General features: G+C 39.4%; 1 protein-coding gene, 1 long non-coding RNA gene and 1 pseudogene across 3 annotated transcripts; 1 reads left to right on the forward strand and 2 right to left on the reverse strand.

The window, feature by feature from the left end:
- Nucleotides 1–17,385: 17,385 nt before the first annotated feature.
- Nucleotides 17,386–77,635, reverse strand: LOC121979832 (annotated as a pseudogene).
- A 1,247-nt stretch (nt 77,636–78,882) lies between these two features.
- Nucleotides 78,883–85,174, reverse strand: LOC121981188 (probable carboxylesterase 16). The gene is made up of 2 exons (XM_042533590.1): nt 84,319–85,174; nt 78,883–79,684 (listed from the first exon to the last, which is right to left on the reverse strand). The coding sequence occupies exons 1-2, from the start codon at nt 85,053–85,055 to the stop codon at nt 79,147–79,149; spliced, it is 1,275 nt and encodes a 424-aa protein (XP_042389524.1). The 5' UTR covers nt 85,056–85,174; the 3' UTR covers nt 78,883–79,146.
- A 48,158-nt stretch (nt 85,175–133,332) lies between these two features.
- LOC121981189 lies at nt 133,333–135,362 on the forward strand. 2 transcript variants are annotated; one of them, XR_006111751.1, is made up of 4 exons: nt 133,333–133,459; nt 133,596–133,651; nt 133,749–133,918; nt 135,142–135,362. It is a non-coding gene; the product is annotated as an uncharacterized LOC121981189 (long non-coding RNA). The 2 variants fall into 2 exon arrangements; XR_006111752.1 differs by having other exon boundaries at nt 133,334–133,459; nt 133,603–133,651.
- The last annotated feature ends 8,817 nt before the right edge of the window (nt 135,363–144,179 follow it).

The raw sequence follows: 144,179 nt of genomic DNA on the forward strand, positions 1-144,179 counted from the left end.
TACATGAATCATATAGCTTGGACCTTCTACAGCTTGATTCATGAAGGAACAACTGCATCAATTTTGTAGTGTTAAATCCAGACATGGTTTCCAGTCATCGAACACTTATATTGTAATCAAAGAAAGAAGTTGCAAAATAGCAAGCAACTCTGTATTAAATGTATCGTCACCTTCCTTTTGTATAAACGAACAGCAAAATAGCAAGCAATTCTGGTGTTTAAGTGAATCTTGAACAAACACGAGTTCACGAGCTTATAAACGAACATGTTCATGAGCCCTTTAAACGAGTCTAGCTCGAACCCAAGCTCGCTAGCCTATAAATGAACACGTTCATGAGCCCTTTAAACAAGATGAGCTTGAACACGAGCTCACGAGCGCTATAAATGAAAATGTTGTCGAGCCCTTTAAACGAGCCGAGCTCGAACCCGAGCTCGCGCTCGGTTCTTTGGGTATGATATCTAATGATATCAGGCTCAAAGAGGAGTCCAACCCTTGGACAATTGTGATGATAACATGTCAAATTAGTCTATGTTTGATAGTTAGTATAATAGCATTTTTAATAGAGACAATTGTATTTTGATTAGAACTATCCATAAAAAAAGTATAAACTATGTCGGTTTGAATGAAAACTATCCTAGCTTAAACAACGTAGAGGCTATGGCCATAACTACATGCCACTTAACAAATGTGATGGTTGCAAGAATCCTCCAAAATCATTTGAAGAAAGCAAGAACCAATTAGAAAGTTAAGTGTGCTTGAGTATAAAAATATATATGACCCTCTTGGGCCTGATATCATAAGATATTAGGCCCTCTTTGGGCCTGATATCATAAAATATCAGGCCCAAAGAACCGAGCGTGAGCTTGGGTTCGAACTCAGCTCATTTAAAGGGCTTGGCAACGTGTTCATTTATAGGCTCACAAGCTTTAACCTCTAAGTTGTCACTCAAAAATAAAATAGTGGTGCTTGGTGTTGTTGTAAATTTAATGATGTTCATTTAAAGCAATCCAATAGGTTGACATGTTCTGTGTCAACTGGCACAGAGCAAGAGCTTCATTTGTATTGGTTAAAATTAAGTTTTGACACCATATATAGCTTCTACAAGCTCAAACCTTCATAGGAAAGGTGATTTTAGAGAAATCCAAGTACCGTAGGGCCATCAGTGAATTTTGACCAAAACCTACTGATTGACCTACATATCTCTGATTGTGGTCATTTCAAGTCGTGTGAGTTTCTAGTATTCCAAGGACTTCAACTGTGCTATCCATTACTGATTTAAAGCTCCCTATAGGTGATCGAACGTTACAAAACATCTCAGCCTTATTGTGGGCATGATATGCTAGAATATCAGGCCCACGTTGGGCTTGATATGCTAACATATCAGGCCCAATGTTGGGCCTGATATTCTAGTACTTAAGGAGCAATATGAGAACTTAAGGAAGTTGATTTTGATAGGGAAGGAGATTTTGATACCAACGCTGATCTAGTACTTAAGGAGCAATATGAGAAATAGCAAAGTTCAACATTAGCTATGGCCTAAAAACAATTCATCTCCAGTGATGTCACTGTATTGTTGGTTGCTATGCGGAATATCATACCGGTTCCCCTGTACAAAAATTTTGTACAAGTTCTGAACCTTTACTAACAACTTATTGTATTCTTTAGAAATTAAATTAGGAATCGCAAACGGAACTTAACATTATTGATTCCAAATTTAACTTATCTGTTCTTAGTGGTTTAGATTTGGATCGCAAATGATACTTAACATTATTGATCCAAATCCACTCATGTTACAAATTCAATTAAATATTAATTTCTAAAATTGGCTTCCAAGACTGCATGGCGAGGTACTAGACCTTCTTGGGTATGGGATCATCCACCATCGCCTAGACAAAGCCTTTTAAAAAAAATCTAATATTTAATTTCCTTATATAACCCTAGGTTTAACCAAATAGAACAATCGAATCACAAATTCGAAAAACAAAACAAACACAAACTCGAATCATAAATTTAAAACCTAGAATCATATGCCTCTTGTGTTTGGTATTTCAAAAACTATACAAAGAAAACTAGTATGATGCGGAATAGAATTACTAGTTATACCTTTCTTTATATACTGTATTCCTCTTCTTATCTCGGACGTCGTATGGGCGACGATCTACCGAGACGAGAACCACCCAAGCTACCTTCTTCTCCAAGCAAGTTTCGGCCTCCACAAGAACTCCAAGAGAAGATGAGGTTCGGCCACCACCAAGCTCCAAGGGATGCTAAGAAACAAGACCTCCTATCTCACCTTCTTCCTTAAGCAAGATCTGGCCACCAACCAAGCTCCTTGAGATGAAGATGCCGCTGGCCAAGGAAGAAGAATAGGAGAGGGAGAGGATGTGAAGGGTCGGCCACCAACCAAGGAAATAGAAGAGAAGAAAACTAGAACATAAGTTGTGAGGTGAGGCACCTCTACCCTCTCTTTTATATTCCTTGGTCTTGGCAAATAAGGAAAGTTTTATAAAAAACTTCCTTATTCTCTTAGCCAATGAAAGGAAAGTTTAAAAAAAAAATCCCTTTCAAACTCAATGTGGCCGGCCACCTCTTAATCATCCAAGCAAGGAGAGTTTTAAACACAAAATTAAAACTTCCTAATTTGTTTCCGAAAATTTTTAAAATAAAAATTTCTCTTTAAAAATTCCCTTCATGGTTGGTCATAAAAGGAAACTTTTATAAATTAAAATCTCTCTATTAAAACATGTGGATGATTTACAAAAAGGAAAGTTTTCTCTAGAATTAAAATTTTCCTTTCAATCTATAAATAAGGAAAGATATCAAATCTTTTCTTAATATTTTGTAGAAACTATAAAAGGAAAGATTTAATTTTAAAACTCTCTTTTAAATCATGAGGATGGTTAAAAAGGAAAGTTTTATCAAAAATTAAAATCTTCCTTTCAACTACAAATAAGGAAAGATTTCAAACCTTTCACTTAATCTTTTGTAGAAAGTTATAAAAGGAAAGATTTAAATTTTAAACTCTCTTTTAAAACCATGGAATCCACATAAGAAAAATTTTAAAAAATAAAATCCTTTAATTTTATTGTGGCCGACCACCTAAGCTTGGACTCAAGCTAGGGTCGACCACACTTCAACCCATCCAAACCATGTCTTGGCCGACCCTTGCTTGGGCTCCAAGCTTGGCTTGGCCGGCCACATAAGGATGGGTAAGAAGGTGGGTATGGGTGGGTATAATACTTTATAAATAAGAGGCTACGATATGGACTTAATTAAATGGGTTACTGACAACTCACTTAATTAATATCTAGCTCAAGAGTAGTACCATTCAACCTTATCATCATGTCGGACTAAGTCCACCTGCAGGGTTTACATGACAATCCTTATGAGCTTCTCTTGGGGACATCATCAACCTAGATTACTAGGACATAGTTTCCTTCTATAATCAACAACACACATTATAAATCATTTTCCAACTTATCGGGCCTATTGATTTATCGAATTAAATTTCACCCATTGATAAGTCAAAGAAATAAATACTAGATATATGTGTTTGTTATTATATCAAGATTAAAAGCACACACTTCCATAATAATAAAGGTCTTGTTCTTTTATTCAGTCAGTATAAAAAGAACTTACCTTAAATGGTCCAGCTCAATACACTCAGAGTGTACTAGTGTAATTTTATAGTTAAGATAAACTAATATCAAATTACACTGCGACTACTCCAATGGTTTGTTCCTTTCCATCTTAGTCGTGAGCTACTGTTTATAATTTATAAGAAATTGATAACATGATCTTCTGTGTGTGACACCACACACCATGTTATCTACAATATAAATTAATTGAACAACTACACTAAACATATAAATGTAGATATTTGACCAATGTGATTCTTATATGTTTATACAAAAGTTAGACTTTTAGTATACACTCTAACAATCTCCCACTTATACTAAAAGACTATGCTGCCATATACCCTGCTATACATCTGATTCCCAACCCTTCAACATGCCCATCAAAAGCTCTTACTTTAAGGGTCTTAGTGAAAAGATCTCTTAGGTTATCATCTGATGCAATCTAGGCGGCAACAACTTCTCCTCGTTATACGATGTCTCGTATTGGGTGGTACTTGCACTCTATTGTGTTTACTTGCCTTATGTACTTATGGTTTCTTCGAGTTTGCTACTGCACCACTATTATTACAATAATTGTAATAATATTTGGGCAAACCAGAAATTATGTCTAAGTCCATCATGAAGTTTCTGAGCCATATAACTTCTATGACTGCCTTAGAGGCTGCCACATACTCAGCTTCTATGGTGGAGTCCGGAAAAGCACCTATGCTTAATACTCCTCCATTGTTATGGCTTCACTTCCTAAAGTAAACACAAAAACCCCGAGGTCGACTTACTTTTATCCCTATTTGATTGGAAGTCAAAAATCGGTGTAACCTTCAGAGAGAAAATCATCTTCCTTGTAAACTAGCATATAATCTCTAGTCCCTCTAAGGTACTTTAATATATGCTTTACAGCAGTCCAATGTCGCTGGTCCTGGGTTACTTTGATATCTGCTAACTATGCCCATGGCAAAATAGATATCTGATCTCGTGCATAGCATACATTAGGCTTCCTATAGCTGAAGCATAAGGAACTGACTTCATTTCTTCTATCTCTTTTGATGTCTTCGGAGACGTCTCTTTAGATACTCCATGCCCAAAAGGTACAAAAACCTTTCATGGAGTCTTTGCATGCTAAAACGAGCTAGGATAGTATCGATATATGAAGCTCGGGATAAGCACAACATTCTTTTCTTGTGATCCATTGTTTCTTTGATCCCGAGAATATGTGTGCATTCACCCAAGTCCTTCATATCGAATTGCTTGGATAATCATACTCTTACTTCCGACAACACTTTGATATTGTTTCCAACTATAAAAAATGTCATCTATGTATAGTACAAGAAATACCACCACGTTTCTATCACACTTCATGTATATACAAGACTCATCCGGATACTGAATAAATCCATATGACTGGATTACTTCATTAAACCGGATGTTCCAAGACCTTGTGTAAAATACCGAACCAAATAATAATTAAATAATAAAATTAATGGGTGAATAATCTTATTGGATTTTTTTGGAATTTTTAGCAATTTTCGGGGATTTAATCGGAGCTCGTAGGGTGTATTTTGAGGGGATAAAATTATAGGCTTTGGAAAAGGTCTGTTTGGAATACCCAAATTTGGGAGTTGATTAATTCTATTAACCTAAGGTATAAAACCGATACCTAAGTTTATTTTCCCTAATTTCCCTTTTCCTCTTCTTCTCTCGCTAATCCCTTCCCTTCTCCACCCACGCCGAACCTCTTTGCTCCAAATCCACCGCCGGCTCTCCTCTCCTCCACTGAGCCATAGCCGTTGGTCTCCTTCTTTCCTAGCGCGAGAGGACCATAGCAGCCGGCGATCTCCCTTCTCCTCACGCGGGCGCCAGCCGTCGAGCACCGGCTCTCCTCGTCCTCGTACGAGCACCGCAAAGCCGCCGACCCTCTTCTCTCCGAGTTGTTCCCTTGCTGTCTCCACCACCGCTGCCTCTCTCACGACCCTGCCTTGCCGCCGATCACTGATGCCCGATGCCACGCCACCTGCTGCCGACGTCGATCCTCTTCTCTCCGAGCCGTGCCTTAACTGATCCAGCAAGTAGGTTCCTCTAGTAGGTATGAATGGGTGTTGTTCCGGTATGGTTGCGAGATGAATCGGGTGGCTATACTTGCTAGGGCACCGAGGTTTATGTTTTCTATCTTGTTCCTTTTATTCTTGCTACGGATTTTGGTGAGGTCGTTCAGTTTTGTTGATTGCATGGTTTTCTTGCGATGGGAGTTGTTTCCCTTGAATTTGATATGAGTGTTGTAGCCTGTATTTGGTTGATTCGTGCACTGTCTCTATGAAGTTTCCCTTCCCTTGCTTATTGATCGGGTTTTGGTAGGTAGAGATTTGAATGGTTTCAGTTGCTGGATCGAACAGGATTTAATGCGTGGGTTGTGAGATGATTTATTTCTGTGTTATATTCAGCTGCCTGAGAAAATTGGTGTTGTTTTGGTTGAGCTCTACTTTGCTCTAGGAATGAGCCTTGAAGTCTGGAGGAGATGAATGCGTGTCTTAGTGTGTGGGTGTTGTTTTGGATCTAGTTCGTAGTTATGCTCTACGAAGGTTTTGGGTGTAGTTAACAGAAGTAGGTAATAATGATTCAGTTCGTTTCATGCTCTGCTTGTGGGGGGTTGGGTTAATAATACCATGCTATAGATTTTATGCCCAAACTTTCCTTGATTTAGTTGGAATGGATTTAACAGAATATGAGCTCATGATGCTTAAGTAATTGTTCTTCCAGTATGCACTTAAGTTATTTGGATTGAATATGCATGGTTTACAATTCCAATTAGACCACTTCTTCATATTGGTTTGAAGTGCAGGAACGGACTTGGAAGTAAGGGAAATTGGTGTTGATTTAATAGTTGTTTTTCCATTGTTTTCTATATATATATATATATATAGTTTGGTAAGCATGGGATGATATCTCATTTTCCATAAAAGTTTAATTAATTATCGTGCATGTATTGGCAAGTATCCCTCACCCTTTGAAATGCATGAATCTGTGAGATAAGAGGAGAGGTGTGCCCGAGAGGTGTGAACATTTTCTATGGAGCTCGAAGGGATTTTTAGATGCTTTGTTGATTGTCTAGGGTTAAATAGCTAGGTTCTTCCTGTGGTAATTAAGGATGCTATAACAGATTTGAGTGGATTGGGGATTTGTCTTGGTGGCCGCTTTATTTTCATGAAGGTTCCGAGCTTCTAGTAGCAGATTCGATTGTTGACAAATTGATTTCGAGGTTGTAATGGTTCCGCATAGGGGAGTTTGGTTTGATATGCGATGATGTTTTTTTTAATAGTAAATTAGGTTTTCCCTAATCAGATTCGATTATAGGTTAGCCACCTAATTCATGATGGGTTTAGTTAACTGGTTCATAATTGACATAGCTATAATATGCATTATGTGTTTGCAGGATTTTGATTCGATACGGGTGATTTGATGTTGGGGTGATTTGGTACAATCTACGTATAAAGGCGGGTACTTCTTGCTTTGTTTCTTTTAGTATTTTTACCTTGGTGTATGAACTATTTTGGATAAGAAACTATTTTTTTTTTATCTTGACTCCACTCTTATTTTCTTGCGCTTGATATTTCCACTCAAACCTTTGAGTTATTCATTTCTATATTCATACAGTCTCTTGTTGTCATCTATGATATTTAGCAGATACTAGATACCATGTTTGCATGTTTTGATTGTTGTTTAGTTATGTTCTGTATTGAGCATGCTGGCTTCATGTAGCATACTTGATTCTTGTTTATATATATATATATGATGACTGTTGTATCGTGCGCATCATATCATTGCATACATGTCAACGACAAATTCTCCCTTGCGGTCGAGAGAGTCGTTGACCAGGGTCGCATCCTCGGCCACTCGAGAGAGTGGTAGCTGGAGTTGATGCCGCTTGTCCTGTCATGCCGCACTCGGCCACTCATGGATAGTGATAGCTGGAGTTGCGAGCAGGTGTAGGATCGAAAAGAATTTAGATATCTCCACAATAGCATTATATTGTCCACTTTGGGCCTAAGCTCTCATGGTTTTGCTCTTGGGCTCTACCCAAAAGGCCTCATACCAATGGAGATATCTTTTCTCTTATAAACTCATGATCTTTTCCATGTGTTTTCAATATGGGACTATGTTTGTAACCTTGCAACCCCAACAATCCCCCCCTCAAACAAAGGACCATAGGCTTCCCACGTCCGATCCTCGACCCACCAGGTCTTCCTGCCTCTCGGTCCACCCGACCTACTAGGACTTCCTTGCCTAACCGCAATTAGGACTTCCTGCCTGGTGTCTAGTCCTCTTGATATGAATATAGGAGCCCCCACTTTCTTTGTTCGAGGTCAATATTGTACTCACATGGCTCAATCAGACCATAGCTCTTGTGCACAGTCGGCGGTTAAACCTTCTGCCAGTCCGGGCTCTGATACCAATTGTAGGATCGAAAAGAATTTAGATATCTCCACAATGGCATGGTATTGTCCACTTTGGGCCTAGACCCTCATGGTTTTGCTGTTGGGCTCTACCCAAAAAGTCTCATGCCAATAGAGATATCTTTTCTCTTATAAACCCATGATCTTTCTCATGTGTTTCCAACATGAGACTATGTTTACAACCTTGCAACCCCAATAGTAAGGACCCCCTTCGCTGTGTAGCTAGTTAGCTACTCAGCACCTGTCAATTCGGTCACTTGGTAGGAGTGGCGGCTTTTGAGTGGTACAGTTGTCATTGATCCGGCCTCTCGACCATACAGGGGTCGTGGTGCAGAGATGTGGGCAGGGTGACCATCCGTGCATACGCTGTAATTATACAGGGGTCGTGTAGTATCTGCTATCTTTTCCTTATGAGACTATATTCCTTTTGGCATTCTCTATTTATATGTTATGTTCATGCACTATCTTTCCTTACCCGCTAAGTTCCAATACTCACCACCTCGTAAATTGATTTTTCTTTCGCCAGGTAACAGGTAGATGAGTCATGGATGCTTGGAGAGTCCCGGCTGCCAGTCCCACGTCACACTCGAGAATAGTTTTCTGTTTGGTTTTGTTATTGTGTATTTTGCTTTTCAATAAGTCGATGTGAATTTTGGAGTCAAGTCTGGTGATTGCAGGTATTTTTGTTAGTGTCGTTGTTGGTCTTACGTTCGTATTATTTTGCATTTTTCGCTGTGCATGTTTCCAGCGGTGTGGGTTGTTATTAATTGCGTGGTTGTGCTTATATCCAGTCGTGTGGGCTGTTGTATTGTGTTACATGTTTTGTGTATGTATTTATTGTTTCATATTGTCACTGGTACAGGGGAGATGCTGTCAGTTTTTTGTCTGGCAGGGACTCCTCTGGGACGTGACACCTTGAAGCTTGCTTTAGTCCATAAATAGATCGTTTTAGCTTGTACACTAGATGCTCTTTGCCTTTTTCAATGAACTCCTCTGATTGCTTCATATGGATGCTCTCTTCAAGACTTCCGATAAGGAAAGCTGTCTTGACATCCATTTGCCAAACCTCATAATCCATATGAGCGACAACAGATAAGAGTATCCAGATAGACTTAAGTATGATCACCGGTGAAAAAGTTTCCTCATAATCGATTCCCTCTTTCTGAGTATACCCTTTCGCAACAAGCCTTGCTTTGAAGATTTCCACCTTCCCATATGTCCTTTTGTAGATCCACTTACATCCAATATCTTTTACACTATTTGATGATTCTACTAGCTCCCAGACTTTGTTAGAATACATAAATTCTATTTCATAGATTCTATTCCTGAATTTATTGTTCTTTGCCAAGATTATTCTATTTCATAGATTATATTTCTGAATTTATTGTTCTTTGCCAAGATTCTGCATCTATATCTTAGATTCTATTTCTGGATTTATTATTCTATGCCAAGTCCGACGACTCTCCCAAAAACATGAATCTCTCAGGTTGTCTCACAACCCTCCCATTACGACGAGGCACTGTCTATATCATTTGTGATACGTATTGCAGTTTCTTGTGATATTTCATCTTGTACTGTTGGTACTAAAGTAGACGTGTCCTTTATTATTTCCTTAAGAACAAATTTACTTTATGGGTTTGTGGTTCATTACATAGTCATCTTCTAAAAATTGGGCATTAGTGCTAACCATGACCTTCTGATTTTTAAGACTATAAACCTCCTTTCGTTTCTTTAGAATAACCCACAAACAAGTGAACTCCTATTCTTAATTCCAACTTATCAGTGTCTCCCTTCAGTATATGTGCTGGACTACCCCAAATCCGAATATACTTTAGACTAGCCTTAAGCCCATTCTACAATTCTATGGGAGTAGAGGGTTCTAACTTAGAAGGTACTATGTTCACTTCCGTTTCCAGAGTATATTCTAAAACCGAATTTGGTAATTCTGAATAACTCATCATTGATCTAACTATTTCCATAAAAGTCATATTCCTTCGATCTACTACACCATTCTGTTGGGGTGTACCAGGTGTAGTCAGTTCAGATTGAATCCCAACTTCTAATAAGTGACTCCTAAACTCTCCTAAGAGGTACTTGCCACTACAATCTTACCATAGTGTCTTTACCTTGACGTTTCTCCACATCAGCTTTGTACTCTTTAAACTTATCAAAGCACTTATACTTGTGGCACATCAAGTAAATGTCCCCGTATCTCGAATAGTCGTCTATAAAAGAGACGAAATATTCGAAATCACCTCTTGCATGGATAGTCAAAGGTCCACACAAATCAGAATGAATCAATTTCAACACATCTTTGGCTCTATACCCCTTAAACTTAAAAGACCTCTTGGTCGTTTTTCCTTCCAAGTAAGATTCGCAGGTTGGAAAATTTTCCACCACCAATGAACCCAAAAGTTCATTGACTATTATCCTTTGAATCATACTTAAGTTAATATGACCTAGCCTTAGATGCCAAATATATGATTGGTTCATTTTCGAAGGTTGTTTTCTCTTATTAGAGTTAGAAGATGTGTTATTAATTACCGTTTGTTGCATCATGGGAGTTATTGGATTATAAATTGTCAACCAACATACCAGAATAGATAACTTCCCTATTTATCTTGATAACAACTTTGTTATAAAAAAAATAGAATATCAAGTTCTTTGAATAGTTTAGAAACTGAAATATAGTTCTTTCTAAATTTGGTATGTAAAGACAATTTCTCAAAATCCATGTTTTATTCCTATCAGAGGATAAACATCTCCCACTGCAACAGTTGCCACTTTTGCAACAGTGCCCATGTAGATGGTGATTTTCCCTTTATATAGTTGTCAGGTTTCTTGGAACTTCTACAATGAATTGCAGACATGATCAGTGGCTCTTGTATCTACACATCAGGTACCGGTAGATAGCACCACTAAACATGTTTCAACACCTAATGAATAAAATACATTTTAATTGTTCTCATTTCTGAGAGGACAGTCCACCTTAGAGTCCAAGTTTTGTTTCCAATTATAATTGAGACTACTAAGTCAATTCTATAGTATAACAGCTAGGGAATTGACTAACATTTAAAATCTAAGAATCACAAAAATAATTGGTCAATACCAACACCTCAAAATCCTCATGAATTTTGTATGCCACGTTAGTGTGGACGTATACAAATTCAATCTTTAAGAGGAGATTTTATCCATTAATTTTATTATCTCGTCAACCTAACTTTATGACAAATAAAATTAATAGTTGGTCTGTCTTTGATCAAATATTTGGTCAAAACTTTGAATTAAAAATAATATTGATTCCTCAAAACAATATCATTTAAATTCACCAACACCTCAAACACCGTGAATTTTGTATGTCACGATAGTGTGGACGTATACAAATTCAAACATTTGTAAGAGGAGGGTTTTACCCATTAATAACCTTGTCAACCTATCTTTATGACAAATAAAATTACCTCAAATACCGTGAATTTTGTATGCCATGATAGTGTGGGCGTATACAAATTCAAACATTTGTAAGAGGGGGTTTACCCATTAATTTTATTATCTTGTCAACCTGACAAATAAAATTACCTTAAACACCGTGAATTTTGTATGCCACGATAGTGTGGATGTATACAAATTCAAACATTTGTAAGAGGGGTTTTACCCATTAATTTTATTATCTTGTCAACTTGACAAATAAAATTACTTCAAACACCGTAAATTTTGTATGCCACGATAGTGTGGACGTATACAAAGTCTCAACATTTGTAAGAGGGGGTTTTAATTTTATTATCTTGTCAACCTATCTTTATGACAAATTAATAGTTGGTTTTCCTTCGGTCACACAACTAATAGCAGTGACTCCGATGGGGAGGATACTATTAAATGTGCATAAGTGTATACCATTACTTGATACTTAGTCCATTAAATAAGATTGTGCCCCTTCCGATGGGGAAGATCACACGCTCCTAATTATTTTCCTATAATCATCCAAAATGAAAGTTTGATCTAGTGATCTGCAAACAAACTCATCCGATGGGGAGGGAGGCACTCAGAGCCAACACGTAAGTTTGTCACATCACTTGCAAACCAGTAATGGAGACCGTGGAATTTATTTATTAATCACTCTCCCACTTAGTTATTTAAGGTGAGGAATTTTAAACTATGCACACACACATCACAGTAAATAAAAGTAATAAATATGAAAATTAATTTTCCAACTATTATGGCATTTTCCGTCACTGTCCTCCGTGTGCTGCCAACCCTAGCTGCTGCCATCTTTTGCCACCGCAATCGGGTCTAGTTGTCGCATCTATCTTGCTTCTTTTTCCGTTGCGCCTCTGGTCCACAAAAAGTATCACGCCTTGCAAAGATACGATCCGCGACAAAAATAGAATTTTACATATATCGATCATATATTCCACAAAGGAATGTACATGTAATCTAGATCGAAACAAAAATGTAAAATCCTAAAACTAATACAGCTCCTGCTGTATTTAATATATACAATCATGCACACACAAAAATGCCTTTAACATGTCCAAGGGTCCAATCACACACAATATCTATAAGCCATAATAGTTGGAGCCTGCAACCACAGAGTTAGCACATCCTACTATTATCCTGCCTAAATTATGTATGACATGTGCATAATTAAACTGAAAACCAAACACACAGAGACAAACCTTAGCTCTGATACCAATTGTTGCTTGCTATGCGGAATATCATGCCGGTTCTCCTGTACAAAAATTTTGTACAAGTCCTGAACCTTTACTAACAACCTATTGTGTTCTTTAGAAATTAAATTAGGAATCGCAAACGAAACTTAACATTATTGATTCCAAATTTAACTTATCTGTTTTTAGTGGTTTAGACTTGGATCGCAAACGATACTTAACATTATTGATCCAAATCCACCCATGTTACAAATTCAATTAAATATTAATTTCTAAAATTGGTTTCCAGGACTGCATGGCGAGGTACTAGACCTTCTTGGGTATGAGATCATCCACCATCGCCTAGACAAAGCCTTTTAAAAAAATCTAATATTTAATTTCCTTATATAACCCTAGGTTTAACCAAATAGAACAATCGAATCACAAATTCGAAAAACAAAACAAACACAAACTCGAATCATAAATTCGAAACCTAGAATCATATGCCTCTTGTGTTTGGTATTTCAAAAACTATACAAAGAAAACTAGTATGATGCGGAATAGAATTACTAGTTATACCTTTCTTTGTAAACAACAACCTCTTGATCTTCTACTATATTCCTCTTCTTATCTCGGACGCTGTATGGGCGACGATCTACTGAGACGAGAACCACCCAAGCTACCTTCTTCTCCAAGCAAGTTTCGGCCACCATAAGAACTCCAAGAGAAGATAAGGTTCGGCCACCACCAAGCTCCAAGGGATGCTAAGAAACAAGACCTTCTATCTCACCTTCTTCCTTAAGCTAGATCTGGCCACCAACCAAGCTCCTTGAGATGAAGATGCCGCCGGCCAAAGAAGAAGAATAGGAGAGGGAGAGGATGTGAAGGGCTGACCACCAACCAAGGAAATAGAAGAGAAGAAAACTAGAACATAAGTTGTGAGGTGAGGCACCTCTACCCTCTCTTTTATATTCCTTGGTCTTGGCAAATAAGGAAAGTTTTATAAAAAAAACTTCCTTATTCTCTCAGCCAATGAAAGGAAAGTTTTTTAAAAAAATTCCCTTTCAAACTCAATGTGGCCGACCACCTCTTAATCATCCAAGTAAGGAAAGTTTTAAACACAAAATTAAAACTTCCTAATTTGTTTCCGAAAATTTTTAAAATAAAAATTTCTCTTTTAAAATTTCCTTCATGATTGGCCATAAAAGGAAACTTTTATAAATTAAAATCTCTATTAAAACATGTGGATGATTTACAAAAATAAAAGTTTTCTCTAGAATTAAAATCTTCCTTTCAATCTACAAATAAGGAAAGATATCAAATCTTTTCTTAATCTTTTGTAGAAACTATAAAAGAAAAGATTTAATTTTAAAACTCTCTTTTAAATCATAAGGATGGTTAAAAAGAAAAGTTTTATCAAAAATTAAAATCTTCCTTTCAACTACAAATAAGGAAAGATTTCAAACCTTTCACTTAATCTTTTGTAGAAAGTTATAAAAGGAAAGATTTAAATTTTAAATTCTCTTTTAAAACCATGGAATCCACATAAGAAAAATTTTAAAAAATAAAATCCTTTTAATTTTATTGTGGCCGGCCACCTAAGCTTGGACTCAAGCTAGGGCCGACCACACTTCAACCCATCCAAACCATGTCTTGGTCGACCCTTGCTTGGGCTCGCTCCAAGCTTGGCTTGGCCGACCACATAAGGATGGGTATGAAGGTGAGTATGGGTGGGTATAATACTTTATAAATAAGAGGCTACGATACGGACTGAGAGGAGGAATTGACTTTGGTCTCCCGATGAAATTAAGCTTCCCGTGTTCTCCCCGAATACCCAACTTAATTTCATCAATAATAATTTATACCACTAAAGAATTATTATTGAACTACCACACCAATCTCAAATTACATTTTGGGCTCCTTCTTATCATGAGTGTGTCAGTCTCCCTGTGTTTAAGATATAGAATGTCCACTAATTAAATGAGTTACTGATAACTCATTTAATTAATATCTAGCTCAAGAGTAGTACCATTCAACCTTATCATCATGTCGGACTAAGTCCACCTGCAGGGTTTACATGACAATCCTTATGAGCTCCTCTTGGGGACGTCACCAACCTAGATTACTAGGACACAGTTTCCTTCTATAATCAACAACACACACTATAAATCATTTCCCAACTTATCGGGCCTATTGATTTATCGAACTAAATCTCACCCATTGATAAGTCAAAGAAATAAATACTAGATATATGTGTTTGTTATTATATCAAGATTAAGAGCACACACTTCCATAATAACAAAGGTCTTGTTCTTTTATTCAGTCAGTATAAAAAGAACTTACCTTAAATAGTCCAGCTCAATATACTCAGAGTGTACTAGTGTAATTTTATAGTTAAGATAAACTAATATCAAATTACACTGCGACTACTCTATTGATTTGTTCCTTTCCATCTTAGTCGTGAGCTACTGTTTATAATTTATAAGGCATTGATAACATGATCTTCTGTGTGTGACACCACACACCATGTTATCTATAATATAAATTAATTGAACAACTACACTTAACATATAAATGTAGACATTTGACCAATGTGATTCTTATATATTTATACAAAAAGTTAGACTTTTAGTATACACTCTAACATGTATGTCATATGAATATAAATATTGTTATATTTATTTCATTATTTAATTTGCATATAGTAGATTATTTACAAGGGCATTCATTGAGTGTTTAATTAAAGTCCTGTGGGTTGGCTTTTGATTGTTGCATGAGAGGTTTTATCACTTTTATGGGGAAACTCTGTCAAATACATACATACATTCAACTAAATAAAAAAGTCTACTGTCAAATACATTTATCCAACTAAATAAAAAAGTCTACCGTCAAATACATTCATCCAACTAAATAAAGTCTATTAATTAATCACTGATATGAATAAAGTCCATTTTTTTAATCTCTTCACACATCTCGACGATCTTAGCTGCATTACAACGATATTCATCAGCTAAATCTAGCTGACTTTTTATCAACTTCACTAGTTCTTCAATCTGCTTCATTTTTTCACCAGAACTTGAAGATGTAGTTGAAGTTGACTCTGAAGTTGAGCTTGAACTTTTTTGGACAGTAGAGGCAAAGAAAACATGATATTTCTCCTTGTATGAATTAAAACCTCTAAATGCTCCCTCTTTACTGAGATATGATCTGTGCAATGCACCGCTATATTTGTCAACTTGAGTATGAGTTTCTTCCCAAGTATCATAAACACTGGGATTCCGTCCAACAAAAATCACATAAGTTTTACCCTACATTACAATAAACAAACATTTCAAACATAAATTCTACTTATATAATATAGATTTGGGAACTTGAATATAGGAAGCTAAAATCAAGCTCACCATTTAAGTACTAAAATCAAGCTACGTCACTGACCTGTTTAATTCGATATAAAAGTAAAAATTATTCAAATCAAACATATTGCAAACAATAGAATCAGCTTATACATATGTATACTCAAGACTTATCATTCTCTTCCCATAGTGTGTATTATAAAAGGTCAAAAAATAGCAAGAAACAAATATGATTTGCATCTTATTATATTTATTCAATCTCTATGATATCATAATCCAAAAATGAAATAGAGAATTATATGAGTTCTTGTCCTTCAGGTATCATAGTTCTTAGTGCGATAAACTTCAGTATTTCTATCCAAATTTTGATTCATTTATAGACATTGCTTTAATATCCTGATCTAAGACATCTCAAATGTAAATGTGATCTCAATCACAAAAAAAATATCTCAAATGCCATACACTTTGAGTAACAAAAACAAATCGCACAAAAATCGACTTTTATCGGAGAAGGATTTCCCAGGTGAGAGAAAACCTAGCTGTGTGGTATAGTGCTGAGGGCTGATCGTGGCGTAGGGAGAGCTTGCGTCGGTAAGTGATGCCCTAGTTCGTCGGCCTATATATCAGACAGGAAGGAGAGGGCTTGCGTCGAGGGAGAGCTCGCTGATCAGGAGAGGGCTCACGAGGCCAAGAACATAGCGAGTCCCGTAGAGAGAGCTCGCGTCCGAGCTTCGGTGAGAGAGGCGATTCGGTTCACGGATTCAGAGAGGGAGGCGCCGACACTTCTACTATGGTTCGTGGCTGGCTGATCGCGGCGAGAAGGAGGCAACAGAGAGGAATTGAGCTGCGAGAGAGGGAGGGATGCGACGGAGAGGAACCTCGCCAACCCTAGAGGTGTTGTTAGGGATTTTCGGGAGAGGGGAGAGGCACATTATTTTAGTTTCATGCGGATGACGTGGAAAGTGCCACATCAGCTCGCCATATATATATATATAATTCGATAAGTTCATTTGCTCATAAGAGTTCTGGAGAAAAGTTTGAGCTTCTTATTTGCAGGAACCTTCTGTTACTGCAAGCAGATGTGCATGAATTCTATTGCTTTGAACTTTGATTAGTTATTCATATGGATGATTGATCGATTGACTTATGCACTAAGCTAATCATTGTATCAAAAAGTCTTTAACAGGAGTAATGAACAAACACATCCTAACTACAGATACTAATCTCTTAAGATGATCAGTTACTTGCATCAGGATCAGGTAGCTTTCAGTAACTTGGAAGGACCTTAGATATACGAATCAGGGAACTACTTAGCAGTGTTGGATTTCCACAAAGAGAAGGCATGAGTGATTCACCCTTTCCATCCTTGCAGTAGCCATTGCCCATCTACATCTATTACAAAGTCTTTGTGGTAGTCCTTTAGTTTTTCCTTTGCGGTGTTTATTGATGTGCGTAGATTATATACTCTTTTATGCATACTTTGACGCACATCTACTTGTATTTCATTGGCATAATCTATGTTTATTGCATCCTATTTCATTAGAATGTCATACTTCCATTATATTTTGTTCGGAGATCTACTCTTTGCTTGTTTTGATTGATAGGACGTGATTTGGAGCAAAAACGGAGCTTAAACGAAGTCTAGAGCTTCCAGAGTGTCACAGGCATGCAAAAACTAAGTTCTTCCAAGTTTTGGCCGTGTAGAGACCACATGGGCATGTCAAGGCCGTGTAGGGGTCATGTTGGGGCCGTGTAGAGACCACATGGCGATTCGGTTCACGGATTCAGAGAGGGAGGCGCCGACACTTCTACTATGGTTCGTGGCTGGCTGATCGCGGCGAGAAGGAGGCAACAGAGAGGAATTGAGCTGCGAGAGAGGGAGGGATGCGACGGAGAGGAACCTCGCCAACCCTAGAGGTGTTGTTAGGGATTTTCGGGAGAGGGGAGAGGCACATTATTTTAGTTTCATGCGGATGACGTGGAAAGTGCCACATCAGCTCGCCATATATATATATATAATTCGATAAGTTCATTTGCTCATAAGAGTTCTGGAGAAAAGTTTGAGCTTCTTATTTGCAGGAACCTTCTGTTACTGCAAGCAGATGTGCATGAATTCTATTGCTTTGAACTTTGATTAGTTATTCATATGGATGATTGATCGATTGACTTATGCACTAAGCTAATCATTGTATCAAAAAGTCTTTAACAGGAGTAATGAACAAACACATCCTAACTACAGATACTAATCTCTTAAGATGATCAGTTACTTGCATCAGGATCAGGTAGCTTTCAGTAACTTGGAAGGACCTTAGATATACGAATCAGGGAACTACTTAGCAGTGTTGGATTTCCACAAAGAGAAGGCATGAGTGATTCACCCTTTCCATCCTTTCAGTAGCCATTGCCCATCTACATCTATTACAAAGTCTTTGTGGTAGTCCTTTAGTTTTTCCTTTACGGTGTTTATTGATGTGCGTAGATTATATACTCTTTTATGCATACTTTGACGCACATCTACTTGTATTTCATTGGCATAATCTATGTTTATTGCACCCTATTTCATTAGAATGTCATACTTCCATTATATTTTGTTCGGAGATCTACTCTTTGCTTGTTTTGATTGATAGGACGTGATTTGGAGCAAAAACGGAGCTTAAACGATGTCTAGAGCTTCCAGAGTGTCACAGGCATGCAAAAACTAAGTTCTTCCAAGTTTTGGCCGTGTAGAGACCACATGGGCATGTCAAGGCCGTGTAGGGGTCATGTTGGGGCCGTGTGAACCTCACACGGCCGTGTGAAGGCCGTGTGAGATTTCCTGCACAGCAGATCAAAAGTAAAATATCTATAACTTTGTACTCGGTTGGAGTTTTGGACTATTCTTTATACCGATTTGTAGATAACTTCAAGATCTACAACTTTGATGAAGACTTCAACCAGAGAAAACCCAATCTTGATGGTGTAAAAGACGCTGAAATGAAGCATTACAGTTTAGAGCTATGACAAGGGTCATGCAAGGGGTGTGCAAGGGCCATGCAAGGGGGTGTGACCTGCACACGGCCGTGTGAGGCACATGGCCCATGGCCGTGTGAGCCACACGGCCATGTAAGGTTTCCAGAGGAGAAGAATGGCATGACCGTGTGAATCCACATGGCCGTATAAGGTTTCCAGAGGAGAAGAATGGCATGGCCGTATGACTCCACACAGCCGTGTAACTTTGACAGAGAAGGAGAAGAATATGGCCATGTCCCAGACACGGCCGTGTAAGAGTACCAGAACTGGAGGCAGTGCAGGTCATGTAGATCTACACGGCCATGCAAGGGGACAGTGGCAGAGCAGGCCACGGCCGTGCCAACCTCACACGACTGTGTGAGGTTGGCAGAGAAGGAAGTGGTGCAGGTCGTGTGAGTCTCACACGGCCATGCCACGGGGCCGTGTGGCGCCCGTGCCAAGCCTATAAAAGGGGTTTTCTTCCCCTTTTCTCACATCTTTTGGTTGGTCTTTGGCTTGGGGCTTCTTCCCCATTTCTTGGGGAAGGGTTCTCCCCCTTGGGGGAACCCTAGATCTTCCATCCTTCGCTGATCCGTCCACCTCCGGAGCAAGGATTGCATCCAAGAAGACCGGTGCTACATGGATAAGCTTTCTCTTCTATTCTCCTTATGTTTTGAGTTGTAGATTGCTTTATTTCTTGTCTCTTGATTGTAATTATCTTGCAATGGAGTAGATCTCTAGATCTAGGATTTAGGAAGTATTTGTGATGTGATGATGATGTAAAACTCTTGTGGATTAGCCAATTTCCTATTTCTATGATATTGTCTTGTTTGTATCTATTTGATCTTGTATGGAATGTTGTGATTTGGCTTAATGACCATGCTTGATTGAATGTCTATAGATCTTGTAGAGATTATTTCTCACTCGATTTTCCGAGGGATCCACGTGACAGGTGCAAGCCCGTGTAAGGACGTTTGAAGGATAACCTTGAAAAGGGGAAATGGATTATTCAACAGGGTAGGATAGATTGTTTGTTTAATCTTTGTATCTTAATGGGTTGAGAAGTTATGAATTCCTATGTTGATATCCGAGGGAAGCATAGTAATAGGTGCAATCCTGTGTAAGGACAACGTAGATTCATATCCAATGATCACATTTAGGTGCATATTTCAGTCCTAAGTCGGTTGTCTATTGCAAGAGAGAACCGGCAACCTTATACAAATGTTAGACAATTGAGGAATAAGATTTGGTAAAACATTTACATTGAATAACATCACAAAGAAACCGAAATCCTACTATCTATTCTGTAATGACCCAAAATTTCCTTGTCTTAAGTTCTAAAAGTCCTTATTAATACTTAGAAATGTTATAGAAATATTCTAGAGATTTTAGAAGTATTTTTATGTAATTTTTGGAGGTCGTTTGGTATTTTTACTAAATGAAAGAAGTTTCGACAAAAATAATGTCCAAGCCGAGATTCGAACCGACGACCTCCGGCCGAACCAAGTCTTAAGCGAATCCAGCTGACCAAGTGCCCAAGGAGGCGTTGCTGATTAAATAGAGGTCGAAATTGTATTTAAGTAGTAGAAGTTAATAATAGAAAATAATTAAGCATAAAAAGGTTCGGCTGAGGACTCGAACCCAGGAGCTCCAGCCGACCCGAATCTTAAGCGGAGCGCAATAGCCAAGTGCTCAAGCGGATGTTTCTTGATAAGAAGGGAAGCGAAATATACTTAAGCAATAGTTAGATCACAGAATGCCCTAGTTATAAAAAGAGGACTTAATTTTCCCGAGACCTAATTCCTCTCTTCCCTTCTCTCGCGCGGCATTCCTCTTCTCGGGCGGAAACGAAGAAGACCTAGGGCTTCACTTCCGGCGGCCGACGAGTGGCTAACTCCGGGGGTTCTTCACCAATACGAGGTCTTCTCGTCGAGGAGGAGCCATAAGCACGAAGCAGAGGTCGAGAGCTCGAGTTTTCCCGAAGCCCTAGCTGCCTCTCTTTGGTTGTGAGTCCAAGAAACCATTGTAAGTTGCTACTCACATGCGGTAAGAGTAGTTCCGAATATGATTTGGTGTTTCCTTGTTTTTTTTTTTTGAGTATGCTGTGAAGATTTTGGTTTAGGGCTTGTTGCCGTGAGTTTTTATAGGAAGATGAGAAGGGGTTTTAATGGATTTGGCATATAGTTTAGGCTTCTCAATTCTGATAATAAGCATCTCATAATTGGATTATGTGGAGTATTCTGTTCCTTTTTGGTTTTCTGCCGTGGTTCTGAACAGGGGAATGGATTGTGGTTTAGGATGACTCTGCCGTGGGTTACATGAAGGAAACAGAAGAGATTGATTATTTAGGTATTACTATTTTGTTCCAAAGCATGCTGCTAACAGATTTATCGATATGCATGTAACCTCTTGGCATTAGTTTATTCCTTCTTGCTGTCATGTGTAGGAATAGACTTCTATGAAAGTATGCAGTAAGGTTGTTTGTGCCTATTAAATCTTTTATTTAGAGGCTTATGAGGAGTAGCATGAGTATCTTTATTTTCTTTGCTTTCGGATTACACTGTACAACATTGGAATAACTAGAGATTATTGAGTAGCATGCGTTCTTTGCTCTCTTTCTTTTATCTCTGTTGTAGCAAGATTTATAGGTTTTAATTCCAACAAGTTTTAGATTTAGTTTAAGCTTGTATGCAGATTTTATTAAGTTTACAAGTGCATATTTTATTAAGCTTACAAGTGCAGATTTTATTAAGATTATAATGCAGATTTTTATTAAGCTTGAATGCAGATTTTGATTAAGCTTATATGCAGATTTTTGTTTAAGCATTACAATGTTAGAAGTTATTTAAACATTTCAGTTCTTAAAGAAGCATTCTTTTATTAGAAGTATTGACAAGTATAAGCAAGATAAAGAAAAGAAAGAAAAAGGCCAAGGCCTTTAGTATATCTCAAAGTCAATACTTTAGGGATTTTGGCACACAAGGTGCTTGTTAAAATGCCAAGGCATTTAAAGAAAAAATAATTAAGATAATAAGATATTTTACTTTGAAGAGGCTAGTACCCGACTTCCAAGGTTGTCGTTAAACAAATCCAGGTGTCCAATTCCAAGGTCTTGGCCTTGATAGACCAAGGTCTGCTCTTTTAGGATTGGTGGCTCGCTACCCCAACCTATTAGGGAGCGCGCATAAGATGGTACTACGCCTGGGCCCAAGAGAGGTTGATTATTATTTTGAAGTAATAAAGTATAAGTTTTTAAACAAGTGAAATAAGATTCAGAAAGTGTTTAAAGTTCAGCAAGTTAGAACTGTTTGTTCCTTTTAGCACTGTAAACCTTAGTTTAATTGCTACTTTTATTGTGCATGAGCAGATTTTTCCATTTTACTATTAGTAGAGCTCGAGCAGTATCTTTTTCTAGCTTTCCCTTTTGCTATTGAATATGCATGATCAGAATTCATTTTCTATTTCGTTGCTATAGGTTTAAGCATGAGCAGTATTGAATCTTATTTCCATTTCTTTGCTAGGGATTTGAGCATGAGCAGTATTGAATTATATTGTTATTTCTTTGCTATAGATTCAAGCATGAGCAGTATTGATTTTAGATTTCTAGGTTTCTTTGCTATTAGATTAACATGAGCAGCTATATATGCTTTACTTTTAGAGCATTCAATTTCTAGTTTCTTCTCGTATACATGCACATTCGTGTTTTTGTGAGTTAGACAGCGCTTACTAAGCATTCACTTATAGTTTGCATTTTCTCTTACCGCAGATAAAGGAAAGGAAAAGCTATAGCAAAGGAAGGCGACGAGGAGGTGCGGATGGTGTGTGATGCCAGGACTATGGGAGAGACTTGGGATGTTATTAAGTTTTCGTATTTTAGTGGATAAGAAACATTTGAGATGCATTTTATACTCCATGTCATTTGAGATTGTATTTTATACTCCATGTCATTTGAGTTTATTCTTGATTTAGATTGCATGTTAAGATGAGTTCAGTTTAGTAAGTAAATACTTTTGTGTTTACATTGAGATATAGTTTCATATGCTGCTTGCTATTATGTGTTATATATGCATGTCAGTATTGTATTATGTTTTAGTCCTGCTGTACTGCATATACTCTGCCGAAATTTTAAGTTTTCTGGGAAATTTTAAGTACAGTTTGTTACACTATTTAAGTAAGAGTTTATAGTAGTTATGTAACGGACACCTTTAGAGAGTAGTGAGAAGGGTGGTCGTTACAGTTGGTATCAGAATAGTTCCTATTCTCCAGCATCACACATCAGCACCAGCCTTGCCGTCTTCAAGTAAGAATGTATTTATACTTTCTTTTATGCTTTTCCTTTAGTGCTTGCAGTATAGAGAAATGTTTAGAAGTACCTACTCATATGTGTTTAAAGTCAAGAATCATGCTTAAGATATATCTAGAAAGTATAGTGATGATTTCAAGTTTTCCCTCTGCATGACGAGATGTCAAGAAGAGGGTGTCCCTGTACCACTCGTACTTAGGACCGAGCTCAGGAGAACGAAGAACCTAGAACAACTGAGCCTAATCTTTTTGAAGTTGTTGCCCAACTCCAGAGACAAGTGGCAGAGCAGCAACAAGTGATTGCCAATCTAATGGCCAATCAGTAGCCAGTTCCTCCCACTCCTCCAACCATAAATGTGGGGACTCCATTGGTGACTAAGGACCCACCAGTTACTCAGGAAGTCGCAACAGCACCTCAAAGGCAAGAAGCATACCTTATCCAGTGGCTGAAGCTGAAACCAGAAAACTTCTCAGGCACAACTGAGCCTTGGGATGCTCAAGCTTGGTTCAAGACACTAGAGAGCACAATGGAGCTTCTTAACTGGCCAAAAGTCGAGAAGGTCAAGTGTGCCTCTTTCTGCCTATCTGGAGATGCTCGTATGTGGTGGGAGAGAGTTAAGAACAAGAGAGCAACCAATCAGATGAGCTGGGCTGACTTTGAGACAGAGTTTTATGAAGAATTCTTCCGCCAACGGATCACCAATAAGCATTATGAGGAGTTTATAGAATTCAGACAAGGTGACCTGTCAGTGGAAGAAGCAGTAAAGAGATTCAACAGACTAGCTCGTCTCTGCCCAGAGCTAGTAAGTACGGAGAAGGAACGAGTCAGACTGATGCTCAGGATGCTGAGACCAGTGATAGCACTTAATGTGAGTAGTAGAACTCACCAGCCCCAGACTGGCGAAGAGCTGGTCAGCAGAGCATTAGTCACTGAGCACTATCTGAACAACATCAAGGCACAACGAGCGCAACACAAGCCAGTCAAGATAGAAGATAAGATGTCACGCCCCAGAAGAGTCCCTGTCCGAAGAAATTTCGGCAGCATCTCCCCTGTACGGCGGACAATCTGAAACTTCTACATAACACATATACCTCAGCCACAGGCGGCTGGAATAATAACAATAAATAAAAAAATAATCACCACGCAGTTTATATAGATATTCAGCCTCTGGCTGTCACAACCACGCAGTTAAATATAGTAATCACAAACAATAGTACTCTGACTTGAAATCCACCCTACTCAACTACACTCGTAAAGCTCAAATCCGACGAACTCACCTCTTCTGCCGTCCAGGCAGGCATGTAGTAAAAAAAATATAGAATAGAACATCCATCAATATCAAAACAAAAACATACGATGTCCAAGTATCCAAATAACCAAGTACACACATAAGCAAATAAGAACCAAACCAAATGGTAAATAAATCCTCGAGGTCTGCAGGGATCTAGCACTACGTGCAGTGAGGACTAGCGACTGGAACTCCCTCCGGACAGCATCAACCTGAAAATAACAACGATGGAGGCGGGGTGAGTCCAACACTCAGCAGGTACAATTGATATGCAAAGTAAAGAAATAACACCTAACACTAATCATGCGTACAGTCTCCTGATATAAGAAAGATAAAAATATGCATCTGAAGTAAACAGGAGAGTAACTGTACTAACCAGGACCCGGTATAAGGACAAACAGTCCGAAAGGTATAGAAGACCTGTATGCATGTCAAACATAGGTATCCAAATAATATGCAGCATATAAATGCAGCAAACACAATCACAAACAATAAATGCATCATGCATATGATGCCAATGTTATGGTCACCCCTGACGCCAGTCAGCCAACTCATAACAAAAGTGGAACTGAGTGGGTAGAGCTGTGACAACCGTGCACTCTGCATCACTACCCCTAATGAGTGACCGAGTGGACGGGATGCTGTCGGAGTACATACGTACTCCTACCCCAAATCATAAATGGGGGAGCGCAATGCTCTTATCTCCCGGTACGCTATGACGGGGAGGAATCTCTAACGTGCTACACGCTGCGTCACACTACCCATGAGCAGATCAACGGAGCACCGGAAGAGTCAAACTGACGTGCTACCACGCTGTGTCACGCTACCCATGAGCGTCACAACGGAGCACCGAAAAGTGATGAAAACTGGCAAAGTGCTCGACAATAATGGAGCAATCTCTCACACAGCATGCAATCATGCGAATGGTGCATGTCACTAAGCATGGTAATATGCTAAATCAATCTCTGGACATATGATAATGTGCACCAAAGTAAATAAATCATATCAAGGTATACTGATCACATAAGGTATCAAACCTAGGTCCTGACATGGTAAAACATGGTTATATCACTACCCATGAACATGTGAAATCAGATAGGTATCAACCCGAAATGCAAACAAACAATCAATCAAGCAGGTAACATGTATCGAGCAGTGATTAACCGAAACAAATAAGAAAACACAATTAATGCAAATTGTTAATTTCATTACTGAGCATATCAAAGACAATAAGTCAAAAGTACCCGCCTCCAATAGGAAAGGTCCAATCTGGTCCGAACACGACGTCGAGATACTCGTTCTCGCGTCAAGGTCCTGTGATACCACAGAGAGATATTTTATTTAGCTACAAATTAAACGAATAGCCAAATAAAATCTTTAAGAACAATTTTTAGGGAAAACCCCTAAACCATAAATCTCAATCTACCTAAAACCAATCCAACGATTAATTAACGAACCCTAATTATTCCAAATCTCCGTTTTAAGTGATACTACAGCAAGGATAAATTCTTCCATATTGGCATACTACAATTATCCAACAAACTTGAACCAACAATTATATACCAATCATACCAACTCATGTAAATCCAAATCCCTACACCTTACCTCAACGCTAAGCTTCTCCGATTGATCATGGCCAGATCAGGCATAGCACAAACAGGACTCGACACTGTTGCTCCTGTTCGAAAATAACCTGTGTAGAGGTAACAGTGGACCAAGGGCTAGGGCACGAAAGCAAGCAATCTCCAGCGATGGTCGGCTGTGCTTGGATGTCGCTGAAGAGATGGGTGTCGCGACTGAGGCTAGGGCACCGGCAGCAGGGAGTCGGCTATGTCACGAGCCCACAAGAGGAGGAGTCGCGGTGACCGGCTGTGGTGGCGGCGCGAGGTGGCTAAGGCAGAGGCGTCGGTGTGCGGCTCGGGAGGAAAAGGAGAGATGTCAGCGTTGGGTAGAGGAAGACCTCTGCTCGGCTGTGCCTGAGTGCCAGCGAGGAGACGCCGGCGATGAGGGGCGCACAGTGGCGTCGAGATCGCAGTGTGCGGCGGGGACGAACGACTGTCGGAGGCGCGGCGGTGAGAATGAGGCGTCGGCGGCGCACGGCTAGGGCACAGCAAGAGGAAGTGAGAAGAAACGAGAAGAAGAAGAGAGGGAACCGCTCGGCGCCGGTTAGGGCTCGGGAGAAGGCGCGGGTGAGGGCATGGGGAAGAAAGGGCTCAGGGAAAAATATAAGAGAAAAAGAAATAAAAAAAAGAAAAAAAAAAAAAAAGAAAAGAAAATTAAATCTTTTCCTCATTAAAACAGGGTAGCCTAAACAGGCTTTTCCGGCCCCGTTTTAATCCCCGTGAACTCGTCCGTACGAGCTCCGAAAAATTCCCGAAAAATTTATAAAAATTCCGGAAAATTCCCTTATTAATATTCGCCTATTTCCGGTATTTTACACAAGACAGTGGGGAATCAGAGACCCTAGTCAAGTGATCATAATTGGAAGGGCAAGGGTAATAAAAGGAAGAACAAGAAAGACCTAAGCAGGAAGATGTTCGGGTAGTCTGCGAGTATCCAGAGGTATTTCCAGAAGAGCTACCTGGACTACCTCCCAACAGAGAAGTGGAGACTGAAATTGAATTGGTTCCTGGTACCGGTCTAATTTCAAAAGTTCCATGCCGCATGTCTCTAGCAGAGCTGAAAGAGTTACAAGAACAACTTCAGGAGCTGTTTGACAAAGGCTTCATCCGCCCTAGTCATTCACCATGGGGAGCTCCTGTGTTGTTTGTTAAGAAGAAGGATGGATCTATGCGGATGTGCATAGATTATAGGGCTCTGAATCAAGTGACAATCAAGAACAAGTACCCACTACCCAGAATCGACGACTTATTTGATCAATTGAAAGGGGCAACAGTGTTCTCTAAGATAGACCTGCGCTCTGGGTACCATCAGTTGAAAGTGAAGGAAAGTGATATACCCAGAACAGCTTTCAGGACCAGATACGGACACTATGAATTCGTAGTCATGCCTTTTGGTGTGACTAATGCACCTGCAGTCTTCATGGACTTGATGAGAGTGTTCAGAGAATACCTTGACAAATTTGTCATCGTGTTCATTGACGACATTCTAGTCTATTCCAGAACCCCAGAGGAGCATGACACGCACTTGAGAATAGTACTATAGACCCTACAGCAGAAATAGATTTATGCCAAATTCTCGAAGTGCGAGTTCTGGTTAAATCAGGTGGCGTTTCTAGGTCACATTATTTCTAAAGAAGGCATCCAAGTGAATCCTGCCAAGATAGAGGCAGTCAATAATTGGCATAGGCCCAAGAACGTTAGAGAGATCAGAAGTTTCCTTGGTTTAGCTGGGTATTACAGAAAATTTGTGGAGGATTTTTCCAAGATAGCCTCTCCACTAACAACCCTAACGAGGAAGGACAAGAAGTTTGACTGGTCAGACAAATGTGAGCAGAGTTTCCAAGAGCTAAAGAAGAGACTGACCAGTGCTCCCATCTTGATAGTTCTAGAAAGTGACAAGAGTTTTGACATCTACAGTGATGCTTCCAATATGGGCCTAGGAGTTGTACTCATGCAAGAAGGAAAAGTTATAGCTTATGCTTCCAAACAACTCAAAAACTATGAGAAGAACTACCCCACTCATGATCTTGAGCTGGTAGCTATGGTCTTTGCACTAAAACTCTGGCGACACTACTTGTATGGAGTCCAGTGCAGAATCTTCACAGACCATCAGAGTTTAAAGTATTTTTTCACCCAGAAAGACTTAAACATGAGACAGTGCAGGTGGCTGGAGTTGGTAAAAGACTATGACTGTGAAATCCTCTACCACCCAGGTAAAGCTAACAAAGTGACAGATGCACTAAGCAGGAAGTCCAGTGCACTCCCGATGTCTTTGTCATCATTAGCCCTGCCACTGCAGAAGGAGTTGTCAGATTTCGGACTTGAAGTTATTTATAGGCAACTCTCTACATTGACCTTAGAGTCAACCTTGCTTGAGGATATACAGAGAAAGCAAAGTGAAGATCCAGATATCTAGAAGATCAAGCAAGGGATATAAAAAGAAGAAAATTCAGAGTTTCGAGTATCAGACGGTGGAGTTCTTTATCAGGGGAGCCGCCTTTGTGTTCCCAATGATGAGGAATTGAGAAAGAAGATTCTAGAAGAAGCTCATAGTACACCTTACTCCATGCATCCTGGTTCCACCAAGATGTATCAGGATGTGAAACAGAGATTCTGGTGGTCTGGACTCAGAAGAGATGTTGCAAAATATGTCAGTACCTGCCTGACATGTCAGAGGGTCAAAGCAGAGCACCAGAGACCAGGAGGAGTTCTACAGCCTCTCCCAATACCAGAATGGAAGTGGGAAGACATATCCATGGACTTTGTAATAGGTCTTCCAAGAACCATGAACGGATATGATGCAGTATGGGTAATAGTGGACAGATTGACGAAGGCTACCCATTTTCTAACCATCAAGGTGTCTCATTCTATAAAGCAGTTGACACAACTGTATGTTAAGGAAGTGATCAGACTTCATGGAGTTCCAAAATCTATTGTGTCTGATAGAGATGGGCGCTTCACCTCTCACTTTTGGGAGTGTGTTCAGAATGCACTAGGCACCAAACTCAAGTTCAGTACAGCCTTCCATCCTCAGACTGATGGACAGATAAAGCGAGTAAATCAGATTTTAGAAGATATGCTTAGAGCTTGTGTACTAGATTTCAAGGGAAGTTGGTGCAAGTATCTGTGCTTAGCTGAGTTTGCCTACAACAATAGCTATCAGACCACCATCAAGATGGTACCATATGATGCGTTGTATGGTAGGAAGTGCAGATCACCCATTTGTTGGCAAGAAGCAGGTGAAAGAAAAGAAATGGAAGTAGAGCTGGACATTCAGACTGAGATGATAGATGAGACCACTCAGGCTATCCAGAAGATCAGACAGAGGATTGAGACTGCCCAGAGTAGACAGAAAAGTTATGCTGACACACGCCGTAGGCCACTTGAATTTCAAGTAGGGGATTCAGTTTTTCTCAAAGTCGCTCCTATGAAGGGAGTGATGAGATTTGGCAAGAATGGCAAATTAAGTCCTCGCTATGTAGGACCTTACCTGATTACAGAGAGGATTGGGAAGGTAGCTTACAAGCTGGACTTACCACAAGACATGTCAGTAATACACAATGTATTTCATGTCTCCATGCTAAAGAAGTGCATCCACGACCCTAGCCAAGTGATTCAGCCTCAGTCGATGTAGATCCAGAAGGATCTTAGCTATGAGATTAGACCTACACAGATAGTGGACAGAGCAGTCAAGAGACTAAGAAACAAAGAGGTGCCACTAGTGAAGGTCATCTGGCAGAACCAGAAGCATGAGAAAGTCACTTGGGAGCGTGAGGATAGTATGAGACAGAAATATACAGAATTATTCTAAGTTCTAGGATGAACTTTTTATAAGGTATGGGGGATTGTAACAACCCAAAATTTCCTTGTCTTAAGTTCTAAAAGTCCTTATTAATACTTAGAAATGCTATAGAAATATTCTAGAGATTTTTAGAAATTTTTAGAGTATTTTTATGCAATTTTTGGAGGTTGTTTGGTATTTTTACTAAACGAAAGAAGTTTCGACAAAAATAATGTCCAAGCCAAGATTCGAACCGGCGAACTCCGGCCGAACCAAGCCTTAAGCGAATTCGACTGACCAAGTGCCCAAGCAGGCATTGCTAATCAAATAGAGGTCGGAATTGTATTTAAGTAGTAGAAGTTAATAATAGAAAATAATTAAGCATAAAAAGGTTCGGCTGAGGACTCGAACCCAGGAGCTCCAGCCGACCCGAATCTTAAGCGGAGCGCAATAGCCAAGTGCTCAAGCGGATGTTTCTTGATAAGAAGGGAAGCGAAATATACTTAAGCAATAGTTAGATAACAGAATGCCCTAGTTATAAAAAGAGGACTTAATTTTCTCGAGACCTAATTCCTCTCTTCCCTTCTCTCGCGCGGCGTTCCTCTTCTTGGGCGGAAACGAAGAAGACCTAGGGCTTCACTTCCGGTGGTCGGCGAGTGGCTAACTCCGGGGGTTCTTCACCAATACGAGGTCTTCTCGTCGAGGAGGAGCCGTAAGCACGAAGCAGAGATCGAGAGCTCGAGTTTTCCCGAAGCCCTAGTTGCCTCTCTTCGGTTGTGAGTCCAAGAAATCATTGTAAGTTGCTACTCACCTGCGGTAAGAGTAGTTCCGAATTTGATTTGGTGTTTCCTTGTTTTTTTTTTAGTATGCTGTGAAGATTTTGGTTTAGGGCTTGTTGCCGTGAGTTTTTATAGGAAGATGAGAAGGGGTTTTAATGGATTTGGCATATAGTTTAGGCTTCTCAATTTTGATAATAAGCATCTCATAATTGGATTATGTGGAGTATTCTGTTCCTTTTTGGTTTTATGCCGTGGTTCTAAACAGGGGAATGGATTGTGGTTTAGGATGACTCTGCCGTGGGTTACATGAAGGAAACAGAAGAGATTGATTATTTAGGTTTTACTATTTTGTTCCAAAGCATGCTGCTAACAGATTTATCTATATGCATGTAACCTCTTGGCATTAGTTTATTCCTTCTTGCTATCATGTGTAGGAATAGACTTCTATGAAAGTATGCAGTAAGGTTGTTTGTGCCTATTAAATCTTTTATTTAGAGGCTTATGAGGAGTAGCATGAGTATCTTTATTTTCTTTGCTTTCGGATTACACTGTACAACATTGGAATAGCTAGAGATTATTGAGTAGCATGCGTTCTTTGCTCTCTTTCTTTTATCTCTGTTGTAGCAAGATTTATAGGTTTTAATTCCAACAAGTTTTAGATTTAGTTTAAGCTTGTATGCAGATTTTATTAAGTTTACAAGTGCAGATTTTATTAAGCTTACAAGTGCAGATTTTATTAAGATTATAATGCAGATTTTTATTAAGCTTGAATGCAGATTTTGATTAAGTTTATATGCAGATTTTTGTTTAAGCATTACAATGTTAGAAATTGTTTAAACATTTCAGTTCTTAAAGAAGCATTCTTTTATTAGAAGTATTGACACAAGTATAAGCAAGATAAAGAAAAGAAAGAAAAAGGTCAAGGCCTTAAGTATATCTCAAAGTCAAGACTTTAGGGATTTTGACACACAAGGTGCTTGTTAAAATGCCAAGGCATTTAAAGAAAAAATAATTAAGATAATAAGATATTTTACTTTGAAGAGGCTAGTACCCGACTTCCAAGGTTGTCGTTAAACAAATTCAGGTGTCCAATTCCAAGGTCTTGGCCTTGATAGACCAAGGTCTGCTCTTTTAGGATTGGTGGCTCGCTACCCCAACCTATTAGGGAGCGCGCATAAGATGGTACTACGTCTGGGCCCAAGAGAGGTTGATTATTATTTTGAAGTAATAAAGTATAAGTTTTTAAACAAGTGAAATAAGATTCAGAAAGTGTTTAAAGTTCAGCAAGTTAGAACTGTTTGTTCCTTTTAGCACTGCAAACCTTAGTTTAATTGCTACTTTTATTGTGCATGAGCATATTTTTCCATTTTACTATTAGTAGAGCTCGAGCAGTATCTTTTTCTAGCTTTCCCTTTTGCTATTGAATATGCATGATCAGAATTCATTTTCTATTTCGTTGCTATAGGTTTGAGCATGAGCAGTATTGAATCTTATTTCCATTTCTTTGCTAGGGATTTGAGCATGAGCAATATTGAATTATATTGCTATTTCTTTGCTATAGATTCAAGCATGAGCAGTATTGATTTTAGATTTCTAGATTTCTTTGCTATTAGATTAACATGAGCAGCTATATATGCTTTACTTTTAGAGCATTCAGTTTCTAGTTTCTTCTTGTATACATGCACATTCGAGTTTTTGTGAGTTAGACAGCACTTACTAAGCATTCGCTTATAATTTATATTTCCTCTTACCACAGATAAAGGAAAGGAAAAGCTATAGCAAAGGAAGGCGACGAGGAGGTGCGGATGGTGTGTGATGCCAGGACTATGGGAGAGACTTGGGATGTCATTGAGTTTTCGTGTTTTAGTGGATAAGAAACATTTGAGATGCATTTTATACTCCATGTCATTTGAGATTGTATTTTATACTCCATGTCATTTGAGTTTATTCTTGATTTAGATTGCATGTTAAGATGAGTTCAGTTTAGTAAGTAAATACTTTTGTATTTACATTGAGATATAGTTTCATATGTTGCCTGCTATTATGTGTTATATGTGCATGTCAGTATTGTATTGTGTTTTAGTCCTACTGTACTGCATATACTCTGCCAAAATTTTAAGTTTTCTGGAAAATTTTAAGTACAGTTTGTTACACTAGTTAAGTAAGAGTTTATAGTAGTTATGTAACGGACACCTTTAGAGAGTAGTGAGAAGGGTGGTCGTTACATATTCCCCTTTCATTCATTTACGCTCTTTTGTTTCTCTCATTTCTCTTTTCATTCTCTTTAGAGTTTGTTAACAACTTTAGATTGTCTAGATAATTCGCCGTGCAAAGTTAACTAGTGCTTAATCAACAGTCCCTGTGGATACGATAATCTTTTATATTACTTGCGATATTTCCGTACACTTGTGGAACGTAACATTTATCATGTCAGGAGACAATGGAAGAGGCTTGAACCCTGCCCGGAGGTTCCTTCCCGGCCTTTACTTGTATGTCTCTGGCCTTTCCACCCTTTCTGCCCCCTCACAAACAATGGCGTTGAGTGCATCCCAACTGAAGATGTTTTTCTCTATCAGCAGCCTTGATTCGTCTTCGCATGGAACCTTTGTTTCGATCTTGTCGAGCAAGGAAGAAAAGTGGAATAAAGCTAAAAAAGGAGAATTATATGAGCCAATCACAATCACGTTGGATGTACACAGCTGGGTTGAGGTCTCTTATGGTTTTCAGTACCATATTTCTGGGGCTCTCCTCTTGTACTGTTTCATCCATCAGATTGTTGGATTTGAACAGACTATTGACGATGAGCAATTTGTTAAAATGTATATTAAAAATCTAATTTATTTATAAATATTTATTTTGAAATAAGAATTACATGAATCAAATGTCTGTATTTAGTTAAACGTAGTTGTCTATTTAATTTATATTATAGATAATATGGTGTGTGGTGTCACACAGAAGATCATGTTATCAGTTTCTTATAAATTATAAATAGTAGCTCACAACCAAGATGATTTAGGATAAACCATTGGAATGGTTGTAGTGTAATTTGGTATTAGTTTATCTTGATTATAAAATTACACTAATACACTATGTGTGTATTAAGCAGGATCATTTGAGGTTGTTCCTTTTATACTGACTGCATAAAAGAACATAACCTCTGTTATTATGGATGTGCGTACTCTTAATCCCGATATAATAACAAGTATATATATTCAGTATTTATTTCTTTAATTTATCAATGGATGAAATTTATTCGTTAAATCAATAGGCCCGATAAATTGGGAAATAATATTATTTATATGGTGTGTTGTTGATTATAGAAGGAAACTGTGTCCTAGTTATCTAGATTGATGATGCCCCCTTGAGGAGCTCATAAGGATTGTCATGTAAACCCTGCAGGTGGACTTAGTCCAACATGACAATGAAGTTGAGTGGTACTACTCTTGGAGCTAGATATTAATTAAGTGAGTTGTCAGTAACTCATTTAATTAATGGACATTCGATATCTTAAATACAGGGAGATTAATGCACTCATAATAAGAAGGAGCTCATAATGTAATATGAGATTGGTGCAGTAGTTCAATAATAACTCTTTATTGGTATGAGTTATTATTGATGAACTTGAGTTGAATGTTCGGGTCGAATACAGGAAGCTCAAGCTCATCGAGAGACCAAAATTAATTCTTTCTCTCAGTCCTTGTTGTAGCCTCTATAAAGCCTTGTATCCATAAAGTTCACTTCTTACCCAAGTAATGGGCCAGACATATCCTTGCTTGGTGCAAGGGGGTCGGCCAAGCATTAGCTTGGAGCCCAAGAGGTGGTCGGCCAAGCTTGGTGCCCAAGCAAGGGGCCGGCCACATAGGATTTAAAAGTGAGATTTTATTTTTCGATTAAAATCTTTCCTTTTATAGTCATCCATATGATTTTAAAAGAGAGTTTTAAATTTTAAAATCTTTCATTTTATAGCTATCTACAAAGGTTTAAAAGAGAGATTTTAATTTTATTAAAATCTTTCCTTTTTTGTAGTTATCTATAATGTTTAAAAAGAGATATTTTAATTTTAACAAAACTTTTCTTTTCTGTAATCATGATTTAAAAGAGAAGTTTTAATTTTAATCTTTCCTTTTTTGTAGCCTTCTACGATATTTAAAAGAGAGAGATTAATTTTAAAACTTTCCTTTTGTAGCCATCACAATAGGAAATTTAAAAGAGAGAGATTTTAATTATTATTAAAATTTCCTTTTTTTTTTGCAATTACCAAAGATTATAAAAGAGAGGTAGAGAGTGCCTTATGAAATACACACATATCTCTACAATTTATCTCCTCTCTTTTCCTTGGTGGCCGACCTCTCTCCCTTTCCGCTTCCTAAGGCCGACAACATCTTGTTTCTTCTCTCCTTTTCTTCTTTGTGAGGCCGACATCCATCTTTTCTTGGTGGCCGAAACTTGAAAGAAAAGAATGAGCACTTAGTGGCTGGTTGCTTGAGAGGAAGAAGAAAAGAAGAAAGTTTCCTATTTTGGCATTCCTTGGTGGCCAGAATTTCTTGGAGGAGAAGAAGTGGTTTGGGTGGATTTCATCTTGGTAGATTGTCGCCCACATGATGTCCAAGAGGAGGAGAGGAATACAGCAGAAGATCAAGAGGTCTTTGTTTACAAAGAAAGGTATAACTAGTTCTTAATTCCGGAGCGAAACTAGTTTTTCTTTATATGGATCCTGAAATACCGACACAAGAGGCTAGCGATTTCGTGTTTCGTTTTTATATTTCGATTTAGTGTTTTGATCTTGTGCTTCTATTGAGGTATCTGTAGTTAAATCTAGGGTTATTGTAAGAAGTTTAAATATTCAATTTCTTTGAAAGACTTTGTCTAGGAAGTAATGGATGCTCCCATATACAAGAAGGTCGACTGTCTCATCATGTTTAATCTGGAAGTCAATATTTGAAATAGATATTTAATCAACTTCTGTAATATGATTTAACTTCTGAAGAACATATGGGTTGAACTTGGAGTAAAAATGTTAAGTTTCATTTTCAATCCAAGTTTAACTTCTGAAGAATAATTTGGATTAATAATGTTAAGTTTCATTTGCAATCCAAGTTTAACTTCTGTAGAGCACATAGGCTGCTAGGAAAAATTTTGTTCTTGTACAAATTTTTGAACAAGGGAAAACAAAATAAAATTTCAAATAGCACCCAACATAATTCATCTTTTTGGATGTTAAAGTCTTCGATTCATATGGTCTCCCACTTGGTTGCGAGTGCTCGAAACTCAAATGGAATGCCAAATCTACAAGCATAATATGCTAATCTCTGCCCTGTTTCATCAACCAGCTCGGTCGGTCGTCACTCGGAAGCCAGGCCTTGGCACGTCGATGCCAGTCAATCAAAGCCTAGGAGGGCCACCTGGTCCATCAGCAAGACGACGAATGAAACACAGCCATTGGAAGCCATGGTAAATACCATAGTCTATTATTATATGCAACCTGCTAGCATCCTTGGCTACATTCATAATTGTTGTATTGGCGAAGAAATAGCAGATCTGTTTGAAAGGGGATGCAGACATATAACACCAGCAAGAGTGTAGAGATTCCTTTTGCCACAATGGATCGGTAAACCTGGCTTCCTGTGTCGGAAAGTCATGCCTCGAGCCAAGTAAGCTACTATCCTCTGGCTTGCATCTCCAAAGGGGGATGCGTGTTGTCTGATCTGCTTCAGAAGATCATTTGCGCTTTGCCAATCATCTATTGCCACAGATTGTGCACCATGGATAAGAAGCGTCCGAAGATCAATTACCTCCTTCGGTTACTTTCTTCCTCGGCCTTTTCCACTATTTGACGCTGATCTGTCCAACTTTGATGAAGATTGCTGATTAAAGGCGTGGCTCCGTGGTTAACTACGTGCAGACTACGTTTGATATGTAAGAACAAAAATATTAGCACCAAGTCAGGAAAGGGATCTTCGATGTTAGTCTTCCGACGTTCAAATCAGTCACCGACAACAAAGAGGAATAGTAAAATAGTAGACGAAAGCTCTCAACAGTGATAATGAGCACGCATACCACCTTCGGTGGTTAGACCTCCCTTTATATAGAACGGTAGTGACGTACGAGCACACAACCCAAGCTGTATGGAGCCGAATAAATATATGGGCACACATACCAAGATGCCTACATGTTTCCATACTTGTCCTATGAAAGGACGTGTCAGTAAAGCGTCTTTAACACCTTACCTTAACGGAATGTGCATATCCTTGACGTAACGGTAGAACTTTTTATCATACGATTCGCCGCTTGACCATGCCCCCATGTCAGTGGCACGGACTCCCAAGAAGGTATGCTGAGTGGGGCAAGGGTTCCCACTGCTTGGCCGAGCAGGGTAGTCGCTCAGTTTGGGGCCACCGCCCGACCACTTGGGCAATCTGTTATTACAGCCGCGTGGCTGAGTAGCTCTTTCCAATCCGGCTAGACAGTCAATCCGGGCGAACGATCCCTTCTGCGGTCGCTGTGAACATGAGAATCTACTGCCCTTCCTATATTGATGGGAGCGTAGAAAACTATCTTCCACTCGGTCGGAGAAGTTGTCCGACCGGGCGAACAAGCCGGCCGCTTGGCCACCAGAAGCTTGTCCTCTGACGGTTGACTTTGACTGCCATGCCATGGCTGCCCTTCTTGACTCTGACTTCCCTCGGGTGGGCCCTCCTTCATCACCGCATCATAAGTTTCTCCCTCAAGTCTAGTCGAAAAATGTTGCAAGTCCGACTGAATGGACGAGTGACGCCTCTAAGGCCCCCCCCCCCCCCGCCGCCCTCTCGGCAGTTCTTGTACGGTCTCTGTCGATCTGCTAGTGTCTTATATTTTATGAAGTATCAATTTACGTGTCTCCGATAGACACTTTGCTATTTTATTGTCTTTTCTTTGTATTCCCTCTCCGGGGCTATGCCCCTCTAACTACGTTGCTATCTCGGAACAACGCCTAAGTGGCACCTTCCCCAGATGCCTTAGGCCTTAACCATATGGGTTTCGCCTAGTCTGGGGCATGCGCCGCTCAGGTGCGTTTTCTTTAATACTTCTCTCCTGCCACAGTAGATTTTAGCGTTCTGGCATTTGTAACCACCGCTCGACTGGAGATCATTAGTATCACCCTCTTAATGTTGCTCGGGTTTCATTAGCCGTATATGGATTTATAGTCACTGCTCGGCTTAAATCGCAAGGTTCTATAGTCGCCGCTCAACTTAGGCAAGAGTTTATAGTCAGCGCTCGACTTATACGAGAGTTTATAGTCGCCGCTCGACTAAGGCAAGTGTTTATGGTCGCGGCTCGACTAAGACAAGAGTTTTTAGTCGCCGCTCGACTTATGCAAGAGTTTATAGTCGTTGATCGACTAAGGCAAGAGTTTATAGTCATTGTTCGACTTATGCAAGAGTTTATAATCGCCACTCGACTGTAATACTTACTACTCCAGGGTTTATAGTCGTCGCTCGACTTTTGTTAATCTCGCTCAGGTTTATAGCCGCTACTCGACTAATGTTGTTTTTCAACATTCTAAGTTTTATAGTTGTCGCTCGACTGTCTCTAATTCTCTTGAGTTTATAGCCGCCGCTCAGCTTTTCTTTAACTTCCGGTCTAGGATTTATAGTCATCACTCGGCTTAATATTTTCTTGACACTAGGGTTTATAGTTGCTGCTCAACTTGACATATGACCGATTGACCAAATAGCCTCGGACACTTAGTTTTTTCATTCATCATTCCCTGCACGGCTAATACAAATGCTATGACAAATTGTTTAACACATTCACGAACCTCTAGTCCGTTCGATACGATTAAAGATGATTGACACTCCAGAGCCGCTCAAGAGTCCGTCCTTGTTCGTCTTCCAGATAATATGTTTCCGAGCTGAGCTTCTGAATCACCTTGTAAGGTCTCCCCATGGTGTCTCGAGCTTGGTGACTTCCCCGATCGATTTTACTCTTTTCCAAACCAGATCGCCGACCTGGAAGGACCTCGGAATTACTCGACAATTGTAACTTTGCTTTATACACTGTCAGTATGTCGTTAGCCATACGACTACTTTATCCCGAGCTTTATTTATTAAATTCAGCTCCATCAATTGCATATCGGCGTTATCCCTCCTGTAGAGTATTGCTCGGTCGGACTCTACTCCCACTTCAACTGACACGACTGCCGCTCCAACGTAAACCAATTGGAACGGGGTTATGCCGATCGTCTCTCTAGGAGTAGTGCAGTACGCCCACAACACACTTGGGAGTTCGTCGACTTAGTTTCCCCAAGCGTGGTCGAGCTAAGTGCGAAGCCCTCTGAGGATTTCGCGGTTAGTGACTTCCACCTGGGCGTTGCTTTGTGGATAGGCCACTACGTGAATGATTGCTTGATGTCGTAGCCCTCTCACCATTCTCTGAGCCTTCGCCCAGAGAACTACCTTCCATTGTAGGAGATGAGCCTGCGCGGGATACTGAATTGACACAAAATATTTTGCCATATGAATTTGATGATCGTATGTTCGGTTATCTTGGTGACAGGCTCTGCCTCTACCCATTTCGAGAAGTAGTTGACAGCCACCAGCAAGAACCTCCTTTGCTCGGTCACAATGGGAAATGATTCAACTATGTCCATTCCCCACTGATCGAATGGCCAAGACACTGTTGATGCTTTCAGCTCCTCTGTATGTTAGTGTGGGATATTTAGATACTTTTGGCAAGATAAGCAATTGACCACTGTCCGAGCGGTATCTGCTTTAAGCGAAGGCCAGAAATATCCAGCCAGCAGGATCTTACGGGCCAATGATCGGCTGCCTGGATGACTTCTACACGATCCTTGGTGAACTTCTTGTAGGATATAGTCGATATCTTTATATCCGACACACTTGAACAGCAGTTGGGAGAAAACTTTCTTGTATAATTGATCGTCAAACAGCGTGAACCTCCAAACTCTCTTCTTCAGCATATGTGCTTTCGTCTGATCAGCGAGCTTGGTACCAAATCGAAGAAATTCGACGAATGGCATCCTCTAGTCACTCGACAAGCCTCCTATGGTCGTCCTGTCGATGTGCGCCACCAATAGAACTTGTTCGACCGGCTTGTCAATGACGATTGGCTCAAGGATCTTGCTAACTTAGCCAGCTCGTTAGCATATTGGTTGTTCGATCGGGGAACTTTCTGAATGATGATGTCACACCCCAGAGGAGTCCTTGCCAGACAAAAATCCGACAGCATCTCCCCTGTACGGGTGAAAATCTGAAGCGATAAATACACATATGACATCTATATAACCATCATTCAGAAACAAAATCAATATCAACGAACTTTTGCCTTCCGAATCTGTCCCAGAAAAATCTAGTGCCAAAAGAAAACAAGAACACCGCAACCTGACATCTATAAGACCAAGCGAAGTCTTTCATTAAATCCAAAAGAGTCCAGCGACTGAAACACAAACTATTGGAAAAGAAAAACAACAAAACTTATGGTTCACCGGCTAAACACCAAAATACTTACCAGCATACATAAGAAAACCTCCCAATCTGCCCAAAAACTCATCCTACATGAAGAAAGCAGACACGACTCCCAAATGAGAATCAAAACTTCCCAAATTCTGTTCTAGAAATTCTGTTGGCAAGAGAAACCGAGCCTAACATCGAATCCACATCCTCAACTTCCAAATCTGCCTAAGATACAATCTAATCCATCATGAAGACACAAGATCCGTAGCAATAGGAATCACACCTAACAACATAAAGTTGACAGCAATCCAAAATCCAAAATAAGAGACTAGAACGTTTCTAACTCAAATCCAAAAATTTGTTTCGACGAAGCAAACCCATTACAAGAAAACCATGCAACCCGCAAACCCAAACCACCTCTTCCAAATCTACAGTGACAAGGAAACGATCCTACATAGAAAACCCCTGATTTTCTTTGCAACCTTAACGGAAGAGTATGCCTTCCATACCTACTAGGGAAGTATACCTACCGGATCAGTTGGGGCACCGCTCGAAGAGAAGAGGATCGGCGGCCTGTGGTGCCTGTGTTAGGAGGAGAGCCGGCGGTGTGGCCCGAGGGAGAAGAGGAGAGCCGGCGGCTGCTGGGGTGTACGCGCGTGAGGAAGAGAGAGAAGGAGGAGTTCGGCCTTGTGAGTTAGGGCACGGGGAAGAAGGGGTTTCGGCGGCGAAGAGGGGGAGGAGGTTAAGGTTTTATTTATAACTTAGGTTTTCATTAATTCAACATACGTTAATCAAGTTGATCAACTCCCACCTTCGGGTATTCCAAACAGGCTTTTTCTCGGGATCATGAACGCATCCCCTCTAAGTACGCCATACAGGCTCCGATTAAATCCCAAAAAATTTCTAAAAATTTCTAAAAATTCCAATAAGATTATTTCCTCAAATAACCTTATTATTTAATTATTAATTGTTCATTATTTTATAGATGACCTCTTAGAAGCCTGCCTTTAACTTCTCAAATGGCTTAGCATATAACTTGAGTCGAGCACTATTTATCTCGAAAGTTCTTGCCATTTGTTGGGCTGCCAGCTGGGAATTTAAATGGATGAGGACCCTTGTGGCTCCCACGTGTCGAGCTGCTTGCAAGCCGACTATTAGGGCCTCATATTCAGTCTCATTGTTGGTGACCCAATAGTCTAGCCGCACGGAGAGTTGCATTCTATCCTTCTGCAGCGATATCAACAAGATTCCGATCTCACTGCCTTGCCGAGTGGACGAACCATCCACGTATATTCTCCATGTCGCCTCTAGCTCAGTATTTTAGACCTTCGTGATGAAATCAGCTAAGGCTTGAGCTTTTATCGCTGTTTGGGACTGGTATTGTATATTGAATTTGTAAGGAAATATGTTGCTAAACACGCAAACGCGCAGCAAAAAAACATATTTCCTCCAGAAGATCCATGCGAAGGGAAAGAGAAATTCCTACATATACTAACTTTTCTAACATAGCATGAGAGATTATACCTTTGTGGTGTGCTCACGAACTCCCGATAGCTCGGATCACAGCACGATCTCACGTTCGCGCCTCTATGGTATTCACACGAACAAGCGTTCTTTTGTCTCAAAACTCACAAAAGGAGAAAGGTTGTGCTAGCAACCTTGAAAGTGGATTTCGGCCAAGAGGAGAGGAGCAAGGAGAATGAAAAGAACTCATCCCAAAAATGAAGAGCAAAAAGCTTGAGTATTTTCATCCAATGAAAATACTTAATTAGCATTAATAGCCTTAATGAGCATTTACACTCCATTAAGGACCAAACTTGTAACTCCTCATTTCAAATGAGTGTAACTCTTCATTTCAAATTCAATTTCAAAAATTGAATGAAATGAATAATTGAATTTCAAAATTCAATAATTATCTTCATTAAATCTCACTTGAGTCTAACTCAAGTCTCCTCACTTGAGCCTAACTCAAGTCTAATTCACTTGAGTCTAACTCAAATCTAATTCAATCGAGTCTTACTCAATTAATCCTCATGCAATTCAAATTCAATGAATCACTATTTCATTAATTCAAATTAACTCCTTGAGTCTAATTTGAGTTGGACTTAATCCAACAATTAGATCCAATTGAGTACAACCCAATAAGTCCAATTCGGATTAGACTTAATCCAATGATTCATCATATGAACCCATCTCCAAATCTACTTGTTCTTTGTATGTGACCCAATAGGTTCTCGTAACGTTGGCAGTGTACCTAAATCAACATTTAGATACATAAGCAATGAGTGACATCTAGCAAGGTATCATTGCTACCCAAGTGAGGAGAAGGTCAAGATCCGACCTAACCTGTCCGTGACTATTATCTTGTATGACTTTGTCCCTCTATCCTTGATATCTAGGTTGATTAATGAGGCATAGACCATGTCATCCTCTTATTAACCTTTGTGTTTCTTGATCTCTAAGTAGACACACTAAATCAAATAAGCTCAATATCTAATATTGACTCATTTGTGCATGGCCATGCTTTCTTGTGTCCTACTAATCAAGGGGCCCACAGATATTGCTTCCATCATATGGAAGGGATAGATCCCATTTACATCACTCACATCCCTCCGCATAATTCATTGCATACCCAGTGATCGACTTTATTGTCCACCTTGTTACAAGTGGCGTTTGCCGATACCAAAGTACACAACTCCTTATGTAGGGAATCGTAGCGACTTCAGGTCTAAGGACTATTCATACCAATAGTCACATGAGAATGTTTATGACACTCATATAACGATCCATGAAACATTTTCATGGCGGGTCATTCAGTATATATTCTCTAATATATACTCATGTGTCAACCTGATATCTCATATTCATGACTTGTGAGATCAAGTCATCCGTTGACCTACATGCTAGTCTCAACGCATTAATATTATCCTTGTATATTAATGCTCGACTAGGAACAATTAATAGTAGTGTTCTCTACAATATCTCACTATCAATTCAATCAATTGATATATTGTAGATAAGAACCTACTACCCAAGGACATTATTATACTTATTCAATCGACATTGAACTGAAATAAATATAATAACCAACTTTGTCTTTTATTAATAATGATATATAATACAAAATGAGCCCTTTACAATCATCTCATAATTGATACTAGGGCTAATACTAACAGAATTCACTTAGTTTGGTGGTCCACTTGATCAATCGACCAGACGCTTCAGGGACGAGCAGGACTTTTTCGAGCGTGCTATTAGTCAATACCGCGATCGAATGCGTGAGGAAGTAGGGCCGCAATCTCCGAGTAGCCAGGATGAGCACATATGCTAACTTTTTGAGACAAGTGTACCGGCACTCAGCATCTTTTAATATATGGCTTAAAAAGTATATTGATTGCTGTAAGGAGCCGTTCTGCTGTACCAACTCTGAGCCGACCACTCGCTCTGTAGATGATAAGTAAATCTAGAGCGGCTTGTCGGCGATGGGTTTTGCCAATATAGGGAGAGAAGAAAGGTACTCCTTCAACTCTCCCAGCGCCTTGTCACATTCGGCGTCCCATTGAAACTTAGTAGCTCGACGCAGTATCTTGAAAAAGTGATGACTCCGATCGGACGACTTTGAAATAAGCCTCGATAAGGTCATGATTCGTCCGGTCAACCGCTGAGCTTCCTTAAGGTTGCGAGGTGGAGGGATGTTTTGAAAGCCCTTTACCTTGCTCGGGTTTGCTTCTATCCCCTGCTTGGTGACAATGTAGCCCAGGAAGCGTCCGCTCCTCACTCCGAACAGGCACTTTCCTGGGTTCAGCTTTATCCCACACCCCCTTAAGGTTCGATAGGTTTCTTCCACGTCTGCACAGAGGTCAGCAGCTCAGACAGACTTTATGAATATATCATCTATATATACATCCATATTGTGGTCGATCTACCCCTGGAATACTTTGTTCATCAGCCTCTGATAAGTTAGATTGACATTCTTCAATCCAAATAGTATGACATTATAGCAATACATCCCATCAGCAATGATGAAGCTAACCTTCTCCTGGTCTTCCTTGGCGAGTGGGACCTGGTGGTAGCCCTAGTATGCATCAAGCATGGAAATGAGTTCATAGCCAACTATCGAGTCCACCATCTGGTCGATTCACGACAGAGGATAGAAGTCCTTTGGACAAGCCTTATTCAGGTCACGGAAAATAATGCCACCCGCCATTTGCTGCCCGACTTGGAAACCAGCAGCACATTGGTAAGCCAGCTTAGGAACTATACTTCACAAATGTGGTTGGCTTCATATAATTTCTCGATCTCCGTCCGGATTATCTGGTTCTACTCCAAGCTAAAGTCGCACATCATTTGCTTGACCAGGCGGGCGTCGGGTCGGACATGCAGCTTATGCTGAGCCACACTAGACGATATTCTTGGAAGCTCATGGGTCGACCAGGCGAAGACGTCGTGGTTTCGCCTAAGGCACTCAACCAAGTCAGCCTTCTTCTCCTGAGGCAGATCGGCGACCATGAAGATTGTTGCCTCCGGTCGGCTAGAGTGAATCTGGACCTCCTCCTTCTCGTCGTAGACTAGCATTGGGGATTCTTCGAGGATTGTATTCACCTCCAGCTGTTGTGCCTTCCGTGCGGCTTTGGTCTCTGACTTGACCATCTCGACATAACATCGTCGAGCGACCAACTAGTCTCCTTTGACTTCTCTGACAACATCGCCCACTGGGAATTTGATTTTTTGAAAAAGGTGGAGACGACCGCCTAGAATTCATTCAGGGGCAGTCGGCCTAGTATGATGTTGTGCGTTGATGGCACATCCACCATGATGAAGTTCGTGGTTCTCGTCCGCTTCAGTGGCTCTTCTCTAAGTGATATAGCTAGTTGTGCCTAACCAATCGGCAACACTTCGTTGCCGGTGAACCCGTATAGAGGAGTGGTCATGGGATGCAACTTGCTGCGGTCGATTTGCATCTTGTTGAACCTCTTCTTGAAGATAATGTTCACTGAGCTGCCTGTATCTACAAAAGTTTGATGAATAGTGTAATTAGCTATTACCGCTTGGATGATCAGGGCGTCGTCATAAGAGACCTCTACTCCTTCCAAGTCTTGGGGACCAAAACTGATCTTCAGTCTGTCTGCCCTCTCCTTGTTGCATCTAACAACATGAATTTCAAGTCACCGAGCATGTGACTTCGTTACCCAGTTGGAGTCCCTGTCCGTCGGGCCACCGGCGATCATCTTGATTTCTCTTTGAGTGACATTGCTTCTATTTTCCTCCTCCCGCGCCGAGAGTCGGGTCCCTTCGGCCGAGGTTCAGGAGGGACTGGTATCTCTTCTTCGATGGGCCCGATCCCGACGCTGTTCAACCTTAGGACTCGCCTCCTCCCTTTTTTCACCCGATCGGTGGTGCTGTTGGCGCTCGGCTGAGGGAGTTCTGCGAGGGAACTTTTACGGGACCGACCGACGTGCTCCTGCTTTCATATTATAGCAGTCTCATGTGTTATGCGTTGTCGATCGGTGGTAGGAGCAGAACAGGGGTGTCCATTTTCGCCCTTTTGAGCTTCTGGGCCATTCTACTTCAACATGTTGCACAGCGTGTGCTCGATTCTCCTGGTGTTGCTGAGACGTTCCCGCTCAGAGTCCCTTTGGTGGATGGTTATGGCTTGAGGGACGCCGCTCGGAAGTGGTGGTCGACTCGATGACCGGCTCCTTCCTTCGCGCCGCTTAGGCCTCCTCGATGTTGTTGTACTCGGTGGCACGTCCAAGTAGGTGATCAAAGTCTCTAGGAGGATTTCAAATGAGTGAGCGGAAAAACTCAGCCTCTGCTAGCCTCTGCTAGCCCCTGCGAGAAGGCATTAACCAGTATCTCCGGGGTGGCTGAAGGAATGTCCATGGCCACCTGGTTGAACCTCTTGATGTAGACCCACAATGCTTCTTTGGGCCCCTGCTTGATAGTGAATAGATTTGTTGATGCAGTTAGCACTAACGGTCTAACTTAGGTTTTAATGAATGACAAAGTAGATTAAGTTAGGTTTGTTGTGATCTAACACTTCGATTAAATATGCAGGAGAAGTCTAGATAGGTCGACGAGCTGACCGAATATCTGACATGAAGCCCAGTTAGGTCGACGGGTCGACTGGATAACTGGCACAAAGCCCAGCTAGGTCGATAGGCTGACCTGATAGCTGGCACAAAGTCCAAACAGGTCGACGGGCTAACCGGATGTCTGACAGAAAGTCCAGCTAGGTCGACGGGCTGACTTGATAGCTAGCACGAAGTCCAGACAAGTCGACGGGCTGACCTGATGTCTGATAGGTAAGTTAAGGTAAGTCACTAAAGGGGAGTGACTTGGTGAGGACGCATTCCCAATCAGGGAACTTAAGCGTCGGTCCAAGTTAGAACCATTTCGGAAATCTAAGTTGAGATCGTGACTAAATTCCAGTCTCGAAGAGACGGAATCTAATTACTACTCTATAATTGTGCTAACACTTTGCTTTGCAGAGTAGTATAATTTGCATTTGCCTCGGACTAACATTTTCTTGCAGGAAATTGAGTTGATGGAAAATGGTCGTCCGGGCGCTCGGAATGCAAATTCTATCCTGACATAACGTGGAGCACGCTGATTGGTTGGGCCTGTTGGTTAATCCTAGGAAAACGTACTGGTTCCACTGTACAAAATTTTTGTACAAGTGTCGAACCTTTCCTTAAATAACCTATTGTGTTCTTTAGAAGTTAAATTAGGAATCGCAGACGAAACTTAACATCATTGATTCCAAATTTAACTTATCGGTTCTTAATGGTTTAGATTTGAATCGCAAGCGGAACTTAACACTATTGATTCAAATCTACCTAGATTATTAATTCCATAAATATTAATTTCCAAAATTGCCTTCCAGGACTGCATGGCGAGGCACATGGCCTTCTTGGATATGGGAGCAACCACCACCGCCTAGGCAAAGCCTTTTAAGGAAAGCTAATATTTATTTCCTTAAATAACTCTAGGTTAACCAAAAGGAACAATCGAATCACAAGTTCAAAAAAGAAGAAAACATAAACTCAAAAAACTATTTCGAAAAACTAAATCTAATTGCCTCTTGTATTTAGAATTCTTACAAAGAGAAAAACTAGCATGATGCGGAAAACAATTGCTAATTATACCTTCTCTTTGTATGTTAATGACCTCGAGATCTTCTGCCGTATTCCTCGCCTCACCTTGGACGTCGTGTGGGCGACGATCCTCCAAGATGAACACCACCCAAAAGCTTCCTCCTTCTTCTTCTAAAATCCGGCCACCACCACCACCAAGGAGAAGAGAGCAAAGGGAGTGGAAGAAGGGAGAGGGCCGGCCACACCAAGAGATCACCCAAGCAAAAGAATAAGAGTTGTGTCTCATGAAGCCCCCTCACCCCTTCTTTTATATTACTTGCCCAAGGCAAATAAGGAAAAACTCTTTACAAAAAATAAAATCATCCAAGAGTTTTTCCTTTTCCCTTTTTATTTTTCCTTTTCTTTCCTCTTGATTGAATCAATCATCAATCAATGGTTGAGATAAATCGTATTTGGTTTAGGATTAAACTTGGCTGGCCCCTTGCTTGGGCACCAAGCAAGGTGGCCGGCCACCATGTTTTAGGAAAGGAATAATAATTTTTTTAAAAATTTTACAAGAGAAAAACTCTTATAAAATTTTACAAGCTCTCTTTCCTAAAGTAGGAGTTAAAAAAGAAAAGTTTCTAAAAATTAAAACCATGTTTTAAATTTAAAAACTCTCTTATAAAATTTCCTTTTTTAACATGGTGATAGAAAATTTAAATTTTAAAACTTCTTTTCCTTTTTTTCTTAAACCATGAGGATGGTTAAAAAAGGAAAGTTTTAAAATCTTTTAAACTCTCTATTTAAACATGTGGCCTAATTCAAATAAGGAAAGTTTTAAAAATTAAAATCTCTCTTTTAAAACTTATAGTTTTCTACAAAGAGAAGATTTTAAAAATTCAAAACAACCCTCCCTTTTTGAATTATTATGGCCGACCCCTACAAGCTTGGTCACTAAGCTATAGGGTCGGCCCCTACAAGAGGATGTGGCCGGTCATTGCTTGGTCACCAAGCAATGGTCCGGCCCCCTTCTTGGACACCAAGAAGAGCCTTACATTTAGATGGACTTGAGACTATAATGAGGCTACGACAGGGACCTAGAGGAGAAATTGGTTTTGGCCTTCCGATGAGCTTGAGTATCCCGTGCTCGCCCCGAACACACAACTCAAGTTCATCGATAACAACTCATTCCACTAGAGAGTTATTACCGCACTACCGCACCAATCCCAAATTACATTATGGGCTCCTTCTTATCATGAGTGTGTTAGTCTCCCTGTGTTTAAGATTACGAATGTCCACTAATTAAGTAAGTTACTGACAACTCACTTAATTAATATCTAGCTCCAAGAGTAGTACCACTCAACTTTATTGTCATGTCAGACTAGGTCCACCTGCAGGGTTTAACATGACAATCCTTATGAGCTCCTCTTGGGGACATTCTCAACCTAGATAACTAGGACACAGATTCCTTCTATAATCAACAACACACACTATAAGTAATATCATTTCCCAACTTATCGGGCATATTGATTTATCGAGCTAAACCTCACCCTTTGATAAGTCAAAGAAATAAATATTAAATATATGTGCTTGTTATTATATTAGGATTAAGAGCACACACTTCCATAATAACTAAGGTCTAGTTCTTTTACTAAGTCAGTACAAAAAGAACATACATAAATGATCCTACTCAATACACTTAAAGTGTATCAGTGTAATTTATTAGTCAAGATAAACTAATACTTAATTATACTACGACTATTTTGATGGTTTGTTCCTTTCCATCTTAGTCGCGAGCAACTTGTTTATAATTTATAGAGAACCGACAACATGATCTTCTGAGTGTGACACCACACTCCATGTTGTCTACTATATAAATTAATTGAACAATTACATTTAACAAATAAATACAGATATTGACCAATGTGATTCTTTTTTTTTCAACAAATAAATGTTTACAAAAGCTAGGCTTTTAGTATACACTCTAACAGGGCCGATGTCACGCTCCAGGCCCTCGGAAGGGATCCGAGCGCCCGGAGCTTCCTATATAATGAGGCCATCACCTAGAGCAAACAACAACAACTTCTGCTACGATTGCTCTCATGTGCGCTGCTTCCAAGACGATCTTGCTACGCTACGAAGCTTCTCCGACAACCAACGATTTAGTCTTTACTTTCTTATTGTTGGTAATTTCATTTTACAAGTTCCTGTACTCATTTTATAAACATCTTTTCAAATTATTAGTGATTGTCCAACGAAAGCACTCATCGAGTGCGGACCTTGGAGTAGGAGTTGACGAAGGCTTCGAACCAAGTAAAATTGGTTTTTGTTAGCATTATGTCTTTTGTATTTCCACTGCATACTCGACTTGTCTTTATTACGAATTTTAGAACGCTATTCACCCCCCTCTAGCGTTTTCATAATCCAACAAGTGGTATCAAAGTGGATACCGCTCTGATTTGGTGCAACCACCAATCGAGCAAGGGGGGGTTCTTTTTAAAAGAAAAATAATATTTTATTTTTTCCCTCCAAAATTATTTTTCAAAAATTCATTGTCATATTTTCACTGTTGGTTAGTATTAGCAAAATATCGTGTTTACCAAAATTTGAAATAATATTTTTTTATTAATATTTTATTATTTTTTCAAAATTAGTGAAATACTATATTTTTTCTCCAGCATTGTTAATCCAAAACCAAGTCTTAACATCTCTTTTTAGTTTTCTATCTTTAGTGCTTAATGGCTCAAGTCGAAGGACGAAACATTCACGAACCACCTCCATATGAGATCTACAAGAGACATGAATTCAATTTGTGGAGGATGCAGATGGAAACTTTTATTCTCATGAACGACTTCGATGGTGGCATGGCACTGAGAAGATCAACACAAAACTCGGAAGTAAACCAAAAGATAATAAAATTAGTTTCAGATTCATTACCTAACAAAGTTACTTACAGGATAAGAAAGATCAAGGATGCCCACGAGTTTTGGACCTGCCTGACCAAGCTTCACGAGGAGCCGTTGGAGTTAGACAATCAAGTCAAATCGAATCCGGACTCGAGTCAGATCCAACGGAGAAGCCTACTGAATTAGGGGTTGTGCTCAAGGTTAGTAATATTTATCAAAATACCCCTGCTAAGTAGTAGTTTAAAAAATATGCATGTTAATTTGGATATTTCTGAAAATATACGTGAAAATAATGTATTTGACAATACATGCAAAAATACCCCTAGGATATTATCTAATAAAACAAATCTAATTAATTTATAAAATTCAAAAAATCTGAAAATAATTAATAACCATAAAAATTTAAATGATAACCAAATCAATTTGAATGACTCTACTTCTAAGAAAAATTCAACTAACAATATTAAAAATTCAAATTTAAACTTAAACAAATCTGAAAATTCAAATGATAATGATGACTAGGTCAATATTGATCTAGATAAAATTAATAAATTTATTAATAAATTATTTAATAATCTAGAGATCAATCTAGAAAATCCTATCCCAATCCAAGATAATTTAATTAACAAAAAATTAAATTTTAAAGATAAGACTAATATAATAAATTCAACTAATCATATCAACCTAAAAACATAAAGAAAATATAAGGATAAAATCAAACACTTTGATAAAATCAAAATTAAATTTAACAAACTTAAAATTAAATGTTAAAGATAACGTATTAAACAAAGATAATCTAGAAATTTCAAAATTAATAATTAATAAAAGGTTAAAAGATAAATATTTAAAGAAATATAATTCAAATAGTTTAATCAATTCAAATTTAAAAACTAATAAAAGCTTAAACGCTAAAAATCTTAACTTAATAAAATTAAAATTGAAAGAAAATTTAAATTTAATTAATTCAAAATTAAAAACTTAAATTTAAATTAAAAATTAAAAATTAAAAATCTTAAAAGGAAAATCAATAATTTAGGGGAGACTCCAAACTAGTTGGCACCTCCAAAAGTAACCTACTCGGTAGGTTAATTAGGATTAGAGTAAAAATGGACAAAATTTAACTTGACCTACGGTACTAGTGAAGTTTTGGATGATAGTAGGTTAGGGAAGCTCAGTTTATACATGTCTAGAAAGATATGGTTTCGACCTAGTGCATTTGGTTGAGTGGAACTAACTGAAACTACGCTTTACGGATCCTAACCAGTTAGACCAAAGTTTTATACTAAGTTCAGTTGATGAGACTATTTGGAATACTCGAATGTATGGTTACTCTAATAATGTCCTGGTGACTCACCATAGCCCATAAATTTATCCAAAGAATGTCTATTTGTTGAGCCCAAACTTAAACCTGAATCTAACACAAAGTTAAACCAAACCGTGAAATTAAACTTAATTCCTCTCACAAAATCACAGGATTCCCAGATTGAAAATATAGATTGAGTGAGATGACTAAAGTAAATTAAATTAAAATTAAAATTAAAATTAAAATTACAATTAAATTAAATTAAATTAAATTAAATTAAATTAAATTATTTTAAACTAAATTATTATAAACTAAATTAAATTAAAATAAAATTAAACTAAATTAAATTAAAATTATGTCAAATTAAAATTTAAACAAAGTTAAAATTAAAGTAACTTAAAATTAAACTACTTTAAAAATTATTTTTAAAAAAAACTAATTTTTAAATAATTTTAAAAATACTTTTAAAAATTATTTTAAAAATCCTTTAAAAATATTTTAAAAATTATTTTTTTAAAATCATTTAAATCAAAATTCAATTAACCTCAACTTTAAAATTAATTAAACAAAAAATAATAATAATTAAAATGTATTTATTTAGTCTAACCTTATTTAAGAACTTAGTTGACTTGATCAGTATCTTAATTTAACCTAATTAAAATATTAATTCTAAGTCATTTTTAAATCAAATTTGACTATACATTAAAACATAAATTTTAAATTAACTTAAGAAAAAATTAACTTAATCCAAAAACTTAAATTAAAATTAAAAACTAACTTAATCAAATTTACTTAAAATTCAACTTAAATTAAACTTAACTTAAAAATTAAATTAAACCTAAATTAATTTAAATTTAAATTAAATTAAAGCTTAAATTAATACTTAAAACTTAAACTTAAACTTAAACTTAAATTAAAACTTAAACTTAAACTTAAAACTTAAAACTAAAACTTAAATTAAAACTTAAACCAAAAATTAAAACTAAAACTTAAAACTTAAACTTAAACTTAAAAATTATTTTTAACTTAAAAACTATTTTAATCTAAAAATTATTTTAACCTAAAAATTATTTTAACTTAAGAATTATTTTAAAAATTAACTTAAAAAACTATTTTAAAAATTATTTTAAAAAATAACTTTAAAATCTATTTTAGAAATTATTTTTAAAATTAATTTAACTTAAAAACTATCTTAAAAATTATTTTAAACTAAGAATCCAGCCTTCACTCACTCATTCACTATGAAAACACTCTTTTACGGTAACTACCGAAGGCGGAGAAGCCTTGTACAAGCTCACACACAAAGATATACAAGAAAAACAAAATACAAGCTAATACAATATCAAATCTTACAAGATTTACACGGCAGAAACCCTAGCTTGCTTTTCTTCTTGCTTGAAATCGATCGGATGATCGATTCAGAGCGCCTCTTTGCTCTCTGGAAATGGCGGAATCGATTGACCAATCGATCTGGCCTTTCTCACGTCTGCGGCGAGAAATCTAGTCTCCAATCGATCGGTCGATCGATTGGAGATGCCCAATCGATTGACTAGTCGATTGGGAGAGGTTCTGTGCTCACGACAATTGCTCCCAATCGATCGATCGATCGATTGGGCCAAACCTTCTTCACTGCACACATCCAATTGATCAACTGATCGATTGAACTACAGTTCAGTCGATCGGTTGATCAATTGAACTACGGTTCAATCGATCGGTTGATCGATTGACCCACCTTTGACTTGCCTAAATCAAGTCCAAGGTTCTTAAACCCAACATCCGATCAACCATGACATGTTGGGACATCATACCTAGTATCCGGTCACCCTTGACCTGGTAGGGCTTCTTCACCAAGTGTCCGGTCAATCCCTTTGACCCACTTGGACTTTTCTCCTCGTACCAAGTGTCCGGTCAACCTTGACCCACTTGGACTTCCATCAGATGTCCAGTCACCCTTGACCCATCTGGATTTCCTCGTGCCAAGTATCCGATCAATCCTTTGACCTACTTGGGCTTCCAACAGATGTCCGGTCACCTTTGACCCACCCGGATTTCCACGTGCCAAGTATCTGGTCAATCCTTTGACCTACTTGGACTTCCACCAGATGTCCGATCACCCTTGACCCACTTAGATTTGCACGTGTCTGGTTTCATTCACCAGGACTTTCCATCTACCTAGCTTCACTCACTAGGACTTTCACCTAACTTCACTCACTAGGGTTTTCACCTAGCTTCACTTACCAGGACTTTCAACTCCTAACCTCCAGTTAGAGCTTTTTCAGTTTAGTATCCAATCAACCCTTTGACCTACTTGACTTTTCTTCATATCTAACTGGTCAACTTTGATCAAAGGGGAATTGTATCAACAATCTCCCCAATCGGACAATTACATCCACAATCTCCATGTATTGTCAAACATCGAAATCCAAAGCATCAAAACTCAGGCTTGAGCCAACTCAAGCCTAGTCAACCTGGTCAATCTTGACACAGGGGATATTGCACTAACAAAAATAAAACTTAAACTTAGAATTAAAATTAAACTTTAAAGTTAAATTAAAATTATATTAAAATTAAATTTAAATTAAGTTAAACTTAAATTAAACCTAAACTTAAAATTAAAATTAATTCTTATCTATATTACTAAACTTAAATTTCAACATAATTTAACAACTTAAAATTAACAACTTATTTAATTTACTTAATTTCTAATCTTAATTAAAAAAATTAACATAACCTATCTATCTCCTAACTTATTTAACAGATTAATTAATCTATTAAAAAATTATTTTAAATATCTTTTAAAAGTTCTTTTAAAAATATTTAAAAATTATTTTAAAAATCTTTTAAAAGTTATTTTAAAAATCTTTTAAAAGTTATTTTAAAAATCCTTTAAATATTATTCTAAAAACCCTTTAAAAATTACTTTAAAAAGCTTTTAAAAATCCTTTAAAAATTATTTTAAATCTTTTAAAAGTTATTTTAAAAATCCATTAATTTTTTTTAAAAAAAAATCCTTTAAAAATTATTTTAAAAAACCTTGTTGCTAACAAAAATAATCAGAAAGTGCTAGGTTAAGGGAAACAAGGACCTTAAAAATATGTTCCACATTTTAACATACTCAAACCCTAGTATAAATTAAGGGAGAGTAATAAATTAAGAGGGAGTAGTAAATTCAGTAGAGTAATAAATTCAGGGGGAGTATCAAATTTTTTTATATTTACTTAGAAAATTCTTTCCTTAAGTTTTTTTTGGATTTTTTTTAATTATTCCTTATCAAATTTCTTTTTAATTTTTTTTTTGAAAATCCTACCTCACTTTTGAAAAAAAATACTTTCAAAATCATGCTTTAATTATTTTTTTTGCAAATATTTTTAAGAGCCTTATTTCAAAAATAATGTCAAATTTAGGGGGAGGATTAATTCAAATCGGTTTCAAACTTAGTAAAACTATTTGCAATAAAATTATTTTCTCTTCTTTAAAAAAATTCTAAAAAATTATTTTTGAAAAGTGTTTTTCATTTCCTTGAAAATATTTTAGCAAAATTATTTTAAAATTACTTTAATTTTGTAAAATTCTTTTTGAAAATTATTCTGAAACTTACTTTAATTTTGTAAAATTATTTTTGAAAATTATTCTGAAAATTACTTTAATTTTGTAAACTTATTTTTGAAAATTATTTTAAAAATTGTTTTGCTTTTGCAAACTCATTGTTTTGAAACTTGCTTTAATTTTGCAAACTTATTTTTGAAAATTATTTTAAAAATTGCTTTACTTTTGCAAACTCATTTTTGAAAATTATTTTGAAACTTGCTTTAATTTTGTAAACTTATTTTTGAAAATTACTTTAACTTACAAAAATAAGTTAACTTACAAAGTTAGTAGGTTTTTACCTTAATATTTTGCAAAAATCACTTTTGAAGATATTTTTCAAGTTAACTTAAAAACTAAGCTTTGTTGACAATTATGAAAATTTAGTAGGTTTTTTTAATATATGTTCAAAAGTTATCTTTCAAAACTTAGCTATCTTAAAACCGTTAGTAGTATTGAAAATTATTTCTGATATAAAAATTGAAAGCTTATGTTTTTTTAAGTAACTTCCCCTAGTAAATCTGAAAATTTTCTGTTATCAAAATTTTTCTTTCTTTACTTAGCCAATTTTGTCTATGCTTATTTTTTTTATGAATGCTAAAGGGGGAAGGTTAGGTGGATTAAGTTAGGTAAAACATCAAACATCAAAATAACACTAACTTAAACCATATCCTATGCCTATTCATTCTTTTTTTTTTTTTTTTGTATATTTTCACTAACTTAACCTAAGTTGTCATTGTATCAAAAATGAGAAAATTATTGGTGCAATTAGCACTAACGGTCTAACTCAGGTTTTGATGAATGGAAAAATAGGTTAAGTTAGGTTTGTTGTGATCTAACACTTTGATTAAGTGTGCAGGAGAAGTCCAGATAGGTCGACGGGCTGACCGGATATTTGGCATGAAGCCTAACTAGGTCGACGAGCCGACCGGATAGCTGGCAAGAAGGCCAGCTAGATCGACGGACTGACCTGATAGTTGGCACGAAGTCCAAACAGGTCGACGGGCTGACCGGATGTCTGGCACAAAGTCCAGCTAGGTCGATGGGCTCACCTAATAGCTGGCAAGAAGTTCAGACAAGTCGACGGGCTGACATGATGTCTGGCAAGTAAGTTAAAGTAAGTCACTGAAGGGGAGTGACTTGGTGAGGACGTATTGCCAGTCAGGGAACTTAGGCGTCGATCCAACTTAAAACCATTTCGGGAATCTAAGTTGAGATAGTGACTAGATTCCGGTCTCGGTGAGACGGAATCTAATTACTACTATATAATTATGCTAACACTTTGTTTTGCAGGGTAGCATAATTTGCATTTGCCTCGGACTAACATTTTCTTGCAGGAAATTGAGTTGATGGAAAATGATAGTCCGGGCACCCGAAATGCAAATTCTATCCCGATGCAACGTGGAGCATGTTGATTAGCTAGGCCAACATAACGCTTCAGGCGCCCGGAAGGGATCCGAGCGCCCGGAGCTTCCTATATAAGGAGGTCATCACCTGGAGCAAACGACAACAACTCCTGCTATGATTGCTCTAGTGTGCGTTGCTTCCCAGACGCTCTTGCTACGCTATGAAGCTTCTCCGACAACCAACGATTTAGTCTTTACTTTCTTGTTGTCGGTAATTTCATTTTGCAAGTTCCTGTACTCATTTTGTAAACATCTTTCCGAATTATTAGTGATTGTCCAACGAAAACACTCAACGAGTACGGGCCTTGGAGTAGGAGTCGACGAAGGCTCCGAACCAAGTAAAATTGATTTGTGTTAGCATTGTGTCTTTTGTATTTCCGTTGCGTACTCGACTTGTCTTTATTACGAATTTTAGAACGCTATGCACCCCCCTCAAGCATTTTCACGATCCAACAAGATTAACATTCGTCTTTTGATAGTGGCGGCTACTAGCAAAGTGTTGCAAGAATGCCACTTGGAAATCTTTAAAATTATGTATAGAGCCGATCGACAAACGTCGGAACCATCGTTACATCGATCTGGCTAGAGTGGTGAAGAAGATCTGACACTTCACTCCGTCCGTGTATTGATGAAGAGTAGCTTGGTTGTCAAATTTGACTAAGTGATCTTCGGGGTCGGTCGTGTTGGAGATATTGCGATCGGCTAGAAGGGGGGTTGGATAGACAGTGCCCCCAAATCAATTTCTTCCTATGATGTTAGCACAGCAGAATACAAACAAACATAAATAGAAAGCTAGTCTAAAAATAGTAAGGAAATGAAAACCAATACACGTCAATGTAACGTGGTTCGGAGATAACTTGCTCCTACTCCACGGTAGTCCGTAAGGTGTGTTAGGATCGATGGACGCGGCTAGAGAGGGGGGGGTGTGAATAGCCGACCTCAAATTCTTTCGTTTCTTCCTACGATTAGGGTTAGTGCAGCGGAAATAACAAATAGAAACGAAAAAGGAGAAGCAAACCTCAACACGAAGATGTAACGAGGTTCGAAGATGATACTCCTACTCCTCGGCGTGTCCGTAAGGTGGACGAAGCCTATCAATCCGTCGGTGGATGTGTCCCCGGAAAACCGGCTAATATAAACTCCTTATGGGTGGAGAAACCTCGCCACAAAAACTTACAATAGCAAGAAGGAGTACAAGTACAGCAAGAAACAAAATACAATACAACTGTAAAACCTTCGCTTACTTGCCTTCTCTTCGACTGGATGAAGCAGCAGCTTCAAGCGACGCCTAGAACAACAGGAACCCAGCCGAAAGGAAGCTCACGCGAAGCTTAGACGAGAGCTCAGCAAAGCTCTAGAGAAATAGTAGCAGCAAGAAGGAACAGAGAGGAAGAAGAAGTGTCAGAGAGAGACTCCACTGTAGAAGCCCTCAGCCCTTTTATAGCCTGCATCCACCTGCGAGAAGAACAGAGGCCAAAGACAGCAGAAGAATCTAGCCGTTGTCTCTCAACGGCTAGGGCCAGACCGATCAGGCATCACCCTGATCGGTCGTGGGGACCGATCAGGCTCTATGCTGATCGGTCCCCAGACCGATCAGAATGCTTTCACAGAGAGTTGCCCAACTCTCTGTGCGTACCCTGATCGGTCCCGGGGACCGATCAGGCTTCCTGCTGATCGGTCCCCAGACCGATCAGTAAGCTCACAGAGGCACACTGATCGCTTTCTGATCGGTCTCCAGACCGATCAGGAAACCACAGTATCAGTGGATCGGTCACCAGACCGATCCAGGTCTTGGTTTTTGCCCAAACCAAGTCCAAACCAATATCCGGTCAACCTTGACCTCTTGGTACATCATGCTTAGCATCCGGTCACTCCCTTGACCTGCTAAGACTCCCCACCAAGTGTCCGGTCAATCCCTTTGACCCACTTGGACTTTTCTCTTCGTGTCAAGTATCCGGTCACTCTCTTGACCTACTTAACCTTCTCAACACCAGATGTCCGATCACCCTTGATCCATCTGGATTTTCCCTTGCCCGGCTTCACTCACCAGGACTTTCACCTAGCTTCACTCACTAGGGTTTTCACCTGGCTTCACTCACCAGGATTTCCAATCTGCCCGGCTTCACTCACCAGGACTTTCCCACTGCCTGGCTTCACTCACCAGGACTTTCCCACTGCCTGGCTTCACTCACCAGGACTTTCACCTAGCTTCACTCACTAGGGTTTTCACAACTGTCTGGCTTCACTCACCAGGACTTTCCCACTGCCTGGCTTCACTCACCAGGACTTATCCGTCTGCCTGGCTTCACTCACCAGGACTTTCCACATCCGGTCCAGAGAACGAGCTACCGAGCCCTCTCTGACCTAGTCCGGAGAACGAGCTACCGAGCCCTCTCCGACTTCCACTTGCCAAGTTCCCATACTTGGACTTCTCCGTGCCAAGTCTCCATACTTGGACTTTTCCCGTGCCAAGCTCCCTGCTTGGACTTTTCACCAGATGTCTGGTCAACTCACCTCGGGTCAACCAGGTCAACCTTGACCACGGGTTGCACCCACAATCTCCCAAGCTTGTATCCTTGTCAATCATCAAGATACAACTTTTCTGTTCACGTCAAACATTGTCAAACATAACTCGTCAAACATCAAAACACAACTCGAGTCAAGTCAACTCGAGTCTGGTCAACCAGGTCAACCTTGACCTAAGGTTGCACCAACAATCTCCCCCTTTTTGATGTTTGACAAAACCCATAATCAAACTCATAATCAAGTTAGGTTAACCCGATAACCTAACTTAGGTTTTCCAATGTTCTTCCCTGAACATTCTCTAGACATTCTCCATTCTCCTTTCTACTCTCCCCCTTTTTGATACACATCAAAAAGAGTGAATCAAGGTCAAGAGTTTCTTCCTAATGAAAGTCTCATACCTTTCATTGAAACTCTTAATTTTTCCCTTGATACTAAGGTCCAACAATTAACTTAGTGATAATCCCATATCACTCAAGTCTTTAGGAGTAAAAACTCCCCCTAAAAATCAACTCCCCTTGACTAATAGGTAAAATTCCCCCTAAAGGTCAACTCCCCCTTGACCATTGCACCAACAATGTCTTGGAGAGTTTCAAACCTTCAAAATACCAACTCCCGAGCTGAAATTTCAGACAACCAGTCAAATTTCAGCAATTTGGCACACCATGATCGGTCACCAGACCGATCAAGCTCCCTCTGGATCGGTCCAGTGACCGATCCACACAGACCTGGACCGATCAGGGAACCTCCTGATCGGTCCACGACCTCTAATTTCTGATTTCTAAATTTTTCTTCTTCCGAAATTCAGAAACCTCTAGAAAATCACAGAAAATTTCAAAAATTGTAAAATTTTGAGGATACATTCCTCATAACATATACTATCATGGAAAAATAGTTTTCTATGAAAATAGCTTCCATTTTTCAATCTTGATACAAAGTTCACAAGTCTTTGAAATAGCTCAAAGTTAACTCATCTTTGTATCACCTTGTTCAATGATGAATGCTATCACTAGAAAAGCTTCATCAAGGTTTTTCAAATCAATTTTGAAATGATTTTAAACCCTTCAATTTAGGATCATAATCTTAGGGCTAAATGTACATGACTTGTACAAAGGCTTTCCCTATGATCCCCAATTAGAATTAGGCTCATCTAGGTACAAGAACTATGCACCTTGATCCTAACTCACAATCCTAATATCTCACACACATCTAAGGTGTATCAAACACATCCAAGTCAATTTTGATGTGAGATATGGGTTTAGGTTAGCTTAATCTAAGTTCTCATGCATTTTTCTAAATAACAATTTGATCTCCATATCAAATTGTGTTTTAATCCTTAAATCAATTTCATTGATCATTAATGCACAAGATGATGACATGGCATATAATTGTATCATAAATGGAAACATGTGTCAATGTCATGATGTCATGGCATAAAGTATGAAACTTAAATAAAGCATGACATTTAACTAACCTAAGCATTATCATGACATTTTAAATGATCATAAAATAAATATGATGTCATGACATGGCATATGGCAAACAATATATGGCAAATAGCACATAAAGGTATAGAAAATACCTAATTCTAGCCTTAGTTGTCATTTTTGATAATTTTGATCATTTTACCATAAATTCTATATTCCTAAGTGTAATAGACATAAAATCATATCCTCAAGACTTTTAGATCACTATGTACCAACTAGATTGACTCTAGAAAATTCCTCAAATGTGGTTGACACATCCTAATTATCTTAGGAATAATTTTCACTTTCATTTTCAAGGCTTGATTAGACCTTGAAAATTCTTAAGGTGCCACCTTTTGCCATGATTAGGTTAACTACCTATTCAAGTAAGGTTGGCACACCCTAAACCATCTAGTGTGATAGAATCACGCTCCTAGGAACCCAATACCTATTGGAGCTCATTGGGTTCACTAAGTATTCACTAGGGATGACTTCCCTAGCAACCCTTCTAATGACCCTCCTAGGCTTTGAAGCCTTGGTCATTTGGGACTCATCAAGATCAACTCTAGGGGTGACTCCCCTTGTGACCTTGGTGATGGTCTTCCTTGCCCTAGATTTTGTTCCATAATCTAATGGAACATTGTGATAAGTGGGCTTGACCACTTGAGACTTAGGTTTGTGACCCAAACCTTTCATGTCCTTGGGCTTTGGTTTTTGCCCCTTAGACCCTATATTTGACTTTTCCAAATTTTTAAGGGTCTTTTCTAAAGAGTCAAGTCTTGACCTCAAGACTTGATTTTCCTTTTCTAAGGCCTCAAGTTTTAACTTGTCATTTGTCTTTGAGGTATTTCTAGGCATATGTCTAGTTGTTTTGGGATTTCTACCTAGGTTATCCTTAACCTTAGATGAGTTGATCCTAGGGTTGGCTTTCCTAGTGTTATCCTTATCTAGGCTCACATGTTTGGCACCTAAGCATGTGTATCGATTTCTATAATTATCATGCTTATCATTATTGTCAATTGCAATCAAACTACTAGCATGCATCTTACTAGTATTGCAATAATGTGCCTTAGAGATTACCTTAGGGTTTGCCTTAGCTCCCCCTATCGATGTGCTCGGTCTCTTGTCCTTGTGAGATTGCCTCCCCCTCGGACATTGGCTCCGATAATGTCCCCTTCGCTTGCATTGGAAGCACACCACGTGCTCCTTGCTCTTGCGTATCGGGACTCCGGCTTCCTTGATCTTTGGCGCCGGTGGAGTCTTCCTAACCCTCTTTGGACATTTACTCTTGTAATGTCCAAATTCCCTACACTCAAAGCGTAATATATGCAATTTACTAGAACTTAAATTGCTTGAGTTACCTAGGGTTGAGGTGGGATGTAAGCTCTCTCCTTCATCCCTTCCGGAGGTAGAAGCTTCTTCTCCTTGCTCCGAACTTGAAGAGGAACTCTCCTCCTCTTCTTCTTTAGATGTTGAGTAGCCCTCAACTTCTAAATCCATGCCTCCATGATGTGAGCTACTCGGCTCACTTGACTCCTCTTCATGGCTTGAATTGGAGCTCTCCTCATGGAACTTAGCCAAGTTGTTCCACAACTCCTTGGCATTGTTGTATCTATCTATCCTACACAAAATATCATTAGGTAAAGAAAATTCCAAAACTTTCGTTACCTCATCGTTGATTGTGAATTGGTGGATTTGTTCCTTCGTCCACTTCTTCTTCTTGAGAGGTTTTCCTTCTTCATCCTCCGGAGGAGTGAAACCTACTTGCACACACCTCCAATTCTCAAGATTAGTCATAAGAAAATATTTCATTCTTACCTTCCAATACGCGAAGTCGTCGCGATCGTAGAATGGTGGAATCGTGATGTCCTCTCCAAATCGTTCCATTCTCTAGCTCGTGCTCTCCCGGGTGTCAATCCAACGAAGAGCGACCTCGCTCTGATACCACTTGTTAGGATTGATGGACGCGGCTAGAGAGGGGGGGTGTGAATAGCCGACCTCAAATTCTTTCGTTTCTTCCTACGATTAGGGTTAGTGCAGCGGAAATAACAAATAGAAACGAAAAAGGAGAAGCAAACCTCAACACGAAGATGTAACAAGGTTCGGAGATGATACTCCTACTCCTCGGCGTGTCCGTAAGGTGGACGAAGCCTATCAATCCGTCGGTGGATGAGTCCTCGGAAACCCACTAATATAAACTCCTTATGGGTGGAGAAACCTCGCCACAAAAACTTACAACAGCAAGAAGGAGTACAAGTACAGCAAGAAGCAAAATACAATACAACTGTAAAACCTTCGCTTACTTGCCTTCTCTTCGACTGGATGAAGCAGCAGCTTCAAGCGACGCCTACAACAGCAGGAACCCAGCCGAAAGGAAGCTCACGCGAAGCTTAGACGAGAGCTCAGCAAAGCTCTAGAGAAATAGTAGCGGCAAGAAGGAACAGAGAGGAAGAAGAAGTGTCAGAGAGAGACTCCACTGTAGAAACCCTCACCTTTTATAGCATCCACCTGCGAGAAGAACAGAGGCCAAAGATGAGAAGAATCTGGCCGTTGTCTCTCAGCGGCTGGGGCGACCGATCGTGCATCACCGATCGGTCTGATCGATCGATCGTGGGACCGATCGTCTATGCTGATCGGTCCCGGATCGATCAATGCTTCACAGAGTTGCCCAACTCTCTGACTCTGATCGGTCCGGACCGATCAGGCTCTTGATCGGTCCCCGACCGATCAATAAGTTCACTGAGGCACATCGATCGCTCGATCGGTCTCCGCACCGATCAGAAACCACAAGACGATGGATCGGTCACTGATCGATCCAGGTCTTGGTTTTTGCCCAAACCAAGTCCAAACCAATATCCGGTCAACCTTGACCTCTTGGTACATCATGCTTAGCATCCGGTCACTCCCTTGACCTGCTAAGACTCCCCACCAAGTGTCCGGTCAATCCCTTTGACCCACTTGGACTTTTCTCTTCGTGTCAAGTATCCGGTCACTCCCTTGACCTACTTGACCTTCTCAACACCAGATGTCCGATCACCCTTGATCCATCTGGATTTTCCCTTGCCCGCTTCACTCACCAGGACTTTCACCTAGCTTCACTCACTAGGGTTTTCACCTGGCTTCACTCACCAGGATTTCCAATCTGCCCGGCTTCACTCACCAGGACTTTCCAACTGCCTGGCTTCACTCACCAGGACTTTCCCACTGCCTGGCTTCACTCACCAGGACTTTCACCTAGCTTCACTCACTAGGGTTTTCACAACTGCCTGGCTTCACTCACCAGGACTTTCCCACTGCCTGGCTTCACTCACCAGGACTTATCCGTCTGCCTGGCTTCACTCACCAGGACTTTCCACATCCGGTCCAGAGAACGAGCTACCGAGCCCTCTCTGACCTAGTCCGGAGAACGAGCTACCGAGCTCTCTCCGACTTCCACTTGCCAAGTTCCCATACTTGGACTTCTCCGTGCCAAGTCTCCATACTTGGACTTTTCCCGTGCCAAGCTCCCTGCTTGGACTTTTCGCCAGATGTCTGGTCAACTCACCTCGGGTCAACCAGGTCAACCTTGACCACGGGTTGCACCCACAATCTCCCAAGCTTGTATCCTTGTCAATCATCAAGATACAACTTTTCTGTTCACGTCAAACATTGTCAAACATAACTCGTCAAACATCAAAACACAACTCGAGTCTGGTCAACCAGGTCAACCTTGACCTAAGGTTGCACCAACAAGGTGGATGATCCCTCAATCCGTCAGTGGATTAGTCCCCGGAACCTCCGGCTAGCTCAAACCTCCTTGTGGGTGGAGAATCCTCGCCACAACCTCACCAAGACCTCTTGGATACAAGGGAAACCTTGAGCACTGGTAGACAACTAATTAGACTTTAACCAAGTCTAATTTCGTCAATCCTAACCAAGCTTCCAAGCTTTGGTTATATAGGCTACGGGTTGGAAAACCCCGCCTACCAGTCGACTGCCAAAACCATCAATCGACTGTTCTCTGTGGAGATTCAACTGTTACATCCAAACGGCTCGATACCAGTCGACTGGTAAAAATACCAGTCGACTGCTCCACACTAGTCGAGCCAACAAAAGCATTCTGTTTGCTCCCAGTCGACTACACCAGTCAACTGATGAAACCACCAGTCGACTAGTACCCGAGTACAATCTCTCAGCACTCGGACCCTCACCCTTACGACTCACTTGACTCTTCGTTGCAGTTTTTACCTCTTTCCTTCAAGTCTACTTCCTTTGTCTCTCGTCCCTCGGATGCACCCAAGCCCGCAGCTCGTCTCAATGTCATCATTCGCGTATGCCTCGAAGTTACTTCTCTCGGCCCTTGTCCTTGTTGCCTTATCCACGGTCTCTCGGATGCTCCATCCTTCACTGGACCCGAAGCCATCAACCTGAGTCATATGTGTATCCTGCAAACATGCACACTCATATACACATATCAAATACAAGGGTGAATCTAACTTAAACCCTTTGCCCAAACACCAAAACATATGGTCGCACGGACCATTGGGATTGCTCCAACAATCTTCCCCTTTTTTATTTTTGGTAATACGTTTAAGTTAGGGAAAACAAATAGCAAATAAACATGCTAAAAACAATAGACTTACGTTGCTAAGGCTGCACACTTGGACTTACGTTGCCAAGGTTATACACTTGGACTTACACCGCCGAATGAACTTGCATTGCCAAGGCTACACACTTGGACTTACACCGCCAAATGGATTTACGTTGTCAAGGCTACACACTTGGACTTACACCACCGAATGGACTTACGTTGTCAAGGCTACACACTTGGACTTACACTACCGAATGAAAATGTAAACATGCATTGGAACCTATCCCAAGGCTCCCCCTACACCTAAGCTCCCCAATGAGCTAGGATTTTATCACAGGGTTATTTAAGAACCTATCACAAAGATCCCCCTACGCAAAGGCACTAAGGTTTTCCCAACTAAACCTTACTTCTCCCCCTTTGCCTAACATCCAAAAAGCTTTCCAACAATATCCCAATTGTTGAAAACTTTTGATCCAACTAACCCTAAACTCGTGTATTTTTCCTCCCAGGATCTCATATACCTATACAAGCTAACCCGATCAGAATCCATTGTTGAAAGCAATTTCAAGCTGGTATCAATCAGCTGCCAAAAGTACTAGTTGACTGCCCTTATCGAAATCAACACATAGAAGCATTTTGTGTTCGATATTCACTGTTACCAGTCGACCAGTAACTGTACCAGTCGACTGGCACCCAAATTCTAGTATATCCTACATTTTTTACCCGATTTCAGAAATACACCAATAATTCCACAGACATCCAAAATTCTTCAAATTTTATGGAGAGACATGTTTTACCCATGTCTACTTAGAAAAAATACATTACAAAATGTATCTATCACAAATCCCAAGATTGACACAAAATCCAAAACTAGCTAAATGGTTCAATTGAACCTTGACCTAAAGTCCTAGTTTTGACTTCCTCTTAATATATTTGCTCATACTAACCCACAATACATCCCTAGCATTGGTTTATATGACATCTATACATCCAAAAGAAATTATCATATAATATGACTCCAATGTCATATTTCTTTGTATGAAACACAATCCATATATGCCAATTCTCTAGGTTTGAGGCTCAAGTTCGTCTCCAAACCATTTGGCACACTCGATGCCTCCTCTAAATTCCCAAGTAAAATTCACTTGAAATCCATTTGCCATGGGTCCCAACTTGGCTCTTAGAGCTCCTCCTAGAACTCTTAGCTTTAGCCACCTCCCTAGGTGACTCATCCACAATTGCTAGGCCACATCGGTGCACCTCCGGTGACACTTGGCCTACAAACCTAACCTTTTTAACCTTTGACACCTTGTCCTTGGTTAATTTAACCTTACCTTTAAATGACTTTCTCTTGTCATTTATTGGCTTCTCCTTCCTATAGTTATATGCAACCCTAGAATAAGACTTTCCCTTAGCCTTGGAGATACTAGATTGGTATCCCAAACTCGATATATCATTGTTGGGTCTTTGACTACCCAACACCATACTTAATCCTCTAGATTCAACATTGAATCTATCTAGGGTTTTCTCCAATTGATCAAGCTTTGCCTTCAAAACTTGATTTTCCCTTTCTAGGTCCCTAACCCTAGAGTTGATTTGTCCACCTTGAACATTCCTAGACCTACCCTTTCTAGGCATGCGTCTCCTCTTCTTTGGATTAATGTCTTAGTTCTCCTTAGGTCTACCATTTCTAGATTTATCATGAATAGTTCTCCTAGGGTTATCATCTACAATTATCCTATTCCTATCATGATATCTGAAACAAACTTATGCATGGGTAAATAATAGCAATTATTTCTAGCATGCATGGGAGTGTAAGAATTTAAATTTGAATTACACTTCAAATTAGGGTAAACCTCCCTTACCCTTGAAACTCCCCCTTGACTTGAGCTCCTCTTCTTCTCTTTCTCCCATTTCTTCAAATGCTCCAACTTCTTGAGCTCTCCCTTCTTTGGGCATTTTGTGTAGTAGTGTCTCATTTCTCCACATGTGAAGCATCTAATGTGCTTCTTCTCCTTCTTCTTCCTACAATTCAAATTAGATTCTAAAGAAATTGAATTGAGTTTAGGAGATACCTCTTTCTTACCCATTGGACATTTACTCTTGTAGTGTCCCTTTTTATTGCACCCGAAGCATATTATGTGGTCCTTTGACTTCACTTCGGTGGAGATGCTCATTAGGTTGACTACTTCCAAGACATCTTCTTCATCTGTCTTGGCTTCTTCTTCAACTTTTGAGGATGTAGATGATGCCTCATCTTCCTTCTCCTCCTCGGATATTGAGCATGACTCAACTTCCGTTTGCTCCTCCTCAACTTGAGCAATTAAACCTATCTCTTTGGGTTCTTCTTCTTCTTCTTCTTGTGTAGGTTTAGGTTCTTCCCATAGAACCATCTTCACCTTGCTCCACAACTCATGGGTGTTCTTATACTTACCTACACAACTCACAACATCATTAGGCAAAATATCAATTAAAATCGACATTTTGAATTTGCCTCCGATTGTGAGGTTTGCTCTTCCATCAAATATCTTAGTTGGAGTTTCTTCCCTTTCTTGTCTTTTGGGACTTCAAACGGCTCCTTGATCATTATCATGGTGTCCCAATCCGTGTCGAAGAAGACCTCCATCTTCATCATCCAAAATGTGATGCCCCCTAGGCTTCCTCCTTCAAACTTTGGAGGTACTATCAAGTCGACCATCTTTTGCTTCCTTGGCGGTTAGTCCAATGGAGAGTGTCCCGCTCTTATACCACTTGTTAGGGATCTTGTGGCAGGCTAGAAGGGGGGTTGAATAGACGACACTCCCAAATTGATTGCTTCCTACGATGTTAGCACAGCTGAATACAAACAAACACAAATAAAAAGCTAATCTAAAAATAATAAGAAAATGTAAACCAATACACATCAATGTAACGTGGTTTGGAGATAACTTGCTCCTACTCCACGGCTGTCCGGAAGGTGGACGATCCCTCAATTCGTCGGTCGATTAGTCCCCAGAACCTTCGGCTAGCTCAAACCTCCATGTGGGTGGAGAAACCTCGCCACAGCCTCACCAAGACCTCTTGGACACAAGGGAAAACTTGAGCACTGGTAGACTACTAATTAGACTTTAACCAAGTCCAATTTCATCAATCCTAACCAAGCTTCCAAGTCTTGGTTATATAGGTCAGGGTTGGAAAACCCCGCCTACTAGTCGACTGTCAAAACCATCAGTCGACTGCCTGCTGTGGAGATTCGACCGAAAATCCCAACGGCTCGATACCAGTCAACTACTCCACACTAGTCGAGTGAACAGAAGTATTCTGTTAGCTCCCAATCGACTAATGAAACCACCAGTCGACTGGTACCCGAGTACAATCTCTCAACACTCGGACCCTCACCCATACGACTCATTTGACTCTTCGTTGCAGCTTTAACCTCTTGCCTTCAAGCCTACTTCCTTTGGATCTCATCCCTTGGATGCACCCAAGCCCGCAGCTCATCCTAATGCTATCCTTCGCGTATGCCTCGAAGTCGCTTCCCTCAGCCCTTATCCTTGCTGCCTTGTCCACGGTCTCTCGAATGCTCCATCCTTTACCAGACCCGAAGCCATTAACCTGAGTCATATGTGTATCCTGCAAATCTGCATGCTCATATACACATATCAAATACAAAGGTGAACCTAACTTAAACTCTTTGCCCAAACACCAAAACACATGGTCGCACGGACCATTGGGATTGCTCAAACAGGTCATATCGTTGTACTCTCCAATTGGCAATGGTCGGTAGTTGGCCGACAGTTGGTCCTCCAGAATCTCCTGGGAGAATTGTTGATTGATTCGCTCAGGGGAATCATCTAGTGGAGGCGCCTTTCCCTTTCGCCTATCCGAGCAGGTGCATTTTCTGAGGAGGATCCCTCCGCCTTCTCCGCTCGTCGTTACTTTTCCGAGAGTGTACGGAACAACGCTCGATGAAAGGGAAATGCCGGTTGGTTGGTAATGCGATTGTCGATTGACATGCTCTTTAGCTCGACTCCGTTGGTCGGCCCGCAACCCTCTCAACGATGCAGCCGACTCGTTCGTTGCTCAACCATCAACTGTTGCTGCAACAACTTGGCCACTCGGGCGCTGACCAACAAATCCAAATCTTCCTACGTCAAAGTGATGGTGGCGAGTCGTCCAGCGCCCTCCATCTTCACAGTTTGGGTGCAGGCTAAGTTCCCACAGACGGTACCAAATATGATCCTATCCAAACTCGATGAAGACGACTGGTTGGAGATGTGGCTCCTCGGTTGATTGTGCGAAGACTATGCTCAATCTACAAGAACAAAAACATCAGTGACGGGCCAGGGAAGGGGTCCCCGGCGTTAGCCCTTTGATGCTCAAGTCAATCACCGGCAACAAAGAGGAACAGTAAAACAGTGGACGAAAGCTCTCAACAGTGATAATGCGCGAGTATACCTCCTCCGGTGGTTGGATCCCCCCTCCCTTATATAGAGCTATGGTGACGTGCGAGCACGCGCCCTAAGGCATATGGAGCTACAGAAATGTGTGGGCACACATCCCAAGGTGCCTGCACATTTCCATACTTGTTCTATAAAAGAATGTGTCAGTAAAGCATCTTTGACACCTTACCTTAACGGAATGTGCATATCCCTAACGTGATGGTAGAACCTTCCGTCGTATGATTCGCCGCCTAGCCATGCCCCCATGTCAGTGGCATGAACTCCAAAGAAAGTATGCTGAGTGGGGCAAGGGGTCCCACTGCTTGGTCGAGCGGGGGAGCCACTCAGCTTGGGGCCACCACCTGGCCACTTGGGTAATCCGTTATTATAGCCGCGTGGCTGAGTAGCTCTTCCTAGTCCGATCGGACAGTCAATCTCGATGGACGATCCCTTCTACGGTCAATGCGAACATGAGAACCTACTACCCTTCCTATATTGACGGAAGCGTAGAAAATTGTCTTCCACTCGGCCGGAGAAGTCGTCCGATTGGGCGGACAAACCGGCCGCTCAGCCACCAGAAGCTTGTCCTCTGATTGTTGACTTTGACCATCATGTCGTGGCTACCCTTCTTGACTTTAACTTCCCTCAGTGGATCCCCTTTCATCACCGCATCAGATACTTTAGCTTGACTTGTGTTAGAACTTTTGCTTGTTTCATCATTATCCAATTCAGTTTGCTTCTGGTCATTCTTTCCTCCACACTTCTTTTCCTAACCACAGAGCATGAACACATCGAAAATTTTTAAACTAATAGGTTCAGCATTCGAGAAAGCTGGTTGTTTTTTGCTTCTCCTTTCCTGCAAATCCAAATCATCATCATGCTGAATTTTTCACCCCCTTGACGCATGAACAGGTTCCTTGCTTGACGGTTTCTTCTCCTCTGTCAACTCGAGTGGCAATTGAAACCCATTAGCCTCCAAATGAATCACCAACTTTTCATCACTCAGAAGGAATCTATGAGCTTCCGCAAGGCCCTTCTGAAACTGCCAAGCCGGTGCACTCTGAGTGAGATCATCAACCGAAAAGACGGAATCTTCTATCGCTCCATTGAAATTTTCTGCATTGATTGCGGAGGAAAATGAAGATTAAGAAGAGTAATCGACAGAAACAGGAATAGTCTGCAGCTGATGGTACTCAAAAGGATCATAAGGCCGCTTTTGCCGATAAGCACGTTGCCATTACTTGATTTCGAATGGTGGTTGTTGATGCTATCATCAGGGCTGGAGTTCTGATCTTGCAACATAGGGGAGCTCTCACCAAGAATCTCATAGAAGGGTTTCTCAACAGCCAAAAGAGTTGGATCTTCAGAAAACACATCGAACTTGTCGTCCATGTTCTCTTCCATCAGAATTTCACTAATGTAACTCAGCGCCATGTTTGAAGATAACTCAGGAACTTCCATCTCGCTTCTTGCATGTAACACCCCAAATTTCATGATTTGGAGTCCTAAAAGACCTTATTAAAATCTAGAAATGTTTTAGAAAAATTCTAGAGATTTTTAGAGTATTTTTATGTAATTTTTGGAGGTCGTTTGATATTTTTACCAAAAGAAAGAAGTTTTGACAAAAAATGTCCAAGCCAAGGCTCGAACTTGCAACCCTTGACCCGAGCAAAACCCGACTAACCAACTGGGCTAGCAGTTGTTACTTGATCAAGTAAAGGAAGAATTTTATTTAAGTAATAGAAGTTAATAGCAAGAAATAATAAGAAGAAAATAGGTTGCAGCCAGGATTCGAACCCACGAGTCGGGCCTTAAGCAGAACGCAGGCCACCAACAGATCAGCCGAACTTTTCTTAACTAAACCTATATCAAAATATATTTAAGTAGTACTAGTTAACAGAAACCTTAGGGTATTAAAAGGAAGAACTTAGGGATTAATCGCGAAACCTAAATTCTTTCCTCCCCTTTCTCTCGGCGACGGCGTTTTCTCTCGGGCGAAAAACGCAACCGAGCTTTAGGGCGTCTCCGGTGGCCGGCCAAAGACTCATCCAAAGGCTTCTTCATCTCCTTGCGATCCTCCCGTCGAGGAGGAGCCGTGAGCACAAGGAGGGACCGAAAGCTCGAGTTCTCCGAAGCCCTAGAATTGTTCTCGTCGGCTGTAAGTCCAAGGAACCGAAGTAAGTTGCTTACTCACCTGCAGAAGAGTAGTTTTGGATTTCCCGTTAGCCTTTTCTTTTTGATTTTTGCATCATGTTATTAAGAAGGTTTGCTTCCTTAAGTTGCTGCCGCGAATTGAGGATTTAAATTCTTGTAACTTCTTGATGTTTATTTTGAAACATGCTGTAAGGAATAGGTTGTAAAGGGTTAGTACACGGTTTGAGTTTTACATAATTCGTATTTAAGCTGTAAGATTTGTTGCTTAAGCTTTCTGCCGTGAGTTAAGTTTAATTCACCAAATGACTTAAGTCTTCTGCCGTGAGTTAAAAGGAAGAACAGAAAAGGATTAGTTTAGGTTAAGCATGAAGAACAGTTACAAAACTTAGGTCTCCAGTAGTAATTCTACCCTATTAGCAGCACGTTGGAGAATTTGGGTTGCTTTGCAAAAAGATTAAGCTGTGAATTTGTTGTATAGGTTTGTTTTAAGTTTTACATCAAGTTCAACTTGATTTTATACAAAGAAAAGGGGCACAAGTAGCTCCCTTGGGGTTGCTGTGCAATTCGGTTATTTAGCTGAACATGAGAAGGCATAGATTGTTGATTAGTATGTAGTTTTCTTTATGTTGTTACCTTATTGTTGCTACTGTCGATTTAGAGTTAGTTTTCTTCTAAAACATGTAGGTTTGTTTTTGTAGCTTAAATGCAGAAGTACGGTTAAGTAGGTATGCATATTTTACTAAAATTCAATACATGTTTTTCCTAGCAGTTTAGCATTTCAGTTTTTTTGATATATTCTATCGTGTTGTTAGACTTCCCCTATTTGTTATTAGTTAAGCATGTGTAGTTTCCTTACTACTAGAATAGCATGAGTAGTATTGAATTATAATGTTTTCCTTGTTTTGGATTTTCTGTACAGCATTAGAACGGCTAGAAGTTAGGAGTAGCTAGTTTGCTTTGTTTTCTTTGCTTTCGGATTACACTGTACAGCTTTGGAATAGCTAGAGATTATTGAGTAGCATGCATTCTTTGCTCTCTTTCTTTTATCTCCGTTGTAGCAAGATTTAAGGTTTTAATTCCAACAAGTTTTAGATGTAGTTTAAGCTTATATGATATGCAGATTTTCTAGTTTTCATTGGCTATTTTTAACAAGCATGAACAGCCATGTACTCTAGTGGAAAAATAAGAGTTCTATTAAATTCTTTTAGAAGTATTAACAAGTATAAGACAGATAAAGAAAAGAAAGAAAGAGGCCAAGGCCTTAAGTAGATCCCAAAGTCAAGACTTTAGGGATTTTGGCATACAAGGTGCTAAAGAAAATGCCGAGGCATTATATAGAAGTATTAAAAGATAACAAGTATTTTACTTTTATCAGTGGCACTGTGCTGGACTCTCAGTTGTCCTTGGGTTGGGCTCCCATAGTCGTCCCTAGGTTTAGATAACCTTGTAGTAACGGCACAGCCGACGGTCGACGGTCGACGACCCGAGGGTCGCCAAATGGGCCGCCGAATGGGTCGGGTCGTTACAAAAGTAAAAGCACAGTTGCCGGGCTCAAGAGAAGTTGATTATTATTTTGAAGTATTATAAGTATAAGTTTTTGAACAAGTAAAACGAGTTTTACATAAACATAAAGTATTAAAGATTAAGTTTAGAACAAATAAAGTAAGTTTCATATAGTTCTAAAAATCAGTAAGTTTAATTCTTTATTCTACCATGTTTATCTAGTAGATGAGTAGTTTTTCATGTTTACCTATTAGATGAGCAGCATGATTAGCTATTAGAATTATATGAGTAGATTCCTTAGCTTTTCTTTGCTATTAGTTTGATATGAGCAGTTATGTTTATGCTTTACTTTCTTTTAGAGCATATAGTTTCTAGTTCTTTCTGTAAACATGCATATTCGTGTTTTTGTGAGTTAGATAGTGCTTACTAAGCAAATTTTGCTTATAGATTGCACTTCCTCTTACTGCAGATACAGGAAAGGAAAAGATATAGAAAGGAAGGCGACAAGGAGGTGTTCGAAGGATGTGTGATGCTAGGACTATGGAAGCCTTGGGACTAGGAAAGAAGTTTTAATTTTGGTTTCCGCATTTTAGTTATGGTAAACATTTGAGTTGTATTTTAAGTTCATGTCATTTGAGATTATTCTGTTTAGATTACATGTAGGACGAGTTCAGTTTAGTAAGTAGATATTTGTGTGTTTGATACTTATTTAACTGCGTGGTTGATTGATATGTGTTCCAGCCGCTTGTGGCTGAGTATATATTGCATGTATTATTGAATATAGTCATCGGTACAGGGGAGATTCTGTCGAAATTTTTCGGTAGGGTTTCCATATGATTTTTAATCATACCGGTGAAGTAGAGTTAGTAGTTAAGTAACGGTCGTCCTTAGAGAGTAGTAGTAGTAAGAAGGGTGGTCGTTACATTGCAGTCCAAGACGATGTTTGATCTGCAGTAGGTGCTGAGCTAAATGCGGAACTACTAGTCGACTCATTCCGAAAAAGTATGAAACTGTTCTCTGTTGGTGCGGGAAGCATCCGACGATCGAACTTTAGTTTTGATAATGGCAAAGAGATTCAAAGTTAAGTTTAATTATTATCTAATGTGTATGACTGAGTGTTTCAAGAAAGTCCTAGCTGCGGTTAGGCAAGGGAAAATCCTAAGGGGTGGTAACCCTAGGTCATAGGGGGTGGTAACCCTGTACGAGAAGTCTTGGCGAGTCGGCGCTTCAGGCAAAAATCCTAGGGGGTGGTAACCGTAGGTTAAAATCCTGGTGTCGCGAACCGGGTAGAAGTCTGGATGGGTCGAGGACCGGACATCCAACATGAAGACCAGAAGCATCGGACGTTGAGCAAAAGTCCAGTCGATCTGGAAGATCGTACTGGCAATAGGTAAATCTCCTAAGAGGAGTAGGTGAGGACGCGTTCCCCGAAAAAGGGAACAGTAGGCGTCGGGTCGACCTAGGATTTTCGGTAGGAAACTTGAAGTCAGATTCGGACAGTCCAGTGACTATCAAGTTTATTTCTATATATTATATTTTGTGTTCTAACTCTGTTTTGCAGGAAACTAATCTTTTTATGCAGGGTTAGCACTGACCAGGATCGGTCAACCGAACCTTGGGATCGGTCGGCCGAATCCACAAGCCAGCAGATCAGATCTCCAGAGGTTGGACCAGGCTCGACCAGGGGATCGGTCGACCGAACCAGGGTTGGGCATCGACTGAATCAGGCCAGGTTGACAGAGTCAGGACAGCTGATCGGTCGACCGAACATGGTGATCGGTCGACCGAACCTCGGATGGAGTTTGACCAGATAGAAGCGGAGCGAGAGGATCGGGCTGACCGGATGGGAGAAGATCGCCTGATCGATCGACCGAATAGGGGATCGGTCGACCGAATAGGGGACTGGTCGACCGATCCGCCTCGGGTCAAACCTGATCCCGAGACTTGGGGATCTGGATCAGCGTCTGCAGAGCTATAAAAGGGAGCCTTGGGGTGCAGCTTCGATCAACGATTTCAGAAGCAAACTTTCTACTTCCTGCTGCTAACAAGTCGATCCCGAAGTGCTGCAACATCATCCCGACGACCCGGAGCTCAGTTCTTTCACCTTTCCATTGTCGTTGGTATATATCTTATTGTTATTACTTGTACTCATCTACTTGTAAAGATTTGCGCTATATAGTTGTTGCCCACCGAAAGCGGTCAACGACCGCGGGCCTTTGAGTAGGAGTCGAGATAGGCTCCAAACGAAGTAACTTCTTGTGTCCTCTGTGTGTTTGCATTTACTTTCCGCTGCGTATTTTACTCCAATAGTTTTTCGATTCAGTTAAAATAGCCACGAGCGCTATTCCCCCCCCCCCCCCCCTCTAGCGCTTCTCAATCCAACATTCTCCTCCAAGATCTCATTTCCCCCCAATTCAATACTACTCTGAACATTCTGGTCCAACAATACCTGATAATGAATATACTCATCTTCGATGTCTGGAATTGAGGAAGTAACTATATCATCAGCAGTAGAAATCGATGTTCCTCTTTCGAGATCTTCCATATCGCTCGGATGGGTGATGATACGGGATATAATGAGTTGACCCAAGAAATGACGTGGCCCTTAAGGTCAAGGTGACGTGGGGATCAAAGTCAATAGAAAATAACGCCTATCATTTGGCTTCCTCATTTACCCAGCCTTAAGGGTTTCAAGTCCAGCCTGGCTAGATTACAGGTCGGGCGATCACTGGCCAACCAGCTTAAGTGTCGATCGAATATACGAAGTCTCGTACTCTACCTAAAAGATAACCCATCCAGTCATTTAATAACAGATCGAGTTGTGGGCGGCCAGTCTTATAGGACGGTCGGTAGGTCCGATCCATCTCTCAGTCGACCAGCCATAGGTTTAGTTAGAGTATGGGTCGGCCTCCTCGAGGCTCATGAACCTCTTTATACGGGCTCGTCCGGGCAAAGGGTCGTCTAGGTTTGAAGCACTTATCTCCATATTACTACCCGGATGGACTTTTAGGGAGCATAGTACATCTTAATTATTTCTTAAATAGATCTCTGATACAACTAAGACATTATATTATTATTCTCCAAGCGAAGGATTCACTAATGTGCATAATATAACTGAATGGCTTAATCTGAAGCAAATATAACGGCAGCTGACCTTATAGGTCGACTAAGATACATGCAGTTCAATATGCGGCAGAGCAAACTATACAGAATGTAACTCAGCAGCTCAAAAAAGATGGCCGACCTTAAGGACCGGCCGGGACATACTCAGCAGACAACTTCCTAACAATCTGTCAGAATAACAATAATGTGTCAGAGAATATTCTTCTGAAAACTTCCTCAGGGATCATCGTGTCTCCTATCAGTAGATCAATTATAATTACATATTCCTCCAACAACCTCAGTAATAACAGAAACCACAAATGACAAAAGAAGTAAACATATGGGTAAATGGAAAATTTCTTGTATAATCATTACACATTACCGAGATGGTACAATTCCCTTTACCTAACAAACTCTGACACATTCTGCCATCTCACGACTGCAGAGGTTAGGTGATTTAAACGTCAGAGGACCTTCGCCAGGGACTCCTCCCTGATTTCTAGACGCTAACATCTGGTTAGCTCATCTCTTTATGCGCAAGATCAATGAAAAACTTCTTCTCGGAGGGAAAGGTCTCTTACCAGTCAATCACCAGTCCATCGTATCCAACACGTTATCTCTATAGTTTTCAGATATGATCAAATGAAAAACCCATCATGCCGAAACATATCCATCTGACTCCTACATTCAAAATCTTGAGTTCCTGGTCAGTGGTTTTCCTTCACCTTCTACACGAACAAGTGATCAAACAACTTCAGATCACTGTTACGACCCCAACTACTACCACCACCTTTCTGTAATCTTCTATGTCCAAAGTTTATCACATGAAACAAGAGTTTTTTTCCCCTCCTTAAACAGTAATAGCTTTTACAAATATCTCTAAGCCAAAAATCATACCCACTAATTTCTCGTGTGTTTTCTGAAGGGAAGCATATGAAATGTTCTTCTGGTGCTTTTAACCATTGCTAAAAAGAGAATCCTACAAGTTTACTCATGCTTTGAACTACAAAAACTGAACTTTTTGAGGAATCTGAAATTACTGCTAAATCAAAGCAAGAAGTGTGCTAAGAAGGACGAAAGGAAAGAACAAAAGCGATGGGAAAAGAACGTGCGTACCTTGATCGTGGAAAGCGAGACGCGGTCAAAGGGTCGGAAGAGGAAGAATTGAGGAGAGAAGCATGGTGCAAGCTGGAAGCTGTGAGCGTTTATAAATCGCTCGAAGGACGACGATGAGGATTTTTTTTAATGGCCGGAGAAAAAGAAAATGTTGGGAGAGGAGAGGAGAGGATAATCGAAGCTGGAGAGATCGAACTCCTGACCTGACCCACCACTGTCACCCCAGGTCCCAGAAGCTTCAGCGAAGACAAAGAAAAAACGGCTCCTGCTGATTGGCAACCGGTCATCGCGTGTCTAGGTGGTTTTTTTTTAAAAGAAAAAATAGATGATTTTCTTAAATGAATAATTAAAAAATAAAATATATATAAATATATGAAAATCTTACGTGTAAGTGTGTCTAAATATATGTGCGTGCTTTTTAAATATGTCCTTAGAATTTTTTCTTAATAAATATAATTTAACTTTCTTTGATATACCCATATTTATCTTAATTTCTTTATCTCTACCACTCTTATATTTTATTAATATATTAAGATTACTATCATATAACATAACAAATTTAACCATCATTTTATGAAATTTCTACGATCATATAAAACACTCTATTCAATTTCAACTTATCCTACTATATTCTATCAATTCCTAAATCCTACAAATATGTAATTTTAAAACAGAAAAATGACCTTAAAACTATAATTTAATTATTTTTAATAAATTAATTTCCATTATATTTTATAGGTTAATTTTATAATGCTAATTTGATTCCCCTTTCATATTGGTGAGGATAGGATAGTAATTCTTCTATTCTTTAATCATTTGATGATTTGATTATAAATTGATTTTTATTTTTCTTCCATAGCATGAAGACGAGTTATGACGATCGATTATAAATTGATTTTTATTTTTCTTCTATAGCATGAAGACGAGTTATGAAGGAGCCCAACATAATCCCTTTTTACTTATAAAAAAAACTAATGAATCAGTAATACCTGAATTTAGGGATAAGATAGTGATCCACATCCATGCCGTATCTTTTGATTGACCATTGCACCATTCTGACCGATCGTGGCTGATATATATTTTGTGCTGTGAAAAATTTTAGTTAATTAGGCAAAGTGATTTTTAAATTAGCCAACTCAATAATAATAATAATAATAAACCTAAATTTATTTAATTTTTACATATCAAAAAAATATATATATATATATATATCAAATGGAGAACCTGGTCAGCTCCAATTTTTATTTTTAAAATTTCACACTACAAAAATGGATCAAAGCCTTTTTTTTTATTCTTTCCTTATTTATTTTTTTACAATTTTGAATGCTGAAATTTAATGAGATCGACTAAAATTTTACTACACTCAGTAGTCGACCTTAAAATATTAATCCTTAATTATGTATCTGTTTTTTTCTATAAATTTCAAGGAGAGTCCTCATCTGGCCAGGCAGCTAGATACAAAAGAAAGGGATTGAGAGGCATTTATTCTATATTGTTGATGTATAGTTTACAGGATTGTACATTAAAGAGAGTATGTGAAGGAATAAAAGAATGAGAACTAAGAGGAACAACATCATGATGAAATGGTTCCTACACTGCATGTTCCGGGATACAAAAGGAAAGAGCATGAAAGAATTCAACTCACCCAACAGATTCAGCAAAAAGCACAACCTAGTAAACAAAATCCAAGGCGACATTCTAACTAGTGAATTGATGTCAACTAGTAAGAGAACTCATGGCCGCGTATTGATATGTACTTCTTCACCCATATGGCAATGTCGTCCACGCAGGCTTGTGCTTGTGGAGTTCTGAGGAGCATGTCGAGTGTGGCAAACTCATGGACTGCATCCTTGTATTCCAGCACTGGTGCATCAACGTTGACCTTGCGAAGTTCCTCGGAGTAAGCGATTGCACGGTCCTTCATCCAATCATGTTCCGCAGCTACTGTGAGGGTTGGAGGCATGTATCTTAACGGAGGTCCCCGGTTGGGCGCAAGGGGGTTTGCAGCTGGATGGTCTAAAGTAAAGTTTTCCTCGGGTAAGAACAACTTCCAAGCGAGTATGCATAATGACTTGTCGTAGATGTAAGAGTTTGCTAGCTTTAGTTCAGAATGGGTAGGAACAGTTCCTGCGAAGAAGGGATATATCAACACTTGGGCGACAACCTTAACAGGTTCAATCAGCTTTCCTGCCTCGACTGCTTTTCGAGCAACAAAATCAGCAATGTTCGCACCACAGCTCACACCAAGAAGAACACACCTGTTTCAAAAATGTCAGGCAAACCTTAGGTCAACTTATGTAAATTGATACTAATAACACAAGCTGTAAATGGAACCAAAAACAATGATAATTTGTAATTACGATGACGACCAACAGAAGAACTTAGGCACATGACAGCAAAGACAATCATCATAAAAATTAAAGTGGACCCAGAACTTCAAAGTGGTATACAGTGGCGCCAGAAGCAACTCTAGAGAAAGCACCAGAGACCACTATAGAATCTAAAATGTTCGAATTAGTGAACAATGATAACACAAAAATTAGGAAATCATAGACTAACAGTAAGATACTTGATCATAAGATTGAAGCACATGTTCAATTCTTAACTTTTTTCAGAACTCAGTGGTTCCACATTGCAGAAGAAAACAGAAGAAAACAGATGAAATGGCAGATAGGAAAAAATGATGAAAATGGGGCAGTATGGTTAGGCATGGTGGTGAGTAAAAACAATAAACAATAATTAGTAACACGCCTTAAATTGATTTCAGGTATGCCACCAATTTGACAAATCATTTAACTCACCCAATTTCATGATTCTACCACCAGAAAGTTTTACCAAAATATTAATCCAATAATCATGAATCATTAAAGTATCAATTAGCTTATAATAACAAAACAATATAAATTGGACAAATATAGTAGAAGAGAGATTAGAAATTTAATTCCCTCAATGTTTGCTTATGAACAACTTCAAGAAGAAAAAATAATCCTAATTATTTCTCAACACCAAGATATTAAAGATCAAATATTCAAACTGTATCCTATAAACGTTCATCCCAAACAAAATCATAGTAGTAAGTATCTCTCAAGCACTATCAATTTCTTATAGAAATGTTAGAGATATAAAATAAATACCAATAAGATAGACCAGAAAGGAAAACCAATATTAGAAAGTGACTAGTATGTATAGTTGCCAGAACTATTGTCTCATTGAAGAAAAACAGGAAATTAGAAAGAGAGACAGAGATGAACCGAAGAAATTTAAGAGGATAAAATATGCAAAGAAGCTGAAAGAGAAAATCTAACTAAGAAATTAGAAACCTCTATTTCTTTAAGATAAATCAAGTATATCATCACTAAACAGTCCAATGTTCTCAGTATAACTCTTTTCCTAATAAAGATCAGACTGTAGAGGCAGAAAGCAAAACAAATTAACACGCCAAAGCCTGCCATTACACATAAATACTGAGTTTAATAAGAACTGCAGAAACAAAAGGCATATATGTTAAGGTTAGCCTTGTTTTCTCAAGTTCACGATACTGTCAACTTCTTGATCAAGTTTACTAGAAACAAAGTTGAATTGTCTGCACTTGTTCAAGTTTTTAATCAACATTGAGATGAGATATAAAATTATAAATCAACCAGTTCTACAGACAAAAGGTTTCAGTATATGATTTTTTTCAATAAAATAATAGATGAATTGATTCAACCAATTAGAAACTTCAACAAGGGACCTTGCTGCTAGTCATCCAAGCTTTATGATCTGTTATCAATAGGTATAGTCTTTCATGCATGGTAGTTCTTTTTTTCATCATTTTATAATAAGGATATCCCCTAAACAACATCCTGTAGTGTCTTCATCTGATGACATCAATAAAAGAATTTTATATTTTTTTATTTACTGACCATCACAATCATTCAGTCAGTTTCAAATGGTATTTAACAATGTGGTGAAATATTTACAACTCACACGTAAATGGGGATGAAAAATACTCAGACAGAAATACTAATTCTACCAGTAAACACAACTTTTCCAGCACTATTAATGAAAGAAATGCTGAGTTTCTCCCCAGGCACGATCTAAATTTTTAAAATCACTAAACCAGCTTATACTAGCAATAGTACAGGATTCTAGAGCAGATGGCATACTTTCTAAAAAACTTGAAAAGACTATCCAATCAAATCAAGCTGCAGAATTGGTTGGTTCACAATCAAAAAGGAATTGTTTAGTCCTACAATTAATCCCTCTCAAATTTTCAAAATCCATCTTGAACAAAAAGGATCTAGCTTGGAAATTCATCCAAGCTCCAATAAGAATGGCAAGGGACCAGAATGGCTGCCCAAACTGAAGAAATGTTAAGCACTATTACCTGATCAAGCACTAACTAGACCGCTCAACTATGGAAATTGAATTGTTGGCAAGCCACACAATCATCAGGGAACAGAACAATGTCTTGACCTGAGTCTGGTATGAACTTGAAAAGATGGCAGGTTGGCAAGAGATACAAAGGTTACTAAATCAGAGTGTTCAACAAACAACTTCATTTTCATCAAGCCATGTTAATCTTTTGGGGGTCAATTTCATGGATTTGATCCAAGGTTCCAAAAATTGTATGCTGCAGTATGTAATTGATCCACTCACAGAGCATATACAGCATACGAGGGCATGACAAATAGTATAAAAATATTTTAAAAAATATTGATAAAGTGACTAACACACAAAAAAATAAAGTAAATTTATTGACACATCCAATTCATACTTTCACATATCATACAATAGAAAACTCACAAATGGAAATCCCAACAATATTATTCGTTGCACATTCAATTTCCTAGTTGACCAAAACTTTGATCCAAGTATAACAAGCCATTCCACAGTTTTGTCAAATTTATCTTCTTTTTTTTCCCAAAGTCACATGATTATCACACAATACTAGTAATTATTTTCTTTATTTTAACAACCCACTCTTTATTAAAAATATCTCATGATGAATAATAAACAAAAGATAGAAATGTTACGCCATTTATTTTGACTATTCATTGCCTTGTTTTATTATCGAAAACCCTATTTTCACATAGTCAATTCTAGTTCTACATAATTAAAAACTTTTCATACCTAAAGTTTCTCTATAATTAAACTTTGAATTTATTACATTTCTCTCTACATTCTCTTTAATTAGCAGAAGGTTATCTAAAACAAACATATGCCATATGGGTTTATTTTGAATTTAAACTTATCTAGTGCTAATGAAAAAAAGACATCTAAAACAAAAATTTGCAATAGGGATTTATTTTGAATTTGAATTTAAGCTTATATAGTACTAATGTAAAAACACAAGAATCCACAATTGATGTTTGTGGTGAGTTTATAGTTATAGTAAAACAATTTGTTATAATCCCAATGTTCTATCACTAGTCGCACTATTATTCTTTTGTCACATAATGTAATTACTACATATTCCTTTCTCCTCTAAAATTCACCATACTATCTATTAAAAAGTCTACCATATGTTGTTTCTAATTCAACAAAACCAAATGAAAATCTTTCTTTTTTGCTCTATGTTTCTCCAGTAGTTATCTTATTAAATTAATATCATCTATAGTTCATCTTCCAAGCATCATACCAAATGGACTTCAAAAGCTTTTGATTTGTCCCTTATTCTTCTCACAGTCATGCTTTTCTAATGTTATATGATATGTCTCATTGACATAATCCATTGATCCAAACAAAAAAGATCATCATAAAAATACACATGCCCAGTAAATAAATCAGTTCAGAATATAAATTTTAGTTTGATTTTAGTTTCTCCTTTGTTCTAAAAATAGTTTTATTGTGCTCTTACTTTTACTATTACACCTAATCTCTTTTATATAAGTTTTTTAGACCAAGCTATTGTAAATCTTAACTAAGTTCATTCATTCAATTAATAGTATAGTTTTTCACTCTCAAATGTTTTCTTGTCTTGCGAGATCACTGATTAAGGCTTGCAATCCAATGAGATTGTCAAAACAAGGCACACAAATCTTGCTATAGCTAAAGCAACATTACAAGCCACATATTCTAGGTACCAACAATTTTTTTTCTCTATTCATCTTCCTAGTTCATGAATCTCTATTAAGTAACTTAGCCAACCAAGTTATATTTTTGATCTTCTAAAACTTTTCAAATTTTAATAGGAATATCATTGAGACCTATAGCTTTACCTGACTTTAATTTTTTTAAAAGCTTCTTTGTCCAACATAAAGAAGACCTGCTTCTAAGAAGAGGAACCATCCAATAAAAAATGGAACAATCAAGGAAGCTATATCTATATATACACACAAAAATAGAAATTATAGCAATCTGCCTGAGTTAAAGTCAGTTAAGAATTGATCAGAATATCTTTATCCTCATATAAGTTCATTGAAGTTAAACAACTACATTACCCAACTTTTTCTAGCATTATAAATATCGATCCTTACTTAACCATTAGAGAAACTCTGCACTCTTAATCAGATTTCAGCAGGAAATCTACTTTTAATCCTCACAGTGGTAACTTTTACACCCATATGCAAATTTTCTCAACCAGAGATCCAGTGCCCTAATTAATTTTCAAAATTAATTCCAGTTAAGAAAGACTAAATCAAAATATTAGTGTGGTACCCGATTCTTACCATGTGATGTTACCCGATTCTTACCATGTGATGTTACATTTAATATAGGTGTAATGATTACTAGAAATGTCAGCAAAGAAATGTTCCTTCACTAAACATTATAGGAGTAAAATTATTCAATATGATCACTAAAAGATCTGCGGGCTTAAATGTTCAAACGACAGTCCTAAGCACAAGGAACAGAAAATTATCAGTATTTTCAGAAAGTAGGTTTGTCAGCCAAGAAACGAAATAATCACCTGGAAGGATCAGCATGAGCTGCCAACCACGGCTCAACTGTAGATGCCCCCAAGGCATCAATCTGCGATCTCATCGCATCACCAGAGCCACTTCCCTTTGTACTCCCCAACGACTTGCTGCACTCTGCCAGATTCGCCTGCTTCCCCAACCAATTCAGCACCTTGACACCATCATCGAACGCTGCCGGATACCTGCTCTCCGGTGCAAGCCTGTACCCAACGGCAACGACGATCACGTCCAAAAGCTTCGAGATCCGCCTGCAGAAAAAGTCGTTGGCGGCAGACGTGTTGCTCCCGGCGACGAAAGCCCCGCCGTGGAACTGCAGGATCACAGGCAACTTGCGTGACCCAGCTGAGCGTCGACGGGCTCTAGGTGACGGGAGGTAGCCCCCATACGCCCCGCCAGCGGTGGGGGTGCCGGTTGTGGGGGTTCCGGAGGTGGGGGTTCCGTCAGAGGCGTGCCCGTTGCTGCGCCGCGCGAGGGAGGTGTCGGGGAGGAAAAGGCGGAGCGAGAGGGAACTGAGCGGGTCGACGTGGATGTCCTTGGTGGCGACGCCGTCAGGGCCGAAGGTAGGGTTAGCGGGGGCGGTGGATTCGTCAGGACGGCAGGTGATGCCAAACTGGGTAGGGTCCTCGGCGGCCGCCTGGGCCTGGGCCTGGTGGAGGAGGGATTGAAGCTTGTGCCTCAGGAGGAGCTTGAAGAAGACGCTGTACAGCTTGACGGAGACGCTCGGCATGGCTACCGGCCGATCCCCTTCTCCGACGCCCGGATCTGCGCCCCAATTGGCATAAAATTAGCAAGGGATTCCTCAGAGAGGAAGGAAAGAGGCCCCCCAGAAGATTTACTCGGAAGGGAAAAATGGAAGAGAAAGAAATATATGTCTTATTATTTAAAATTTCTAGAAAAATAATAATAATAATAATTTGACACAAAGATAACTTCTAGAAATATTACAAAATATATATAATATTATTATTAAAAATGTTTGTGAATATTTTGAGGAATTTTTTTCCCCACATTTTGGCCGTGGAATTTATCGAACTGGTCAATATTTAAAGGGTCAAACTTCAAACTTTCCAAATTATGGAAGTGGTCTAAGATTTAAGAAAGTCACCTACCTACTAATTATCTTTCTAGTGCAACCGATCCAAGTTATTGCATAAATTGATTATAAATATAGTATGAAAAGGTTGATATTAAACATTTTTTTTATTTTCAATTTCTATTTTTCTGAGAAATTAAGAGAAAAACTCTAGTTTTGCTAGGATCAAGAAAAGTTCGAGCAGAGAGCTCTTTTTTTTTTTGAGCTTTCATTGAAATTCTAGAATGCATGGTTCAGGTTGAGGGTCAAAGTAAATCAGTACCTTCTAGTCAATTAGTTAGGCATCATTTTCAGAAGAAAAAATATATTAAATGATTAATTTTAAAATAAAATAAATAAATTGCTAATTTTGGATGAATTTATTTGCATGGAGTTTTATTTTTCAAATGGGCTCTTTAATTACGATTCTTAATTAAAGTCTTTTTCATCCTTTAGATGTGATTACAGATAATGACTTATGTTTTTAAGAATTGAGACTTTGATGTGCAAATCATTTAAGTTGTTATTGCCATACAAATTATGTTTTTCTTTTTGATCAAGTTTATGAAATTTTTCGAGTGCTCTTTATTTTCATTATCCTCAAAGTTTAGGAAATCTATTGAATGACTCATGATTGGATGAGGCCACTAGTTTGTATAGGAGTATGATTTGTTTCTTTGGAGGTGCAGTTTGAGAAAGGAAAGGAATAATTGGAGAAAAGAAATTCATAGAGCCGAGGAAAAGAAAAGAAGAGGGAAAGAAAAGGAGATAAAAGAATCTAGGTAGAAAGCACACAGAAAGGAGAGGGAAAGAGAGAAAAAGAAAAATGATAAAGTTGTCACGACCTGAGTGAGGATGCCTGCGACTCGCAGCTGAACGAAGTAGTTGTACAGGGTCGTTCGCATCTTACTAGGTTGGTAGCAGCGTATAGGGCTTGGCGGTGTCACTCGAGGCGACAACACAAAATACTCGAGGATGGCGCTACTCTATACGAGCCGCTTCTCACGGCCATGTAGTGCTACATGTGGCTCATGAGGCGGCCGCGCCGTGCCACCCTGAACAAAACCCTAGAAAAGAGTTTTCGTTGACATTTTGAACAACATTTGTTCACGCTAGTTCTTGAGTTTTGGGCGACAAGTTTTGTTGCACTTTTAAGTATCAAGAGGCCAACTAAAGTAAGAAAAGAGCAAGCAAAGCAAGATTCATATATGTTGTAAAGTCGTCTTCGATTTCTTTGTAATCTAGTTTGATTTATGGTTTGTATTTCTTGTGCTTAAACTTATACAAGCCTTCTCCGCCTCCCGGAAGGAGGTGTATTTGTGAGGAGTGGACTTTAGTCATCTTAAAGAGGTGGATATCAAAGAAAAAAAAAAAGTAAGTCCACTACCTTAATGGCCCCCTAGTGTTGTTGGTGCATTTGATACCAATGGTTAAACTTAAGTCTTGATGAATGATAAGTGCATTAATGTTAGATGTGTTATGTTATCTAACTTTTTTACCAAGTGTGTAGGACTTGACTGGTCTGACACCAAGCTGAAATCCAGCTAGGTTTGGAAAATCTGATAGTTGGTATAAAAGTCCAGATAGGGCAAGAAATGAACTGATATCTAGTAGAAAGTTCGGCTAGGTCTATGGGACATGACAGTTGGCTGAAGTCCAGTTGGATCTGTAGACCTGACAACTGCGAGAAGACCTGATGGGCTCTAAGGAAGTCAAATGATTTTATATGGTAAGTAAGGTAGGTCACTAGAGGAGAATATTTCAATGAGGACGAGTCCCAATTGGGGACTTTAGGTGCAGGTCCAATTTAAGTCTATTTCGAAAACTAAAAATGAGACCGTGACTAGATCCTAATCTTGGGGAGACATGATCTAATTACTAAACTGCTTATTTTATTATGTTAACTTTGTTTTACATGGTATACTTTGTTTTGTTGGACTAACACATTTTGTAGAGTGAAAGGGGCAAAGTCAGTCTCAGGTGAATAGTACCCAAGACGTCTTTAATGCATTTGAAGATGCCTTGAGCAGGCGATGGAAGGCGCCTTTGATAGCCTTGAAGGTGCCTTCAATCAGATAACGTAGAGACTTTGTTGACGATAAGGAACAACTTTGTTCGGGATAAAACATGCAGCTGGAGGCACCTCAGAGAGGCTTGGAGGCACCTCTAATGCTCCTTAAAAGAAGTGTTCGAGCTGTACATTAATACAAAACTCAAAAAAGTGCTACGACTCATCTACAACTTCAAACACACCAACTGCCTCTGTGCTACTACTCCGAGACATTTGATCGTCGTTGGCAGACTGTCACCAACACATGAGCAATCCTGTGTCTACTTCAGTTGTTGGTAACATTTAAATTAAGTTGTTCAATGATATTATTAAAGGATGCGTAGGCTGTTACACTGTCCTTTGTTTGTTGTATTTGATTCCCTCTTTCGGAGGTTCTGGAAGAGGTTATTAGTGGATTACCTATCAATAGGTCAGCGAGACCTGAGTCTTAGAGTAAGTAAAATCGATCGAGTTCACGTGCTTGTTTTGTTTTCATATTTTTCCATTGCATACTTGTTTTATAAAACCAAAAAGATAAGTTCTTCAAAACTACGTGATTCACCCCTTCCTCTCACATGCATAACGGTCCTACAAGTGGTATCAGAGCGAGATCGTTTTGAATTGGTGAAACCACCAATTGAGCAGGAGGTTCTTTATATATATATATATATATATATATATATATATATATATATATATATATATATATCCTCGAAATTGGTGAAACACACTTATTTCTTTATCTCTCAGACTACTTAAAAGACATAGTCTTGGAATCTTCGTGAATTTTTTTTCAGTATTGAAAAATGATGAACAAAGAAATGCTCGGGCGAAGTGTCAACGAAGAACCACCATACGATCAAGATTTCAACTACTGGATGAGAGGAATGGAGTGCTTCTTGGCAAGCAAAAATATTGACTATTTGTTGATATTGAAAAAGGTTTCTCCGGACCCAGAGTTGAACAAAAAGGTAACTGAATTAATTTATACTATTTTACTTAACAATATTCTATGTAGATTAGAAAAGTTTGAGAATGCATACGAGCTTTGGACCCAATTGATCAAGCTTCACGAGGAGCTATGGAAGTTAGAGGATCAAGTCAAAAGTGAATCCAAACTCGAGTCAAATCCAACGGAGAAACCTACTGAATTAGGGGGTGTGCTTAAGGTTAGTATAATTTATCAAAATACCCTTGTCAGTAGTAATTTAAATAATCTGCATGATAATTTAAATAAATATAAAATTATCCCAAGTATGGTGCATGATAATCTAGATTTGTATGATTCAAATTTAATTAAAAATTCATAACTACAAAATAATCTAGATTTTGATCAAATCAATCAAGACTTTGACCAAATCAATATTAACCTTGACTTGATCAAATAGAACAATGACCAAATTAATTCAAATTAATTAATTAATTCAAACGTTAAGATAAATTCAAATATAAAACTTTAAAATGAGAAAATAGGTTACATAAAATTAATAAATATCTCAATAGAATATTTAATAATCTAGATAAAGTCAATATAGAAGTTTCTATCCAAAACAACGATAATTTAATTAATAAAAATTTAAATCTTTAAGATAATAATATAAATTTAAAAGACAAAGAACATATAAGATAAAATCAAACGATAAAATCAAAACCAAATCTAATAAATTAAAAATTAAAGATAAATCTTAAAAAAAAAGATAATTTAAACAATTTAACCAATTAATAAAAACTTAAATATAAAATATAATCTTTTAAATAAAGATAATTTAATAAATTTAAAGTTAAAAGAAAACTTAAATCAAATACAGTTAACGATAATTTAACCAATTAATTAATTTAAAATTAAAAATTTGAACTTAAATTATAATTAATTAAATATTAATTAAACATTAACTAAAAATTAATTAAGCTTAATTGAACAAAATAAAATTTTTATGATTCAGGGAGGTTCCAAATTAGTTGGTACCTCTAAAATAATAGTTTACTCATTCAGGCAATTAGGACTAGATAAAAAGATAATTTGACTTTTGTCTAACCTAGGACTAAGGTTGGGTGAGATGATAGTATGTTAGGGATTTTTAGTTTAGAAAGTCAAGTAAGGTAAGACGTATCCTACTTGACCTACTTAGCTAAGTGAAACTAATCGAAGCTAGCTTATTAAATCCTAAACTAGTTAGACCAAAGTTTATTAATAGAAAAATTAAATGTCCAATTTCTTAAAAAGACTTTATTTAGAAGTGATCATCCCTGTGGCCGCCACAACCTAGAAGTAGATTTTTAAAATGTGCATTTAATTGACTGATGGTTAAACTTGAATCTAACATAAAGTCAAACTATATTCAAATGAAAATTCAACTCACTCATCTCACAATACTATAGGAATATTTTGATTTATAAATTAAACCGGGTGAGATGATTAAAGACCCAAATTTAATTATAAATATTAATGAAACATTAATTCAATTACACTTTGAATATTAATTTAATTAAATGTTAATTTAATTAAACCTTAAAGGTTAATCCAATTAAAATTTAAAATTAATTTAATTAAACGTTAAAAAAACTTTTAAAAATTATTTTAAAAAATTATTTTAAAAAACTTTTTAAAAAATCTCCTTAAAATCATTTAAATATTATTTTTAAAATCTGTTATTTTAAATATCTGTTCTCCTAAGTAAAGGCACAAGCGACCATACCATTAACAACCAATTTGGATGGTAAATTGGCGTTCTTTAAGAGCCCAAAATGTAAAATTATGCTCGTAATAAAAAGGTCTAGCAATATAGTTAGCTTTATTGATAAATTGGATATACAACATGAAACGATCACAAATCAGTCACAAGTAATTGATACTACCAACTACGAAATGGGATACTCAAAGAAGAGAAGAGAAACATCTATGTAGATGTTGAAGCACAAGTTTATTAGAGTATATATCTGTTAGAATTTAATTAAAGTTTTATATTAACAAAATTTAAGAAAGATGATGCATTTAAAAAGATGTATGATATATTTATTGAAATGATGCCTCCCAGGTAGAGTCTAAAAGTAAAGTTATGAGAAATTAGGTCCAATTTAAAGTGTATAATATTATGATATTATGAAAATATGTGAAGACTCTTTAGACACAATACATGGTATCAGAATTATGGTCTAGACTAAATGTTATGTGGGGTGACCTTGAATAAAGTTATAGGGAGGCTTGAAGCAAGTCAAGGTGACCAGATGCTCGTGGGGAGACCTGAAACAAGTTAAGGTGACCAGATGCTTGCTGGGAGACCCGGAGCGGGTCAAGATAATCGGATACTTGTAGGGAGACCTAGAGTAGGTAAGGATGACCGGATGTTTGTGGAAAGGCTTGAAACATGTCAAGTGATAGGATTCTCGTGGGGACACCAGGAATAGGTCAAGAGTGATCGAATGCTCGTGGGAAGGCTCAGACCATGAGAATAATTACGATGGTCCTTCGTTTGAGAGAAGGATTATTGGGATTCAATCAAAGTCTCATATTAAAAAGATTTGGAAAAAAATCTTAGGTTTAAAAAAAAAATAGATCTGCTACCTTAGCGGCTCCCCTAATGTCGACCCCACGGATATGGAGGGAGGTTCATACAGATACACAGGTCATAGGCTTAGCGGCCCCCCTAATGCCGTCCCCACGGATATGGAGGGAGGTTCATACAAATATACATGTCATAGGCGCATGGTAAGGTAAACCCCAAATCATCAGTTCCTGAGAATCGACCCCTGATCATTACGTCAGAGATACCATGCGCCCACCGTCTGCACTACGTTCTGGGGGCAAAAAAAAAATCTTAGGTTTAAAAGGATATATGATATCTCTATTAGAATGAAACCTCTAGATAAAATAAAATTATAAAAACTTATGACTAAAATAAATAATATCATATTATTATAAAGATATATAAACATTCTCTAATATATACATACATGAAACTATCAATGAACCTTGAGAGCATTTCTCCATCATGATTTCGATAGCCATCTTCTTCTTCTAAATATATTATATAAAAAGTAATTTATGGCCAAAGAAATCAAATATTAATATTATGTATAAAAAAAATATCGACATGTCACTTGTAAATGCAATCATTATCATAAAAAAAACGACAATCTAACAAAAGAGAACAAAAATAAATAAATAAAACATTTACATTGATCAATGGTATCAATACCCGAGGAGGTAACGACAAGAAAGGACACTAGTGATACTTTTGTCATCTTGAGCTTTGTATAAAGCTTTGGATAAATACTATTTTCTGTTTAAGACGGAAATAAAATATTTTAATAAAATATAATATTTTAAAAATAATTTAATACAGAATTTAAAACAACTTTGATACACATATAAAAATATTATGATAAATATAATAGAAAATATTGTAGGCAATTCTTAATAATTATAGTAATAATAATTATATTAGTAGAAATTATTGCTTGAGAAATAATATTTTCTTAAACTTTTATCCGTGCATTTCTTTTACTATCCATAAAAATGAATTGTTATTCAATTATAAATTGATTCAACAATATTAAAAAAAGGCGCACTATATCAAAAACAATAGAAATATATATTTGATTTTAAAAAATAAAGAGTTATGAGTTAATGATCTATAGACTTTGATTTTAAAATCAAAGGGCATTACATTTTAAAAATAAATAAATAAAAGGATACCACTTTTATTCTAATGCTAATATAATAATATTTTTGGATAAAAATATAGAATGAGATGTCCCTTTAAATATTTTTTAAAAAAATAAGATGCCCTTTTATGGTAATAAAATAAAGGATATCCTTTTAATTTTTATCTAAACTTAAAACATAAAAATAAATAATCACTATAATTATAGTGTAATTATATGTTAATTAATAAAATTATTATTATTTATTTATGATTTTGTATTGTATAACTAAATTGTAATAAAAAAATCTAATAATATAGTTGCTTTATTATAACTGCAGCCACGTTTCTTAATTTACTAAAACAAACATCTTAATTTTAAAATTATCAAAAAGAGAAAAAAATAATATTATTCTCTTCTTATTCTTTCCATCAATCTCCTAAATTTTACGTTGTTTTTCACTGCATAGACCTGATATGAGAAAATATCAGGGTTACGCTGGGCCTGATATGGTCTCATATCAAGCCCAGTATAAGTTTGATATTTTTCATATCAAGTCCAACATGCATGATATGAGAAAATATTAGATCCAATGTGAGTTTGATGTGGAAAATATCAGGCCCAGATTAGGCCTGATATGATTCATTATCAAGGCCAGTGTAAGTCTGATATGGAATCATATCAGAGCCAATGGTGGACTTAATATGGGAACATATCCTTTTTAATCATGAAGAGAGTGATACATTGAAAAATAATGAAAGAGAGGAAATTTAAGAGGTAGGCGGGAGGAGTAGGAGGGGAATAATATTATTTTTAATTTTTTTTAGTAGTTTTAAAAAGATAGATCTGCTATCTCAACGACCCCTAATGTCGGCACTAATAATACTATTTTTAGTATTTTTTTAGTAGCTTTAAAAAAGATAGAGCCGTTACCTTAGCGGCCTCTAGTGTCGGTCCTATAAATATAGAGGGAGATACATATAGGTACATAGGTCATAGGCGCATGGTGGAATAAATCATAGGTCGTTATTTCTTGAGAATCAATCCGTAGCTATTAGGCCAGAGATACTATGTGTTCACTATCTGCGCTATATCCTAGGAGTATATTTTTTATAGTAATTTTAAAATTAGGGTGTTTTGTTGAGTAAATAAAAAAACGTGTCGTAAAATTATTATAAACACTTTATTATAAAAACAAGTCGATACCATCAACTCCGACCTGAGATAATTGAACAGAAGAGAAACATCTCTCAGCAAACACATGTTTATTAGACTAATTATTTTTAAATTAGCATCTATATATACACATAACAAAATCAACACAAATGACGCAATCACTATCATCAACTAAAAGAATAATAGGAGATTAGGATTCTAACCAATCGTACCTGAGGCAACTAAAAGAAGTACCAAAAGAACGAGATACTTTTGCCATCTTAACTTTGTAAGAGCTTTAGATGATTAAATTAGGAGAACTTTCTTATTATCCTGTGATAGTTTTGATATAATCAACTAAGTTCAGTTAGGTTCTGTTATATAAGATCTTAGGAACACAAGAAGTCAAGCTGAAAACGTAGTTAGTGAGAAGGATGACACGGGAAGGGAGTCGATGAACTCGGTGCATCCGAAGGATGAGATGTTGCAGAAGAGTACATCTGCGGATGAAAAGGACACACGTAGTGATTTGAGAGACGAAAAGCCGGGGAGGAAGGCTGCTCGAAAAGAAGGTCGGAGTTGGGTTCGGGTGAGCTCAACTTCGATTAGCCGGAGAATCACCTACGCGAAGAACTACGCGAAGAGATCAGCTTTGAGCTGAGTTTTCCTATGGAAGACGCCTTCCATGGTTGGAAGCCGTCTTCGATGAACAGTACGAAGGCGCCTTCCAACCTTTGACGATGCTTTCAATGAACAGTACAAAGGCGTCTTCCAACCTTTGATGGCGCCTTTAATGAATAGTACGAAGGCGCCTTCAAATGCTGGAAGGCGCCTTGGACCTCTTTGAAGGCACCTTCAAGTTTTATCCTCGACGGATAAACTCTATCCGATGAAAGGTGCCTTGGACCTCTTTGAAGGCACCTTCAAGTTGCGGATAACTTTTTTTAGGGTCTATAAAAAGACCCCTGGACTTAGGAAATAATCATCAACTCTTGTATTTATTTTCTTGCAACTTTCTGAGCATTCAACGAGTGTAAGAGGTTTCTCTGTCTTCAACAAAGAAGATTTTTTAGTACTTTCTTTTGTCTTGGATTAACAGACACCTAGATTGTAAACAAGTAATTTCCTTGCCTCTTCTTTTTAGTTATTAATTTAATTTAGCATAATTGTGCTACTAATTAGAGTTGAAAGATCGAGAAAGACTTATTTGATTATATAGGCAATTCACCCCTCTTGCCGGCCCCGCTGCACTAACAATTGGTATCAGAGCCAGAATGTCTCAGAAGGACTAACCGCTGACTGAAGCATCGAGATGATGGCCAAACCCAGCATCTATCCACCAAAGTTCGAGGGAGAATTCGCGACATGAAAGAAATGCATGGAGGCATCTTTAAAACTGACTTTGAGATTCTCTTAATTATAAAATATGATTTTGCAACTCCCAAAGACCCACAAGGAAATAAAAAGAAGAATACCAATGGACTAAGAAGGAGTAAGCAGACTTCATAGCAAATGGACGAGCCAAATTCCACATACTCAACGTACTTCCATCCCAAGAAGTCAATCGGACCGGAGATTACGAATTAGCAAAGAAACTTTAGGAGAAGTTCCTGGAGCTATACGAAGGAACCTCCGAAGCAAAGCTCATGAGACGGGACCTGCTCTGGAACCAACTGACGAACTTCCGGATGGAAGAAAGTGAAATAATCGCATATTTGCACTCGAGAATCAAAGAATTCATCACCGGACTCATGAATCTCAGAGAAAAGGTAACGAACTGAGATTCATTAAGGTACGCTTTAAATGAATTTCCTAGGACACCCGAGTGGACATCTATAGTCGACTTGTTTTATATATCTAAAGACATCAAAGTTGTTAGAGTGTATACTGAAAGCCTAAGCTTTTGTAAACATTTATTCTGAATAAAGAATCACATTTGGTCAAATCATCTACATTTGTTGTAGTTGTTCAATTAATTTATATTGTAGATAACATAGTATGTGGTGTCACATACAGAAGATGATGTTATCAATACCTTATAAATTATAAACAGTAGCTCATAACCAAAATGGAAAGGAACAAACCATTGGAAGGTCATAGTGTAATTAAGAATTAGTTTATCTTGACTATATAATTACACTAGTACACTTAGAGTGTATTGAGTATGACCATTTGAGGTCGTTTCTTTTATACTGACTTTATAAAGGAACAAATACCTAAGTTATTATGGAAGTGTGTGCTCTTAATCCTAATATAATAACAAGCACATATATTTGATATTTATTTCTTTAATTTATCAATGGGTGAGATTTAGTTCGATGAATCAATAAGCTCGATAAGTTGGGAAATGATATCACTTATAGTGTGTGTTGTTGATTATAGAAGGAAACTGTGTCCTAGTAATCTAGGTTGATAATGTCCCCAAGATGAGCTCATAAAGATTGTCATGTTAAACCCTGCAGGTGGACTTAGTCCGACATGACGATAAGGTTGAGTGGTACTATTCTTGGATTAAGATATTAATTAAATGAGTTGTCAGTAACTCACTTAATTAGTGGACATTCGACATCTTAAACACAGGGAAACTAACACACTCATAATAAGAAGGAGCCCAAAAATGTAATTTGGGATTGGTGCGGTAGTTCAATAATAGTTCTCTAGTGGAATGAATTATTATTGATAAAATTAAGTTGTGTGTTCGGGGTGAACACGGGATGCTTAATTTTATCGGGAGACCAAAACCAATTCCTCCTCTCGGTCCCTATCGTAGCCTCTTATTTATAGAGTACTATACCCACCTATACCCACCTTCTATACCCACCTAAAGGGGGCTGACCAAGCTAGCTTGGGAACCAAGCTAGGGCCGGCCTAAGCATGGTTTAGGGTGGCCGGCCCTAGCTTGAACCCAAGCTAGAGGGGGTCGGCCATATTAAATTAAAAAGAATTTTAATTTTAATTTTTATTATGTGGAAGATATAATTTATTACAGAAAATTAAAATTAAAATATCTCTCTTTAAAAGATCTACAAAAGATTAAAAGAAAGAGATTAGATCTCTTTCCTTATTTGTAGATTGGAAAGATATTTTATTTTTTCTCTTTGAAAAATTATTCACATGTTGAAAATTAAAATTATAGAAATTTCTTTTTATCAACCATGAAGGGATTTTAAAAGGAAATTTTATTTTTTTAAAAATTTCCAAAGACAAATAAGGAAGTTTTAATTGTTGATTGAAACTTGTCTAATTTGCTTCTCTTTGATGTGGTCGGCCAAGACATGTTGTTTTAAGAAATTTTGTTTAAATTTTCTTAATTAATTCATGTCAAGGAAAATTAAGGAAATTTTATTATAATTAAATTTCTTAAATTACCAAGGCCAAGGAATATAAAAGAAGGGGAAGAGGTGCCTTCATGGGGAACAACTTCTATTATTTCTCTTCCTCTTTTCCTTGGTGTTGTGGCCGGCCAACCTCTTTTCTTCTCTTCCTCTTTGTGGTGGCCGAATCAACCCTATTGCTTGGAGATCTTGTGAAGGCCGGATACTACTTGGAGAAGAAGAAGAAGAAGGAGAGAAAGCTTGCATCCCTTGGAGCTTGGTTGGTGATTTGTTCGTCATCCTTGGTAAAACTTCCTTGTTGTGGCCGAACCTAGCTAGGAGGAGAAGAAGGTGGTTGGTGGTTTCTCATCTCGGAAGATCGTTGCCCACACAACGTCCGAGGTTAGAAGAGGAATACGGTAGAAGATCAAGGGGTCTTTCTAAAAGGTATAACTAGTAATTTTTCCTTTCCGCATCATACTAGTTATTTATGGAAATAATACGAAATACAAGAGGCTTACGATTCTAGAATTTGAATATGTTTTTCGATGTTGTGTTCTTTTGTTTTTTCTTTTCCTTGTGATTTGATTGTCCCTTTCGGTTAACCTAAAGTTATTTTAGGAAATTAAATATTAGCTTTCTATAAAAGGTTTTGTCTAGTCGGTGGTGGTTGCTCCCATATCCAAGAAGGTCATGTGCCTCGCCACGTCAGTACTGGGAACCAATTATGGAAATTAATATTTAATGGAATTAATAACTTAAGGTGACTTGGATCGAACGTGTTAAGCTCCGCAGGAGATCCAAGTCAAAACCTAAAAGAACAAATAGATTAAGTTTTGGATCAAACGTATTAAGTTCCGCAGGCGATCCAAAATTTAATTTAAAAGAACACATGGTAGCTAGGAAAAGGTTCAGACCTTTGTACAAAATTTTTGTACAGTGGAACCTCTAGGTTTTCCGAGTAGCAACCAACAAAAGTTAGTTCATTAGAAAAATCTATTTTTCACTTTTGAACTTCACAAATCAAGACGTGTAGGCTTACGAAATAAAGAAGAAAAGACAACCCACAACATAACTTTAAAGGCCAACCAAAAAGATGAACTAGATCCAGACTCCGAAGAATCAATTGATGAAGATGAAGTCGTCTTATTGGTAAGAAAATTTAGTAAGTTCATTAAATCTAATAAATTTAATAAGTCACAGGCGAAAAAGTACTTTCGTAGCAAAAGAAAGGTCCGATGCTACAACTGTCAAGGAGAAGGGCACGTCAAGGACAACTGCCCTGAACTGAAGAAGAAGAAGGACAAGGACAAAAGACTAAAAAGACCTAAGCACAAAGATCTTGAAAGTTATATAGGATGAATCATCATCCTCCAAGTCCGAGATCGAAGCTTACACCAGACTAGCTCTTATGGCAGACCACCAAGGAGAAAATGAAAGTAGCTCAGAGATGAGCATCAATGAAGGATGAGGATCATCAAAGGAAAGTTGCGATGAAGGGGGAACATCAGAACACGAGATAAGTGAGGTACGTACACTATCTCCTAAGCAATCTTTTGAATTTATCAAAATACTTTCTAAAAATATGTAAACATTAGAAAAAGAAAATATTAATTTAAAAAGATAATTAGCCAATGCACCTCCACTAGAATAATTTGATAATTTAAAATTAGAAAAATAAAAATTAAAAACACAAATAGAGAAATTGAAAGATTACCATGCATGTTCTAACTGTAAGTACCCTGTGGTAGTTTTGATGTTATCAACCAAGTCGAGTTAGATCCTGTTGTGGTTTGACGCCCAGTGTCTGAGTGTGTAGGAACTTAGGAGCACAGGAGGTCGAGCAAAAGATACAGCTAGCGAGAACGGCGACACAGGAAAGAGTCGACAGGCTCGATGTGTCCGAGGGATGAGGCGCTGCAGAAGAGTATGCTGGTGGACGAGAAGGCAGAGCGCGACGGTTCCAAGGGATGAGAAGCCAGAGCGGAAGGTTGCTCGAGAAGGTCGGAAAATGGGTTCGGGTGAGCCCTATTATAGATGGTAGAAATCACCCAAGCGAGCAGAGCCGGAGTGGAAGACCCGGACAAAAAATCAACTAGGAGTTGACTTTGGTCTGGGCGCCCGGACCTGGTCTGGGCTCTCGGATCACCCGAGGCAGCCAGGGCACCCCGAGTGCGAGCTGTGGTTGCGGGCTGGTTCAGCCCGGTCCAGGCACTCGAACTCCATCCAGGCCCCAGATTAGAAAAGTTATCTTTCGCCGAGTTGTCGCAATTCGTTGCATCATAGATAAAATTTTATCCACCCCCAGGCGCTCGGAACCCTTATAGGTGCCCGAAACCCTTCCAAGTGCCCGGATCAGCGTTATAAATACAGGCCTAATTTCAGTAGTTGAATAACAACGCCTGCAAATCATTTCTTTATCTGTTCTACTACTGTATGAGCTGTCAACACTGTAAAAGGCTTCTTCGCGTAAAGGAGATTTTGATAGTGAGCTTTAATTGCTTTGGTTTAGCAATCATCTGATTGCAAACCAAGTAATTCCTTCTGTGCCTCTATCTTTAGTTAATTTACTTCTTATTTCTTTTTCTTACAAGTATTTGTTTTAATAAAGCTATAAGTTTTGAGGAAGGTATTTTGTTTATTTTTATTGTGCAAGGCAATTCCCCCCCCCCCCCCCCCCCTTGTCAACCGTAAACCAACAAGTGGTATCAGAGTGAGTTCACTTTAGAAAGGACTAATCGCCAACCGAAACACAAGAGATGGCTGAACTGAGCATCTACCCGCCTAAGTTTGAGGGGAAATTTGTGATTTGGAAAAGAAAGATGGAGGTATTCTTCAAAATGGATTTTGATTTATTACTAATTTTAAAATATGATTTTGTATCACCAAAGGACAAAGAAGAATATCAATGGACCAAGAAGGAGCAAGTAGACTTTGTAGCAAATGGATGAACCGAATTTCATCTACTGAGCGTGCTACCTCCACAAGAAGTAAACAGAATCAGCGCTTACAAATCAGCAAAGGAACTTTATAAGGAGTTCCTGGAGCTACACAAAGGTACGTTCGAAGCCAAACTTGTAAGGCGGAATCTGCTCTGAAATCATATATGCAACCTCTGATTAGAAGAAGGTGAAACTGTCACACCTCCACCTGAGGATCAAAGACTCATCACCGGACTCACGAATCTTTGAGAAAAGGTAACCAACTGAGATTCGCTAAAGTACGCACTTAATACATTTCCTAAGACTCCTGAATGGTCAACCTTAGTAGATGCTTATTTCATCTCTAGGGACTTAGAGGTAAGTGATTTAGAGGAGTTATTTTCAACTTTTGAAATTTACGAATCTAGAAATGTAGATCTAAAGAAGGAATCAAAGCACAATATTATCTTGAAGGCAAAAATGGACGAACCTGATTCTGAGACATCCCTTGATGAAACGAAACAACGTTCATGGTAAGGAAATTTAAAAAGTTATTTAAAACTAATAAGTTTAATAAAGTGCACGGTAAAATGAGGAAAATAAAAGTAAGATGCTACTACTGCAATAAAGAAGAGCATGTAAAAGACATGTTGGACAAAACAATTTGCCAGAGATATTTGAGACTTTGCCGAATTTAAATTACACGAAATTAAATTTAACTTATTTATAGAGATGACATGAGCAGATAATCTCAGGTTGCTAGCAGAGGCTGGTTTATGCTAATTACTGAGTGCAAATCGAGTTCCGAGTCCGAGCGAATTGAAGGGTCGGACGGGCAAGCAGTAGATTGGTCGATCGGGCAGATAGGTCAAGCGAGCAGTTAGCCTTATAGTGGAAGACAGGGCGGCCTAAAGGCAGAGAGGCTGAGCGAACTAACTGAGCAAGCGGCTAGGCGAGCAGAGGGTCGAGCCAGTGTGCGGCCAGACGGGAGAACCGGGCGAGCAAGCGGCCGACTAGGTGAGTGAGCGGCCGAGTGGACCAAGAGGCCGACCAGGCGGTCAGAGATGCCGACGGGGCAGTGTGACCGGGTGAACAAAGAGGCCGAGCTAGTGAATGACTGAGCAAATGAACGGCCGATCTAATGATCGGCTGGACGAGCCTGTAGTTGACCGAACGAAAAAGGCTGATTAAGTTATCAGCCGGGCGAATGCAGAGGTCGGGCAGAATTTCATTGAGCGGAGGATTCAGCCAAGTGAAATTTCACCGAGCAGAGCGGCTGAACAGGCTATGAGATCGGGCGGGCGCTGCAACTGAGCGAGCGATGCGAGTGGCCACACTTGTGAACCGAGGCCTGCGATACGCAGTTCCCTTGAAACATATTCGCCCCACCTCTAGCTATGCTTCGAGGCTTTCTCAGGTCATCTGTTTCCTAGGATACAATGGTGAACCATAATTCCCACCAAACACTGATGGTCACAGCAAACTGGGAGGTACCCGACTACTATCACGGGCTCTCCACCGAGCAAGAGATGCATGACAGAGGAGAAGGGAACATAGGTGGAGAGCTTCAACTTTTTTGAGCATGTAACCTTTGCCTATGGTCACAACCTCCTTATATAGGAGCTCAAACCAATGGACAACGTTAATGATCGTTTAATGATCATTATTCGCCAGTTGTGAAACTCCAACGTTTCACTCGAATGCATTAATCTTTCTTTAATGCATCCGTTACATAAGCAGCGAAAAGGTTTACTGTTAGTGCAATATCCCCTAGGTCAGGTTGACCAGGTTGACTAAGCTTGAGTTAGTTCAAGCCTGAGTCTTGATGTTTGGGTTTCAATGTTTAACAATATATGGAGATTGCAGACTCTGGTCAAGGTTGACCAGGTTGATGTGATGGAGAGTCAAGTAGGTCATGGTTGATAGGATACTTGACTGGGAAAGTCCTAATTGGAGGTTAGGCAAGGAAAAATCCTGGTGAGTGAAGTCAGGTGAAAGACCTAGTGAGTGAAGCTAGGCAGTTAGAAAGTCCCGGTGAGTGAAGCCGGGCAGTGGGAAAGTCCCGGTGAGTGAAGCCGGGCAGTGGGAAAATCCTGGTGAGTGAAACCAGGTGAAAGCCCTAGTGAGTGAAGCTAAAAGAAAGTCCTGGTGAGTGAAGCCAGGCAGATGGGAAGTCCTAGTGAGTGAAGCTAGGTAGAGTTAAAGTTCTAGCGAGTGAAGCCAGGTAGGGGAAAGTCTTGGTGAGTAAAACCAGGCATGAAGAAATCCAGATGGGTCAAGGGTGACCGGACATCTGGTGGAAGGAAGCCCAAGTGGGTCATGGAGGACTGGACACTTGGCACGAGGAGAAAAAGTCCAGATGGGTCAAAAGTTGATCGAACACTTAGCGGTCGTAAGTCCAATAGGGAGCTGGCATGGAACTAGGAAGTTCGGATATAGTGAACTTTCGAAGGCCATAACTTTTGACTCGGGTATCAGAATGAGGTGATCTCAGATGTAAAACGAAGCTCATTTCAAACTCTACACATTTTTATACTTATCAATCAATTGGCCAATTAATTGGGGTATTAAATCGATTGGTCAATTGATTGGTTGACGTGATTTTATGCAGAAATGGTTTAGATCGATTGGGTAATTGATCAAAATTTTCCCAATCAATTGGTCAATCGATTGGGGGAGTTTTTGAGCAAAAAGTGAGCTTATGAATTGATCAGTTGATCGATTGAAACCTCCAATCGATCAGCCGATTAATTGAGAAACTGGAAATCGTGCGATAGAGGCTGAATCGATCGGACAATCGATTCAAGTGATTTCCAGAGAGCACAGAGGCACTTTAAATCGATCAACCGATCAATTTAAAACCTTCCCAATCGATTGAGATCTGACCGTTACGCAGGTTATAGCCGTCAGCGAGTGATTTCTTCGACACTTCTTCGATTTTCTTCTCCACACGACTTCAGCGAGCTCCACAGCGGTTTCTTCACTCTCACAACCAGATCTTGAAAGCTCTTGGAGACAAGTGTAGGTACACTTCCAAGGTTCAAGAGGCAACAAGTAAACAAGAAGAAGGAGTTTTTATTTGCATCTTTTGTATTTTCTTCTTGCGTGAGTTGTATTTGTTGTGTGAGTTTGTACAAGACTTCTCCGCCTTCGGTAGTTACCGTAAATGAGTGTTTTTATTAGTAGAGAGTGCTCGTGTGTGTGGATCCTTGGATTAATCACGGTCCAACATTTAGCGTGCGCAGGTTGCACTCGCATATGAGTCAACATGTTTTAATGCAATCCGGACCCTAGATTTGTACCTCTATGCATGAGAGAGCCTCTCCCCATATATTTGTTCACATCATCAATGCATGTGAATTAATACAAACTAACCAATATGCGTTAAAACTCCCAATGTAGGACTAAAGTCCCATTCACAATGGAACTTCATGCCTCTTCCACCTCTTCTCCATTCACATATATCTAACAAGACAACTACCCCAAAATTGAAGAACAAGGATAAGGACAAGGACAAAAGCAAGGACAAAAAGACCAACCCAGAAAAGACACAATAACCTAAAGGCGACATGGGACGAAACTTCATCAGAATAAGAAATTGAAGCCTACGTCGGACTTGCCTTGATGGCAAGTCACTAAGAAGAAGAAGACGAAGCAGCTCTTCTGCAATGAGCATTGAAAGCATCCATGAAGGGAGAGCAACATTAGAAGAAAACAACACTACAGGGGGAGCTTCAGATTAAGGGATCAACAAAGTAAGTCAGGTACGATCTCTGGCTCCTGACAAGTTGTACAAGTTTATAAAAATCCCGTCTAAAACTTTTTGTAAATTAGAAATTGAGAATAATAAATTATTAAAAGAAAATAATGATTTAAAAGGAACTCTAGCAACATCTTGCCGATTGGAAGATTTCAACAAACTAAAAATAGAAAATGAAAGTCTAAAAGAATAAATCCAAAATTTAAAAAATTCTGCATGTTCAACGTTTATTCCTTCAAATTATAGAAATAATTCAGGACTTACATGGTATTTTAGATATCATAAGAATCAATTTAGAAAGTTTTTACCAAAATATATCCATAGAAAATTTTTAATTAATTTAGTAAGAAAGAACCTATTTCGAGTTTCAAAATTATGTTGGGATTGAATTTTTATGCATGTCTTACATTTGAATTAATTTAATATTTTTTATTTCTTAGAATTGACAAAATAATTTTTTTGTATAATTTCTATTTGAAATATATTTTATCATAATTTTTTTTGAGAAAGAGGAATTCAACACTCATCTATAAAAAAACTTTTCAAATTGTTTGACCATTGTATTATTTTTCTATGAATTTTTTTAACAAAATTCATATTTTTAAATTTAAAATTATTTCATAAGGTTATCTTTGCTAACTTTATTTTGTATGAAACTATATTATTTTCTCTACATAAGAAAATTTTTATGAAATTTTTTGACCGTTGGTGAATTTTCTATGAATTATTTATCTAAATATTAAAATTTAATATTAAAATTTTTTTAAAATTTAATTCTTGATTTTTTTTTTTTTTTTTGTAAAAATGCATACTCTATTACATTTTTGAAAAAATTATCACAATTTTTTAACATGGAAGTATTTTTAAATAATTTTTTTCCAAACATTTAACTTTGTTAGAAAATAATTTTTTTTACTGCTTATATGAAATTCATAACTTCGTGAAAATTTTTTCACAGTTTTGAATATTTCTGCTTCACTGTTGTAAAATTTTTTTAAACATAATTCTAATATTATTTTTTCCAAAAATTATTTATAAATTGTAAAATTCAAAATTTTGAAATTTAAACTTGATGATTTTTTTGAATGATAGTCACTATATCTTTATCCCTTAGACTTTGTTCTAAATTTATTTCCAATCATTTTAAGCATTCCCCTATTTTAATGTGATCAAAAGAGGAGAATTTACGGTTAAATCTAGGGAGAGGGGGGTAACATTTTTTTTTACATATTTTTTCTTAAATGCAAAATATATTTTTACTCTTATTTGTTTTTAGTTTACCTTAACTTAACTTGGGTTGCTCACATAAAAAAGGGAGAGATTGTAAGTATCATGTGGTAATTTTGATGTGATCAACCAAGTCAAATTAGGTCCTATTGTGGTTTTATGCCTTGTGTCTGAGTGTGCAGGAATTTAGAAGTACAGGAGGTCGAGCGAAAGACACAGCTAGCGAGAAGGATGATACGAGAAAGAGTTGACGGGCTCGGTGCATCCTAGGGACGAGGCGCTGTGAAAGAGTACGTCGGCGGACGAGAAGGAAGCGCACAGCTGTTCTGAGGGACAAGAAGTCGGAGCGGAAGGTTGCTCAAGAAGGTTAGAAAATGGATTCGGGTGAGCCCTATTTTGGATGACCGAAATCACTCAAGCGAGCAGAGCTGGAGCAGAAGACCTGGACAAAAAGTCAACCAAAAGTTGACTTTGGTCCGGGCACCCTGGGTGCGAGCTGTGGTCGCAGGCTGGTTCAGCCCGGTCCGAGCGCTAAGACCTGGTCCAGGCTCCTGGACCAGAAATGTTATCTTTTGCCAAGCTGTCGTAATCTATTGCGATATGGATAAAATTTTATCCACCCCCGAGTAATCGTAACCCTTCCAAGCTCCCGGGTTAGCGTTATAAATACAACCCTAATTTCATTAATTGAATAACAACACCTGTAAATTTTTCTAACAGTTTACTTTATTTTTTTCAATTTTTTTCTGATTTTTTTTATGTGATAAAAGGGGGAGAAATAAGTAAAAGTTAAGGGGGATTAAGGGGGAGTTAGGATAATTTCCATACTTTTTACCTTGTATTTATTTTTACAATTAACTTATTTAATTCATTTCATTACTATATTATTTCATTGCATTTTTAACTCTAATTTGAACTTAAGTTTATGCACATCAAAAAAGGGGAGATTGTTAGTACCTTAGGATAGTTTTGATGTAGTCAACCAAGTTTAGTTATGTCCTGTTATGTTTGATCCTTGTGTCTAAATGTGAAGCATAGGAATACAAGAAGTTGAACGGAAGACGCAGCTAGTGAGAAGGATGACACGAGAAGAGAGTCAACAGGTTCGGTGCATCCGAAGGATGAGATGCTGCGAAAGAGTACACGACGGACAAGAAGGATGTGCGACGGTCCAAGGGACAAGAAGTCGGGGAGAAAAGCTACTCGAGGAGAAGGTTAGAGTTGGGTTTAGGTGAGCTCAACTCTGGTTAGTTGGAGAATCACCTACGCGAAGAACTACGCCAAGAGATCAATTTTGAGCTGAGTTATCCTGTGGAAGGCACCTTCCATGGCTAGAAGACACTTTCGATGAATAGTACGAAGGCACCTTCACTAGCCATTAACCAAGGATATATTTTTATCCTTGACAGATAAACTCTATCCGATGGAAGACGCCTTCCATGACTAGAAGACACTTTCGATGAATAGAATGAAGGCGCCTTCGCTAGCCGTTAACCGAGGATATAGTTTTATCCTCGGCAGATAAACTCTATCCGATGGAAGGCGCCTTGGACCTCTTTGAAAGTGTCTTCAAGCTGCGGATAACTTTTTCCAGGGGTTAGAAAAAGATTCATGAACCTAGGAAATAATCATCAACTCTTGTATTCATTTCCTAACAATTTTTTTAGCATTCAACGAGTGTAAGAATCTTCTCCGCTTTCAACGAAAGAGATTTTTAATATTTTTTTTACCTTGGATTAATAACTATATACGTTGTAACCAAGTAATTTCTTTGTCTCTTCTCTTTAGTTATTAATTTAATTTAGTATAATTGTGCTACTAATTAGAGTTGAAAGATCGAGAAAGATTTATTTGATTCTATAGGCAATTAACACCCATTTTACTGACCCTCCTACACCAACAAACTTATGGCAAAATATATAGCCCTAGTTGTAGTAGATAATGATAATAAAAATAGCAAGTTAGAATGATAATTGCATTAGAATCATAATCATAATAATAGTTATATTTTTATAATTACCGAGATGAGTTTTTCGTGTCTCCTGAATTATCTACTAATAGAAGCCAAATTTTGATGGGACTTAATTGTTAACTTATTCTTTTTTTATTTTCCAAGCACCATTGCCTCTGCATTTGATGGCTACAAACCATTATTTGCAAAAAAAGGTGGAATCGTCATTTTAGCAGTCTCTGAATCCGACCCTACAGATATTTAGAGGAGATAAATCATGATTAAACTGGACAAGAAAAATGACTGGAGGTCGAGTGGAATTTAAAGCACAACAGACCAAGGTTTTACGTTCCGTGGACAGGAGAGATGACTGGGTTACAAACCATTATTGAAGAAAGAAGAGAAGCATCCATGTAATTATTGAAGCACAAGTTTATTAGAGTATCCATCTTTCTAGATTAGCATTTAAGATAGATTAATACACGGATTTCAAATAAAATTTAGAGGTAAAATTTATATTTAAAATTAATTTTATTTGATCAATTTAAAATTATATTTATAAATGATTTATAGAAACATGACTTTTAGAGATGAATTTTTTTTATCTCTGAAACTCTATTTTCTCGTAGTGTGTAATAAAAGGTCTAGAAATATATAGTTGCTTTATTGATAAATTGGATATAACATGAAACATCGCACAAGTTGATGCTAAGCATCTATGAGATGTTCAAGCACAAGTTTATCAGAGTCTCCATCTTTCCAGTTTAGCATTGATAGACGCATAAGCATTTAAAAATCGTTCCATCCTTATTCCCAATGCATTGTCCTTTGGCTTTCAAACCAAAGTTCTGAAAGCATTCTTGTTGACATGCAGCCAAGGTGCATCCTGTTTCGTGAAGCGTCTTTGAGCAAACTTTAGCACTTTGAGCCTCCGTCCCAACTGCATGCATTTTTAAGATATATATGTGCATATATATTTTTTTTATAAATATATTATATAAAGAGTAATTTATGACCAAAGAAATCAAATATTGATATTATGTAAAAAAAAATATCAATATCAATATGGCATTTATAAGTGCAATAGCTATCATCAACTAACTAAAAGAAGAACATACCCGAGGAGGCGACTACAAGAAGAAAAAGGAAGAAGACCACTAGAGTTACTTTTGCCATCTTAAGTTTCAAGTTTGTATAAGAGCTTTGGATAATTTAACTAAGAGAGTTTTCGGTGAAATATATAGACGTGCACTACCATCATGATCCTGTATAATTATATTTTTTTTTATAATTACTTAAATTGCATACCATATTTCAGTCATATTATAATTATAAATAATATATAAAAAATACTATGACAATATAATAATAGAAATATTGTATGTAATACTTAAAGGATGCCACTTTTATTCCAGTGCTAATATAATAATATTTTTAGATTAAAAAAAATAGAAGGAGATGTGCTTTTAAATATTTTTTTAATATTAAAAATAAGATGCCTGATATAAATCCTTATAGTAATATGATATTATTTATTTTCAACCTACGCTCTCGTATGAATGAAAATATCTTTATCTTTTAAATTCATCTTATTTTTCATATATCAACGTGACATTTTGATTTATTCGTATATTATTATTAATATATTTATAATTATTTAAATTGCATACCATATTTCCATCCCTTATTTTGTCATATTATAATTATAGATAATATATAATGATCCTGTCCGAGCGCTGAGTCGACGGACGCTGGGGACGTGGCACTCTCCACTGCTGATCCGACTAGTGGCGTAGATCTCCGACGAACCTGCAAAGAAGCCAAGCCGGGAGGGGTTTCCCGACAACGACTCTCCGACGCTCAAGTCAGGCAACGAGAAATGAGAGAGACAGCGTAACTGTGGCTACAGTGAGGATTGCACATACCGTCGTCGACGTTTGGGGTCCTTATATAGGACCCCGAGGAGGCGCGGGCACGCTTCTCGATGCGTGCACGCTTCCCCAAACATACCTTAACGAGCCCATGTCAGAAAAGTACCCCTGACGCCATTCCGCAATCGTCCGAGCATATCCCGGATGTGACGGTGGAAGCTTCCACCATATGATCCTGTGTACGGCTCGGCCGCCAACCCTGCTGTCTGTCGGCGGCAGATGTCTCGAGGATGATGTTATCCCCTGTCTCCTTTGTCCTCTTGCGCCTCCTGTCTGTTCCAGGGCCGAGCGGTTTGGCCGCTCGGCATGCATATCACTTCTGCCCCGGTTGTAGGTATCGGTCCAACCGGGAAGACTCCCGGTCGTATGCTCGGATGATATTACTCTTGCCTGTCTTTGTTGCCTTGTGCCACGGCCGAACGGACAGCCCGCTGGGCCCTGAAACCTTTTTACCTTGAGCATCGGAAACCCGACCCCTAGTCGGGTTGTCTTTCATTCGGCTCGGGGGATTCCCGGCCGGTCGGCCCTCTCAATCCGGTTGGTCGGGTCTTAGGGTTGAATCTCTTGACCTTTGACTTCCACGTGTCGTTGACCTTCCGCCAACGAGAGTCCCTCGTCCTTACCACCGGATCACATGCCTCCCCCTCAAGTCTAGTCGAAGGAGGCGCTAAGTCCGACTGACTGGACTGCCGGTCGGCCGGAGTGACATCGCTCTGCCACTTTCTGGAATGTTCCTCCTCACGGCCGCTCGGCCTCTTACTGCTGCTGGCTTTGTTACCGTGTCGACGGTCAACGCTGACCCCCTTCGGATCTCCTCGGAATTCGTGCAAATCCTCTCCATTAAGACCGAGCATGCGCGTTGCGCGTCGTAATGACGCTCATTAAATGCGCCCCTGTGGCATGGTGCCATGTGGCGCCTCCGCTGGCATCATCGTACGGCTCGGCGATGTGTCCGAGGGGACATCGGCGGTTTGAAATGAACGACCCGATGTGGGCCTCGGTTCCTTGACCTGCATCCGACGGTCGAGGCCGATCGGGCCCGACCTTATAAAGCCTTCACCTTCTTCCTCCGCCGCACCTTTTGCCTTCGCGTGTCCCGCAGCCTTCTTCGGTGCTGCAGCGTTCCGGCAACTCCGATTTTCCGTTCTCCGACGACTCCCCGCCTCCTTCCTTCGATCCTCAGCTTCTTTGTAAGGTTCTTCCGCCTTTCTTCTCTGTGTTCCCTTGTGTTTTTTTGTCAAGTTCTTGTCTTCTGGTCGATGTCCCCTTCATCATCTTCAAGCCTTTGTATTTCCTCCCAATTTCCACCTTCTCCATTACTGTTCCGGCGATGGCAAGTTCCTCTCAGCCCGCGGACTCCGCTCTCGGCCCATGGTATACCACCATGGAGTCGCGGTTCAATCGGTGCGATGCCGAGAGCCTGATTAACGCTTTCGACATCCCTTTTGACTTCGAATTGATCTTATCTTCTCCTTCCGCTCGGCCACATGACCCTCCGCGCGGCACTGTCTGCTTTTTCCGCGAACAGTTTACAGCCGGTCTGCGGTTTCCTCTCCACCCCTTCATCGTCGAAATTTGTAACTTCTTTGGCATTCCGCTCGCCCAGTTGGTTCCCAACACTTTTCGCGTTCTGTGCGGCGTTGTGGTATTGTTCAAGATACACAACATCCCCCTTAGCCCGGAAGTCTTCTATTATTTCTACTATCCTAAGCAGGGCACTTATCTATTTCAGGCTCGGCCCGACTTAGTCTTTTTTGATAAATTGCCCTCTTCCAACAAACACTGGAAAGAAAACTTCTTCTTTCTTCGTATGCCCTGGCGGCTCCCTTTCCGCTCTAAATGGCAGGTCGGACCGCCTACCTCTCCCGAGCTGAAGAAGTTTAAGACCCGACCGGACTATCTTCAAGCAGCGAATCTGCTGGCCGGTCTGAAGCTCGACATCAACAAGCTCCTACCTGAAGGAGTGATGTACATATTTGGTTTGAGTCCGAGCCGGACCCCTCTCCCGAGCAGCTTTGGTAAGAACTTCACTTGTACACTTGCCTTGAGTTCTAACTGATTTCCTTCTCTTTTCTTTGTAGCGAATATCGTAATGGAGTCCGTGCTGTTCGGAATCTTGAAGAAGAAAACGGTTGCGCTCGAAGCGGCAGCAGCCAAGGAAATGGAGCAATTGGGCATTACTCTGGTCGGCTCTCACGAGGATGAGAGTGAAGCGCAGGCAGGGGAGTCGGCCGCTCAGGCTGCGCCTATGGATGCGGCTGGCGGTGCAACTCCTAGCAAGGGACCGTCCGTTCGGGAGGAAGACTCCGAACCGGAGGACGAGCTCCCGCTCGACAGGAAAAGACGACGAGTTGAGAAGCCTCTCCGTTCGGCAACCTCCGCGGTGCAAGCGTCTGAGCGGATAGACACCGCCTCTCAATGCGGCAAAGCACCGTCGGTCGAGGTGCTCTCCTCCGACCGGACTCCCTCTCAGCTGGATGCGCCTGCGGTGCCAATCGAAGCGGTGCCAGTTAGCTCCCTTCTTCCTGCACCACGCCGAGTCCTCCGCTCGAGCATTTTGTCCACATTGTCCAGCCCGGCCTCTGATCCTTTGGCGTCCGATCAGATGACTCCGGGTCGGCGCCGTACTATTAGGGCCACTCTGCACCTCCCTACTGAGGCGTTCATGGCCGAGTCCGATCAGCCGACGACTCCCGAACACATGATCACTATGAAGTGGCCCCTTGCTGAGATGTGGGCGGACGCTTGGGCCCGTGTGGTCATGATACCGCTCGACAAGCTGGCTGACAGCCACATGCAGCAGTCCACAGGGGTAAGGTTTATTTCTTCTTTATGTAGTTTTCCCGATCGGCCTTTTATCCTTTCTGTGTACATCAGCGATGGATGGAAGAGATTGCTGTCTCCAACCGCTTGGCTATGGTGGAGGAGGAGCTAAAGAGGCTAAAGAGTCAGGGCGGCCCGTCTTCTTCTCGAGGCCCTTCTTATGCCAAGCTGCAGAAGGAGCTCGCCAAAACCAAGGATCTGTTAGAGGCCGAGAGAAAGAAGACGGCCGACCAGGCGTACATGTTGGACAAGCTTAACAAGCAGGTCAAAAGTTATGACCACAAAATTGAGCTCGCCACCACTCGGAAGAACATCGCCATCGCTGATCTGGAAAAAAAGAATGTGGAAGCCCAAGCTCTGCAGTAGCGTGTGAATGAGTTGGTCGAGCTGCTAGAAGGAGAGCAGAAAGGCCGCTCGGAGGAGGTGACCAAACTCAAGGATGATTTGAAGGATTTGCAGGAGGCTCTTGATGCCTCCCGTGCCGCCTTCAAGGAGTACCAAGAGGCGGAGCCGGGACGCGTTGCCGCCTTGAGGCAAAACTACATCCGCTCGGCGGACTTTGTGGAGAAGGTGTGCGACCGGCTGGTCATCGCCTTCGAGTTGGCCATCACCGCCACGGCGGACTATCTGAAGTCCAAGGGTCAGCTCCCTGAGTCCGTGGTCATCCCTGCTACGGAGCATGCGGCGCTTCTCACCACCATCCCAAAGCATATTTTTGACTACCTTGAATGAAGTATTTTTAGTAATTCTTCCGACCGGCTCTAATGGCCTGAATTTTAATAAAGATATGCCGCCCTTTTGTTAGCTTACTCTTTTTTCGTTAAATCGCCAATACCTGTGTCTTCCGATCAGAGCGCGAACTACCGCCGTTCGTGTCCCCCACCTTTCCTTCTCGTTAATTGTTTCTCGTCCTGCCTTCCTCACTTTCAAAAGGAATTTTTCACGAAGTATTTTCTGTAACTGGGTCGCTCGTCTGAACACACCCACCTCTTTAAATGGAATTCCCTTTAGATGTTCGCAAAGTACCTTTTGTAACTTGATCTTTTGTAACTTGGCCAATCGGCCGCTCAGCTCACAGGCCGACCTTTTTATTATCTCCTTGCCGATCGACCCGGACGGAAGTACGTTATTATTTTCTTCTTGCCCCTAAGAACAAGGCTTGTCAATTGCTGGTGTCTGCCACCGAGCCGAAGCCTGCATGACTTGTCCCGTCCAGGCCATTTATACTCGCTGGTCTGACTCTAAGATTTAACGTCCCTGCTCGACGGTCTTCCGGCCGGAGGGTTTATATAGTCGCCGGTTCGACTCTAAGATTTAACGTCGCTGCTCGACGGTCTTCCGACCGGAGGGTTTATAGTCACCGTTTCGACTCTAAGATTTAACGTCGCTGCTCGACAGTCTTCCGGCCGGTGGGTTTATAGTCGCCGGTTCGACTCTAAGATTTAACGTCGCTGCTCGACGGTCTTCCGGCCGGAGGGTTTATAGTCACTGGTTCGACTCTAAGATTTAACGTCGCTGCTCGACGGTCTTCCGGCCGGAGGGTTTATAGTCACCGGTTCGACTCTAAGATTTATCATCACTGCTCGACGGTCTTCCGGCCGGAGGGTTTATAGTCGCCGGTACGACTCTAAGATTTAACGTCGCTACTCGACGGTCTTCCGGCCGGAGGGTTTATAGTCGCATGTTCGACTCTAAGATTTAACGTCGCTGTTCGACGGTCTTCCGGCCGGAGGGTTTATAGTCGCCGGTTCGACTCTAAGATTTAACGTCGCTGCTCGACGGTCTTCCGGCCGGTGGGTTTATAGTCGCCGGTTCGACTCTAAGATTTAACGTCGCTGCTCGACGGTCTTCCGGCCGGAGGGTTTATAGTCGCCGGTTCGACTCTAAGATTTAACGTCGCTGCTCGACGGTCTTCCGGCATAACTCGGATAATATACGCCCGGCTTAACGGTACGGGGTCTTCACCACGCATTCATGCAGCTACCTGCTTGGCGCACAATGCTCATGCCTTTGCTATGTTCTTATAACTTTCATTCCTGCAGCCAAAGGATACAGCCGAACGGAATATTCATGAAATATATTACATCGGCGCACGTTTCATCCGGCCCGATAGGGCTGGAGGTGGTTTGCACTCCATGGTCTCTCCAGCCACCGTCCATCCTCATCCTCCAAGTAGTAGGCTCCCGATCGGAGCTTCTCGATGACTTTGAAGGGTCCTGCCCAGGGAGCCTCCAGCTTGCCTACGTCCCCGACCGGCTTCACTTTCTTCCAGACCAAGTCACCCACCTGGAATGCTCGGGGAATCACGCGGCGGTTGTAGTTCTGCTTTATTCTCTGCCTGTAGGCCATCAGCCGGACGGATGCTTTGGCTCGCTCCTCGTCGATCAAGTCCAATTCTAGCTGCCTCCGCTCGGAATTATCCTCGTCGTAGTTCTGGATCCGGACGGACTCTACACCGACTTCGACTGGGACGACCGCCTAGCCTCCATACACCAGGTGGAACGGTGTTACTCCTGTTCCCTCCTTAGGGGTCGTGCGGATGGCCCATAGGACTCCCGGCAGCTCGTCCACCCAGCTTCCTCCCCTGTGGTCGAGTCGAGCCCGAAGACGTGAAGTGTCGGTTGGCTACTTCGGCTTGACCGTTACTTTGGGGATACGCCACAGACGTGAAGTGCTGCTCAATGCCATATCCCTCGCACCATTCCTCGAGCTACTTTCCGACGAACTGTCGCCCGTTGTCCGACACGAGCCAACGCGGAATGCCGAACCGACAGATGATGTGTTGTCAGATGAATTTCTTGACCATCTGCTCGGTTATCTTGGCCAATGGCTCAGCCTCCACCCACTTGGAGAAGTAATCGACTGCCACTAATAGGAACTTCCGTTGTCCGGTCGCCATAGGGAAAGGTCCTACGATGTCCATGCCCCACTGGTCGAACGGGCAGGACACTGTGGACGCTTTCATTTCCTCCGTCAGCTTATGAGAGAAACTGTGGTACTTATGACAAGAAAGGCATGCTGCGATGGTCCGAGCGGCGTCTTCGTGTAGAGTTGGCCAGAAGTATCCGGCCAGCAAGATCTTCCTAGCCAAAGAATAGTTGCCCGGATTGTCTCCGCAAGATCCTTGGTGTACCTCCTGGAGAATGTACTCGGCGTCTTCCGAACTAACATACTTCAGCAGAGGTCGGGAGAATGCCTTTTTGTAAAGCTGATCTCCGATGAGCGTGAACCGGCCGGCTCTCCTCCTCAGTAGCTGGGCTTCCTCCCGATCGGACGGCGTGGCACCTGAGCGCAAAAACTCCATGACGGTTGTTCTCCAATCGCTCGGGAATGTGAGGCCTTCCATCCGGTCCACGTGCGCTACCAAGGATACTTGCTCGATTGGTTGCTGGATGATGACCGACGATATCGAGCTTGCGAGCTTGGCTAATTCATCTGCCGTCTGGTTCTCCGTTCGAGGTATCTTCTGGACCACCACCTCGGTGAAGCTGGTCTTGAGTTTTTCAAAGGCCTCCACGTACAGCCTGAGTCTCGCTTTGTTTATCTCAAAGGCGCCCATGAGTTGTTGAGTGGCTAGCAGGGAATCCGAGTGGATCACCACCCGGCTGGCTCCCACATGCCGTGCGGCCTGCAGTCCGGCTATGAGGGCTTCGTACTCTGCCTCATTATTTGTTGCCCGATAGTTCAGCCGGACGGACAAATGCATCCGCTCTGCCTGAGGCGAAAGTAGCAAGATCCCAATTCCGCTTCCGAGCCGAGTGGACGATCTGTCCACATATACTTTCCATGTAGCTTCGGGCTCGGGCTTTTGTACCTCAGTTACTAAATCTGCCAAGGACTGCGCCTTGATCGCCGAGCGGGGTTGGTATTGGATGTCGAATTCGCTTAGCTCCGTCGTCCACTTGATGAGCCGTCCGGATGCTTCAGGGTTTAGGAGTACCCTTCCCAATGGGCTGTTCGTCATCACAATAATGGTGTGCGCCAAAAAGTAAGGGCGCAACCTCCGAGCGGCAAGGACCAAGGCGAAGGCCAACTTCTCGAGACCGGTGTAGCGAGACTCATCATCCTTTAAGATATGACTTAAGAAGTACACATGCTGTTCTTCGCCGTTCGACCTTACTAATGCCGAGCCCACAGCATGCTCGGTTGAAGATAAATAAATGCGGAGTGGCTCGCCTACGGCCGGTTTTGCCAACACGGGTAAGGAATTCAAGTAAGTCTTCGGTTCCTCGAATGCCCGATCGCACTCCTCGTCCCATTGAAACTTGGTAGCTTTACGCAGAATCTTGAAGAACGGCAGGCTCTGATCGGCGGTCTTAGAGATGAACCTTGACAGCGCCGTTATCCAACTGGTGAGACGCTGTACCTTTCAAAGATTTCTGGGAGGCAGCATGTCTTGTAATGTCTTTACCTTGATGGGGTTCGCCTTTATGCCCCGCTCGGTCACGATGTAACATAGGAAGCGCCCGCCTTTTGCTCTGAACAGGCACTTCTGAGGGTTAAGCTTGACTCTGTATCTTCTTAATGTTTGGAAAGTCTCCTCCATATCCGTATAGAGATCTGCCGCCCGGAAGGACTTGATAACTATGTCATCCACGTACACTTCCAAGTTGCGTCCGATCTGCTCCCTGAATACCTTGTTCATCAGACGCTGGTAGGTAGCTCCTGCATTCTTCAACCCGAACGACATTACGTTGTAACAGTAGGTGTCGTTCGCCGTGACGAAGCTGACCTTCTCCTGGTCTTCTCGAGCGAGTGGCACTTGATGGTAGCCTTGGTATGCATCCAGCATGCATATCAGCTCGCACCCCGCCGTGGAATCTACCAGTTGATCGATCCGAGGCAGGGGGTAGAAGTCTTTCAGGCATGCCTTGTTCAGGTCCCGGAAATCGATGCAGACTCTATACTTGTTGCCCGACTTGGAGACCAGTACCACATTTGCGAGCCAACTCGGGAATTGCACTTCCCTTATGTGGTTGACCTCCAGAAGCTTCTCTACCTCCGCCCGGATAATTACGTTCTGCTCAGCGCTAAAGTCCCTCTTCCTTTGCTTCACCGGCCAAGCGTCTGGCTGGACGTGAAGCTCGTGCTGCGCTACGCTTGGCGAGACCCCTGGCAGCTCCTGGGTCGACCAAGCGAAGATGTCGCAGTTTCACTGGAGGCATTTGATTAGCCTTTCCTTCTGGTTCTCCTCCAGGTCGGATGTTATGAAGGTGGTGGCCTCCGGTCGGGAAGAGTCAATCTGCACCTCCTCCTTTTCTTCGTAAACCAAAGAAGGTGGTTTTTCGGTTATAGCATTTACCTCGACTCGCGACACTTTCCGAGCGGACTTGGCTTCGGCTCGGACCATCTCCACATAGCATCTTCGAGTTGCCAGCTGATCTCCCCGGACCTCCCCTACTTGATCTTCCACCGTGAACTTGATCTTCTGGCAGAAGGTAGAGACGACCGCCCAGAACTCGTTGAGAGCCAGTCGCCCCAAGATAACGTTGTACGCAGAAGGAGCATCAACCACGATGAAGCTGGTGGTCCTTGTCCTTCTAAGCAACTCCTCTCCCAACGAGATAGCCAGCCGGACCTGGCCGACCGGCAAGACTTCGTTCCCAGTGAACCCGAAGAGGGGGGTTGTCATTGGCAGTAGTTCAGCTCGGTCGATTTGCAGTTGGTCGAAGGCCTTCTTGAATATTATGTTGACCGAGCTGTCTGTGTCAATGAAAATGCGGTGAATAGTGTAGTTAGCTATTACCGCTCGAATGATCAGGGCGTCATCGTGCGGGACTTCGACTCCCTCGAGGTCCCTAGGCCCGAAGCTGATCTCGGGTCCGCTCGCCCTCTTTTGGCTGCAGCCGACTACGTGTATCCTCAGCTGCCTTGCGTGTGCCTTTCTGGCTCTATTGAAGTCTCCTCCGGTCGGGCCTCCGGCGATGATGTTGATCTCACCTCGAGATGCGTTGCCCCTATTCTCCTCCTCCCAAGCGGATGGTTGAGGTCATTCATGTGATGCCCGATGGTGGGCTCCGGGCTGTTGACGATGCTGCCGCTCGGGGGATCTCCTTTCTATTCTTTGAACGGGACTCCGTTGTCGATGTCGCCGGTCTGGTGAAGGTGATCGGCGGCGGTAGCTCTTTGGCACAGGATGAGTGATGGGAGGGAGGCTCCGACAGTCGCGGGTGTTGTGAGTAGCTGACTGATGGAGTGAACAAAACATCGGGGTCCATACCTTCTCCTTGGGCTTGGGCCGATCAGCCACGACTTACTGGACGGCGTGCGGCCGAGTATGTTGATGAGGACGGGCGGCTTCGGCTCGCGGTCCTCTGGGGGGCTGGTGACTGACGGGCTGCTTTCTCTCGGCGGAAGCTGGTTGGTCATTCAGGGCTTCCTTTCTTCTCGCCGCCTGGGCTTCCTCCACATTGATGTACTCGTTGCCCTTATGCAACATATGGTCGTAGTCTCGGGGCGGCTTCCGGATGAGCGAGCGGAAGAAATCACTGTCCATGAGCCCTTGCGTGAATGAGTTCATCATTGGCCCTTGCGTGAACGCGTTCATCATTGTTTCCGACGTGACCGTTGGAATGTCCATGGCTACCTGGTTGAAGCGTTGGATGTAAGCTCGGAGCGACTCCCTCGTGCCTTGCTTGATGGCGAACAGATTGACGCTGATTTTCTGGTGGCGCTTGCTGCTTGCAAAATGATGGAGGAACGCCGTTTGGAATTCTTTGAAACTCGTGATAGATCCGTCCGGCAGCCTCCGGAACCACCGATGCGCCGATCCCGAAAGGGTGGTGAGGAACACTCGGCACTTCACACCATCTGTGTATTGATGCAGAGTGGCAGTGCTGTCGAACTTACCCAGATGGTCATCTGGGTCGGTTGTCCCGTTGTATTCCCCGATCGCAGGGGGCACATAATGCTTCGGCAGTGGATCACGCAGGATAGCATCTGAGAACTGACGGTTGATTCGCTCGGGTGACGTGTCCGTTCGGGGAGCTTTTCCTTTTCTGACTTCCCGGACGGGTGCTTCGTCCGATGAAGATCCTTTGTCCTGATTAGCTTGTGCGACCTCCGAGGGCGTCTGGAACAGAGCCCGATGAAAAGGTATCGGGGCGGGCGGCGCCCCCATCTGGGTGCCGGTCGGTCCCTTATTTTGCCCCTATATTGAGAGCTACTCCGACTGCTCTTCGGGTGCTCGCTCAGCCTGAGCTTTCTGCTGCTGCTCCACGATTTTTGCTACTTGCGCTTGGATGAGTGCGTCGAGTTCTTCTGGGGAGAGCGTCACCATGAGTTGGCGTCCAGCTTCTTCCATCGTCTCCGCTCGGATTCAGGTGCGTTCCCACAGACGACGCCATTTTGATCCTGTCCGAGCGCTGAGTCGACGGACACTGGGGACGTGGCACTCTCCGCTGCTGATCCGACTAGTGGCGTAGATCTCTGACGAATCTGCAAAGAAGCCGAGCTGGGAGGGGTTTCCCGACGACGACCCTCCGACGCTCAAGTCAGGCAACGAGAAATGAGAGAGGCAGCGTAACTGTGACTACAGTGAGGATTGCGCATACCTTCATCGACGTCTGGGGGTCCATATATAGGATCCCGGGGAGGCGCGGACACATTTCTCGATGCGTGCACGCTTCCCCAAACATACCTTAACGAGCCCATGTTAGAAAAGTACCCCTGACGCCATTCCGCAATCGTCCGAGCATATCCCGGATGTGACGGTGGAAGCTTCCACCGTATGATCCTGTGTACGGCTCGGCCGCCAACCCTGCTGCCTATCGGCGGCAGATGTCTCGAGGATGATGTTATCCCCTGTCTCCTTTGTCCTCTTGCGCCTCCTATCTGTTCCAGGGCCAAGCGGTTTGGCCGCTCGGCAGACATATCACTTCTGCCCCGGTTGTAGGTATCGGTCCGACCGGGAGGACTCCCGGTCATATGCTCGGATGAGATTGCTCTTGCCTGTCTTTGTTGCCTTGTGCCACGGCCGAACGGATAGCCCGCTCGGCCCTGAAACCTTTTTACCTTGAGCATCGGAAACCCGACCCCTAGTCGGGTTGTCTTTCATTTGGCTTGGGGGATTCCCGGCCGGTCGACCCTCTCAGTCCGGTTGGTCGGGTCTCAGGGTTGAATCTCTTGACCTTTGATCTCCACGTGTCGTTGACCTTCCGCCAACGAGGGTCCCCCTTACCACCGTACCACCGAATCATATAAAAATACTATGACAAATATAATAATAGAAATACTGTATGGATAAAAAGGAATGATAATTTCTATCCCTACTATAATCGATTCGATCCCATAAAATTTTTTTATTTACTATTAAGATAAATTGAGAAGCGCATATGGTGGGTATTCTGGAAGCCCAATATCCTTTCATTATGCCTCCATTTAAAAGAAAAATTTCTGCAAATACTCCATAATTAACGATCAAACTGCGAATGTCTGAATGATATATAATCTGGATGTCCTATCATTGTGGCAAAAGGCGAATACGCTCGCCCCCAGCGCCCCCGCCAGCCCGTCCCAAGGCCAATACGAAGGAGGCAAATCACGAGCGGCTACTAGCCTTTGGAATAGTGACTAGCACATAAGGGAGGTATTTACCTCGGCGTTGCCGATATTTAAACCCCAGACCTCATTGTGGCAATACCTCATGCGCTAGCCACTAGACCCATCCGAGGGGACCTGGATGTCCTATCATAAGTGCATGCTGATGGCCAACTTGAAAGCTCAACATCCTTTGATTATGTTTTCTATTTGGAAGAATTTTTTTTTATAAATATGTCATAACTATGAATTAAATCATAAATTTTTAGGTAATAATTAATTTGAATGTCCTATCGTAATATCAAGTCCCGAGGATGAAATATTGTATGGATAAGAACTATATACATTTAGAAATTATTTCTAATTATAATTTACATTTATGGATAAGAACTATATACATGTATTATATTTAAAGTACTATTCGTAGAAATTATTACTTGAGAAATAATATTTTCTTAAACTTGTATTCAAGCATTCCTTTTACTATGAATTACTATTCAATTACAAAATTGATTCAACCATAATAAAACACACTTTATTTGATAATTTTTTTTTGATTTTTAAAAATAAAGAGTCTTGAGTTTGGGCATTCCATTTTTAAAAAATAAAAAAAATAAAAGGATACCACTTTTATTCCAGTGCTAATATAATAATATTTTTAGATTAAAAAAATTGAATGAAATGTTCTTTTAATATATATATATATATTTTTAAAAATACCTGATAATAATATAATAATATAATATTATTACTAATATCTTTATCTTTTACATCCATCATATTTGTCGTATGTTGAATGCGACACTTTGATTTATTATTAATATATTTATAATTACTTAAATTACATTCCATATTTTCTGTTGATAATTCTAAGCATGAAAAATATAGAAATACGATAATTGAAAATACTTACAGTGATCTTCCGCAGATCCAGAATCGATAACAGAATATAATCTTCGAACTTGTTGTCGGAAGAGCGATCACGAGCAAATCGAAAGACTCTTGATGGTTCACAAACCAAATCTCTTTTTTGAGATTAGACAAATCAATCTTGATGTTCTTCATGCCTTTTTCAATCTTGTGCATATGGACGAACCTTGCACAGAGATATTTCATATGAGACGAACTCATTCTCTTTGACTTTGTTCAAAACTCGCACATAGCAAGTCCCCTCTTCCTTTCTCTCTTGTGCTCATCTCATTTTTTTTTCACTCACCAATTGCCTTGAATGCCTATTTTATAAAGGAAGATGACTCTTCATCTTTCTCTACCTCCATTAATGGAGGAATGATAAATGGTTGGAAGGTGAAGGGGAAGAGACACCCTTTCACCTTCTTAACACCAACATCTCCCACTCATCCAAGTCGATCCATAAAGGTTATCTGGTCACATAGACCATATCAGTCACATAGACTATAAGATGATCATATGACAGGGCCAAAGCCAAACATTAATTAGTCACAAAGATCAAATAAGTCACATAGACTATATGAAGGCTAGAGCAAAATACTAATTAGTCACAAAAATTAAATAAGAACATCTAATTCATACTTTAGGGAAAATTGTTTGTGCGACAGCAATCACATTGAGTAATTATTGCTAAGAAGATTGTTACACCTAACATAGTTGCTCTCTGAGCGATCAGTACTAACAGAGTTGTTACACTTTACTTAGCCGCTCTTCCAAATGAATTAGAGACACTCTCGTAATGGCACATAGCCTCTCTTCTGGTGGAACATATCCATTATCCAGAAAACATCCAATCTCCCAATGATACACAACCATTATCTTGGAAATTTCTATGTCTTGCTTTTTACCCAGATTAAATAATCTTCATTTACATTATATGAACATCTCTAATCCCTTACAATGACTATTATATCAAGAGCATGTTCCATATTCAATATTCACATTCATTTCTATACATAACAGAAACAGGTCGACCAGTGAATAATATCAAAAGACGTAAATTTATTTAATCTTTCTTTTTAGCTAGAATCCATTCATTTCAATCAGTCACTTTCCTAGTTCTGTTCCATAGACCAAATCATCTATAGTCATAGGATACATGCTAAAGTAGCAGACACTGATTAAAATTTCAAGTAAACAGCTAAATAGTCACTAAGGGCAAAAATTGGGATTAACTTATAATCTCAAAAGTCTCACATAGTAGAGAAACAGGGATCCATTCTCCTACTACCCTTCTTGTTGCCATAGCACATGTGGTATGAATCACATGCTACGATGTTATTCTCTTTATTAAAAAGAGCGCATGTTGTTCTCAAATTTTAACATCGTACATATTTCGATCTAGACATACCTAATGTCTAATTCCTGAATTCAACATATGAATTCTAATATGGCTTTCAACAGGTTTAGTAAATGGTGGGTTCATTTACTTCGATCATTACATAAATGATCTCATCTTGACATAATTATCAAGGCGACCTTAACTTATAGGTATGTCTCTATTCACAGCTACATAAGTTGTCCAATAAGTAACAGTCTTACCTCTATTTATACTCAACAAATAGAGATGATTGTCTATGTGAGTGGACCAATCTCAACCTATCAACATGCTCATCGAGACTTTAATCTAAAATGTAACAACTTATACACTGAATAGATCATGATATTTTACAACGTGTTACATTTTAAGAAGTCACAAAGACTTCCCATTCTTTGAAATGACTCTTTAGTCAATGGCTTAGTATAAGGATCTGCAAGTATAGTACGTGTAGGGATATACTCAAGAATTATCATTTTCTTGTCCACAATATCCCTTACAAAATTATACTTAATTCTATAGCCAACCAGGGCACTCCACGTGGCGAGGTGACGCTAAGGATAAGTTTTTGCCTCCGGGTGTCCGGATCCATCCCGGGCGCCCGGACCCCAGTTTTCAAGCAGCTTCCTCCCTGCAAGAAAACGTTAGTCCGGAGGCAAATATATAATACATATATCTTGTAAAACAAAGTGTTAGCACAATTCAAGTTTAACAAGTAGAGTATTAATTAGATTTCGCCTCTTCAAGATCAGAATCTAGTCAAGATCTCGACTTAGAGTTCTGAAATGGTTCTAAGTCAGATCGGCGCCTAAGTTCCCTTCCTGGGAACGCATCCTCACAGTCACTCCCCTCCAGTGACTTACCTTCACTTACTTGCCAGACATCCGGTCAGCCCTTCGACTTGTCTGGGCTTCGTGCCAGCTATCCGGTCAGCCCATCGACCTAGTTGGACTTCGTGCCAAACGTCTGGTCAGCCAGTCGATCCGTTTGGACTTCGTGCCAGCTATCCGGTCGGCCCGTCGACCTAGCTGGACTTCGTCCCAGACATCAGGTCAACCCGTCGACCTGTCTGGACTTCTCTTGCACACTCGATCAGAGTGTTAGATAACAATGAAACTAACTTAACCTATTTTATCATTCATCAAAACTTGAGTTAGACCGTTAGTGCTAACCGCACCAACAATTCCCATTGAGTACTTTGGAGACAAGAACCAAACCAGGATGATCAGATTACTATAAAAGTGAGTTCATCCGATTGGTTTATTCCATTCTTTGATTTCTTGTTTTCATCTCCCATTGCAGCGGAAATAATTGCTCAGAACCTTGATTGCTCTGATGCCACGAAAAATTAATGATATAGTCAATACCTTCTCCCCCTATCGACAAAAACCCGGTGGAGGATTCATGTAGAGTTCCTCAATGAGATCTCCATGTAAAAAAGCATTTTGGACATCCATCTGGTTGTGTTTCCATCCATGAATAGAGGCAAGAGTGAGGAGACAATGAAATGTGGTGAGTTTTGCAACAGGAGCAAAGGTTTCATTGTAGTCAATACCTTCTCGTTGAGTAAATCCTTCAGCAACAAAATGAGCTTTATATCGCTCGATGGTACCATTAGAGTTATATTTGATCTTGAACACCCATTTACACCCAATGGGACGGTGCCTTGAGGGAAGAGGGGCGAGAGACCAGGTCTTGTTTGCCTCTAGTGCAGAAATTTCAACCTTCATTGCTTCAATCTATGTTAGATCCTTACAAGTCTCACGATCGTGGTTTCATAAGTTTTTATCTACCATCACAAACTTTGGCTTCCAACAATCGCAAGCTAATCATTCACTTTTCGCCAAGGTGCATGGAGACTCATTTACGACCATTCTATTATATGTTGATGATATGGTTATAACAAGGAACAATCAAGAGGCTATCAACAATGTGAAATCCTTTCTTGCATCCTGTTTCAAGCTTAAAGATCTTGGTTTGTTAAAGTATTTTCTTGGGGTTGAAATAGCTTATTCTAAGATGGGAATTTCGATCAATCAACGCAAGTACACTATTGATATTCTTCAAAAGGCAGGGTTACTTGGTGCAAAACCAGCAAAGTTTCCTATGGAACAATCATTGAAGCTTACCCTCACCGAGGGCGATTTACTTAGAAATCTGACGCATTATCGATGACTTGTGGGAAAGTTAATTTATTTAACAATCACAAGGCCAGAAATTTCTTTTTTGATTAACACACTTAGCCAATTTATGCAACAATCTAAACAACCTCATCCTGATGCAGTTCATTGTTTATGCCAATACTTGAAGAGTTCACCTGGACAAGGATTATTTTTCCCTTCTAAAAATGACTTGAATTTAGTTGCTTTTTGTGATGCAGATTGAGTCGGAGACGTTACTACACATTGATCAATGATTGGTTATTGTATTTTTCTTGGAAAAGCTCTTATTTCTTGGAAAAATAAAAAAACAAACAACCGTATCTAGATCTTCAGCCTAAGCAAAGTATAGATCTATGGCATTAATTGCTTATGAGATAACTTGACTAAAATATTTATTACGAGATTTACATATTATGCATCCCCAACTAGTGACTCTATACTGTGACAATCAGATGGTCATGCACATTGCTGTTAATCCATTTTTTTTCATGAAAGAACAAAACATATCGAGATTGACTGTCATTCAATCCATGAATATATTGACAAAGGAGAGATCAAGACCGCCTATATATCAAGTGAACGTCAAGTTACGGATATATTTACCAAGGCATTGGGGTAAGTGACATTTTACACGCTTGTTCTTAAGTTAGGCGTTCTTGACATTCATGATCCAACTTGAGGGAGAGTATTTCATCTCCATATCCGTGGGGCCGGCACTAGGAGGGCCACTAAGGTAGCGGATCTACCTTTTATTAAAGGAATATTTCATTGATTAATTCATGCAATAATATCCTTGATTTCTCTCTTTTTATCTATGTAAATAAATTATACTAAAATCAATTAGTTATGATTTTCCATAAATATAATCAATTGTAATCATAAGATTATTGCTTTGTAATAGGTCTATATATACCTTGTAAACTCTTTATCAATAATATATGAAAATTTTCTCAAAACCCTTCTCCTTATATTTTTTATTTGTCAGAAGAAGTGAATGAAGTTATTCATCCCTCTAATTTTCTACGTGTCTTAAGAGGCACTACCTTGCGTGAGACATGACTACTTCTAGCAGTTGTGTAGTGCTACATGTGGCTCACAAGGCGGCTGTGTTGTGCCGCCTTGCACAATGCTGCCCTTGCGAGTGCACACCTCTTTTTCAAATCCTCATCCTTTGTAGTGATGTAGTACTCCTCTATAGCCGACCGTGTGGGTCGGTCGTGCAATGCCTCCTGAGAAACTCTTGAGTCGCTCATGTAGTTGAGGGAGGAGATGCCACGGAGGACGGATCGTAGCTTTCCACATGATTTGAGCGAATAAAAAAAATCTAAAATTTTTCCTACTTCTTAAATCTGTTCTCCTAAGTAAATAGGGCACAAGCGACCATACCATCAACAACCAACTTGGATGGTAAATTGATCTTCTTTAAGAGCCCAAAATGTAAAATTATTCTGGTAATAAAAAGGTCTAGCAATGTAGTTAGCTTTTATTGATAAATTGGATTTATAACATGAAACGGTCACAAATCACCCACAAGTTGATACTACCAACTACGAAATGGGATACTCGATAAAGAAGAGGAGAAGAGATGTTGAAGCACAAGTTTATTAGAGTATATATGGGATGGAATTCAATAAAAATTTCAAAAACGATTATAAGTTTAAAAGGATATATGATATATTCATTGGACTGAAGTCCATTGGATAGAGCAAATAAATACAGTCATGAGGGCTTAGATATAAAGTGGATAATATTATGAGACCATGAAGATATGTGAATATCCTTTGTGCATAATAAATAATATCAGAACCATAATCTAAACCAAATGTTATGTGGAGTGACCTTGAACAAAGTTACAGGGAGACCCGAATTAAGTCAAGGTGATCGGATGCTCGCGGGGAGACCTGGAGCAAGTTAGGATGACAGGATGCTCGCGGAAGATCTAGAACAGGCCAAGGTGACCGGATACTTATGGGAAGACCCGAAGCAGGTCAGAGTGACAGGATTCTCACATGGAGACCCGGAGTAGGTCAAGAGTAATCGAATGCTCATGGAGAAGGCTCAGACTAGGGGTGCAAACGAATTGAGCCGACTCAAAAAATATTCGATTCGTATTTGAATTTATCGAATTTAAGCCAAACTTGAACATGTTCGAACTTTTTTTCGAGCCGAACTCGAGCCCAAATTATATTGTTCGATAATTCGAGAGCCGCTCGCGAGTCTTATTATTTTATTAATATAAGTTAAATATATATTAAATAAATAAATTTCAAACCTTTCGAGTACCTATTTTTAGCAATAATTCGAATAGTTTACGAACATGTTCGTATCTTTCGAGTTGAACTCAAACTTGAGCTCTAATTTGAACCGAACTCGAACAAAATTTTTTGAATTTTTCAAGCTTCGAATTGAGCTCAAACTCAAATATACCTATTTCGAGCCGAATTCGAGCCTTAAATTTTTCTACATATTCGGCTCAATTCGATTCGCTTATACTCTTACCTTAAAATATGAGAATAATAATGATTCTTCGTTTGAGGAAAGGATTGTTGGGATTCAATTAAAATTTCATAATAAAAAGATTTTTTAAAAAAATTATGAGTTTAAAAGGATGGATGATATTTAAAATTTAACTTCTTGGTCTAAGAACTAAAATGATAATATCATATTATTATTATATTATTATAAAGATATATAAATATTCTATGTGTTATCTCTTCTCGACGTTTAGGCAAGTTGCATGGGTTGCTATACTGATCAATCTTCGTTCGGCAAGCTTGGCCATTTACAGCCATCGTCTCAACTGCTTGTTTTAAGATACATTAACATACATTTTTTTTTTCTTCTAAATATATTATATAAAAAGTAATTTATGACCAAAGAAACCAAATATTGATATTATGTATAAAAAAATATCGATATGTCACTGGTAAATGCAATCACTATCATCAACTAAAAGACAATCTAAGAAAAGAGAACAAAAAATAAAATATTTACATTCATCAATGTATCAATTCCCGAGGAGGCGACTACAAGAAGAACAAGACACTAGAGATACTTTTGTCATCTTACGCTTTGTATAAAGCTTTGGATAAACATTAAAAAAATATAGATATTTAAAACGGAAAGAAAATCTATTTCAAATTTATATAAATATTTATACGTTTCATTTTAATAACATATAATGTTTAAAAAATAAATTAATACGGAATTTAAAATAACTTTGATATGCATATAAAAATATTATGATAAATATAATAGAAAATATTGTATGCGATTCTTAATAATTATAGTAATAATAATTATTATTATTATGATTTACACTCATGGGCAGGACTTATATTAGTAGAAATTATTATTTGAGAAATAATATTTGCTTAAACTTTTATTCGTGCATTTCTGTTACTATCCGTAAAAATGAATTATTATTCAACTATAAATTGATTCAAACAATATTAAAAAAGATACACTATATTTGACCAAAAAAATAGAAATATATACTTGATTTAAAAAAAAATAAAGAGTTTTGAGTTAATGATCTATAGACTTTGATTTTAAAATCAAAGGACATCCCCATTTATAAATAAATAAATAAAAGGATACCACTTTTATTCTAGTGCTAATATAATAATATTTTTGGATTAAAAAATAGAATGAGATGTCCTTTTAAATATTATTTTTTTAAAAAATAAGATGCCCTTTTATGGTAATAAAATAAAGGATATCCTTTTAATTTTTACCTAAACTTAGAACATAAAATAAATAATCACTATAATTATATGTTAATTAATAAAATTATTATTATTTATTTATGATCTTGCATTGTATCACGAAATTGCAATAAAAAAATCCAATAATATAGTTGCTTTATTATAAAAACAAGTTGATACCATCAACTCGACATAGATAATTGAAGAGAAGAGAACCATCTCATGTTTATTAGACTAATTATTTTTTAGATTAACATCTATATATACACATATATATAACTATGAACAAAATCAACACAAATGATGTAATCACTATCATCAACTAAATCCTAATGGGAGATTAGGATTCTAATCAATCGATACCTGAGGCAACTAAAAGAAGAACAAGGGAGAAGAGTACATTAGAGATACTCTTGCCATCTTAACTTTGTAAGAGCTTTAGAGATGATTACATTAGGAGAGCTCATGGCAAAATATATAGCCCTAGTTGTAGTAGATAATGACAATAAAAATAGCAATTTATAATGATAATTGCATTAGAATCATAATCATAATAATTATTATCTTTTTATAATTACCGAGATTATATATACCATGTTCTCTATTACTATATCTGATATAGTATTTTCTATATATTATGTTTCCATAAAAAAAGAATTCTCATTCAATCATGATGTTGATCAGTTAAATTATAGTCAACTATATTGAAAAGATATACTTTATTTGACCAAAATAAAAATTAGGTCTTGAATAGTTTTAATCTTCTCAACGCATTCAAAATTTAATTTGTGAATTGAGATAAACCATATATGATAGCATTAAATTTGCATGGAATTATATATATAAAATAAACTTTAATTATCAATATATAAATTATTTGTATTTAAAATCAAGTCACTCCAACATTTTGAGAGATTTTGCATTTTCCAAGCACCATTAAAAACAAAAATTATATTTTCAATTTGTATGTTTTCTATCTGTTTTTATCCTAGGTTACGGTGAAATGGTATTCCCAGCTATAACACATTATAGAATAATTTTCTCTAGTAGAAAGGTAACTCTGAAATGTTGACTACGGATCGATGAATTATTCGTGCTTTCCGATTTATTTAGTAATAAATGAAAATTTTTCATGGGACTAAATTGATCCCTTATTTTTTTTTCCAAGCACCATTACATTTGATCGCTATAAACCATTATTGATTTTAGAATTATGAATTTGCTAATATGCTATTCCAGATTAACATATTTAATAATATGCGTGCAATCATGCCTAAGATATGGAGTTCCATTTGGTTCCACCAGTGATTTTTATGTGTTTAATAAAATGTTTAAATTAAATTAATATTTTTTTAATGATTTTTTTTTGTAATCCAGTTATCTAGTTATTGTGATAACAAAAATTATTAGGCATCATTTTAGGAAAATAAAATAAAATAATTAATTTAGGAATAATTTATTTTCATGAATTTTATTTTTCAAATGGATTCCATAATTACTATTACTAGTCTTTTTCATCAAGTACAGGCAATTAGACGTATGGTGAAATAAACTCCATGTCGTTAATTCCCAAAAATCAACTCTTGACATACGTTCATTGTCTATACTGCACCTTGGAGCTTGATGATGTTTAAAGAATTCAGCTATGATGTGCAAGCAAATAATTCAAGATTGGCATACAAATTATGTTTTCCTTTTAGATCAAAGTTTAGGCAATTTATCGAGCACTGTTTAGTTTCATTATCCTCAAAGTTTAGGAAATCTATCGAAGGATTCGTGATCGAATGAGACCGCTCATTCATATACAAAGTATGATTTACAGAACACAAACACATAAACGACAATTCTTGATCAAGGAACTTAAGGGAACTTCTTTAAGAACACAAAGTGTAAAATTATAATAAAAGGTCTTGCAATATACTTGCTTTATCGATAAATTCTATACTCGAAGAAAGAAGAGAAGCATCTATGTAGATGTTGAAGTACAAGTTTATTATAGAATAGATCTGTCTAGATTAGCATTTAAGGTAGGTTAATATAACAGATTTAAAATAAAATTTAGAGATAAAATTTATATTTAAAATTAATTTTATGTGATCAATTTAAAAATATATTTATAAATGATTTACAGAAACATGACTTTTAGAGACAAATTCCTTTTTTTTTTTGATCTGAAACTCTATTTTCTTATAGTATTGTAATAAAAGGTCTAGCAATATATAGTCGCTTTATTGATAAAATTGGATATAACATAAAACATGGCACAAGTTGATAGTATCAAAGAAGAGAAGAGAAGCATCTATGAGATGTTGAAGCACAAGTTTACCAGAGTATCCATCTTTCTAGATTAGCATTTATAGACGCATAAGCACTTAAAAATCGATCCATCCGGATTCCCAATGCATTGTCCCATTCCACCATCGTTAAAAAAGCATTCTTTTCTACATGCAGCCAAGGTGCATCCTGTTTCGTGAAGCGTCTTTCTGCAAAGTTTCGCACTTTTAGCCTTCGTCCCAACTGCATGCATGTTTTAAGATATATTAGCATATAATTTTTTTTATAAATATATTATATAAAAAGTAATTTGTGACCAAAGAAATCAAATATTGATGTTATGTAAAAATTATCAATATGGCACTTATAAATGCAATAGCTATCATCGACCAAAAGAAGAACATACCTGAGGAGGTGAGAAGAACAAGGAAGAAGAACAATAGAGCTACTTTTGCCATCTTATAAGTTTGTATAAGAGCTTTGGATAATTTAACTAAGGGAGCTCTCGGTGAAATATATAGACGTGCGCTACAATCATGATCCTATATTATTATAATTATTTTTATAATTAGTTAAATTGCATACCATATTTCTGTCATATTATAATTATCGATAATATATTAAAATACTAGCTATGCCAATATAATAATAGAAATATTGTATGTAATACTTAATACTTGTAGAAATTATTAATAATTATGATTTACATTTATGGATAGGAATTATATACATGTATTATATTTAACTATTCGTAGAAACTATTAATTAAGAAATAATATTTTTCTTAAACTTGTATTCAAGCATTGCCTTTACTATCTAAAAAAATGAATTACTATTCAATTATAAAATTGATTCCACCATATTAAAACACACTTTATTTATCAATTTTTTTTTAAAATAACTGATTTTTAAAAATAAAGAGTCTTGAGTTAATTAATGATATATCGTCAATGGGCATTCCATTTTTTTTTTAAAAATAAATAAATAAAAGGATACCACTTTTATTCCAGTCCTAATATATTAATATTTTTAGATTAAAAAAAATAAAATGAGATGTCCTTTTTAATAATTTTTAAAAATAAGCTGCCAGATAATTATACATCTGTTTAATAACATGATATGGTTTACTATCAATGAAAATATCTTTATCTTCTAAATCCACCCTATTTTTCATATATATTGAACTATTACTTAAATTGCATCTCATATTTCCATCATCTAATTTGTCATATTATAATTATAGATAAAATATAAAAATACTACTACGAATATAATAATAGAAATATTACATGGATAAGAACTATATGTTGAATAAGTGTGAATGGAGAAGAGGTGGAAGAGAAGAAGTTTCACTGTGAATGAGACTTTAGTCTCACATTGGAAGTTTCAAGGTAAGTTTATTGGTTTATATTGATTCACATACATTGAGGATGTGAACAAATGCATGGGGAGAGGCTGGATTGCATTGAACCAAGTTGACTCGAGCGCGACCTGTGCACACGAATGCCAGATTGGTCGGGACAAAAATTTACCCAAGCGGAACAACCAACATTTTGCCACATATATCTTTTTGCTGCTTGTGTAACGGATGCATTAAAGGAAAATTAATGCATAATCAAAACAGCCAAGTGAGTGAAAAGCTAGCGTTGAGTAATGATCATTAATGGTGTTCTTTGGTCTTGAGCTCCTATATAAGGAGGCTGCGACCTCAGACAAAAGGTTACACATATAACACAGGAAAAGCAAGCAGAAGCTCTCCTCCTCATTCCCCTTCTCTGTCGTGCAACTCCTGCTCGACAGATTGCCCGCGGTAGCTTTCGGGTACCACTCAGTTCGCCGTGACCATCGGTGCTTGGTGGAGTTCATGGTCAGACCGTTGTATCCTGGGAAACAGACCTCCCAAATAAGCCTCGAAGCACAGCCGGAGGTGGGGGCGAATCTATTTCAAGGAAACTGCTACTTGCAAGCCTCGGTCAGCTTTCCCGGTCGGGATTTTGCCCGACCTTACTTCTCTTTTGAGACTGCTCTGCAGACCTGGTCTTCAGTTCTGCAGATATGCTCTGAACAGACTTGGTCATTCTACTCTAAACAGACCTAGTCTTCCTTTCTGTCAAGACCTGTTCTGCTGCACGCCGACCGCCGACCCAGCCGATCGACCGACCCGGCCGACCGACCGACCCGGCTGACCGATCGACCTCATCTCGACCGATCTGCTTGGCCGATCTGCCCTCTGCTCGGCCGATCCGCCCGCTCGGCAACACAGACTAGTGGCTCAGCCGATCTTCTTGCTCGGCAATTCTTCAGCTCGGAGTAGAAACCAGCCCCTGCTGGCAGCCTGAGATTATCCGCTCAAGTCATCTCTACTGTAAGTTGAATTTAAATCAGTGCTATTTGAATTCAGCTAATACCCATAAAATCTCCGGCAGATTGTTTGTGTCTAACAATCTTGAAACAGACTCGTTTCTATTGAGATGGCCACGGAACAAAATGTTGAGGTGCAACAGACTCAACAAGTGCAGGTCCCCTCCTCCCCGATTGGAACTGTGCCAATCAGTCATGGGGAAAAGCCAGAGAAGTTCAGTGGACTGAACTTCAAGAGGTGGCAGCAGAAGATGCTCTTCTACCTGACCACGCTCACTACAACAAAAATCTTCATAGACATCAGTGGAACAACAACGGTTTTAAGCAAAAACCGATGTCTTTGAGTATTTTACACCGGTTTTTCCAAAAATCGGTGTCTATGAGCGCAAATTTTCGCTCATAGACATCGATTTTTTAGGCGATGTCTATGAGCGCCCGTTTTTTCGTTAATAGACACCGATTTTAACATCGGTTTTTAAAATCCGATGTCTATGATAATTTTCCCACCAATACTTAGCTAAAATTTTCAACTCTTCCCTCTAACCTAACCCTATATGCTGCCGTCCACGGGAGGCAGAGAGAGAGAGCCGTCTTCGGGCGCCTCACCTTCTCAGCCTCTACCTTCTCCTCCCCTCCCATCGCCGACCCAATCTCGACCTCCTTCATTCTCCCAATTCGAAGCAGACAGAAACAGAGATCGGAGATCTGTGCTTCCGATTCACCGCTCGATCCGCCAAGATGCAGATAGGTTCCGAGACATATGCACTTCTAGCCAGGATCTTCTGTGGAGCTGAGTCAAATTAGGGTTTCTGTTCCCACTCTATGAAAGTTGTGCCTTCGGTCATCATTCTCCTAGACAACGTCAGCAAGCAAGCGATAGAAACGAAGCGAGCGTGGCGATGGAACAGACAGACCTTCATCATGATCAAGCCCGACGGCGTCCAACGCGGCCTGGTGTGCTCTCCCTCTCCCTCCGCCTTGATTTCTTCTTCCTTCGCTTCGTTCATCTATTCTTCGGCGTTGCATTGCGTAATTTATAGTAGATGTGTTACTGAAACACCAAAATCCTTCTTCTTCCCTTTTTTTTTAGTTGAAAGGTTGGAGAAATCATTAGTAGGTTTGAGAAAAAGGGTTTCTACTTGAAAGGTGAAGATTTTACCAACTGCAATCCTTTTTTTGTTTTCCCTGTCTACTTTAGAGAAGAAACGAGAAATTTTCTTGGTTATTTTTGTGCGTCGATCAGGGTTGAAGTTGGTCGGCGTGGAACGCTCCTTTGCGGAGAAACACTACGTCGACCTCTCCATGAAGCCTTTCTTTGGTTCCCTTGTGGAGTACATCATCTCTGGTCCGGTGGTAGCGATGGTATGGACGCGAAAGAATGTGGTGGTCAGACTATGCAATTGAGATTGGCAGGTGATTTCTTCTTCGTCAGTTAAATTTCTTGAAACTCAAATAAGCTTGAAACTTTGCTTGTCAAGGCCATATTCTTGCATGTGTAACCTAGAAACTCAAGTATAGTGGAAACTAAAAAATATTAGAGTTTCATCTTCTTGATATCTTGATTGCAAGTATTAATTGATTGATGCATGCAATGTGTTTGATGAATTTCCTCAAACACTATCCAGCAAGAGATCTGAATGAAGTTTCCAGCATATGAAGAAAAAAAAATCTTTTGGGGTTCAAGCTTGTGTGCCCGATTACGAGCTTTACAATATTACTTTCTCTGATTTTTGGAATCCATTAGCTGGACCTCTTCATATATCTGTGCAGATTACTATCTCCCTATAATGAACATGTTGCATAGGTTGGATTCTCATGTGTCAAATGGGTATGGATCGTTCTGTTCTTCTGTGTTCATGGCTCATTCATATCGTGTTAGCTCGATGCAGTTAAGAATTTTACATTACATTGTTGTCTTGTCACTTACAAAAGGGAATATGGAACACTGAACAAGCTGCACACATTCCTCTTACAGACAATTCTAACATTGAGCAGGTCTGTAGTAAGGCATTTTTTCCCCATTCTTTCTCATCGTCTAGGTTTGTGTTAACTTTTTTCCTTTGGCCCTTCAAGTTGAAAACCAAGAGGAATCACTATGTTGAGGGAAGAGAGGTAGGCAATCGCGAGTTTCTTTGCTCATGAGATAGACTACAAAGGTCATTTAAATTTAGATCTTCTGCTACTGCTATGATCCTCATTGGCTATCTAGTAGAAGATTTCATCAGTTAGACTAATCTGCATTTCGACATGTAATCTCCACAACCAACAGATAGTAATCTCACCACACAAAACAATAAAATGAAGAAAACATTATCCTGTTGACTGTTATGGGTGCTAAGGGAATATATATCTCCCTATTACTAGCTTTGCATATGATAAACAATTATTTGTGCGACTCTTTTACAACATTATGAGGTCAACAAGCATTTAAACAATATTTGTTTTCCAATATAATCTCACCACACAAAACAGAATTAAGAAATTACTTTAATCACAGATTACATTCAAGCCAAATGTTATACAGACTTGATTTTGTTTTATTGTTCAGAATACTGTGGAAACAAAAACAATATTGCATCATTTAATAATCTTCAAATGGCACTCTAATTGAATTCTGGTTTTGGTGGCATTTGCAGGGTCCATGATGCTTCCTTCCAACATGGTGACAACCATGCTAATTGAAGGTCTATTTTCTGGCTTTATCTGTATGCACCATAAACCCACTATCATCATCTTTTTTGTAATTTCTTTAGTCTTAGGATTAGCATCAGTCTCAGGACTAACAAGACTGGTATCAGGAGTGACCAAATCATAGTACTTATCAAAACTGTCATAAACCCAGTCTGGAAAATAAATTTCACTATTGTGGTCTGCCATTGCTTTGAAGTTCTTTCTCCCTCCAACGATTTCTATTATCATCATTCCGTAGCTATAAACATCTGACTTACTGGATGCAGTCATATGGCGTTCTGCTTTCTATATACTGCAAAAATTGATCAGATGTATCATCCCTAATTATTCACCCAATTTTAAAGCCAACCCAGTGTAAAAAAGTAAAGTTAGTCATAACAAAATTGTAGTGACCAAATTGCCCACATACTTATTAGTCTAGCTTATGAGGAACTTGAATGGCCTCAAGAAGGTGATCCAACTGATAGTAGTTGAACCAAATGAAGATAGTGTGAATAAATTATTTTATATATTTCAAGAAAAATCATAATAATCTACTATACACCATGCATCACTATATTTAGTTTCTTTCAAATCAGTTGCCTTATAACATATTATTTCAAATGTGCAGATCAAAGAAGCTGAGCAAACAAGTAAAAATTTTGATATCTTTCAATATTTCAGTGTGTAAATAAATAAATATCTATCAATAAAATATCTTAGTTTATCTGCTTCGTTATAGGCTTTATGTTGGTGAGTAGCTACAAGTGGGGTCATGTGCATGCATTTTATAATGCCCTTGTCACATGGACCAACAACGGTTATATGATATCGATGGAATTATTCTGGTAGAAAGTGGATCTCATTCCATGTATTAGGGTCAGAAGCCATTTGGATTCTGATAACCCATAATCCAACTCATGTGTAATTGTTAGTCTATCTTTAAGAACTAGTGAGGCCTTGTTAATTGGCAGGATGTAGCATCAAATTTATCTCAACAGTTAGTATACTTTGTAACCTTGACCGTTTAACTGAAAATTTTTGCCATTCCTTTCACACATCAAATAATATTAGATGCACAATCTTTGTTAGTATCAAAGAAAGGTTTGTGAATTTAGCCAGAAAATGTTATGGTGATCTCAGATGGCACGTCTTCTTTAGTACTAGGGTTGTGCTTATAGTTGATCAACGTCTTCTGTTTTTGCAACATACTACGCCCTTTGTATATTGTTGCTCCCTACTTTATTGAATTCTTTATCAAACCTTCACTTTCCTTGATGGTTGCTTGCCTCCTAATTGAAGGGGAAGCACTGACAAAACTGTTATTTAAGCTATTGTTTGTAGAACGGCCAGAGCTTGTGGATATTATAGGGTGACTTTTTAATTTGGATATTTTCTCTTAAGTGTTTTTTCCTTGTTGAATAACTTCATTTTAATAATTTTTCCCAAGTCATGCTTTGCTTTACAACCTAACCATTCACAAGCATTGTCAAGCCTTGGCAACATATACATGGATTGGTAAGCTTTAGAAATGTTTGATAACAACTGTGCGAATAGTTTATTTTTGTTCCTTAATGAAACTTCTCTTCATGCAGTAACATGATGAGTGTTGCTGCATCATTCTATAAGGCAACTTTAGCAGTTACAACAGGGATATCTGCGCCCTTCAACAACTTGGCTATTATATACAAGCAACAGGTAGAGTACTATATCTACCTTTTTCATTGCAATCATGTACTAACAACATGTTCATTACCATCACGCCCTCGCAATCATGCTTGGTTTTTTGTCAAACAGTTGGCTACAACACGTTTATGTTTTAACAGGATACAGTTAGAATGCCATCTGGACTGCTATGAGATTGAAGTGAGAAGGATCATCAGTGATGGATGGTCGTTGACCATTTAGTGCAACTACCTCTCATTTTAGTGGGGAAGCATCTGCATTGGCTTTGACAAATACAGTTTAAAATATTTTATTGGATCAAACTTTTCTTAGGGATATGAATTCCAGTTTACTATGTGGAATTTTTGTAAAAATCACTTCTCGCTTTTATTTCTTCCTTATTCAATCATGAGATTTTTGTCGGTTTATATTGGCAAGATACTTCTGCTAATTTCGTTAATTTGGCAGATACTAGGCAGCACCTACGTAGCTACACTGCTAGTTCAACCTTTGCTTCCTGCGTGGATATTCAATCATGAGAATTGCTGCTTTTTGCTAGTTCAGACTGATGCTGATGGTCTTGTCAATAGAGGGAACACATTTAAGGAGATTGGTAGAGTTACTGAAGCAATTCAGGATTATATACGTGCTGTGAATATCAGACCAACTATGCCTGAAGCCCATGCAAATTTGGCTTCAGCTTACAAAGATAGGTAATTGCTTCTTTGAATTTGTGCCGGTGTTGGACTATATCAGTATCTTACATCTATGATTCTTCTTTCTATTTATTTGTGGTTGAGATAATTGATGAACGTTTCTCTTTTTAAGCATTCCAATTACTCATCTTGTTACCTGGTGCTCTTACTACTTTTTCAACTATGATTTTTGGTCTTGATTTACTAATATATTATTTATGTGTTTTTACAGTTTACAAATCTCAAGTACTCCAGAGTTGAAATTGATGAAGTGCGGTTCGAGTGGGCTGAATGCATGCTAGATTACATTTGAGACAGTTGTACCTTGATGTGTTAACAGAATGTTATACTTTGATTTTGATATCTATTAGCTAGCTTTTGATGTAAAAAGAATGTTTGGGTATTTTATGAATATTGTTGTAAGAAGATTATTTATATAATTTGTGAATATGTGTATTTTATGGATATTATTGAATGAAGAATATTTGTACAATTTGTGAATATTTGTGTATTTTTTTTTGTTATTGTCGGTTTTAAAATCAAATCTGTGCTGTTAAAAAATATACATATTACATCGGTTTTCCACCGATGTAAAACCGGTGTTATAAAGTAATATTACATCGGTCATTTACCGCTGCCAAAACTGGTGTTATTAACATACAATATTACATCAGTTTTACACCGTTGATGAAACGGTGTCGTTAAGTGATACTACACCGGTTAATAACCGATTCGAAGACCGGTGTCGTTAAGTGATACTACACCGGTTTTAACCCGATGTCTAAAATAACAGACTTTTAACATCGGCTTCATAGACATCGGTCGAAAATAAAAAAGACACCGGTGGAAAACCGATGTCTATGAAGGTTTTTGTTGTAGTGGCTTAACCTGGCTCGGTTCTTGACTAAGGACCCTCCCAAGCGAGCTGAGGATGCTGATGCGCAGACCATCAGTACAGTGGAGGCATGGACTCATTCTGAGTTCCTTTGCCGAAACTACATCCTCAACTGCCTTGCCGACTCGCTGTACGCTGTGTATAGCATGAAGAGAACAGCTAAGGAGCTGTGGGAGTCCCTGGACAAGAAATACAAGACGGAGGATGCAGGGGCAAAGAAGTTCATCGTGGGCCAATTCTTAGACTACAAGATGGTTGACTCCAAGACTGTGATCAGCCAAGTCCAAGAGCTTCAGGTGATCTTGCACGAGATCCACTCATAAGGGATGGTTCTGACTGCCTCCCGGCTGGAAGGACTTCAAGAACTACCTGAAGCACAAGCGGAAGGAGATGAATGTAGAGGAACTCATTGTTCGACTTCGCATCGAAGAAGACAACAAGAGTTCAGAGAGGAAACTGTTCTCTCAGGCTACTGTGAAAGCCAACGTGGTCGAGCATGGTCAAAGCTCGAAACGGAAGAACCCCAAGTCTTCCAAGATGGGACCCAGAGGAGGCATCAGCAAGAAGAAGTTCTCTGGGAAGTGCTTCAACTGTGACAAAGTAGGTCACAAATCTTCGGAGTGCAGAAAGCCGAAGAAGAAGCAAGAGGCCAACCTGAACGAGGGACCAGAAATGGACGACCTCTGCGCTGTGGTCTCGGAACTGAATCTGATTGGTTCAAACCCGCGACAATGGTGGATCGATACTGGAGCCACCAGACATGTGTGCTGCAATAAGGAGCTGCTCCACAACTTCGAGGAAGTCACTGGAGACAAACTGTTCATGGGGAACTCAGCAACCTCGGACATCATGGGCCAAGGAAAGGTTGTGCTGAAGATGACCTCGGGCAAGGACCTCACTCTGAACAATGTGCTGTATGTTCCGGAGATTCGGAAGAATCTAGTGTCCGGATTACTTTTGAGCAAGCATGACTTTCACATTGTTTTTGAGTCGGACAGAGTTGTATTGTCCAAAAATGGAATGTTTGTAGGAAGATGCTATGTATCTGATGGGTTGTTTAAGCTCAATGTAATGGTCATTAGGCCCAAGATAAATAACAATGAAAGCTCTTCCACTTATATGCTTGAGTCTTCGTGTTTGTGGCATGGTAGACTAGGACATGTTAACTACGATGTGTTGCATAGATTAATAAACATGCAAAGCATACCTACATTCCACCTTGACCCAAAACACAAGTGTGAGATTTGTATTGAAGCGAAAATGACAAGGTCATCCTTTCAGCATATTGAAAGAAGTAATGAACCACTTGACCTAATCCACACTGATGTGTGCGACCTAAAAGGTACACCAACACGTGGTGGTAATAAATACTTCATCACTTTTGTAGATGACAACACAAAATATTGTTATGTGTATCTTCTCAAAAGTAAGGATGAAGCTATAGAGAAATTTTCTCTCTATAAGAATGAGGTTGAAAACCAACTTAATAGGAAAATTAAGGTGGTTCGAAGTGACCGAGGCGGTGAATATGTGTCACCGTTCGTTGAGTTGTGTGCTGAACATGGGATCAGACATGAAACAACAGCTCTATATACTCCTCAGCAAAACGGAGTTGCAGAGCGAAAGAATCGAACTCTTAAAGAGATGATGAATGCTCTTCTATTAAGCTCTAGATTGCCAGAGTCCATGTGGGGGGAAGCTGTGTTAACAGCTAATTACCTTTTAAATAAGGTGCCCTGGAAGAAAATAGATAAGAGCCCTTATGAGTTATGGAATGGAAGACAATCGTCCTACAAATATTTACGAATGTGGGGGTGTCTTGCCAAAGTGTTGGTACATGATCCGAAAAGGATTAAGATAAGAGCCCTGTTGATTGCATATTTATTGGATATGCACATAACAGCAGTACTTATCGATTTTGTGTGTATGAGTCACACGTACCGGAGATACACAGGAACTCGATAATCGAATCGAGAAATGCCTCTTTCTTTGAGCATGTGTTTCCGTATAAGACTCGTGAGGATGCTAGCTCCTCAAAACGGGCAACCGAAACACAAGGCGAAGAAGAAGATGATGATGACGAGGAACCCGTGGAGGTTGAGCCTAGATGGAGCAAAAGAGCTCGGGTAGAAAAATCCTATGGATCAGATTTTATCACTTTCATGTTGGAGAGTGAGCCCTGAAGTTACTCAGAAGTTGTAGGCTCTTCTGATGGACCTCGCTGGAAAGAGGCAATTGCATCTGAGATAGAATCTATCTTGCAAAATCACACTTGGGAACTTGTGGATCTTCCTCCGGGAATTAAACCACTAGGTTACAAGTGGATCTTCAAGAAGAAAATGAAATCAGATAGCACAATCGATAAATACAAGGCCAGATTGGTAATTAAAGGATACCAACAACGAGAAGGTCTTGACTACTTCGATACATACTCTCCGGTATCGAGAATAACTTCCATTAGAGTATTGTTGGCTATTGCTGCTCTATGGAATCTCGAAGTACATCAAATGGATGTAAAGACAGCCTTTCTAAATGGGGATTTAGAAGAGGAAATCTATATGGACAAACCTGAGGGGTTTTCTGTGCCAAGACAGAAAAACAAGGTCTGTAGATTGGTGAAGTCATTATATGACTTGAAACAAGCACCAAAGCAGTGACATGAGAAATTCGATAATGCCATGAAGGAATGTGGATTCAAGATCAATGAATGTGATAAATGTGTCTACATGAGAGCCACAGAGAGTGACTATGTCATCTTGTGCCTCTATATAGACGACATACTTATCATTGGGAGCAATGATAAGATAATCAAATTCCACTAAAGATATGTTGAACTCAAGATTTGACATGAAAGACATGGGCCTAGCTGATGTGATTCTAGGAATCAAAATTCTTAAAACGACAGAAGGACTTGTTCTTGGTCAGTCCCATTACGTGGACAAGATTCTTGAGAAATTCACCAAGGGTGATACTGTTGGCATGAACGTCGATAGATACGAGTCAACATCTATCGAAAAATCAAGGTGAAAGTATCTCGCAGATAGAGTACTCTCGAGTAATTGGAAGTCTGATGTACTTGATGAGTTGTACTCGACTAGACTTGGCCTACGCAGTAAGCAAACTGAGTAGATACACGAGTAATCCCGGTGTTGAGCACTGGAAAGGGATAACAAGAGTACTGAGGTACTTGAGATATACTCATGAATATGGACTGCACTACATGAGATATCCTGCTATGATCGAAGGATACAGCGATGCAAGTTGGATATCTGACATAAAAGACTCTAAGCCTACGAGTGGATATGTCTTCACTTTAGCAGGTGCAGCCATTTCCTGGAAATCTTCTAAGCAAACCGTAATAACCTGATCCACGATGGAATCTGAGTTTGTAGCTCTTGACAAGTGCGGTGAAGAGGCTGAATGGCTACGGCAATTCTTAGAAGATATTCCTCGATGGATGAAACCTGTGCCGGCGATTTGCATACATTGCGATAGCCAATCAGCAATCGGTCAAGCACAGAGCCATCTGTATAATGGTAAGTCTAGACATATACGTCGAAGACATAATACCATTAGACAACTACTCTCAACTGGAGTTATCACTGTTGACTATGTGAAGTCAAAGGATAACATAGCGGATTCGTTAACCAAGGGGTTAAATCGAGAGTTAGTAGCAAGCTCATCACAGGGAATGGGTTTGGTGCCGTTGTCAGCGATCAGTGCAGAGGACACCCAACCTATGCTGACTGGAGATCCCAAGAACTAGGTTCAAAGGGACAACTAATCTGCAATGACTAGACACACCGTGGGGGGTAGCCCATTGAAACAGTGACTAGAGCTGGATAAGCTAATGAGCTTTTAATGATCAAAAAGAGTAGATGGTAACTCTTGAGGGATCACCTATGTGAGAAAGAAGTGGGGCCGCTTCGAAGAGAATTGGAGGCACAATTCTTAGAGCTTCTCACAGAACCAGGCGTGTTCATGGCCAAGAACGAACACACTCATGAGAACTGAGTTGTATTAGGGAGAGTCTTGGGTGAGATTTGTCACTGCTTACACAGACGACAGTATAGTTCAAGGACATCGTGTTTACTATCAGCCAGTAAGCAACCAGATCTTCTCAAGGGAAGGTTCAAAGGGTAAACCCTACTTATCCTATACTTGACTCAACTGCTGAATGCTATCACATACCCTATCTCCATTCATGTGGGGGATTGTTGAATAAGTGTGAATGGAGAAGAGGTGGAAGAGAAGAAGCTCTATTGTGAATGGGACTTTAGTCTCACATTAGAAGTTTCAAGGCAAGTTTGTTGGTTTATATTGATTCACATGCATTGAAGATGTGAACAAATGCATGGGGAGAGGTTCTCTCTCACGCGTGGGTGCGCAGGGGGGGTGCAAATCTAGGGCATGGATTGCATTGAACCAAGTTGACTCGTGCGCGAGCACGACTTGCACACACGAATGTTGGACCGGTCGGGGCAAAAATTTGCCCAAGCGGAACAACTACATTTTGCCCATAAATCTTTTTGCTGCTTGTGTAACGGATGCATTAAAGGAAAATTAATGCATAATCAAAACAGCTAAGTGAAAAGCTGGCGTTGAGTAATGATCATTAATGGTGTCCTTTGGTCTTAAGCTCCTATATAAGGAGACTGCGACCTAAGGCAAAAGGTTACACATATAACACAGCAAATGCAAGCAGAAGCTCTCCTCCTCATTCCCCTTCTCTGTCGTGCAACTCCTGCTCGACAGATTGCCCGCAGTAGCTTTCGGGTACCACTCAGTTCGCCGTGACCACCGGAGCTTGGTGGAGTTCGCGGTCAGATCGTTGTATCCTAGGAAACAGACCTCCCAAATAAGCCTCGAAGCACAGCCGAAGGTGGGGGCGAATCTGTTTCAAGGAAACTGCTACTTGCAGGCCTCGGTCAGCTTGCCCGGTCAGGATTTTGCCCGACCTTACTGCTCTTTCGAGACTGCTCTGCAGACCTGGTCTTCTGTTCTGCAGATCTGCTTTGAACATACCTGGTCATTCTACTCTAAACAGACCTGGTCTTCCTTTCTGTCAAGACCTGTTCTACTGCACGCCGACCCAGCCGACCAACCGACCCGACCGACCTATCGACTCACCGACCCGGCCAACCGACCGACCCGCCGACCCAGCCGACCGACCGACCTGCCGACCCGGCCGACCGACCGACCCGCCGACCCGGCCGACCGACCCGACTAACCGACCGACCTCATCTCGACCGATCTGCTTGGCCGATCTGCCCTCTGCTCGGCCGATCCGCCCACTCGGCAACACAGACTAGTGGCTCAGCCGATCTTCTTGCTCGGCAATTCTTCGGCTCGGAGTAGAAACCAGCCCCTGCTGGCAGCCTGAGATTATCCGCTCAGGTCATATCTACTGTAAGTTGAATTTAAATCAGTGCTATTTGAATTCAGCTAATACCCCTAAAATCTCCGGCAGATTGTTTGTGTCTAAAACTATATACATGTGGAAATTATTTATAATTATGATTTACATTTATGGATAAGAACTATATACATGTGATCCAGTCTAAATACTAGAGAGATATCGCGTTGAGTTTGGCAGGCGATCTATTGACTGCTAGAAGACTTTTCGATAAATAGAGAAACTGTTTCGCGATGTTGCGTACACTCAGACTATCCAACAAAGTGTTAGTGACCAAATCTCGGGGTTATAGGAGGATCGGTGGCCGGCTAGAAGGGGGGTTGGATAGCTAGG

This window comes from Zingiber officinale, chromosome 5A, assembly GCF_018446385.1.
Source record: "Zingiber officinale cultivar Zhangliang chromosome 5A, Zo_v1.1, whole genome shotgun sequence".
Classification (NCBI taxonomy): domain Eukaryota; kingdom Viridiplantae; phylum Streptophyta; class Magnoliopsida; order Zingiberales; family Zingiberaceae; genus Zingiber; species Zingiber officinale.

Coding starts and splice junctions, on each gene's coding strand:
- LOC121981188 (XM_042533590.1), bottom strand. CDS start 85,055: ATGCCGAGCGTCTCCGTCAAGCTGTACAGCGTCTTCTTCAAGCTCCTC. Junction 79,685..84,318: donor GCTCATGCTGATCCTTCCAG/GTGATTATTTCG, acceptor TTTTTGAAACAG/GTGTGTTCTTCTTGGTGTGA.